The sequence below is a fragment of the Canis lupus genome, chromosome 1 (genome assembly GCF_011100685.1).
Source record: "Canis lupus familiaris isolate Mischka breed German Shepherd chromosome 1, alternate assembly UU_Cfam_GSD_1.0, whole genome shotgun sequence".
NCBI classification, from domain to species: domain Eukaryota; kingdom Metazoa; phylum Chordata; class Mammalia; order Carnivora; family Canidae; genus Canis; species Canis lupus.
In genome coordinates this window covers 44,160,277-44,304,455 of record NC_049222.1, presented here as the reverse complement: position 1 = coordinate 44,304,455, position 144,179 = coordinate 44,160,277, and positions in this window count along the sequence as shown.

Here is a 144,179-nt window from a genome sequence, read left to right as displayed (position 1 = left end):
ACCATATTATTGAGGGTAATCTCCTTTACTTGAATGTAGATGTTAACCACATTTACAAAATATCTTCAGGGAAGTAACTAGATTAGCATTGGATTAAATAAGTGGGTATGAGAGCCTGGGCAAGTTGATACATAAAACTAACCATCACTTAAAGATGACAATATATAAAGGAACATTCTCAATTTTGCATATTGATACATATTGATACATATGATATTTCTGACTCTGATTATTGATACATATGGTATTTCTGACTCAGGGTGAGGGACAGAGAGAGAGAGAGCGAGAGAGAGGCGCCCCGGTGAGCAGGGAGCCTAATGCAGGGCTTGATCCCAGGACCCTGAGATCATGAACTAAGTCTAAGGCAACTGCTTAACTAAGATGTACCTTTTTGATGTATTATTTTTGTTATATAGGCAGGATTTTTAAAAAAGATTTTATTAATTCATTCATGAGAGATACAGAGAGAAAGGAAGAGGGAGAAGCAGGCTCCATGCAGGGAGCCTGATGCGGGACTGGATCCCAGGACTTCGGGATCACGCGCTAAGCTGGAGGCAGACACTGAACCGCTGAGCCACCCAGGCATCCCAAACTCCAGCTTCTTATTACTGGAGTTGGTTTGCTTCTTGATATGGTCTTGTTGAAAAAGACTCAAGCCGTATTTTGCTTGTGACTCACATTTTATCTATAGAAAATATTTATGCATTATCTTAACAGGAACTAGGGGTACCAGATGCCCATTGTATTCTAACATTAAAATGGTTAACCACCCTTTTAGATTTTCCACACAAATTAGAATGAATACTTCCTCCACATTACCCTCAATTTGCGAAGGAGTGATAATAAGCTCTAAATGATCTTAGCGAAACCCTTTTATTAACTGAAGGAAGTATCCCACACATCAGCTCTCTAAAATGAAACACTCTTCAAAATCCTCCTCTGATCTGCAATCCCTGATTCTTTTATACCTTCAAAGAGATTTGTGTCTCAAAACTAGATGTCCAAACATTTACCATATATTCTGCATCTTGCTATGGAATATAATGGCTATTTTCTTAAATTGTCAGTTAAAAAATCTTCTTTGTAATATTTTGTTATATACAAATAATCCCTCTACCCTCATAAATGTTTTTAGATATTACCATACTATTACACAAAGTCATTTTTTAAAGATTTTTATTTACTTATTTTTGAGAGAGAGAGAGAGAGAGAGAGAGAGCAGGCATGAGTGGGGCGAGGGACAGAGGGAGAAGCACATAGGACATGAATCACCAAGGAAGAGAGAAGAGAATACTTTTGATTGGGAGAGTGGGCTTCTAGTAAGATCAATATGTGCTGTGGGTCTTTAGACAATCACATGAAAGGGTCTTCCAGATAGGTAAAATGAGATGTTAGAATATAAAGGACATACTCAGGGAAGGATAAGGAGACCAGGTATGATTACTCTGAATTACTCTGAAAGACCTGAGGGGCAGGTTTTTTTTTTTTTTTTTCTATAAGTAGCTCTAAGAAACTATTAGATGTTTGTCCAAATTTTCAAAAAATTTTGAGGCTACATATATTTATTTTGGTGGTTGGGTATGTAGCAATGGAGTTACAATTTGCTTATCTTTTCTCAAGTGTGTTTTTAGGTTCCTAAGCCATTCCTTGTATATCTTTCAATTCGACCTTCCATGCTATTTTTCAGAAATAACTGTGAAAAAAATAATAAGCAAAAAAATTAAGTAAAATACAAAGATTACTGATTATTCATGATAATGTGAATCATGACTCACAGTCACCATTTCTAATTAGTTACTTGTGTTTCTGATTTATTACCACCTCCCACAGAGCCAAATAGGTCTGGAGTATTCTGAGGGCGACCCCATTTCTCAACTCACCCACAGACTCTCTTCAGCTCCTAGTATTCAATACTTGTCTTTCAAAACTTGACTGCTTACTTTACCCAAAAGGAGAAAGCCTTTGTAAAACAGATGCTCCTAGAGAATCTGAACTATTGATTTCTACATACAAATATTTTCTGAGTATATAAAAGCAGGAGCTCAGTTTTAAACATGATAAATAGATCAAGACACAACCTGGAATGAGAATGATTTCAGGAAGTTCTGGTGATAGTTTTATAATTCTTGATAGGCAACTGTCATTGTTAATGAAAATGTTCTAGGATTTCCTTTGTACATAGATATGTTACCTGGTAGCACAAATATAAATGTCATACAAATGGGATTTAGAATATTATGTGTTAATTGATGTTGTTTACTTTTGGTTTTTGCTCGATAGATGAATTTGACATATATCAATTAAACATTTAAAGATAACCAAATATAACTATTAAATAATCATGTAATGTAATCACAACAAATACAATAATAAAAATAACAAAACACTTTCTTACCAATACAGCAATTGGGATATTTTAAAAAAATGGAAATTCTAAAACCGAAAAGAAATTTGCTGCTGGAAACAAGAGGGACTTAGAATTCTCATTATATATTTTGCACATAAAATTAACATATAATCATTTGAACAGCATTTATCCTCGTAGGTAAATTTGGATCTGCCATTGTATCTCTGCATAAGAAATGTGAAGGGGGATCCCTGGGTGGTGCAGCGGTTTGGCGCCTGCCTTTGGCCCAGGGCTCGATCCTGAAGACCCGGGATCGAATCCCACCTCGGGCTCCGGGTGCATGGAGCCTGCTTCTCCCTCTGCCTGTGTCTCTGCCTCTCTCTCTCTCTCTTTCTGTAACTATCATAAATAAATTTTAAAAAATTAAAAAAAAAAAGAAATGTGAAGGCATTTTGTTTGGGTTTCTAGAGAAACCTGTACTTTATTGATGGCTATAAAGTGTATCGTTTCTAGTCTCATGGGCATAGTGTTTGAAGAAAAAAAATAGAAGATAGAGAAAAACAAGAAGATGAGAAGTTATCAGGAATATTTCCTCAAATGCTAATATCTTCAGAGTCATAGCTATGAGAGGTTCTGGAAGAAACTCCAAATTCATTTTTAGCTTTAATCAATAAATAGTGAGTGCTTCCTAGGTTCCAAGCACTGTCTTTGTGGCTTACAGCAGTGAATAAAGAAGATAGAATTTAATAAAAATCTTAAATGTAACTTTACTAAAGCACTGCAGCAATCATTCGAATTTTAAGTTTTGAGTTATTTGGATTGGATTTTCTTACCTGTATTCATGGAATGTCATGATAAGTGGATTCTTGACATAATTTATTGAAATGTCTGTGTCCTTTTCTTGAAGAATAATTATTAAATTGTTCTTTTTCATTGGTTTCCAGACAAAGGTTTAGGAGTGCAGTCTGCAATGTTTTCAGCTGTGATGTTTACAGTATGACATGTCAACCCAGTGCTTCTAAGGATGACACTTTTTTCAAATGATATTCTTATGATTTTATTTTCCTAATTTCTAGATATTGTAAACTGTATTTTCCAAAAAAAATACAAGCAGGACTCAATTTAAGCACAGGAACTGTTATAAACAACATAAAATTGCTGGAAGTACTACTTACTGATCACATATAAAATATGTGTGTATCGTACATTTAAATCCAAATATTATTTTTAAGCTAGGTGATAAAATAAAATGTTCTATTTATCTAAAATACCCAAAGCAATAATGATATGGCTTCATAGTATACTTTTCAATAGTAGTTTTCAATTTGGGATCTATCTATATCTATAAATAAAGATATGTCTATATCTTTAATTCATAAGGACTTCTTTAATGTTGTGGAAGAATACTGAATTAAAAGGATAATGGGGAGAAGTAGTTTATAAAATGGTATCTACAACATGATCATAAGACAGATGGGTGCAGAAACTGGAAATTTGCCAATAAATATTAATAAATCAACCAAATATGAATGTTGAAATCTTTAGATGATAGAATTATGGATGGAGTGTATATTCTTGTGTGCTATATACATTTTTAAAATTCCTGCAATGTAAATGTACTACTTTTATAATGAGAAAAAGTTCTTTATTAAGAGATGGTAATTATTATGAATGCTTGAGTAATGAATGATTTATTTCCTTTTATATTATTTCTGCTTTGGGGACTCTCTATATGTGAAAAGTTATGATTTGGAAAGGAAAATTTTAAAGGTATAATTTAAACTCAGTCTCACTGGGACCTGAACAGGAATATCAACAATTATCTTAAAAGGTCATTAAACACAGACAAGTGTATAGGAGTATTGAGCCTGTCACATTCTAATATTAGCCAAATATGGTCAAATTATGGGTTAGGAATAATGGTTTGGGAACAACCACAAGTGACCCAGTTTCACCAAAGACTGAGACTTTGAAGACTGAAATTGAAGTCTTTTCTTAAATGCAAAACACATAAAATTGAATTTAATAAGCATGATTTTTGTAAAATCTTACATTTTTGTGCGTGTATATGCGTACACACATCCATGTGCAAGGCAAACCTCAAGATTCTGTCAAAATGATGGTACATCACTCAAACTTGCTATAAATCTTTGATCGATGAGTTCTGCTATATGATTTATTTATTTATTTATTTATTTATTTATTTATTTATTTATTTATTTTTATATGCATTCTTTAGATCTCAGCTCAACTGACACTTTCCTGGGAAGTATTCCATAACCTCAGTGAATGGGCTAAATGTCCTTTTATCTACCCAATAAAATGATCATTTGTAGCAATTATACATTTATTTGTAAGCTTTATGTGTCTGCTTTCAGCACTATATTGAATGAATGAATGATCAGCTACTTAATAGAAAGCATTAATGTCTTCCCTTCTTGTATTCCCTGCTTATTAAATAAAAGTCACGATGATACTATAACGTGTCTTCTACTTCATTCTATTCACTAATCCATTCTATGGCTGAACCACTTTATTTGTGAGCTTTCTGAGATCAAGGCAAACTCAGCAACAGACTTAGGTGCATTTCAGAAAGCATTCTTAGCTAAAAGACAGATCCATTGCAAGAATTGTTTTGATATATTACTTTCCCTAGTAATCTCTGGGCTTTAGAGCATCGGGGCTGAACCCCTTCCCACTCCTTCCCCCAACCTCCATATTCTTAGCACATTTCTTTGTGCCTAACTCTTATAGGTTGCATCAGTTAGAATGTTTTCATTTACAGTAATAAAAAATTAATAGTCCAAATGCTTGGAACAGAAGTAGGAATTTACTGGATAATGTAATTATAAATATCCAGGGAAAACTTGAGACTCAGTTTGATCAACCCTGTTGTTTCAGTTCTTTGCAATTTTCTGGGCCATGAGCTCATCTCTGTATTACCATCATCCTCATCTTTGCTTCCCTCATGTTAGTAAAATGTCTGCAGTGATTCCATGTTTTATATATGAACATGCTTTGATTCCAGAAGAATATAAACTTTTGAACAAAAGTCCTGAGCTTCACTCTAATTAGGGTGTGGAGATCGCATACTCCTCAATTGCGGTGGGCCAGAAGGATTGTCATTCACTGATTGCCTAAGGTCTCTGTTATGTGTCATATCCTTATCCAGTAACAGTGGGATGATTTCAGACTAATCAGAGCTTTGTCTCAAAGCTGAGGATGGGACCAATCATGCTTAACTCAGATGATCAATAGAAGAAATGTAACATGGCTCTGGAAGAGGCAACTAAAAATGCTCACATTGACTTGGAAGTAGGAGAGAGAAGACATTGCTAGACCGGAGACAAAGTTATCTTTTCTGATCTAGTACTCATAAGAAAACAGTTATTCTCAGGAAGGTGAAAGGCAGGTTGAAGGTTGAAACTTGCTTATGTACCTTTTGTATGATTCTAATGGATATTTGTGGATATTGGTGGGTTGAATATAGGTTTCTATTTTTTCCCATTTCTGGCATAGAGCCAAAATGGAAAATTATACAAAGGTATTTCAGAAATTCTAGCTCTGCTATTACTCTATAACTAAGTGGAAGTAAATACTACTTAAAAGATCATAAGTTGTACAGAGAACGGAGTTGAAGCTAAGTATTCCTGCACAAGTGTAGGCTGCAAATCAAAATACATGCTTAACTATGTACATTTCACTTGGTTGTAATGAACTGTTCTAAAATGGTGCTTTTAGACAATAGTAATACCTGGGCAGCCCAGGTGGCTCAGCAGTTTAGCGCTGCCTTCACCATAGGGCATGATCCTGGAGACCTGGGATCGAGTTCCGCATTGGGCTCCCTGCATGGAGCCTGCTTCTCCTTCTGCCTGTGTCTCTGCCTCTCTCTCTCTCTCTCTCTCATGAATAAATAAAATCTTTTAAAAAAGAAAATAGCAATACCTTTTACAAATATTTTAGCTGACAAGAGTGCCCAGAATGATATGATCACACACACACACACACACACACACACACACACACACACCTGTTGGGTAATTCAAGAAGAGATAAAGGGAAACAATATCCAGGAAGAGGTCAGCAGGAACTATTTCAGATTCTGGGGTTAGAGATATGAAGTATATGAGTTTCTGACAGTAAAAAACTAGGAAAGACCGAAAAAGATCAGAGAAATTGCAGCTCTTAGAACAAAAACCTAGTAGAAGATTGGAAACAAGAAAATAGTGCGGACTTCTGAGGGAGACCCTACTGTAATCGGAGATAAGAACACTTCCTCATTAGGATGGTCCTGAGGCTGAGTTAAGGCACACAGTACATCTAACACAGACTACAGGCTTAAAATTTGAAATGTCTGGAATAATATTCCAGTGAAACCATCTGGGCCTGGTGTTTTCTTTTGTTGAAATATTTAATTTTTGATCCAATTACAATAACAGATATTCACATTTCTGTTTATCCTTAGGTACTTAGCATCCTTGATGGGATTGGCCTATTTCATCTAAATTATCAAATTTGTGGGCAGAGAGCTGTTATCTTGTGCCTTTATTATCATTTTCATGCCCATATAATCAATAGCAATGTCCCCTTGAGACTTCCTTCCAATGTTTTGCAATTTTGTGTTTAGCACCAATTTGAAAGTTAGAGAAAAATCCAACATGCGACACTATACCAAAAAATGTGAATCAGGAAATAAATTGAAAATATAAAGTTTTATGATAGATGATGATGTTTTAAACCTTTTTTCAGGGTGATCTAAATTTTGCAAGGCTTTCTCTTTTAAAATTACAATGTTTTCTTCTACCCGTTAGCTTCTCCCTCCCATTGTTTTTCTGCATTGCATCATTTATATACTTCCTCCTGACATTCAGATCTAATTCTTGCAGCCAGTCCAGATATCCGTGTGTTGAGACCTGATAAATCCAGATGCTTGCATTTTATTACAGCAGCATCATTTATGTCAGTATATGTGAAGATGTACAAGCAAAGGTTTGTAGGTTTTGCCATTCTAAGCCACTGGGTCAGCATTGCTCTACTACTTCCTCAAAACAGAAGCTTAACAACTCAATTTTTCTTTTTGTAAATGAAAACAATTTCTTTCCAATGACTACACTTTGAGAAAGAAAAGCAAATTGGATGACAAAATCGAATTTAGCAATATATTTCTAAAGACTCCATTTCCTTCTCTATGACTAACTTTGACAAACTCCATCTATGCATCCCTGGTTTATTCTTATCTATTAAAGATAAAATGGAAACTGAATTCAGTTTATGGAAACTGAATCTGAATGTTTAACTTCATGACATATTTTGTGAAGAATCCATAAAATCTGTGGAGAAACCTCAGCTGACATCTATTTAGACATTTTGGTAGTCTCTGTTTATTATTTTAAAGCTTATCCTATAATGCCAATTACTCAAAAATAATAGAGGGGTGCCTGGGTGGCTCAGTTGGTTAAATGGCTGACTTCGGCTCAGGTCATGATCTGGGGATCTTGGGATCAAGTCCCTCCCTGTGCTTTGCACCCAGTGGGAGTCTGCTTGTCCCTCTTTCAATTCCTCTGCCTCTCCCTCTGCTCAGGCACTCTCTCTCTCACACAAATAAATAAGATCTTTAAAAAATATAATAGAAGTAGAGACATATGAACTGCTTAGCTAGGGAAGGACACTCCACACTGCACTAAATAGGTTCCAGAGGACAGGGGAGAGTCTTTATGGAAGACGTGAAAGCTATAATAATAGTGAAAACAACAGCAATGGATATTTTTCATTTCTGATCATCTCATATGTTCACTATCTCTAATCTTCATATGAGTGTCATGTGTATCTTATAATTTTCGTTTTAACAAATTAGAAATCTGAAGTTTAACAAGATTAGACAACTATGGCATGAAAGAGTCCAGATTAAAAGCAGTGTTGATCTGACTGCTAAATTACGAGGTAATACAGATTCAGGTAGAAAGGATATAGATAGTCCATGAGGAGGCAACAGAGATCGCTCTGTGGGGCATCTGAGAGATTCTCTGAAGCACCCTGAGGTACAATTCTTCTTAATCAACATGGGAATGAGAAGACTGAGGTAGTCCTGGAATTTTCACAGAATTTATGGCAGCATCATTGAGAAGAGTGTTTCCAAAATGAGGCATCCAAAGAAATTTCTCTAAAGTGATTTCAAGGCACTGCTGGTAAGATTCTTCAGGGTTGTGTGGGGTGTGAGAGGATAGGGACCAATCAAGTTATTTTAGGTGTATAGTCACTGATGTGAGCAAAAGTGATGTGAGATTTCTTTTCAAGTGAAATATTCTGTGTGTGTTTTGAGCCTTCCTTGTTAAAATGAAAGTTACTTCCAAATAAAATAAACATCTCCGTTTTCACTAGAGTAGAACTAGAACAGAGACAAAGAGCCATACAGATTTGAAAGGCAATGAGCCTGCCAGCTTCCAGAAGCTGACATAGATAGCTAGCATCCAATACCTTCAGAGCAGTGGAAAGAAAAAGGGGTTAAAAGCAACAGCAAATGTCCTTGGGACTAGGGTTTGTATCAAACTGGATGTTGGTGATGGCTAGAAGCTGAGAAAGTATTTCAGGCATGATGTGAGTTAATCTACTGTTGGCCCAGTGACTGAATCTCAATATTCCTCCAGCCAATAATTTAAGATGCATTTCCTGACCTGCTTCCTTAGCAATCAGAAGTCTGTAGCAAAACTTCCTCATTTAGAGGCATGCACACAGACATGAGAAAAATTACTCAATATGAGCCTACAATTTCAACAATCAGGAGTTTTTGAGAAAATAAAGGACCAAATAAAGTCTTTTGAAAAAAAAATCATAACTTAAAGAAAGAAAGATATGAATCAAAAATAAGGAAAGAAACCAACCGAATGACCTGAAAAAGTAGGATATGTCTGGAATAAACACAGTTAAAAAATACTGAGGAATTTACACAGAATGCAACACAGAAAATAAAATTAAAGTTATAGAGAAAAGAATAAATGAAACATGAAAGAAAACTACATATGTCTGGTGGAATTGGCAGAGGGAGAGTTTTGTGAAGAATGATATAGAAACAATATTAAAAGAAGTTTCTAAGGGACTCCTAGGTGGTTTAGTCAGTTAAACATCTGACTCTTGACTTTGGCCCAGGTTGTGACCTTGGGGTGCTGGGATTGAGTACTGTATCTGACTCTGTGCTTAGTGCAGAGTCTGCTTGTCTCTCTCTTTCTACTCCTCTCCGTACTCTCTCTCTCTCTAAAATAAATAAAATCTAAAAAAAATTTTGTCAACTTTGAAGAAAGATATACATTCCCAGATTCAAAATAACCAAAGTAGAAAAATACAAGTTCAAAGATTTCTAGTAAAGTCTGAGTTTGTTGATATCTCCAATATTCATTTTTCCCTTTTTTCTTTTGGTTATACGACACCTTGAGTTTTATCTGAGTTTATTTTCCCGAATTAATTAAACCGACTCACTTAACAAAATACAATTTCTATTCTCAGTGAGGTTTTTTCCTCTTTGCACCTGAGTTTTCTTCTCATTGGAGGCAATCTTTTTATTGTTCTTTTAGTAAGAATCTGTAGTTACTAAGCTCTTTTAGCATTTAAATATATTGAAATATATTTATTTTTCCCTACAATTAAGTAGGGAATTACAATAATCTTCCTTCAGCATTTTAAAGGTTTTGTTCCTTTGTACAAATAGGTGGCTAGGATTTAATGCCTTCAGTGTAATCCAAATCAACATCTCTTGCTCCTGTGGTCTGTTGCCAGTTTAACTCCTGTTCCTTTGAAAATTATCTCTGTTCTCTTTTCAAGTTCAAGTTGATCCTAAAGGGCACATAGAAGAGCAAAATATTAGCAAAACAGTTAATTCGTTTTTTTCAAGATTTTATTTATTTATTCATAAGAGACACACAGAGAGAGGCAGAGACAGGCAGAGGGAGAAGCAGGCTCCATGCAGGAAACCCGACATGGGACTCGATCCCAGGTATCCAGGATCACGCCCTGGGCTGAAGGCGGCACTAAACCGCTGAGCCACCCGGGCTGCCCAGTTAATATGGTTTTAATGAATAGGAACCAAGTGAGATTATTTGACTTTTGCGGTCTCAAAATTTATTATAATAATTATAACAATTTAGACTGCTGGACATTACTACAAAGATAAATAATTAGGTCATTAGGCAGAATAAAATATATAAAAGAGTACCTACATGACAATTTGAAATATGTTAGAGGGAACTTTACAGATGAGTGGGATAAAGCCGACTAGTTTTGATTCATCTATCCATTTTATCCATCTTGAAGGAAAAGCCTAGGTTACTGCCTCATATCATACACAAAAAAAGGGCATTGGAGACTAATGGTAAGGTATGTTATCTTGGTTGTGATGGTTTCACAGATATATACATATGTTAACATTAATCAGATTGTACAATTAAGATGTGAAACTTATTATATGTCCATTATTTCTCAAATAACATTTTAAAAATAAAAATAACGATTTTTTTAGATCCAGGAAAACTCCATATCAAAGATTTTTTCCTTTCATTGCTAGTAGCAATCTGTTGTGTGGATATACCACAGCTCATTTATCCATACATGAATTATTTTAATTAAGATAACATATTGCCTTAGGTAGTGGATTTTGTGTTATACAGAAAATGGAAAAGCTGATCACTTTGTCTTAGAAGTATGTGTCACTTTTGATAAAGAGCAAAGAGAAATAAAGAAAAATAAGAAGTTGATGATGAAAATAATTTGCGATGCTCTGAATCCTCTATCTGAGTCCCCATCCACAACCCAAGCTTGCTTTTTTTGACATTACCTGGCCACATCAAGATGTGATGAAGATATTTTTCTTGATTTTACAATGTACAGAATTGAGGTGGACCTGCTCAAAGAGAGTCATAATGTTTTATAATAAACCTGATTCTGGAGACCCCTAAATTAATTCTACTGCTTATGAGTATACAACATGGACAAACATTTCTTTTCCATTATTTTTCATTTAGTAATGGAGGATCAGCAAAATGATCAATTCAAAGACAGCAGGACACAAAATTATAGGACATAAAATTATAGTTATTTTACATAAATTTCATAATACTTAAAATTCACAACCATGGCATATTGACAAATATGCCAGGATACAACCATCAAAATCAAAACCTCTATAAAATATTAGCAGCATTTGGTTTATGGTTATTATCATTTCAGGTCAGTCATGGTATCTAATAATAAACCCTTCAGTAAATGCCATTTCATTTCTGGGAGGTCAAGAATCACTTTTCCAGTCAAAATCAGAGCAGCAACTTAACATGTATCCTCATGACTTTAAGACTTAAGAAAAAAAATATTTGAAGATGATCCCTTTCAAGCACAAGTCAACCTACTTGAGCATTCCAAGAGGGCTTATATTTAGAACATCAGTAAAAAAAAGTATTTCTTATCTTAGATTTTATTACCCAAAGGATTTCTTTTAGTCTAAGTACATGCTAGAATATATTAAAAACTATCACTTTTGCCAAAGTGGTCATGTGCCTAATGTGTGGAAGTGTTCTGGTAAGATACATAGTTTTATGAAAAGGTTTGATTTTGACATTGTTTCAAGTTTCTGGGAACTTGGTTTTAAAAATCCTTATTGGGAAAGTTTTCATAATTTTTGAAGACCAATTTGGTCCTGAGATCAACTTGGAAGAACCATGAAAAATACTTTTAGTGGTAAGAAATTGTGCTGTCAGAGTTATTATGAAAATATGGAAGTAAAATGATCGGTTCCTTAGCAACTGAGAGCAAACCTTTGGTATTGACAGTGATGCATGGAAACTGGAGCTCTAAACACTTTGAAAGACCAAGAGTATCTGTATACCTGTGGCAGATGTTGATTTGGTTTTCAGAGTGTGGGTGTCAACAGAACGACTCCACTTTTCTTTATTGTTTCTTTGTCCATTGACTTTCTTTAAAGGATGAAGTGGATACAGAGAATGCACTGTTTTTACTTGTTCTATGATGTTGTGTAACTAGTTTTTATAAACCTATTCCTTTATCTTATCCTAAACTATTGTCTGGATTGTATCATGTATCATGAGAACAGATCTCGAATTTGGGGAAAGATGAATAAAGAAAAATGAGAAATATTGGATGTAGATATTTAAACATCATTTTTCAACTATAATTTAGATCTTATATCCTCTGGTACCATTTTGTTGATAGGATTAACTTGTAGGTAAGCAAAAACCTTATAAAACAGAGATAACCTGAAACTAAGAATCCTTTCAGTCTAAGTCTGAATATAATCTGAAAAAATTGAAAAATCCAAATAGTCTTCTATATAGCTGGGGGATGACATTAGATTTGCTTGATTATTTCCAAAGCTATCAGAAAGAAATAAATGATGTGGGTTACAACCATTTCCTAGAAATTGAACAAAATTAGTAACATTTGAGCAAAGAAAATTGAAGGTAATGACTTGCATTGCAGTAAACTTTCTCTATTTCCCTAATTGTAAACTTTAACTAGATAGAGTAACTTTTTAAAACTATCTTCACCATAAACACTTCTGTGTGAGAAAAATGTAGTTACCTTGGCACTATCTGAGGGATCTCATGGTATGCCATCTGCCGCCAGATCCCCTGGGAAAGGTTTACATCACACGGGGTCCTGGCTTGAAATAATGGCACCCAAGGATGCAGAGTTTTATCTCCAGTGGGACCCTGAGAGTCTTTGGCAAGGGGCAAACGCTTAGCAGAACCAAATGATCTCTGTTCTCCATGTAAATTCTAGTTGACTCAAGACCTGAAATGGTGAAGAAGTGAGAGTTCCAAGCCCACCAGTGATATCCAGGCCCTTCATTGTTTGATAATTCCCATAAGCATCCAAGTAGTTTCTTTTGGAGGTTTTTTTTAGTTATATCATCTGTAATCTTGTGTCAGAGTCTTAGCATACATTTTTTTGTTCTATCTTTAGATAGATAGGTAGATGATAGATAGATAGATAGATAGATAGATAGATATTTCGTTGTACATTCTCAACGTCCATATGCTACTACAAAAAAATTCAATACTAACAAAATTTTAAAACCAGTATCCTTAACTTCTGTCTTTTCTGGAAGGTGCCAAAGAATTTCAATTCACATGTGTCTGGAGATCTCAAAATGGAAAGGAAAGTAATTGGGTTGGTCCTTCTACTTCTCCATCCGATGCCAACTCTGTGGTATCTTCCTAATTTCTGATGTTCTGGTTTGGGAGGGAGAAGAAAAACCGAGAAGGAGAACATGGAAGCATCTTTCCTTACCTGTCTTAGAGGTGGCATTTGTTAGGATATTTCTGTGAAAACAACTGTGTCTCTGAAAATGAGGTCAGTATTAAAAATCCAATTTGCAATCTAAAGATCCTTGGTTCTGTTCCCTGGAACCAGGTAGAATTTAGCAGAATCGATTCTAATAAAATAACCATATAAGAGTTCTCCAGTTATTGGTACTTTTTAAATTAAAATTGTAAGAACTTATATATTAAAAGCAGACTGGAAGGTAGCAGATTTTTTTTTCAAGTGAAACATTTTTTTGGTATTTGAGAGCATCATGTATTTAAGTGCAAGCAATTATTTTCATAGTTATTTAATTAAATACAGAAACACTTCAGTTGTACAGGCAATTCGAAAAGATTTTAAATTCTGAAAATTCCATTTTATACTAAACACCATAGAATGGCATTTACTTAAGGTGTAAGCCATGTAAGCCATTATTGGCAACATGAGTTCATGCTTTGACTAATAATTGTTGAGTTGTCTGCTTCCAGGATACAATTATTTTCCCAGCGGCTGAGAACAGGCAGGTCTGAAGAAAAGAGTTAGGCATGAACACCTGTTTATTCTGTTTCAGCACAGTGAGTACTTCCACCTAATCAGTCCTGCCCCTGGTTTCCTAGTCTAGAATCACCTTGGGCCTCTGTTTGTTACACATCTGTGGTCTATAAGCATAGAAAGCAAGAGTACCCTCAAGGTAGCCTCATGCTGCTAAAGTGCTTTTTTTGTCAATAACTTATTTACTTCTCCAAGTTGTTGGTTGTTGACATTTTAAAGTCAAGTGGACCCCACGATGTAGAGACAAGCTTTATGAGCTATGTGGTAAGAGCTAACATTTATTTAGCATTTCATGAGTTACAAAGATTTCTCATATACATGATCACATTTGACACTCACTAGAAATCCTCAGAATAGACATGATTATTCCTCATTTCACATTAGCTCTGTGCTTGAAGATTCACCTGTTTCAGTTTTCTATCACTGCTATAGGCAAATTACCACAAATTTAGTGTCTCAAAGCAGCACAGGTATGTTATCTGCCAGTTGTAGAGATCAGAAATCCTGAAATCAAGGTATTGGTAGGACTGAGTTCCTTCTGGGGGCTCTAATGGAGAGACAATTTCCTTGCCTAGTCCATCTTTCAGAGGCTGTGAATTCCTTGTATCCTGGCCCTTACTATATTAAAAGTCAGCACTTTTGTATCTTCCAATCTCTCTCTCTCTCTCTCTTTCCACTGTCATATTGATTTTCTCTCTCTGATTCTTCTGCTTTCCTCTTTACAATGACATTGGATCCATTAGCCAATATAATCTCCCCATCTCAAGATCCTTTACTTAATCATATCTGTAGAGTCCCTTTTTCTGTGCAAGGTACCATATTCACCAGTTCTGAGGATCAGGATTTGGACATCTCAAGGCAGGGAGGGGAGTTGGCATCATTCAGCCTGCCACACCAATATTATCTCATTTAATCTCACACCAACATTATGGAGTTGACATTATTTTGTCTGTTTTATAATTAAAAAAGCAGACTCAAAGTGATTGAATGAATTAGTGAAGCTGCTCACCACTGTTATTCAACACAGTACTAGAAGTCTTAGCCTCAGCAATCAGACAACAGAAAGAACTAAAAGGCATTCAAATTGACAAAGAAGAAGTCAAACTCTCCCTCTTCACAGATGACATAATACTGTACATAGAAAACCCTAAAGACTCCACCCCAAGATTGCTAGAACTCATACAGCAATTTGGCAATGTGGCAAGATACAAAATCAATGCCCAGAAATCAATGGCACTTCTATACACTAACAATGAGACTGAAGAAAGAGAAATTAAGGAATCAATCCCATTACAATTGCACCCAAAAGCATAAGATACCTAGGAATAAACCTAACTAAAGAGGTAAAAGATCTATACCCTAAAAACTGCAGAACACTTCTGAAAGCAATTGAGGAAGACACAAAGAGATCAAAAACATTTCATGTTCATGGATTGGAAGAATTAATAGTGTGAAAATGTCTATGCTACCCAAGGCAATTTACACATTCAAAGCAATTCCTATCAAAATACCGTGGACTTTCTTGAAAGAGTTGGAACAAATCATCTTAAGATTTGTGTGGAATCAGAAAATGCCCTGAATAGCCAGGGGACTATTGAAAAAGAAAATCAGATCTGGGGCATCACAATCCCAGATTTCAAGTTGTACTACAAAGCTGTGATCAAGATAGTGTGGTACTGGCACAAAAACAGACACATAGATCAATGGAGCAAAATAGAGAGCCCAGAAATGGGGCCTCAACTCTATGGTCAACTAATATTCAACAAAGCAGGAAAGACTATCCACTGGAAAAAGGACAGTGTCTTCAATAAATGCTGCTGGGAAAATTGGACATCCACATGCAGAAGAATGAAACTAGTCCATTCTCTTACACCAGACACAAAGATAAACTCAAATGGATGAAAGATCTAAATGTGAGACAAGAATCCATCAAAATTCTAGAGGAGAACACAGGCAACACCCTTTTGAACTTGGCCACAGCAACTTCTTGCAAGATACATCTATGAAGGCAAGGGAAACAAAAGCAAAAATGAACTATTGGGACTTCATCAAGATAAAAAGCTTCTGCACAGCAAAAGAAACAGTCAACAAAACTAAAAGGCAACCTACAGAATGGGAGAAGATATTTGCAAAAGACATATCAGATAAAGGGCTAGTATCCAAGATCTATAAAGAACTTATTAAACTCAAGAGCAAAGAAATAATCATGAAATGGACAAAAGACATGAACAGAAATCTCACATAGGAAGACATAGACATGGCCAAGAAGCACATGAGAAAATGCTCCACATCACTGGCCATCAGGGAAATACAAATCAAAACCACTGTCATATGGTATCAATGAGATACCACCTCACAGCAGTGAGAATGGGGAAAATTAACAAGACAGGAAACAACAGATTTTGGAGAGGATGTGGAGAAAGGGAAACCCTTTTGTACTGTTTGTGGGAATGTGAACTGGTACAGCCACTCTGGAAAACTGTGTGGAGGTTCCTTAAAGAGTTAAAAAAAGAACTACACTTCGACCCAGCAATTGCACTGGGGGGATTTACCCCAAAGATACAGATGCAGTGAAAAGCGGGGACAGTTGCACCCCATTGTTTATAGCATCAATGGCCACTATAGCCAAACTGTGGAAGGAGCCTCGGTGTCCATCGAAAGATGAATGGATAAAGAAGATGTGGTTTATGTATACAATGGAATATTCCTCAGCCATTAGAAAAGACGAATACCCACCATTTGCTTCAACGTGGATAGACCTGGAGGGTATTATATTGAGTGAAGTAAGTCAATTGGAGAAGGACAATCATTATATGGTTTCACTCATATGGGGTATATAAAAAATAGTGAAAGGGACCATAGGGGAAAGGAGAGAAAATGAGTGGAAAAAATCAGAGAGGGTGACAAAACATGAGACTCCTAACTCTGGGATATGAACAAGGGGCGGTGGAAGGGGAGGTGGGTGGGAGGATGGGGTGACTGGGTGACGGTCACTGAGGGGGCACTTGACAAGATGAGCACTAGGTGTTATACTATATGTTGGCAAATTGAACTCCAATAAAAAAAAATTATGATGCAAGAGTGAAGACATGTAAGTACTAGGAGGCTTAGAACACTACTGAAAAAGTTGTCAAGATATCTGTAGCTGTTATTGTCTCCTTCCTATTTGCCAATAATAATAGATTGATACTAATATACAGTAAATTATGTAATTAGATAGTAAATTATATGCTATAATTGGGATTGTAGGTATCATTACTTTGGCTAATTTGCAAATATGAATGAGATTGTTGCTTTGTTTGGGGAATATATTATTGATAGTAACCTGAAGACATCATAGATGATCCATCTATTATTTAAGGAAATATTTATTAAGCACCCATTATATATCCTGCACCTTATAAATTGTATTCAAAAATAAAGTATGAATTACTAAAAAAAAAAAAAAATAGTGAAGTTGTAGTAAGTGGTTGACCAACCAACACACTCTGTTCTGTCTACCAAACCTGTGCTTTTTCCTTACACAGTAATTTCTAAATCATATGTTCTCAGAGAGTCTCTTCCAGATGATGCTATCACATGCTTCTGAAAGAAAAGTTTCTCGGTGAAAGAAGTTGGAAAGAAAACTTCATGCTGTAGCCCTATCAGAAGTTCATGGTGTTCATGATGATTTTGTTAAGCCCCAGGATAGCCCCCTCCCCCATTAAACCATGCTTAACCCAGTATTTCCCAAATTATCTACGAAAGAACAATTGCTATATTATTGGGTTTTAACATTTTTTTTGAGAGGGGCGGGGAAACTCAAAGTCAGATTTTCTGAACCTAAATGAAATATTCTTTCCATGACATTACTGTTGTAAAGACCCATAAACATTAAAACACAAATCTTATAGATTTATTTTAATAAAATGCATATTGCAGGTATCTTTGAGTTGATAACAGACAATTGGTTAATGACAGCTAGGGAAGAAAAAATTAATATTGGGCTTAAATATATACTTATTATCTGAAAATAACTGTTATCTGTTCATACCTTAAGCAGATTATTTGAACTTTCTGAATCTGCTTTCATACTTGTAAAAATAGAAGTCTTATAAACCACATAGAATTTAGATGCTTATGTCCCCTGTTTGTGTCTTGGAGTTTAGAACTTGGAATTTTGAATTTGGGGTATAAAATACAATTTCTGTGGTTTCTTTCTCTGTTTGAAATAATTTGGGAATGACTAATTTTAAAATACTAAATTTCCTCCAATGTTTATCTAATGGAAAAACATTAATTTGAATTATTGGAAAAATACTTAGGTTGTCACTAGGACATGGTAGCTCTTTTTCTGGATCATCATAAAATAAACAAGTAAAACTCCAGAGGTTTCATGTATTCATGTAGCTTTTTCAACTTGTGAATTTCATGAATGCAATTTTCTTCCTTTTCTAAGGAGCAGGCTATAGTTGCAATGGTTGCTTCTGAGTTGTGAAATTGATATTAATAATTCCTTGTTTTATTTCATTATTTTGATCAGTAATTAAATGTTCTTTTAGCAAAGAATTTAGTATTGCAGAGATTTCATCTGAGCTGGTTGAGTTCTGAATTTGATAAGAATAATTTCTTGTTTTCATTGTATGATCAGTAATTCAATCTTCACTAAATAATTAGCAAAGCACTGTTCTCAAATTGTGTATTGACCATGTTTATCAGAAGTTTACTTTAATTGATGCCAGTTTTTAAAATTTAAGCAACTCATCTCTTTAAAGATTTTCTGTTTTTAATTCCAGCTCTTTCTGTTTTCTTAGCTTTACTCTTATATTTTTTATTTCTATAACTTTATCAAATTATTTCATTTCTTTTATATAGAGGGCTAGCATGAGCGGTGGGGAAGAGGCAAAGAGAGAGGGAGAGAGAGAATTTTAAGCAGGCTCCACACCCAACTCGGAGCACATCACCCTCTTGACCTCATGACTCTGAGATCTGATCTGAGCCAAAATCAGAAGTCAGACACTTACCTGACTAGCCACCCAGGTGCCCCAACTTTATCAAATTATAATCACTCTCAGTGATCTAAAGAACTGACAAAGAGTAGTCATGGGCTACAAAAATTTAAATATGTTTATAAAATATGTAAATAAAATGATTTTAATATTAAAATTGTCATGTTATTTTCTTCTCAAATATTAAAAATTATCATTAGAGTTTGCGCACCAAATATAGCTGAATTTTTCTATTTAATTTTCCAAAAATGTAAGTATTACGTGTTTCTACAAAGTAAAAACACTTGTGGGGTGGCTGGGTGGCTCAGTTGATTAATCGTATGCCTTCAGCTCAGGTCATGATCCCTGGTTCCTGGGATGAGCCCCACATTGGGCTCCTTGTTCAGCAGGAGACTATTTTTCCCACTACCCCTCTCCTTCACCATATGCATGCTCTTTTTCTCTCTCTCTTACTCTCCCTCTCAAATAAAAAATAAAATAAAAACACTTGCAATTCCAGTATTCACTATCTACTTAGTTGCTAATGTAAGAAAAAAAATCGTTATTTGTTTTATTACTGTTACATTGGGACACACAAATGCACAAACACACATCCCAAAATATAACAGCAATATGACTGCTTAATTTTGCCATATTCCTTTGCTGTCATGTTCAAATGTTTTAGTACTGTTCTGATTAGTTACTACCTCTGCACTTAGAAATTAGCATAGAAATAGACAAGAAAATAGATACTTTGCATTAATTAGAAATAATACATTTTTATGCAAGCATCTTTTGTAGTCATACTCCCTAAGAGGAATAATTTGATAAGAAGGGTAATTTGCCTTGCCTCTTTCCTAAGTGAACCCTCTGCTCCAATTCTCCTCAGACTACAAGGCAGTGTCTTTTGGCAAGGTTGGTATAATGAACCTAAAACTTTTGTGATATTTGAGCAGTTGTCTTTTGTTTTGAAGACATGTGAGGAACAGTAGAGAAGCCTGGCTGGGGGTAGCCCAACGGTATGTGCATTTTAATTATTTCTTTATTTCTCGCTGACAATCACACTGTTGGCTTTCTTTTTTTTTTTTTTTTTTTCAATTGAGCATTCAGCAAACATTTATTTTTCATTTCTTTAAATGTATATTTGATAAATATATAATAATTTTCCATTATATGCAAGACCTAGAGCTAGGTGTACAAAATTTGGAAGTTAGAAGAACAGAATTTTTGGAAAGTTTACATTCTAATGGAGGACAAAAGACAAATGTATAAAACAATGGATAGGAGGTGAGTAAAAAGTCCTGTGGCCATATTTAACCCCAATGATAAAGTATGGCAGGAAAAGGAAGGATTTGGGGTTTAATCACAAGGGTAATTTACCCTTAAAGATGAATTATTAAAGAGCATCTGGGTGACTCAGTTAAGCATATGACTCTTTTTTTTTTTTTTTTTTAAGATTGTATGTATTTATTTTAAAGAGAGAAAGCAAGCAATCAGGGGAAGCGGCAGAGAATCTCCAGCAGACTCCATGCTCAGCAAGGAGCCTGATGGGGGAGCCTGATTCTATGATCCTGAGATCAACACCTGAGCCAAAATCAAGAGTCAGTGCTTAACCAACTGAGCCATCTAGGCATACCTGAGGATCTAGCTCCTGATTTTGGCTCAGCTCATGATCTCGGGGTGGTGAGATTGAGGCCCAAGTTGGGAATCCACGCTCAGCAGGGAGTCTGCCTGAGGTTCTCTCTCTCTCTCTCCCTTGACCCCTCCCCACAAATCTCTCTCTTTGTCTTTCTCTCAAATAAATAAATAAATAAATAAATAAATAAATAAATAAACAAACATACAAACCTTTTTTAAAAAGATGAATTATTAAATTACAATCCTAGATCCACCTTTTAACGTGTGCTCCTTACCCTGTTTTCCTTTCAGTTTGCTTGTAGAAATTTTTATTTTCTTGAACAATGAAAAATTCTAGAAAATGTACCTAGTGCAAACTTCATGTTCTTAGTATAGAGATTCTAAATCAGAGAACTAAGTAAAACTCTAAGCCTCAAAAATATTCCTTTACCATCCTTCTTTTCATTTTGAAAGAAGTTTATTAAAACTAAAGAACTGACATATATAACCCTTAGCCAATTCAATCTAGGAAGCTCTTCCTTTATAAACAACAGCATATAGAGCAATGACCATAAATGTTAACATCTTAGACATCTTTTTATTCATAAAAAGGTTGCATCACTTAATATCTTACACCAATAATAACAGTTTATTTTTCGGTAGTTTTACTGTGTATTAGTGTCAAAGAAAATTTACACTGGACAAGTTAAATAGGCAAGAAATACTTTTCTCAAGACTATTGCAATTCAAGGGATTGAACCAACTCTACTGCATAAACTAGTGGGAAAGTACTGGATGATATCAGAGGGCAATTGGCCAATGGGTTAGGCCATCCATGTTAGCTAATTGTTGCCTTTGAAGTTAAGCTCTACCATCCCACAGGGACTGGGGGGTAAGAATGCTATCTCCTTCAATAATCACATTTCAAAAGAATGGGTCCCAGGCTCTTGAGAAGAATATTCCTGGGTTGTAAAACTGTCAAGAAGCCAGGAGAAGATTTGTCATGTCTCAAAGGGTCAGAGGAAGAATTTACAACAGGAAGTTGTTTAAATACTGTAAGAAGAGAGAAGTTGGAACCTAGAGTCAGGAAGAAGGCTAAGTTTAGTCAAGCTGAGGGGAATGCTAGGACTGTCTTGGTCACCGAGCATTGAGTTTGTATATAGTATCTTCTTCAATTTTCATAAAAATGTATGTCAAGCAGATTTTCTATTAAACTTTAAGATTAAGAAACTGAGTCACCATGAAATCAAACAAATTGCCTAAGTTCATAGAGCTTTAAGTGGCACAAATGACAGAAGAGCCTGGGTTGTCTGACAGGGTGTTTGATTGTAGGCTGTATAATGTGACTTCAGAACATTAGAGTTTACCATGTACGTTTTTCAAATTGAATCTCACAGTGACCATATGAGATTGTCACTTGTTCCCATAAAGTGAGCCTCAGACTCACAGAGGGTGATGATCAAAATGAAACACGATGGTGAGTGGATGTTTCATCTTACTGTACCAAAGCTGCTTTATTGAAGTGTTCATTGCAGTAAATATTTCTGACTTTTCAGAGAGTAACTGGGTTCTACCAATAACAGCTAGAGCCTATGTCTTGCAAAAAAGCATTGTGTATTTTTCCTTGGTGAGAAAAAGACTGGAGATAGTATTTTTCTTTTAAAGAACTATTGAAAATTTTCAAAAATTTACGGAAAATAATAAATCCGATCACCCATACACTCATCATCCAGGCTTATCAAATCTTGTGGGTTTTTTTTTTTGACATATTTACTTTAGCTTTTGTTTCTTTTCTTATTTTTTGAGAACTAAAATATGAACTTGGAACTCATTGTAATTCTGAACATGAGGTTTTTTTTTCGATCAACCCATGAGAAATTTCATAATTAATTTGTAATTTCCCATTAATTCAAGGAAAGTGGAAGTTTGTGCAGGTCTCAGTCCCTACTACCCACATTTCTGACTGAGGAAGCCTCATGTCTTTTTGTTGGACAGGCATAAAACCCCATGTCACTGCTTACTAATGAAGACCACCATCATGCTCCCTCTACTGGAATTGTGTTCTGTTCATTGGTTTGGCACAGAAACTTCAGTTCTATCTACATTTTTGTCCCTGGAACTATTCCTAATTTTCTTGCAACTCAGTTATGAAAGTAGAAGTTTATATGTATTTATATACATATTTATATAGGAAAATAAATAATATAAATATATAATTTAAGTGTATAGATCTAGAACTTTTAGCTAGAATGTGTATCTGTAAACAAACATCAAAGCACTCTGATTATATATTATATATTATCATATGTAAATATTTAGACCTAGTTAAAATCTTTAAATTAAAAAGTGTTTAATGTGGATTTTTATGTGCTTTTTTTTAAAAGATTTTATTCATTTATTCATGAGAGAGAAATAGAGAGAGAGAGAGAGGCAGAGGCACAGGCAGAGGGAGAAGCATGCTCCATGCAAGGAGCCTGATGCAGGACTCGATCCAGGGACTCCAGGATCACACCCGGGGCTGAAGAAAGGTGCCAAACTGCTGAGCTACCCAGGGATCCCCTTTATGTGCTTTTTATCTGCATTTTATCTATAGAATTTTTAATGCAGTTGAGTCGTGCCATCAAAAATAAATACATTCTTGGTTTCTCATCTGAAAGTTGTTACAGTATGTGTACTAGCCTAAATGCTTCCTTGTCTAGCATTTATGTAGTTGTATGGAAATGCAGAACCACTTGCAGAATGAAGAAAGACTGATTGACAGTAGAGATACTGTATACAAGTTACATATTATAGTTTATTCAATTTTCTTTGTTAGAGTCTAGTGTAGTTTGGAGGGAAGTGACAAGTTTCATTGACTTATGTGAACAAGGCTTAACAAAAAGGCCTCTCCTTTTCAAAAGCCATTTTCCAGAGACATTTCATAAAATTTACCTTCATCAAATACATATTTTTTAAAAAACCCTGAGTCAACTGATGTAATTGGATCAATAGCTAATGAATCAGAGTTTGGTTATGGAGCTATAAATATTTTACTAAAACTTTTCCTAATTCCTTTTTCTCTAATTTCATTATATTGGAAGTTTTGCATGTTACTAAGAAACACAGGATCCAGTATGATGGATTCTCCTATTATCATTTTACTTTAACCCATCAATAAATCTCACACACATTTGCATTTGGAAAGGTTTTTTAAGCAATTAAAATGTTTTAAGAACACAAAACTACCAAAATGTTAAGATTTGACAGTAAATGTTTTGCCAGACCTTAAAATTTTTTTCCCTTTTAAAATTATTTTAAAGTTTGCACATACTCACTATAAATAATACAACAGAGATAGACATAAAAAAGAAAAAAAATCCCAAATCACATTGTCTAGACGTAACATTTTAAAGGTTCTCTCCTATAAAATCTTTGTTTTCTCTGAAAGTACGTGTGTACACATACTGCTCTCTACCTCACATACCTTCACATACACAAACACACACGGAATTTTTATCATTTTTTTAAATAAAATACTTTATCAGAGAGATGGAGATGTAAGTAATGTATTCATATATAAGATATTTAAGGATATGGGAATAATAAAACTTATGGATTTACCTCACTGAAAAAAGTAAAACTTACTAATATTGTTGAAGTCCCCTATGTGGACCTTCCCAGTCTGTTTCCTGTCCCTTTCCCCACGGTTAAGAACTATTAAAAATTTGTGGTTATTAATCCCTTGGCCTATGTTTGTAAGCAGTATCCTGTCTAGTACATGTAGCTAAAGTTCACTCATTCTTCATGCCCTCACACACCCTTGTGTGACTATTCCACAACTTATTTATCCATTCACCTTGTTTCCTTATCAGCTCTCTGTGGGACAGTGAAGTTTTTTTTCTTAGAAAGCTTGCCCTTTCAGTGACTGTGTAGCTCTATCTGGAATCTGGTGTCATATAGGTTCTCTGGCTCAGCTGCTTACACTGAACAAGTGATTAAAGACCTGATGATCATTTCTGCACCTGATTATGAGTAGTCAGGGCTTCAGCTCTTTGGTTGAGATCTTATCCCAGATATTCCCTACTTTCCAATATGGCTATCACCCCATGAAGTGTCATGTAGATTTCGGATCAGCATATCTCCATGAGGCTCCATTCACAACCACCGCTCAGATTAAACTTTTTTTCTGTTTTGGTCTTTGCCATCCTTGTGACTTCAACAATGCATTTGAAATACCACTGTGTGTTTATCCAGTTAAAAACAGTTCATTACAAGAATTGTGGAAATGTCTAAGCTGCTTTATGTTCTGAAGAGATGCTATTCTGCTCCCTTGCCTTTTCAACTCACAAATTTTATGAACGTATTTCTGTGACATAAATCTGCCTCTACTATTTTATCCTCAGTTGTACAGAAGCACAGTGTACAGATATTTATTATTTAATTAATGTCACATGATCTAATTACCATAGAATTTCAAAATTTTGCTTATAGTCATAACTTCACACATATTCATAATTACTTAGGATCAATTGCTAGATTATCTTATGGAAACTTTTTATTTTTAGATTCCATATATAAGTGAGATCATATGGTATTTCTCTGACTTATTTCACTTCACATTAATGTCTTCGAGATCCATTCATGTTGGGCAACCCGGGTGGCTCAGTGGTTTAGCGCCTCCTTCAGCCCAGAGCGTGATCCTGGAGGCCAAGGATTGAGTCCCATGTCCGGCTCCCTGCATGGAGCCTGCTTTTCCCTCTCCCTCTGCCTGTGTCTGTGCCTCTCTCTCTCTCTCTGTGTCTCTCAGGAATAAATAAATAAAATTTAAAAAAAGAAAGAAAATTTAAAAAAAAGATCCATCCATGTTGTCACAAATGGCAAGATTTCATCCTTTTTTTAGAGTTAAATAATATTACAGTATATATATATGTATATTTATATATTTATTTATTTATTTTTTATTCTGTTGTCTGTGCTTTAGGTATCATATCCAAAAAGTCATTACCAAGATCCATGTCAAGGAATTTGTTCCTATTTTTTCTTCTAGGAGTTCCATGGTTTCAGGTTTTACATTTAAGTCTTTAATGTATTTCAAGTAAATTTTTGTGAGTGATATGATATGGGTCCAGTTTCATATGTGTATTATATATTATATTTTATATATATATATAAAATACTTCTTTATCCATTCATCAATCAATGGGCACGTAGATTGTTTCCATGTCTTAGCTATTGTAAATAACACTGTAGTGAATACAGGGGAGCAGATACCCTTTGAATTAATGTTTTAATTTCCTTTGGATGTATTCCAGAAGTAGACTTGCTGGATCATTTGTTAATTTTATTTTTAATTTTTTGAGGATCCTCCATACTGTTTTCCATAGTGGCTGCACCAATTTATAATCCCACTACAGTGCACAAGTGTTCCCTTTTCTTCACATCCTTGCCAGTATTTGTTATTGCCTTTTTTGATGATGGCCATCAGGCATGAGATGATATCTTATTGTGGTTTTAATTTGTGTTTCCCTGATGGTTAGTGATGCTGAGCACCTTTTCATGTACTCATTGGCCTTTCATATAACTTCTTTGAAGAAATTTCTGTCCAGGTCCTTTGCCCACTTTTTAATTGAGTTATTTGTTTTTGTTTGTTTACTATTAAGTAATGAGTTCTTATGTTTTGGAATTAATCTCTTACCAGGTATATGATTTGCAATTTTTTTCCATTTTGTAGTTTTTTTCACTTTATTGATGGTTTATTTTGTTGTGCAGAAGCTTTTTAATTTGATGTAGTCCCACTTGTTTATTTTTGATTCTGTTGTCTGTGCTTTAGGTATCATATCCAGAAAGTCATTACCAAGATCCATGTAAAGGAGTTTGTTCCTATTGTTTCTTCTAGGAGTACCATGGTCTCAGGTTTTACATTTAAGTCTTTAATGTATTTCAAGTAAATTTTTGTGAGTGATATGGATATGAGTCCAGTTTCATTTTTTACATGCCATTGGAATCTTGATAGGGATTGAATTGAATCTATAGATGGCTTTTGGTAGTATTAACATTTTAATATTAATTCTCTCAGTCTATGGAAACAGAATTTGCATCTTATTATTATTTGTATCTTCTTTGATTTCTTTCATCAATGCCTTGTAGTTTTTAGAGTAGAGATCTTTTACCTCCTTAGTTAAATTTACTCCTAAATATTTTATTGTTTTTGATGTTATTATAAATAAGATTGATGTCTTTATTTCTTTTTCAGAAAATTTTTGTTACTGTAGAGATGCTACTATGTTTGTGTGTTAATTTTATATCCTGCAACATTCATTCATTATATCTAACAGTTTTTTGATTCAGTCTTTAGAGTTTTCTTTATATAAAATCATATCATCTGCATACAGAGACAATTTTATTTCCTTTTCCTCCTTAATTCTTTTTTTTTTTTTTTGAAGATTTTATTTATTTTTTCATGAGAGACACACAGAGAGAGAGAGAGAGAAAGGCAGAGACACAGGCAGAGGGTGAAGCAGGCTCCACGCTGGGTGCCTGATGTGGCACTCCATCCCAGGTCTCCAGGATCACGCCCTGGGCTGAAGGTGGCGCTAAACCGCTGAGCCATCCGGGCTGCCCTTTCCCCCTAATTCTGATATCTTTTATTTCATTTCTTTTCTTTCCTGATAGCTCTGGTTAGGTCTTCCAGTACGATGTTGAATAGGAGTGGCCAGTGTGGGCACTCTTGTTGTGTTCCTGATCTTTGAGGTGAAGTTTTCAGTCATAACATTAAATTAATTAAACATTAAAATGAAACTTGAACACTTTTAAGTTTTATTTTTTTAAATAATAAATTTTTTATCGGTGTTCAATTTGCCAACATACAGAATAACACCCAGTGCTCATCTCGTCAAGTGCCCCCCTCACTGCCCGACACCCATTCACTCCCACCCCCCGCCCTCCTCCCCTTCCACCACCCCTAGTTCGTTTCCCAGAGTTAGGAGTCTTTATGTTCTGTCTCCCTTTCTGATATTTCCCACACATTTCTTCTCCCTTCCCTTCTAGTCCCTTTCACTATTATTTATATTCCCCAAATGAATGAGAACATACACTGTTTGTCCTTCTCCGACTGACTTACTTCACTCAGCATAATACCCTCCAGTTCCATCCACGTCGAAGCAAATGGTGGGTATTTGTCATTTCTAATGGTGAGGAATATTCCATTGTATACATAAACCACATCTTCTTTATCCATTCATCTTTCGATGGACACCGAGGCTCCTTCCACAGTTTGGCTATTGTGGACATTGCTGCTATAAACATTGTGGTGCAGGTGTCCCCACTTTTAAGTTTTAACCAAATTGTGTGTGATAGACTTTTTCTTCACCCACATTGATAAATATTAATATATATAATACTAATGTTCAAATAATATTTTGTTGTACATATAACTTGTATTTCTTTAGTTACTAATAGTACTCAGTTTTGTTTGTTTTGTTTTTTTTAAATATTTTATTTATTTATTCATGAGAGACACAGACAGAGGGAGACAGGCAGAGACACAGGCAGAGGGAGAAGGAGGCTTCCTGCAAGGAGCCCAATGTGGGACTTGATCCCCTATCCGGGGATCACACCTGAGCCAAAGGCAGATGCTCAACTGCTAAGCCACCCAGGCATCCCTAGTGCTCAGTTTTTTAATTTACTTTTTAATCCTTTCTATTTTTTTAATCATTGAATTCATTGCCAGTTTCTTATTGGGCTATTTATTTTTCCTTGAAAATAGTGTTTCTTTTACATAAAATATACTATAATTATAACTTCCTATCTCACTGATTTGCATCTTGTCACATTTATGTTGATTTTGACTCCACAGAAATGTAAATTTTTTGTCAGTTTTATTAAATTTTGCCATATGTGCTCTGACTTTGATTCTTCTATTAACTAGCTATTCACTGAAGAAATGTGATGTACCTAGAAAGTAAGTATAAGTTGCTGGGATAAGTTAAATGGAATACAAAGTAATCTTTTCCTTATGTCAAGATTTTCATACAATTAATTTCCTTTTTACCTATTATTTTATATATGATATTTTTATAAATTTATATTTTTCTAATATATTTCAATTTTTAATCCATCTCTAATCTATTTGGTATAAAGAATAAGATAAACACTAGAGCTGTTTTTCTCCATAATTGTATCTAGTTGTCTTAGTGATATTTATTTATTATTTTTCTACTCTGTTAAATGCCATTATTTTAATATTTTTGAATTTATCGTTGGACTGTCTATTTTATCAAATTAATTTATCAACCTATTCTTCCAACAACATCAATTAATTTCATTATGTAGCAACATAATACCTCTTAAATTCTGTGCAAGTAACCCCTGTGCTCCATTACTCATTTATTTTAGAATTAGCAAAGCTACTCAGATCATATGTTTATTATTCTAGATTAATTTTTAGAAAATTTTCAAGTTAAAAAATCCATGGGGGTTATTTGGTTTTATGTTACATTTAGAGAGAAACTTGTTAATGAATAAAATTTAGTCTGTGTGCATGATAGTCTCCATTTGCCTTCCACATTCAATCTCTCTCCTCTATTCCGTTATATGCCTTGGGAGGCTGACTTTGGTAGAACATTTTGATTTGGTTGAGTCCATTCCAAATATGTATAGGCAATGGAAGATTCTGGCAGAGTGTAGTTGAGGGGGTCAAGAAAAGAGTGAGGTCTGGTTTTCTGTCTCCTCCTTTCCTCTTACTCAAGCCAGCACCTGTCAGTGCCTATGCCCCTTAGCTCATTATTGAACAGTCGTCTCTTGCTACACAATTCACCTTCAGACAACAGTTTCCTCCTCTTAGTCTTCATGCCTATAGGAGAAGATGGCTTCCATCCTTGCTAAACCCAAGGTGTTTTATATCCCTATTTTTTTTTGTCTTAAAGCTATTTTTGTTTGTTTCAATTACCTCTGTAAATATGCCTTCTGATCCTTGTCAGAACCCTACTTGATACCTCATCCAAAATAAGATGCTTTTCTTTTCTTATTTCATGATTCTTAGTATTCCTCAGTGCTTTTATAATTTTCTTTATAAAGTTTTTGCACACTTTCATTCTTAGGTTGTGGTGGGGTTTTTTTGTTTGTTTGTTTGTTTTGTTTTGTCTTGATGGAAGACTCTATGAACCCTGCTGGACCTTAAATGTTCCCTTGAGCTTTTCAACTTTACTTCCTATTTTGAAATGTGTTCATCTACCTATTCAGGAATATTCACATGTGGTTTCCAAAACTATGATGCTCTGGAGCACACATGCATAGTAGGTAGTTAAATAAGGAGATAGGTATTCTAATAATAATGGAAAGAAGGAAAAATCTAACATTATTGGCTGTGTAATTTATATATTATGTTTTGCATTACTTCATCGAAGCAAATGACTAATTGAACACTCTTCTTTTTCTGAATATTAGGATGGTGATAATCAAATGCCAAAAATTTTGAGTTAAAAAATGAGCACATATCATGATGGTATTAGAACAAAACATAGAACATGTTCACCACTATAAACATCAATTCATATTTGACTTGGTAATAAGATATTTGTTAAAGCATTCCAAATTAGACCAGAAATGCTCTCAGGCACAACATTCATCACATCAACCCCTGATCAAGTAGACATAACATTTCCATTTAAAAAAAAGTTTCCATTTTTATGTATTTTTTTAAAGATTATTTTATTTTATTTATTTGAGAGAGAGAGAGAAAGAGAGAGAGAGAGAATGAATGGGGAAGAGGGGCAGAGGGAGAGGGAGAAGCAGGCTCCCTGCTGAACAGGGAGCCCAACATGAGGCTCAATCCAAGGGCCCTGAGATCATGACCTGAATCCAAGGCAGACGCTTAACTGACTGAGGCACCTAGGAACCCCCCAAAACAGTTTTATTTTTAAATATGAGTTCCTTTGACTATCTTCAAAGACTCTTATTACCCTGGCCTGACACTTATTAGGAAGGAAATAGTTTTCCTTCTCTAACTCTGGTTGCTCCTTGGTCTCCTATACTGTGTTATCTCCTCAATGATTAATCATTGGAGTGTTCCAGAGTTAGTTCTCATATCTCTTACCTCTTAGAGGTCTCTTATGGTCTGCCTCACTTCCTCTCCTCTTCACTTCTGATTCCAGTCACAACTGTGGCAAGGTTCCACGTGTGGGTGTCTATTTCATGGTGCAACAATTACCTCATCTTTACTTCCTGCCCTAGAGCTTCTAACCTCAGTGTGGGGACCTGTTGGGGACCTGACCTTCAGACTCAGCCTGGGAGTTTCTGGGAGTAAACCCCACCATGCTTTCCATAGCCCCTCAACCTTGGAGGGCAGGCGCTGATGAATAAATATCTCTCCCAGTCACTCCATGAGTGGGACAGTACCATGAAGTATTTTACATAATTTTCAGAATTCTCTACTGGAATGAAGCTCTGATTGCCTAAGGCAGTGACTGAATTGATAACATATGATTGTATTGGCTTTCTTTCCTCCCCTCTTTTCTTCTCCATGGTCTTTCATCCTGCTCCCTGGGATCACCTCTTAAATAAACTACTTTCCCAGAAGTCCTGATTTCATGCTCTTTTCAGGGGAGACTGAAATTTTCAGGGGAGACTCAAACTCTGCGATTTTATCCAAACAAATGAATTAAGTACCATTAAAGCAGTGATCAATTCTAAATATACATTCCTACTCAAAGCTTTGCCCCTAAATCTACATTTATGAACTAACATTTTACTGGACATTGCTACTTGCTACTGGATATCTAGTTGCTCTGCTCAGGCTATGACTATTAGAGAAAGAATACTTTTGTACACACTACACACTAGAGCAAGTAGTAAGAAAAGTTACTGACATCACTGAGATGGGAATATAGTATTATGCAAACCTTCGTAACATCATAAGGAATTTTTCATCCAGGACAGACTGGAGCAGAGCTGTATCTTTTATGAATTTGTCAAGATAAGGTTAAAGAATACAGATAACTCCTCCCCCCACCCCAAACAAATGGCCCTCTGTTTCCTGATAACTAGATTTGACAGGCGTCAAAAAGAACCATACAACACCACATTGCAATTCTGCTTCAAGTCAACTTCATGGTTATAGATATTTGTAATTGTTAAAAAAAATCAATTTATTTAAATCTTTATATAAGACACTCAAATAATGAAAAAGTGTAAAGTGAAAAGTCCCTCTCTCAACAGTTTAGTTTGCTTAGTGCTTGAAAAACAAAAACAAACAAAACAACTTCATTCTTTCTACCCCAGATATATTCTTTACTTAACCCATTTATTAATTTAATGTATATTCTTTAAGAATTTATTTATGCATGCACATACAAATACAAATATATACTTTTACTTTCTTCCTTTATGGGAAAAATAACATGCATAAAATGTATAATAATAGATTTTCCAAATCAGTACATAAACAGCCTTTTTTTTTTTTTTTTGAGCTGTATAGTTGCATTGTATGCATATGCCATAATTTGTTTCACCAGCATTGTGCTGGTGCTTGTCAGGGTGTTTATGCGGCTAATTACCTGCAGGTTCTTTGCTCACGTGCAAGCAGACCAGTTGGATAAAAATCCTAAAAGTGCGGGATCAAAGAGAAAGTCTTTTTATAATTTTGATATATATGGCCAAACTGTACTCCATAAAACTTATATCAGATTTAGTTTCCTATAGGCCATGCCTGAGGATGTCTGCTTCTTTGCACTTTACCATGATTTGTGAAACTATATTTTGTCAGGACAATAGGTGATAATTATATCTCAGTGCAGTTTTCTTTTTAAAAAGATTTTATTTATTTATTCATGAGAGACACAGAGAGAAAGGCAGAGACATGGATAGAGGGAGAAGCAGGATCCATGCAGGCTCGGATGTGGGACTGGATCCCAGGACCCCAGGATCACGCCCTGAGCCAAAGGCAGTCGCTTAACCACTGGGCCACCCAGGCGCCCCCTTATAGGTCATGTGTATATCTTTTAATGAACATCTGTTAACAGCGCTTATTTGAGATAAGTTAGTTCCTCAAGTATAAAACATGCGCTGCTTTTTTTTTTTTAAGATTTTATTTATTTATTCACGAAAGGGAGAGAGAGAGAGAGAGAGAGAGAGAGAGAAGCAGGCTCCATGCAGGGAGCCCCATGTGGGACTCGATCCTGCGTGTCCAGGATCAGGCCCTGGACAGAAAGCAGACGCTAAACCACTGACCCCCAAGGAGCTGATTTCTTAGTTCTGTGCTTTTGTGTGTATCTCAGGCAAGTGGATTTTAATAAAGCCTTTTTAAGGTGCCAGAACCCAGTTGACAAGAGACAGTGCGCATGCTCTGGAGTGCTTTCCCAATTTCACTGGCGTTGTCGCTGCCCTACATGCTACCTGTGATCTTAGCCGAAAAGCCCATTGCACTCACTTCGATTTTCTTCAGGCGGGGAAGTTGGCAAGCACAATTAATTTCATTTGCCTCACTTAATAATTTTCTATCGTCTCTGTGTATCAGTATTTTCCACTATTCATTTTTAGCTGGAGCCTAGAGCTCACAGTCCAGAAACTCTTTTCCATAGGACAGATGCAGCTGCACTTTGGGTTCTCCTGGAGTTATCCAGCGCTGCAGGAATGACCATATCCTGCCCTGCACGTGGAGGCCAGTCCTCAAGTCTACCAAACACACAGGGGAAGAAAGAGAGTCATGTGGGGGTGGATAAAAAAGCTGAGAAAAGTATGACTAGCCCCTGCCGAGGAGCCCCTCCCAAACAGCTTCTGGAGGTTTCCTCTTTGTGTATGTCTAACTTTAAAAAATAATTTCTTGGGGATCGCCTGCGTTTGGCCCAGGCTGTGATCCTGGAGACCCTGGATGGAGTCCCGTATTGGGTTCCCGGCATGGAGCCTGCTTCTCCCTCCTCCTGTGTCTCTGCCTCTCTCTCTTTCTCTCTCTCTATGTCTATCATAAATAAATAAATAAATCTTTTAAAAATAATAATAATTTCTTAAAAAAAAGAAGATACGATATAAATGCACAGCATTTCCTTTTGTGCACTGTCATGAGCCTTTACCTTCTTTATTTAACATTCTATAAATGCTTTATTATTGTTAGTTGCATTTATGGTGGTATATGTGATTCGTATGTCATCTCTCATTCCTGATTAAGAAGGATCTTCCTAAGTGACTTTTTAAGAAAGATTTTATTAATTTATTTGAGAGAGAGAGTGCACATGTGTGGAGAGAGGCAGAGGGAGAGGGAGAAACAGACTTTCTGTTGAGAGGGGGGCCCTACCCCGGGCTCAATCTCAGGATCCTGAGATGATGACCTGAGCAAAAGTCAGAAGCTTACCGACAGAGCCACTCAGGTGACCCAAGTGACTTTTTTTTATTTACCTCTAGCTATTGCCACTCTGACCTGCCTTGGTGGAAACTTGGTGCATATCAGATTTCCTAATACAATTTGCTCAAGTCAATAAAACTCTCAAGAGATGACCTTGATTTTACAGTTACCAGTTTATCAATATCAATAACAGTATAGTTAAAGTAAAATATCTTATATCTAGCTAATCAAAAATACAAGGTAAGTGTTGCCATTACTCAAAAATAAATGGGTCCTCATTAACAACACAAGTATCAGGACTTTGGGGGTGGTGTAGTGAAGGTCTAATGAAACATAGATCATAAAATAGCTATTGTGACTGTCTCCTACAAAAATACTGTTAATATATTTTCTGTTTTGGGGGATAATTTGTGCTGAATCTTTGTGCTCAATTTGTTATTTTGAATCTCAGTTTAATCATAAGCCACCCTACAAACTAGGTGTTATTGGCCCCATTCTACATAAAACTAATGGCAAAGTTCAGACTTAGAAGTTTCATACATTGCATTATAATTGTTTTTTAGTTAGGTAGTCATTTGGTAGATACTACACCATGAGAGTTCTTTGCTTCCCCACAACTAAGTAATCTAGCTAAAATTGCATGAAAGGGGGGATGGTGGAAGAATTTGATAGCTCAATCAGAGGAAAATGATGAAGACCCAATCTCAGAAAGGAAAGAAAGATAGGAAAAGTACAGGGATTAGTGTGTAGAAGCCAACTGGCAATCTTAGCTGGGCATTTTAACTGGAAAGAACAGACATCTGTTCTGCTCAGATTCTGCATTACTTTGCTGAAGATGCAAATTCCAGGGAGACAGCTTCTGATTGACTTAGCTTGGTTCAAGGGTACCATCTCCCCATTTGCAGAGAAAGGTTGGACATGTCTCTCAAGAACGATTCAAATTGGAAGCAAAGCAGAGCATCAAGGCAAAATCAGAATGTTTTTGCAGCAGGAGAGGGATGCCTGCTGAGCAGGTAAAAAACAAGATACCATGGGATGTCTGAGTGGCTCAGTGGTTGAGCATCTGCCTTCTGCTCAGGGCATGATCCTGAAGTTCCAGGATCGAGTCCCACAATGGGCTCCTTGCATGGAGCCTGCTTCTCCCTCTGCTTGTCTCTGTCTCCCTCTCTCATGAATAAATAAATAAAATCTTAAAAAAAAAAAAAAAAAAACAAGATACCATACATATAAACCCCTCAGGGTCCTGGGCTTACTTAATCTCTTCACATGCATTCTCAGAACTAGAAATGTGCATGACGTACCCCGTGCAAATCAACAGTCACTGAGTGAGCCGCCCTCATTTGTAAGGCCATGCACTGTCATTACTGCACTCAGTCTTATTCCTATTTCTTGCTACTATTATGCTCCTTTATGTAGCAGATCAAATTGCTTTCTTAGACTATTAAGCAACATATAACTAAGACTTTAACACGTTTTCCTATTTGTCTTTAAGATAGTGACAGAATAAAGGATATGGTAAAATATCTCATAAAGCATAATTTCAGTAATTAAGACTATTTGTGGAAAGGTCAATCTAAATTACAGATGTCTGTCTTATGGACTATTTTCATTCTAAATATCTATTGTAATTAGAAGGACTACTGGTAAGAAACTCTTGCCAAATAGAATCTCTAAAGGTCAGTTTTAATTGAACATGCTTTTGTAATTCGCACATTCTAAATAGAGATGTTAAAGTCCCTGGAGCCATTTAGCCAGTTTAATCTTTTGTACTTTATAATATTACGCTTAATTTACTTTAAAAATTCTTTTTTTTTCAGAGTTCATACATAAATTTTAGTCTTTATCAGTTGAATTATCATGAATTTTAGTTGGTATGTGCTGATGATATGAACTTTCACCACACTTGAACAGAAATTGCTCACAACATGATTATAATGTGACAAATAAATAATAAACACTTCCTGGGTGCTAGGCACTCTTCTAGGGGCTGGTAATGCAGTAGTTAATATATTGACTTTACCTTGACTTCATGAAGCTTAGACTCTTGGGGGAAACTCTCTACATAACCAATTTTCTACTTGCATTTAGGGTTTGATTATGTAACTAAACAAACTCTTTTTATATTTTTAGAAACTCACCTATTACACAAAAAGCAATCTATATATTAGTAACAAAACAAAACAGTAAGACATCTCTGTACCAACAAAACTTTTGGCATTGATGGAAATATTTTTTATATGTCCTGTCCAGTAATGTAGCCACTAGCCAAACGTGACATGAAATGTAGCTAGTTTTAACACCTGAATTTTAAATTTTATTTAATTTTAATTGGTTTAAATTTAAATTCAAATAGTCACATACGACTAGTGATTACCATATTGGACAAAATAGTTTCATGTATTTACTCTAAAGCTAGTCATGGGCAATGCATTCACAAAATCAGTAGAATTTATCTCAACTTTGTCACATATGCTTATAAAGCTAGGAATAATATATACATTTTTAATTTTCAGAAAGACCCATACCGTTAAAGTTAACTGGTATGTGCTTTCTCTTGAACTACTCTCTTCAACTCTCTTATTATTATACAGCAAGAGCTTTGATGGTGTGAGAATATGTTTTCATGAATTAATTTATGTCTCAGATCCTGGGAAGTTCACAGCGAATACAACGTTTCATGCTCTAGCTTTTCACTCTGAAGAATTGAACTTCCGAGAGGCCAACATTTACACATTATTCAGACTGAGATATATGTGATATTTTCTAACTTTAGATTTTCTTCTTTATATAAACAGTATGCTAAAGTGTGTCGCATGATTAGATTAGGGATGATATATCTAATATATTGTTTGTCTATAACAGTACAACTTATATATATACCTCTATGGTGTGTTCCTTGAGGACTATTTCTTTGAAAAATCTTGGATGGGTTTGAAAGAAAACCACCAACACGATCCAATTTAAATAGAGTATCTTAAAATGCACTTGAGCTCAATACTATATTTCCTGGAAGCTTTGGGTCATGCTTGACTGGATTTGGGAATATAATATTTTACTTTTGGAATTCCTCTCCCTCTCATACCTAAGAGCTGGGTCCGACAAAATGAATGTGGGAATTGTAAGAATTAATTTTTTAAATCAATAATTATGACCTTTTACTTTCTAATTATTTATCTGGATCCAAATATAATGTAAGGATTTTTGGTCAGTATCCAAATATACCCATTATTCTATTGCTCTGAATCCTTCTCTTGTGTTATGGATATCTATCTGTATTTCCTTTTCAAATATTTTAATTACTTTCTCAAATAACTGTCACTGGATTACTTATAACTTTTTACTGCTGAAGGTATTTGAGATTTTTAGATAATTAACACACTATTACACACTCTTGATAGCTTCTCTGTTTTTTTTAAAATCTACTTTAATTAATGTTTTTATTTGTACCTGGTACTTGAATTTTAGGATACGTCCATAAGAGAGAACACACACACACACACACACACACACACACACACACGTGTGATATTTCAATCTTGTAAAATAAGATCTCTTTGTCTAAAAATATAGGAATGTTGAGTGATTCTTTACCACTTCTTACCAAACAATCCCACTATTGGTAGTTAGAGTACTAAGTCTAGTGCTGGTACTTAAAATTTAGCAACATCACATCCCTTGGTTTCCACAAATGAAAAAGAAAATGAATCATAACATACAGATGTACCTGAACTCTAAATTGCTTTCCATTTACTATTTTTGTTTTCTTGCTTGTTCTTGTTTCTTTTGTTTTATCTATTTGCTCTTTCCTTCTCTTTGTCTCTCTCTCTGTCTCTTTTTCTCTCTCTTGCTCACCTATATATGCACACACATGCTTGGTATGTCTTTATAGCTCTTGATTCTAGTGAAACAAAATGAATTTACATACTCTATAACAAAAAGATTTAGCATCAAATATAATGAGTGTCATAAAACAAATCAAAACAATGAAACATAACTAGATATATCTAGAATTGTTATGATATTAAATCTAAGTAATGTCTCAGCAAAATAATTTTGGTTCTTTAATTTTCAATTCATTCCCCCTAAAAAACTATTCTAGAAAAAGTATAATTCATTTTTATAAGCTCCACTTCTTTTAAATATTTTCAATTTTATTATGCATTCCAGTAAGACATGGAAATGATAAAAATTTATTGGAATTATGAGCTACTGAGCTTACAAAAAGCTCTAAGCATCATCCCATAATAAATGAGAAAGCTGAGGGAGTAGGCCTATTAAGTAACTTGCTTGAAATGTTATATCTAGTACAAGACAGGCTCACAGGTGGCAAGATAATAGTCTTACTTTATATCTCTTTGTCAGAGGTACAAAGTGTAAAATTTGGTGCCCAGTTCATCATGCTATTTTGCCTCTAATTTATTGGTTATTTTATAATTTTCCTCAAGTTGGCAGGCTAAATATGTAGTTTTAAATACATTGGTTGAAGATATTCTTCTTTTTAAGATTTTATTTATTTACTCATGAGAGACACAGGGAAAGGGGCAGAGAGACCCAGGCAGAGGGAGAAGCAGACTTCCCACAATGAGCCCCGGATGAGGGACTCGATCCCAGACTCCAGGATCACGCCCTGAGCTTAAGGCAGGTGCTCAACCACTGAGCCACCCAGGTGTCCCAGTTGAAGAAATTCTAAAGTTCCTTTTTACACATGTTGGCACCAAAATATAAATTTTAGCTTGGTTATCCACTCCCCCGCCCCAATATTAATCAACACCTCACAAATAGATTAGCAAGCAATGATTATGCCTAGGTAAAGAAACAGCTTAATTTTGTAAACTCTGGATTTTTTTAAAATTTTTATTTATTTACGATAGTCACACAGAGAGAGAGAGAAGGCAGAGACACAGGCAGAGGGAGAAGCAGGCTCCATGCACCGGGAGCCCGACGTGGGATTCGATCCTGGATCTCCAGGATCGCGCCCTGGGCCAAAGGCAGGTGCCAAACTGCTGCGCCACCCAGAGATCCCTAAACTCTGGATTTTTGAGGATTAAGAGGTTTATCTGAGATATCTAGGGAGTAGAAAAAAAACTCAAGAGTCTGTCTATAATTTTAACATTCCTAGGAGTCACACATTTTCAGTTGTATTTAAACTACACAGTTGAAAATACAGGGAAACCAGTCAATTATCCAGTATGAGAAGACAGATTGAAGAGAGATGCAAAAATAATTTAACTTTGTAGTCAAGTAATAAGAGTGCTTAGGAAATGTAGATTGCTCACTTGTGAATAGATTAGAAAAAAATGAGATTTGAAACACTTATATAGTTTATCATTTTCTTTTTAAAAGATAATCATGTAGGTTTCTTACAGAACAATGCTTCTCACATTATGACCAGCTGGAAAACAGATGCCACTCAATGAACTGATTCCTGGTTAGTTTCAAAGTTAGTTTCAAAGTAGCTGCAGTTGGCGATTTTACCACAGTGATAATAGGATGTGATTAAAGATCAAAATATTTGGCATTGCCACCAACTAGAATCTTCTATCTTGTGTATGATCAAGTAGAACACAGTTTTAATATCTTAGAGGCCTGGTATTTAGGAAATTGATGACATATTCAGATGGGGGTTTGACATGCACTTGCCCCAGAGTGCTGCCTCAATGCCGAATAGACAAATATCCGGGGAAGGAAATAATGTGATTTGGGATGAGAGGATAAACTGTAAGATTTCTGAAATTCATAGAGAACCATGAATTTTCTTCTTTCCCATTTGGACTTAGTAGCAGGGGATTTGTGTTGTAAGTTCATGTTGTGACAATCATTTCTAGCAACTAATATGCTGCATATAATTATAGCTTTATAAATAAAGGAGGTCATGGCCCTCTCACCACACATGGTTTAGGTTAAATCTAGGTTCTTTCACTTTATAACTATGTAACATTGGTAATTTACCTTTCTAATGTTTAGTTTAATCTTCTATCAGTTGTAATAACAACACACTTTGGGATTATTGTGAAGAAAGCATACGCAAATATAAGTAAAGGATTTAGCACAGTGGTTGGCACTGCAGAATTGGGTAAATCCTTACCTGACTATGACCAGAGGGGCACTTTTTCAGATTATTTTCTTCCTTACTATTCTGTAAATTTCCCAATTCCCAAATGGAAGTTAATGCCAGATTTTCATGTGTATTGGTTGTAGTTTGTACTATATGATTATATTTTAATTAAATGTTAAGTGGATTGAAAAGTTTATGCCATGAGTCTTCTCAATTATCTTATTGTTCTCATAAAATTGAATGAAAATAATTCCTCTATTTGTAAAGACAAATATTTGAACTGATTTAAACCACGTTACCATTCAACAATAATAAAAAAATTATATCACCCAGACTATACAGGTCATGTAGGCAATATTTCCTTCAAGAGAGCACCAGAATGATGATTATGCTTTGAGGGGTTAATATGTGTTAGCAAAATGCTACATGTTCTTTGAAAACCATCTTAAACCTGCTCCCTTCTTAAAAGAAGCATATAGTGATGACCAAACTATATGGCTTAGTAATTATGGAATCATTGCCAAGGTTTGGTTTCCTCAGCTATAAAAGGATTGTTTGGAGAAGTAAAAAAGTTTATGTGTATAAACTTCCTAATGTAATGTGTGACACATAGTAAGTTATCTATAAATGGTATCCATTTAAATATCTTTATTGAGATTGAAGCAACATACTACAAAATCCACCCATCAAAAGCATACATTTCGGTCATTCTCAGTATCTCAATATCACCACAATTAATTTTAAATAATTTTTACCACCTCAAGAAGACACCTCTGTACCCATCAGCAGTCAATCCTGGCTTTCGCCAGTAGGGATCCACTTGCCAAGCTTGAAGCTATCACTAATCTATTTGCTGTCTCTATAGATCCACGTATTCTGAACATTTCATAGAAATGGAATCATACAGTATGTGTTCCTTTGTGGGTGTCTTTTTTCACTTCATAAAATGTTTTTGAGGTTCATCCATGTTGTACCATGTATTCATACTTCATTTCTTTTTATTCCCCCAAATATTCTATTGTATGGATATATCCTATTTTGTTTATTTATCGGTTTATGGATTTGGGGATATTTCCACTTTATGGCTGTTATGAATAATGCTACTATGAAAATTCCTGTATAACTTTTTGTGTGGACATGTGTTGGTATTTCTCTTGTGTACCTAGGAGTTAGGACTTCTAGGTTTTATAGTAACTCTAGGCTTAACATTTTAGAATTGCCGAACGTTGTCCAAAGTGGCTGGGCCATTGGCACCCTTTTTTGATATATTGATGATCATAATCAGTTCTCGGGTGAGAATAAAATTGGGATCATCTTGGATTTGGGGAGCTTTGAGAGCTGGAATAAGAGATGCTTCCTCAGACATCACCTACAAGATTCCAGACTTCCTAACACCTCTACCTCTACTGTGGGCTTGGTGGAATAATTGACTGCTACTAAGTTCCTCTGGTTTTTTATCTCTAACACCTAGAGAAATCAGAACATCCAGCCTTTAATGAGCCAGTTTTAGAGTCAGCAGAATGTTATTGGCTTTGAAGAAAATTAGGTTGTTTGGATTTTTTTTATTAACTTGTAACATCAGGGAGACATCAGAAAACTAAAAAATATAATTGCCTTTTATTACAATAAGTACCAATAAGGTGGCAAAATAATATTTTAGAAGTGGGTGTTTGGTTGCTATAGCACCAAATGAAAGAAAGATTCTAAAAGTTTTTAGCAAAACCAATACAATGATAGCAGTCCACAGGGGTTTGGGCACAGAATTATTCTGTTAATAAACAATGCAGTGGGGACATGGAGTAAGCTGCTTGTCCTTAAGTAATTTAAATAATAAGTTAATGACCAGAGCAGATCTACACGTGATGTAGTTGGTTTATTAAGTCAAATGCAATTCATGCAGTTCATGTCATTTTCATCCTTGATTCACTCAGAAAGCTTGCCCTCATATGGGATATTCCTTGTCAGACCAGTCATTTCTCTGCAGGAGATAAGATTTGTAGTAAGTGAAGGTTACTTAGATTTAAATATGTGTAGTTGGAATTGTTGCTACAATGTCTCATCCCTGCTTTCTAAAGTTCTTTCATTTAGTCTTAGAGAAATCAGTCCAACTTGGTTTTTCGGAGTGTTGTGTTATTTACTTTAAACTTGAAAAGGAGTGTTTTAATTTCATTCAATGCCTGGCATTAACTTTTATAAAACAACTCACAGGGTGGAATGGTGTGAAAATGGGATGAAGTTCCAGAAGCCAGAAATAGAATAATTGGCTGAAAATCTTCTGCTCCCTCCACACTCTATGATTCTTACACTGGGAGATAAGTTCTCACTGTAATTTAAGGGTCATTGGACACCTTCACTACATATTTTTTCTGTATAAAGAGAACTGGACTTGCAAACAACTTTCATGGCAACAATCTTTCTACGAAGAACTGCTGGTAGAACTTGAAGCAGAAGAAAGCAAACCATCTGTTTTTATTTTGGAATAGACAAGCAGAGTACCATACAGTGAAAATAACTGAAGATAAGTGAATGCATGCACTTATTTAAGCTGCAGTGGAGTCTATAAGTCCTCTATGTGTGTCATCTGTCAAAGTCGGGTAGGTTCGATTAAAATGAGTGTTTGTATTAAGTAAGGAACGAAGTTTATAGACCGAACAATCCATTAATATCATGGAACAAGAGAAAATTAAATGCTCTGCATTAAATATTTTTGAAAAGGCAATCCAAGCCACAAGCAGTTTTGAAAATGCATTGAACATTTCCGAGATTTTGCTGTCTCCCATGCTGTGGCCATGGCCACAGCTACACATCAACTGTTAGTATGAAGGCTTTAGTGATAGCAACGACAGTGTTGCACACTATTTAATATACTAGCTCATGGTTCAAGAAAGGTTGATAAGATAGGAATGTATGAATGTACCATCATTTACAAGATCAATGCTGTAAATAAAACCTGAGATACAATTATTGGTGTAGGAATAATAGTACAGTGTTCAGGACTTACACAACAACAACCTGAATTTAAAAGGAGAAAGTCGAAATCATCATACTCTTTTGGGTAGCAGGGAAATAAAAATAATAAAAACTTTAGGAAAGAGGGTTTTTTTGTTTTTGTTTTTGTTTTTTGTTTTTTTAGAAAGAGAGAGAGAAAAAGAGAGAGGGGGTGTGGGGGAGAGGCAGAGGGAGAGGGAGAGAGATAATCCTAAGCAGGGTCCATACCCAGCACGAAGCCCAACAGAGGGCTCCATCTTACAACCTTGAGATGATGACCAGAGCTGAAATCAAGTCAGATGCTTAACTGCCTGACCCACTCAGGCCTTCCTAGAAAAGAGGATTCTTATCTGGAGAGCTAGAAGTATGCAGAGGAACTGGTCTCAGTTCCCTCTAAATGATTGAAACATTGAACAATAACTCAAAATTATTTATTTATTTTTTTTAATTTTTATTTATTTATGATAGTCACACAGAGATAGAGAGAGAGGTAGAGACATAGGCAGAGGGAGAAGCAGGCTCCATGCACCGGGAGCCCGACGTGGGATTCGATCCCGGGTCTCCAGGATCGCGCCCTGGGCCAAAGGCAGGCGCTAAACCGCTGCGCCACCCAGGGATCCCCAACTCAAAATTATTTAAAAAAAAAAAAAACAATTACTGTCAGTAACCCCAGCACACATATCAGTTCTACATATTTGGGTACTATTATAATTTAGTGTCCAAGTGGGCATGGTTTTGTGCACATAAATCTTCATCATATTGAGAGTTATACAACGATAAGTTCTCATAATCTTGGTAGTAGAAACCAGAGAAAGCTTTTTGTGTCCAGCTTGTGGTAAATTTGTTGAGTGTCAAGTGATGTCAGTAAGAGACCACTTCATGGGGCTCTGTTGGAGATTTCAGTGGTCTTTCTGTGGAGTGTTTTTCTGGAGGAAAGACTTAGCCATTGATTAATAGGCAGATGGGCCATGACTCCACCTTTATGTTAGATGTTCAATGACAGAATCTGTGTTCTCAATGACAGTGTCCCAAACTCATCTATTAAATATGTTGAGCCTAAAATATTTAGAACAGTGATACAGCATTGTTATACATGTATTTGCTAAACAAAAATAATATGCTTTCCATTTCATAATTCCAAAAAAAATACCAATTCTTGTGTCTTAAGGTCATATAAGTGCCAGGACAGCATATGGAATATAGTCCATTGTTTATCAGACTCTCAAGTAAATACTGACACATGGTCACTTAATTCATCATGACTTACTGATATCTGGGACATGAGGTGACATATTACACAACAGAATACTTGGCAGGTCCACTGGCCAATTTTCCCTCAGCAATTTGCTTCAGGGCATCCTTAGTATTCTGTAGTAATCTTTAAATATAACCATTTAATTCAAGATGACAAAGCATGATATTGACTGCTTGGATCAATGTTCTGTTCACAAATCCCTTACCTTTATTTGAGATAAACACAGAGCCATTGCTAGAAGCAATAGTCTTTGGAAATAAGTGCCTCTTAAATAGCAGAAGCCAAGCTAAGACTCTGGTGACAGAGGTTTAAAATGGAAGCATGAGCCTTATGAGGCAGATAGAGATGAAATGCCTCTCAATTAGGAAGTTCCTCCTCTAAAGTGTTCTTACAGAATAAAGGAGAATGTATAACAAAGCTTCCTGGTTTGTATTTCATGGAATGCCATCTTAAATCACCTGAAGAGAATGGTCTAGAACTCATTGATCTAGAATTTGGGATCTGACAATAGTAGGAGTCCCGCTCACAGTGCAGTTTGATTTCAACAGGACTGTCGTGATAACTAAATCTTATGTATCTAGCCTAGCTTACTGAGTTTCAGTATAGATTTAAATGGTCTAAATATGAACTTAAAATTTTCAGTACATGAATCCTAGAATGTAGTCTAAAAAGCATTGGGTATATTTAAAAGTATTCAGTAAATACCAAATAGCCATTTTAAAATATATTTTAAAGATTTTATTTATTTATTTGAGAGAGAGAGAGAGAGGGAGAGAGAGCACAAGCAAGGGAGGGCAGAGAGAAGAGGAGAAGCAGACTCCTTGTTGAGCAAGAAGCCTGACGTGGGGCTGGATCCCAGGACTCTGAGATCATGACGTGACCTGAAGGCAGATACTTAATCAATTGAACCACCCAGGCGCCCTCAAATAGTCATCTTAGGCACAGGGTATGCTGAAGTGCTACTGTGGACATAACTTTTTTAATGTTTAACCAGCAGCTTTTTAAAGTGCATCAACGCTCCTCATGCGGTTTCAACACTTTTCCTGCAGGAGGAAAATATTTGTGTATCTCATGACAAAAAAAGATGATTACAGGAAAGTAATAAGTGGAATTTCTACATGATCTTTATTTGTAAAAAAAAGAAAAAAAGATTAAAAATCACTTCAGATAAAGCAAAGGAAAATTTTTCTGTGAGTCAGTATTAGAGACAATATATAAGAAGAAAACTGAGATTGAACAACACGTGTGCCCTTTAACATATAAACTAAATGCACCCCCAAAACTTTTGTTGCTCTACTATCTTAAGTTAGAATTTGTATATTATTTTAGCAATATCATGATCAATAAACATGTGAATTAAATATGAATTCAAATCAGGCATGCAAAATAGTTTTATAAGCACTTTTTTGTTTGCAGAACTTTCATGTATCCTTTATATATATTAAATAAGAGGGTGGGGGTGGTCATAGCTACCATGTCATTGATTTCAGAAGGTATCGAGACGATCTGACTCATGAGTGGTTGTTTCACTCTGACAGTTTCATGTACAGCTCTCCAGATGCTGTGAATCTTATCGAAGAACAGAACCCTCTCTGACAGAAGAATTGATAAGCTTTCTTGCAGAAATCTGTTCTTTGCAACAGCTTCCTGGGTGAGCTTACCATATAATAGTGTCATTGTTACAGTGAGCAACATCCATGACATTATTAATCAATGCAATATTCATGCAAATAAATATTAAATGAACATTAATATATAACAGGTCCTCTGCTAAGCACTAGAGAGTCAATAATGAACACAAATAGTCTCTAGGTCGGCTCTTTAGGAGCTTATAATTTATGGAGAAGATAGATTTTAATCAAATAATTACACCAGTAAGCATATAATTAAATGTATGATAAATTCTATAAAAGCAAAATGCAGGAAGTGGAGAATGTCTACAATAAGGGTATCTGCTTTAGTTGGGCAGAATGTGGCATATTGCAGGGAGAAGGGTTGGGTGAACAGGGAACCTTCACTTCCCAGAGGGAGTGATGATTGAGCTGAAATATGAAGGATGTGAAGTAGTTAGAGAGTAGATATTGTGATTCTGCCCAGATTCCGTCTTCAGAGTCTGTACATTCATTCCCTAGTTGCTGAAAATAGCGGCTGCTGTTTGTTCATGGCTGTGCCCTTTCCTGGAAATTGCCCTCATCCTCAGGGTACTATGTTGCTCCATATTATAGCTACCTTTTCTGCCATGAGTCAATGGCAGATGCAGAAATTCAGAGGCTCTGTTCCTTTACTTCTATTTGAGATGACTCCAGGGGATCTTCCCAGCCCCAAATCTTTCCTTAGGATTGTCTGAGTCTGAAGTTGATCGACTTTTCCCTCTGCCCAGTTTTTGTTTTTGTTTTTGTTTTTTCACTTCCTTGCAGTGGAACCTCCTAAGATCAGTTTCCACGCATTTCTGCAGACAGTTCTGTTTCTCAAAGTCCATGTCCAAGTCATCCAACTGAAGGCCCAACTTAATGGTGGTCCTGGGAAGCCAAATCTAAAATGGAATTTTGGAGATGGATCACTTGCCAGCCATCTGGCAATGAGGGGCCTATCACCAGTGGTAAGTGGTGTATGGTTGCCTCTGGCATCTCGTAATGTCACAACTGTTTAACATATACCGTGCATAACTAGAATGGGATACTGGTGGAAGGAGATACACTTACAGGTGCATGATTTTTGGCCCTTGAAAGGGAAAAGGGAAAACCATAAGGTCTATGGAATTGGATTAATGAGTGCCACTGATTCATTGAAAAGAAATTATTACAGGCTCAGGCTGATTAATCATCTATTTTAGGTAATGTTTAGAACTGGAACACCTAATCTACAATCAGAAGGCACAAGATTGAGGGCACTGCTCAGAATCTAATCATGAGTAGTGGGATTCCAAAAAGGTTGAATTCTTAGCCTTGCTAGTTCTCCTTATGAAGGTAAAAGCCTCATAAGGAAAGAGTGGGACTTTGAAAACTGGGGTGAACATATTTGGGAATTTCAAGGTTAAGGACCTTGAACTCACAGATTCCCCTTATCTGGCTGTCCTGCAGAACTGAACAACTCCCCCTTGTTAGGATATAGGTTCCTTTAATACATCTTATTTTGGCATTTTGTTGAAAATCATTTAGAGGATTCAAATACATGGCAATAGAACAAAACAGAGGTCATCAGCATAGCTTGATGAGATGTTTTAGATCTGCCAATAGAAGAGAGGGGCTATTCATCTGTGGAGCTGCAGGATCTGCTAATCTGTACCAGTAGAAGCTGGAAGGGTTTACATGGGAAAGGATGCCATTGACATTGGACCAAGGTGCAGCCTATCGACATGGGGCATTCTTCTCTGATAGAGGATTTCGCACCATGATAAGGACTCTGAGAGATGGCTCTTGTTAATTAAAAAGAATTATATCTCACATTAAATGGATGTGATAGTACTATCAGGACAAAGGAAAAATATCAGTAGGCTCAGAAAAATAGTATGCAGGGGTTGATATATCAGGTTGGGAAATTTCCTTGCCTACTAAATTCTACAGAAGGCATCCCATTTACCTAAGAGGCTATGCTGGTGAGAGGGGCAATACCATCATTGAGAAGGTCTGTGGTGCCTTTCCTTCATATGTCAGAGCTAGAGCAGATGTTATCACAGAACTGAACTCCCTGAAATAAGACAGATCAAGTGAAGTACTCAACTTCCAAAAGCAGGGAGAGGGGGTGGCACAGTTACTGCAATGAATAGAAAGACCAAAGTGGTATCCAGGGAGTCTCAATCCACAGAGAACTATGAAGTGGTCATAGAGACTGAATTTAGGGGCAAAGTAAATGCTAAACTAGCAAGAGTGTTACTTAATGATAGAACCAAAAGAAATCGGGGGTGGATGATTATAAGTCTGGATGCAATTGCCAAATTCTGGACCTAAGATTGTTCTAAGACCTTGAATCCCTCTACTGAAGGAAAGGCTAAGTCTCTAATAAGAGGCAGTCTGCAATACTGTGACAAGCATATTCAGCAGTAATTCCCTTATTCTTCTCCCAAGGGATCTATAGCATTTACGTAGATAATTAAGCATTGGCAAAAGGGAAATACTCTGACGTGTCCAGGATTGTAAGAATAGAGTCTAAGTTGACATTGATACCTAAATACACAAATACCACCTTTGCTCCCCTGTTTGAGGGAAAGCATATGGAAGCTAGGTAATAAATGGATTCCTGGCCCAGGTCCAAATCACAGTGCATCCACTGGGTTTACAGAGTGGCTTGGTTTTAATATACATGGTCCCTGAGTTTACAATTGGAATGGATGTAGTTGGTAGCTGGCCTCTATTAAGACTGGGATGGGTAACAGCAGTTTAAAATGGACATCCATATATTTCAACATATAGTGGCTCTAATTGTAGCTGCTGTGTGAGATGTGGTAATTTTACTAGAGCAGACAAGTAAGTATGTCCTCACCCCACCATGTGAGGACATAGAGAGAGAATGGGCATCTTAAACCAGTATCAAATCTGCTGGCACCTTGAGCTTGGACTTTCCAGCCTCTAGAACTGTGGAAAAAAATTGTTTATAAGCCACCCAGTCTCTTGTCTTCTATTATATCAGCATGAATGTACTAAAACTGAGTCCCACAAACCAGAAACTGTATCTGAATCAGCCTGTGGTGCATGGCACATGCCTTTCTTGGAGATGCATTCTTTTCCATTCTATCAGAAAGAGGACTTAAAATCTCTGCTAATGTCCTGGATAGTTTGTCTGGATCTTGGAAAGAGAAAGATTAGAAGCTCTGGGACAATATGGTCAGGGGAAGAGGTACAGGAAAAAAAAATCTATAGGAGTGAGAACAGAATGTGAAGGTCTCTGGATCACAGCTCAATGTCCATCAGAGGAATTAAGTAACTAAGACCTCCAAAGTAATAGTCACTCCTTGCTCATTTGGAGCATGACTATACATATCAATGACAAAATCAATGACATATTGGCCAGCATCTATCAACTGGCCAGGGAGCTGGCATAGAGGACACATAAATGGGGTTGCCACAGTGGCAGAAATGGTATCTAAAACCCAATAGTGTGGCTCTTCACTCAATGAGGATGATTTTGCTATGGTTGTTGCCAAAAGTCCAACTTGCAAGTATCATAGACCAATACTTAGCCCTCGATATGGCCCATTCCCCCAAGGTAAGGTAACTTACTAGAAAGTTGAGTGCATGGATCTCTTTCACTTTTGAAGAGGCAGTGATTCATCCTTAATGGGTATGACACATAGTTTGGAGATGGGATTTCTTTTCTTAGGGCAAGAGCTTGATAAGCATCTCTACTAAAAATTTCTAGAGATTGATCTGCTAACATGGGATACTGCACTACCTCTCTTTAGAGCAAGTAAATTAAATAATAACAAAGTTATATGTAGTCACTGTAGCGTACAAAGGACCAAGGGGTCTACTTATTTTACAGCACATGCTATAGACTGGATGGTTATGCTCCCTTCCCTGCCAAAATCCATATATTGAAACCTAATCCCCAGTGTGATGGTATTAGGAGATGAGACCATTGGGAGGTGATTAGGATATAAGGGCGGAGCTTCTATGAATGGCATTAATGCCTCTATTAAAGAGACCACAGAAACCTCCTCTGTTCTTTCCACCATGTGAGGACATAGGGGGAAAATGGGCATCTTGAACTAGTATCAAATCTGCTGGCACCTTGAGCTTGGACTTTCCAGGCTCCAGAACTGTGGGAAATACAGGGTTTAGGGAAATACAGGCTCCAGAACTGTGGGAAATGCAGATTGTTTATAAACCACCCAGTCCTTTGTATTCTATTATATCAGCCTGAATGGACTAAAACTGAATCCCACAAACCAGGAACTGTATCTGAATCAGTCTGATATAGCAGTGGAATGGTGTTTTAAACAGGCAACTGAGGAATTAGGTTGGAAATCATACCTTGTAGAGATGGAGTGCCACACCTCAGGATATGGTGTACACTGAAATGTAATGACTATTTTATTATCCTCAATCCTCTGTGTCTAGAATTCATAGGACTGGGAACCAAAGGATGGAATGTGAAATAGTGTCACTTACCACCACCCTCAGTTTCTCTCTAGGGCTTTTGTGATTTGTGTCACAAAAGTTTTAGACTTGATGGGTCTAAAGATCATGGTTTTCAAATATGTAATGATTTCACCAGGAGAGATAGAAAAGTCTCACTGGATTTTAAGTTATATCTTCCATCTGGATACTTTGGTCTTCTCATGACAAGGGACTGGCGTAGATAAAAGAAAGAAAGGATAGAAAGCAGTTGGCTCAGATCCACAGGAGCAGCAGATCCATAATGAGTGAGGAGGGTAGAATGTGCTTTGAGCTCAGGCGACCTACTAAGACATTTCTTTTGCTCATGCCATTTCCAGTGGGCAGCTTGTGACTAGTGACTGGCCATTGTGAGAATACAAACAATGGATCCTTTTCTACCACTTGAGACTAGTCTGAAGGACCATCCTAGCTCCAGAGCTCCCCTCAGGTTGGCAGATGCCTCAGTTGCAACCACACTGCAGGTCGGCTTCTCCTTTGCCCAACCCTGCCTTCTATACATTTTTATAGGTGTAACACCGAGAATGAGCCTCCTCAAGCCTCCTGGTGTGCAATTTTCCTTCTATGATGGATTGAAAGCTTATGTTCTCCTAAAATGTATATGTTAAAGCTGTAAGCCCTAGTGTGGCTCAGTTTGGGTATGGGGCCTCTAAGAAAGTAATTACAGTTAAATGAGTTCATAAGGATGGTGTTTCAATCATACGAAATTAGATGGAGAGACACCAGAGAGCTTGCTCTTTTTCTCTCTGCACACATGCACTGAGGAAAAGCCATGTGAGGACATGGATAAGAAGGTGGCTGTCTACAAACAGGAAGAGAGCCCTCTTGAGTAACGGAATTGGCAGGTACTTTGATCATGAACTTTTAGCCTCTAGAACTGTGAGAAAGTAAATTTCTGTTTTGTAAACACCCACAGACTGGATGGTATTTTGTTATGGCAGCCCCAGCAAATTAAGATACCATCTCAGTCCATTTGCAGAAAACTCCACCTAAATAGACACTAAAATGAACCCAGAGGTCATTGGCTGTCTGACTCCAGAGCTCACAAGAGGATTTTTGGCTGTAGAGTTTTGGATATTGTTCTGGACCAAATAATTCTGGTAATAATTCTGGTAATTTTTAAAGGAGCTGGCTTTTAAAGGTATATTTGATGGCTCTTTCTTTATTTGAAGAGGAAAGAAGACCCTATAATATATTTTAAAAATAAGCACTTTTCGCAGTAAAGTTTTTATTTTAGCAGCTTGAAAGCTATCATGGTAAGACTTCCAAGGAATGATTTTGGCCACACAAAACAGGTGGACCATTTATTACCCTTATAATGATATTAGAGACAGGCATATATAAATATGCCTATCATTGAGCTGTCTTCAGCAAATCACTTGACATAGTTTAGTCCAATATAATGTATAAAACAAATGTTGGGGTATGCAAAAGAATCATGTTCCGTGTAAACTGACTCCCTATAAATTCTCCCACCTTCAAAATGTAGGGTCTTAAATGTAGAGGAAGAGAGAGCTGGACTAAAGCAGATGGAAGAGTTGAAGGAAAATTAAATCTGCAAAATAAGATAAAGGGACATTGTGGATAAGATTTAAAAATAGTTTAAGATTAAGATGAAAGAAATCTTCTGTTATAGAGCATCTGTTCACATACCAGGGAGAAAGGCCACACATACATTGAAGACTTCCGGCAATAACCCCTCCACCCCCACATATGCACACTCACACCCACATAGACACATACAGGCACCAGTAAACTCAATCTATCCCTCCTTCTCTTTCTATGTCAACGATTGTGTCCCTTGAGATATTTTAACATCTCTAGTTTGAAGCAAAAACAAAGGAAACCACTCTACTTTTTTTTTCATTATTTCTAAACGTAGAATCAGATACAGCATGGGTCTCCAAAGGTGCATACAAACACAACAAGCCTCTAAGGAAACAGGTCCCTTAACCAAAGGGGTGGTTGGGGTCTCTTTTCACAACGAGAAAGGGCCTGAAATCCATGCCTCCTTATATTAGTTCATTCTATAATTCAATATTTACTTGAGGGGATTATCTCAATATTGATGAAAAAAATGAAATTTTCCATCAAGTGAAAAATGTTCCATTATCTTTTTTCCCATAATGAATTCAAATTACACTTGAGTGAGAAGAGCTGCAGGAAGTGAGACCAGTTTAAACAGTGTTCCATTGTGTGCAAAACCTTTCCTCTTCGTCCATAACATTCATTCTTCACAGGCAAAATAGCTTTCTTCTCCTTACAGCTACTGCCAAATAATGAATACCAGGTTTAATAGTTTTTCGCTTGCTTTGGGATTTAAGAGAATTATTTTATTTTCTTTTACTGGGAATCATGTTTTCCATTTTTGGGTACAGAATACGTTTCATTTAAATCCAGCTTTTGTTTGTTTGTTTGTTTCAAGTTTTTATTTAAATTCTAGTTAGTTAACATATAGGGTAATACTGGTTTCAGGTGTAGAATTTAGTGATTTTTTATCACTTAGATAGAACACCCAGTGCTCATCACAGTAAGTGCCCTCCTTAATACCAAATCTAGTTTTTAAGAGTCGTTATTTTAATGGAAACCTGTGTTTTCAGATTTACTTAGTATTTCAGAAGAGGTAACCACTTCTAGTACCTCAGTTTTTCTATTAGGACGTGCATTAAATCTGGAGCAATTATACTTCAGTTATAAGAAGTCTTTGTCTTGAGGACAAAGACTAGAATTTGTTTGTTCCTCCCTAGAACATAATAAACTGGTAGGCACATGGAAGCTACTTTTGGAATTGGAACTGATTGGTTCTTTTTATTTACAATCATTTATTTTCCAATGTCTGATATAACATGTGACTGGTTAATGTCCCACTCTTGCTCCATTTCTGTTTTTTATGTATGCTGTTGTGCCTTTCCCTCTGTGAGTTCCAAAATCAGTCCAGGGTTCAACTTGAAGTAGCCTTATGCTGTTCCCAGCTTTTAAAATATATTTCATAGTTATGTTTTCTTATTTTCCCAAAATTTGTTTGACCTCACTGTATTCCATGACAATGAGCCAACTATTAAATATTTATTGAGCAGTTTCTAAATAGATAGCAGCACACCAGATGACACATTTAAAGTGGAAATGTGCTGTGTCTTAAAATTATTGCATAGAGGGAGATGTTTCACTTTTTATATAAAATGTGTTTATTTTTCCTACAGCTGTTTTCTCATCCTGGGTATGGAGGTGCATTAGTTTCCCAGGTTGGCAGTGCTTCAAATCAATTTCTTTTCTACTAAATAGTCACTTTTTGAGGCATTTTTACAAAAAATATGTAAATGCATAGAGCCTCTCCTGAAAACCTCATCACCTTCCTGTGAAGGAAAAATGATATATCTTTAAAATTGCTTCTACATGATCACAGATAAAATCCCCCTGAAAACATTTTATAAATCAAAACTGAAAAGATTTTCTTCCTCTGAAGGATCTTCTGCTACTGTGAGGTCGAAGCTCATGGTAATTCCCTTCAACTGTACATCTGTCTCCAGGCCACCTTCTAATCCATGCACTGGAAACTTCTACTGAGGATTTAGGTCATCTTATTTATAGAGAGATGGGGTCTCATTCTGGAAAGTTTTATATATTCTTAACTTCCCCTGCAGGTAATATATTTTCTGGGAGAGGACAAAATGGGGAGTAAATGTAAACACATATAAGTATAAAGGGTTAGTCTGGTCCCCATGAGCCTGGCACTTAAGATGAGATATTAGCAGTACTGCATGACATGCCAATGCTGCCACTCTAAACGCCACCCATTTCACATTGGTCAAATTAAATCAAAGCACATTACATAACATTGTTGGGTAGAAAGGTTATTTTCACAGACATTTGATGTGAAATGATGATAAAATGAGCTATGTAACTGACACTTCACCAGCACGGAAAAACCTCACCAGTACTTCTTATAGGCAGAGCAATGAGAATGTCAAAAGACATGGAGTGCTGAAATTCAAAAACATCCCAGGATCTTGGCCCTGAGTCCTTGTGCTGTGTCATACTGCACGGATACTCCTGGGCAGCACCCAAAGTCAAAGTGTTATACTTCCCCTGAGACAGAAAACTAATGAGAAAGTAGTCCTGAAACATGGCAGCAATATCTCAGAAATGTAAGGTCACCCAACTAGTTTTCCTTAGTCTCTTGAAACAGTGTTTGCTTTACCCTTACTTTTTCCAAACACACTTACTCTGTAAAGAGCAAAAAAAAGTTTCAAAGTACCATCCACCTCTTACTTACCATCTTGCTTTAAAGCAAGTATCCAGTCCCTTAGGCTTGTATTTGAAGTGGATCAAAACAGGTCCTTTATGACTGATGACTTCATGCCGATGGACTTTCTGAATAGCCTATTTTATGCTAAAATGTATTCCTATAAAACTTAAAACTTTCTGTCTTGGTATTTGGAAATAAATCTTCGATACTGTCAGTGTGCAGTAAAATCTCCTAGCCTGGCATCTGGTTGAATAGAATAGGAAGAGGTCAGAGATACTTTGGGGACTGTAAGCCTCCATGCTGGATGGGAGGACACATTTAGAGGCCAATAATAAAGAAGAATTTATATTTTTAGGCAGCACACTTAAAAGAGAATGCTGGATGAGACAGTACAGTGAAAATTTGAAAAAAAAAATCATCTGGCTTCTTTTCCAGGCTGCTTTCTTCATCTTCCTGCTCTGTGTATCCCCAGGTTATAGAACACATGCATTTGGCAAGAGAAAAGCAAGAGCAACATCCTGCTCCTAAACAAATACCATTGCATTTCTTGTCATAGATTTATATGGAAACACTGCATAAATTTAACATATTTTGGACACTATTCATGTTCTAATTTCCTTTTTTTTTTTTTTTTTTTTTTTTTTTTTTTTTTTTTTTTTTTTTTTTTTTTTTTTTTTTTTTTTTTTTTTTTTTTTTTTTTTTTTTTTTTTATTGGTGTTCAATTTACTAACATACAGAATAACACCCAGTGCCCGTCACCCATTCACTCCCACCCCCCGCCCTCCTCCCCTTCTACCACCCCTAGTTCGTTTCCCAGAGTTAGCAGTCTTTATGTTCTGTCTCCCTTTCTGATATTTCCATAGCAGTCCATCATATTTATGTTATTTTGCTTAGTTTTTCAAAATAGTACTATGCAGGAGGCATCAAAACCCTATGAAGGAGGCAGTTGCAAAACCCAAGCCTGAGAAAGCTTAGAAAATTCATACAAAGTCATATAACCATTAGATGGCTGAACCAATATTTGAATCCAGGTATCTCCAGGAAATTCTGTGATGTCTCCATTATTATTTGCTGCTATTTTGCTCAACAAATTGGTATATCCATGGATCACTATTTTGCTATTCCTACCTTGGTTTCCAGGTCTCAGTGTGCATTACATGCTTACTGCCATAATCTCAAATGCCATTGCCCAGTGAGGGTATACTGGACAGATAGATGCTGGGTCTTAGCAGCAACACATTCCTTTCCAGTATTCCTTTCATGATCCTATCTCTGATGCTGCAGGTTCATATTTCCATGAAGTAGCAACCCTACTTCTGAAGAGCCATTGAAAAAAACATTCAGAATCCTCTGCCTCAGAGGCAATCAGTCGTAGAGTAGAGCTTTGCAAGTGATTGCTCTTGTGATAATATGATACCATAAGAGGGAAAGATGCTGAGTATTAGCCATTTCTCTGTTCCCTCTAGAGAGCAAGTAATATTTCAGAGTGGTGGAGGGTGACCTTGTGAAAGACTTATTAAAAATTCTGCACAGTTTGCCACCCCTTCTGATTTACATATTATTACTCTCTCTAAATCTGACTTTTCCTTTAAGCTGGGATGTGGGTGGACATGTCTGGTACTAGGCCAGATAGGGAGGAATGAGGTAGAATGGAGTCCCTAGGGGTCAAATGAAGGATCTAATTTACTGATGCTACACCAAAGAAGCAAGAAAGGAGTAGTCATTCTCAAGTTCATATCTCTTTCTCCCCTTCCTTCCATCACTTCCTAGTATGTGGCCTTCATCTTCTCTCTTCTGTACTATTGCAACTGCTTGAAAACTGTTCGCTCTGCCTTAAGTGTCATCCCATCTAATATATTGAAACATGCTATAATATTGCTCCTCTGTCTAAAATTATTTATTGGCTTCCCATTCTTGGATGATATAATCCACATGCTTCATGGCAGTAAACAAGGATTTCTATGATCTGGCTTCTGCTTATTATTAGTATTGTCTCCAGCCACACCTGAGCATGGTTCCTTTGTCCTACTGTAATTGTTTTTTTTTTTTTTTCCTTTATGCATGCTGCTGTTCCAAGTCAGAGGAGTTTCTCATGCTGGTTCTTTTTTGTGGACTGTCTTACATTTTTCTGAGCTAGTCCTCTTGATAACTTCCTGTTTATACTTCCACAATCAACCTTAGTGTCCTATCTTGTTTGAAGCATTCCTTCTTCACTTCAGTGGTAAGTACACATGAACTTCCCTCCCCTCCCCTCATACTTAGACATACTTTTTGCACTTTTTCATACCTTATTCACTTTATTTAAGATTTTTATTTACTTATGAGAGACACAAAGAGATAGAGAGGGAGAGAGAGAGACGGAGAAAGAGAGAGAGAGAGGCAAAGGGAGAGGGAGAAGCAGGCTCCATGCACAGAGCCCGACGTGGGACTCAATCCCAGGTCTCCAGGATCACGCCCTGGGCTGAAGGTGGCGCTAAACTGCTAAATCACTCGGGCTCCCCCTTTATTCACTTTTTATAGACTTGTTTATACTATTAGTCTTACAGTTTTTTCAAAAGTAAGAACTGTGTTTTATTCATCTAATGTGGATGATTTCATTTCCGAATAAAAAAAACACCAAGCAAAGCTAGGCTGGAGCCAGGAAATGTGTGTGGGCATGGGGGAAGGGTCTATTAGTGTTTATCTTTCAGAAATCTAAGGGGTGGGGAGATCCAGGTTCTTGCAAAGAGGAGCCACATTTCAGACAATTCTGTAAGTTCTCATTCTTTTCATCTCTTTCTCCATCTCCATCTTTATCTCTATCTCTTTGGTCTATTTGTCTTTGCCTGGATTTACCCAGAGTCACTCTCACTTTGAGTTCATGTTATCTTTATGACTTAAATAACAGAGGAAGAGAGATGCTTTCTCCTTCCAAATGTTTCCAAAGTAAAAGTAAATTGCATGAACAGATTCTGATTGGCCAGGGTCAGGTTTTTTTTTTTTTTTTTTTTTTTTTCAGGGTCAGGTTTTGTGTCTATTCCCACTGCTAGGGTTTGAGTATTGCATTATTTAATAGTTTACCTGAACTACATGGATTGGGAGAACGGCGGTTCTCTGAAGAAAGAGAAACTGCGCAAAAAAATAGAAGATATACTACAATTGATCCTTGATCCACATAAGTTTGGACTGTGAGGCCCACTTACATGCAAATTTTCACAGTACTGTACTATAAATCTATTTTCTCTTACAATTTTCTTAAAATTTTCTCTAGCTTACTGTATAGTAAGAATACAGCATATAATACATACACAAAATGTGTACTAATCTACTGTTTATATTATTGGTAAGGCTTTAACAGTATGTTCTTAATAGTTAAGTTTGCAGAGAGTCAAAAGTTATATGCAGATTTTCAACTGCCTGGTACCCCTAGCCCCTGCATTGTTGAAGGGTCAGCTGTTTACATAAGAAATGAAATGTGCAAGATAAAGGCTTTGCTAGATGCATACATTGTTGGATTTAAGTCATTTTTAGTCTGACACAGAGAAGCATACAGATTAATAAGTGGCTGTCAGAGAATGAAGAAGAGATGTTCCCTGAAGTGATCAGACACAGTCTGTAAGTTGTAGATCACCATTAATTCCAGTACAGTTTCAACATCCCAGGGAAACCCATAGCCATTCAAAGTGTATATGTTATACAATGAGATCTTAAAGTGCATGCAGAAGAATGGAATGGTTTGGTTGTTTATAACTTACTTCTCGTTTAAATGCAAGGAACTTGGTGACATGAATGACTAACTTTGGTAAAAATTAAGAAGTCTCCATTTTTATCTGAATGCTAATTCAACTTCTCCAGGACCCATCTTCTTATACTTTTTTGTTTTTAAAGCATATTTCTCTCTAGGGTTATTAGAGGGAAAAAAATTAAAACCTCAAAATACATCTTAATCATATAAAAATCCACATATATTTTATGCTAATCAGTAACATTAGCATATTGACATAATTTATTAATACCCTATAATGAATAGTTGTAGTCTTCAACAGTGGAAAAGTGTTAAAACAAATAGTGTATTCCCTTGCTGAGATGCAAAGAAACATCAATAGACTTTCATAAGACCCTCTGGTTGTTATTCCAGATTACTGCTCTCCTCATGATTCTTAGCTTCTTTTTAATGGGAACAGGATCCAACAATCTGATTTCTACTTGGTTATGGACAGTAAATCTAAGCTCAAGGACAAAGCATAAAGAGAAGGAAAGGGAAATGAGAATTGCATTTCAGCATCTCCAAAAGCAAATTCTGCTCAAACATACAGTATGGGTTCCAACAGGAGATAATTTAGCGAGAGTTTTTTATTTCATATCATCTACTCTCTTTTAAAAACTTGAAATATTAGAATAATTCAACAGGCACTAGTTCAAGGGTTGGAGGAAAATCAATACATCTATCAAGCACATGAAAAAGCAGAATATTATATCACATAAGACAGAGAAGTTGTTTTGGTGCTGTAGATTTGTGATCGTTAGCAAGCTACTTGATTTCTTTTGGCCTTACTTCGGAAGAGACTCAGTCATATGAAAGGAAAATTAGAATTTTCCTGTACTTCTCTAGAATGCAGTCCAAATATTACAGAGAAGTCACAGGGAGCACAGAGTAGTCACTTAATATATTGCTTTGAATTATGGGGAAATATAGAAAAGACCTACTTAATAATTAGAATTGTTTAGCAAGATAAAATCAGGACTTCTCAATCCTTAGAAACATCGAAGTAGGGTTTGTATGACTGTCAAGCCTATTTAGAATGAGAAATTATTGATGGGAAGTGCTACTAGAGATACCAGAGTTTGGGTAGTTTGAATAAGTAATCTTAAAAATCACTATTGAAAAACTATAACTTAAAAATTACCACATATAATAATTACATTAAGAGAATGCCCATAAATACATAAATATGCTTTTTAAAAGAAAGGGGTCTTATTTTCATCAATGAGTGGGATGTTCTCTAATGCCTATACAAATGTTTCTCTTCACAATTTCCTTGAGAACAGATCCTCAATACTATTTTGACCCTGAGCAACCCAGTATTTCAACTTGATTTCTCTAAGATAATTGTATGAGTTCCAGTCCCCTGGTGGTAATTGTCCTGGTAAAGGATATGGGATACCATTATGTCCAGTGAGATTTGAAGAAAACTTAACTAGGAAGATTCATTGCTATTAAGAATGGACAATGAAAAAAGGATATACACTCTTGCATTTAGGCCTTTGATTGAAATGAGCGAGACATTGGTGCCTGGAGCCTGTTTCAGCTTATCTCCTTACTTTCAAAGTATGGGTGTTGTGATGGTTAATTTTATGTGTTAACTTGACTGGGCTATGGGGTACCTAAATATTTGATCAAAAATTATTTGAGGTGTTACTCTGAGAGTGTTTTTGGATGCACTTAACATTTAAATCAGTAGCCTGAGTAACACATATAGCTCTTCATAATGTAGGTGGGCCTCTTCAATTGATTGAAGGCCTGCATAGGACAAAAGACTAACAGTGAGTAGGAGAGAATTATCTTGCCTGATGGTCTTTAATCTGGGACATTGGCTTTTCCTGGTTCAAGAGCAGCTTCCAGGCTTTGGACTTAAAACTGGGACATCAGCTCTGCAGGTATCAGACTTGCCAGCTTCCATAATCATATGAGCCAAATAAAACTCTTTCTCTGTATATACACATCCTATTTGTTCTTTTTATCTGTAAAATCCTGACTAATAATATAGGTGTATCATACAAAGATGATGAACAAAAGATAGAGCATGCCTCTTTATTTTTTTTTAAAGAATTTATTCATTTGAGAGAGAAAGCACAAGCAGGGAGAAGGGGATGAGGGGGAGGGAGAAGCAGACTCCCCACTGAGCAGGGACCCCACACACACACACGCACAATGATGTAGGGCTCCATGTGTGGCTGGATCCCAGGACCCATAGATCACAATTCTAGCTGAGAGCAGCTGTTTAACTGACTGAGCCACCTGGGCACTCTGAGAGTGCCTGTTTTTTTTTGATGACGTCATTGGCAAATTGATTAACCAGCCCTATACTAGATTACTTTCATATTTCTTATTATGTCATGGAGAGAGAAACAGAGAAGGAGAGGATAGGAGACATCCTTTGTGTTTGATTCATTTGAAATTGAATCTTCCTTCACTTGCTACTTTAGCCAAAAACATACTTTAATGATTATATAGTCATGGAAACTTTACACTGAGTGTTCTCTATGGTTCCTTATCACTCTAAAATCGTATGATTTATCTGGCTCGTCCACTTCACAGGACCATGAAAATAAAATGAAACATTTGTATGGGAAGATGTATAACGTATGATGCAATTGTCAGGAACTATTAGCATTTGTTTTCTGATGACTGAAATATATTTTGAGAAGTGTGACAATAAGGACACCAGAAATTCTGTCATTGATGAAAAAAACATCAAAAAACCCAAAACCAAACAAAAAAAAAAACTGAAGGCTGATTTTACAGCTGAGCCTTCCTTCTAAGATTGTTCTCTCTCCATGGCACTGATTTTTTTTCACAAGTTGAAGTGAACTCTAAAATTATTCTTAGCTAATGGTGCCCCATAAGATAAAACCACCCCTGGGGTTTTTAGATGCTAGGTTAGCCAATAGCTCTTAATTTCGCCATCTTCTTGTATCTTTATTACTGCTGCTTTAATCACATTTCCTGCCCCGCCCCGTCCTCTTTCTTCTCTGGAAGTTCCATTTAAGTATCTATATGCTTCTTTTGCTTGTTTCCAGTTGCTCTACACTTCCTCACAGCTGTTCCCCAACAGAAAGAGAAAGAGCACATGTAATTCGGTTTTTATCTTGCTCAGTTTTGAATATTGACAGAAGTGCCATCACACTTAGACAATCACATTGACAAGCTCTAAGGTCTAGAACAATGACACGGCAGGGGATTAATTCCTCAGAGTTGATTGGGCATGGGATTTCAACAACTCAGGCTTTAAAAAAATACGATGTCAGCATCAAATACTTTTCAAAGGTATTTTATGGAGCTTTACAGATTAAAAATGTGCTTCGGAGTTAAATGCTTTATGTGATAAAATGTGGTTAATTATGCAGAAAGGGCACCCCAGTCACAGCTGAATAAAGCCTATAATGTACTCTGTTGAAAGCACAGTAACCTAACATTGATAGGTGCCTCTTATTCCAGGTGTGGCCCTTAGTAGGTACTAACTTGTTAGCATGCAATCAATAGCTGGAAGTCACCCCAACTATTTTAGCACAGATAAATTTATATGAAGAACTGCAAAGTAGAAATTAAAAGATGAACAAGTAAAAATGGAAGACTTTGTATGAAGATAGGAACTGTAAGAAGCAGCTATTACTTCTCAGGCTGAGAGAACAGAGGGGTTGAAATGATGGAAAAAAAAATCCAAGTTTGAAAGTGGAAGGCTGGGGTTGCAATGAAACTTTGGCCTCTGAGGAGGGGCATCTTTCCTTGGGTAGCCTCTGTAAGGGGAACACTAAGAATTTGGTTCTGTAGGGATTAGAAAAATTCCAATCTGAAATCAGTTGTTGCTAGTGAAATAAATTGCCATTATTCGTTTGGAGACAATTTGCTAGGGTGATTCTAAGGGGTACAGCCAACAGAAAAAGAAGAGGAAAGAGCCAGGATGGAGTCTGTCCTTCTCCTGTCTGGTGCCCTCTCTCAGCTGAGAGTCTTAATAGAGACCCAAACAAATAAATGTGGTGTCCAGCAGCAACTCTTCACCACAACCAAAACATGTGGTGAAGAGTGGGTTTTTGAAGTTGAGAAACCATGTCTTAAAAAATGACACATGAGGAATTAAAGATTAACAAGACTTTTACCTGTCTTCAAAGAATTCTAATTTTAGTAGGAGAGAAAAATATGTAATCAAATACTTGTAATAAGAAGTTAATAAGAAGTATAAAAAATCAGGATCCCTGGGTGGTTCAGCAGTTTAATGCCTGCCTTCGGTCCAGGGCCTGATCCTGGAGTCCCAGGATGGATCCCACATCAGGCTCCCTGCATGGAGCCTGCTTGTCCTTCTGCCTGTGTCTTTGCCTCTCTCTCTCTCTCTCATGAATAAATAAATACAATCTTTTAAAAAAAAAAGAAGTATAAAAAATCTACAGAGGAGGCTGCCTGGGTGGCTCAGTGGTTAAGCCAACTCCTGGTTTTGGCTCAGTTTCCTGGGATCAAGCCCCCATGCAAGGCTCTGTGCTCAGCAAGCAGTGTGCTTCTCCCTCTCCCTTTGTCCCTCCCCCAGCTCACATGCACACTCTTTCTCTCTCTCTTGAAAATAAATAAATAAATAAATCTTACCAAAAAATTACAGAGGAGATATCCATAGGTATACATTTTGAATAATCTATCTTGGAAATATATGTAATTCTGTTAATACTGATATTGATACATTTCTTCTTAAAGGGAAAATATATAACTATATAACTATACATGCATATATATAACTTTATAATTTTATATAGTTGTGGGTTAAATCTGGGCTAGATCTTAAATAATTTGATCCTGTTCCAAATCTTCATACAGATAAGGTATTCCTGAAATAATTTACCTCAGATGCACTGGTGAGCTTACCTAGGGTCACTTAGATGGTATTAGACAGTATTAGAAGGAAAGGTGAGTTCCTTGAATAGTTATATCATTTTCATTTGAGAGGCAGTGTGGCCCTGTGCTTAAAAGCATGGATGAAATATATATATATATATATAATATATATATTATATATATATATATTAAAGCATGGATTGTGGCAGCACTAGACATCTAGTGTGATTATCAGAACTCTCTAGCTCCTATAAGGTATGTCAACTGCTTACAGCTTATAAATATCGTATAAAGATGTTGTTTCATTTATTCACATCTTTCTTCTAGCCAACTGTTTAGTTCACTTATATATGCATATTTACTTAATTTCAATGATAACATGCTTGACAAGCATATTGATAATGTGCTCGATAAGATGCTTGATATTCCTCAAAATTCAGGTGAATGAATCTATTTATTCACGGAATAAAGTTAGGATTCTTGCATTTCTATTACTTGATCTACTTCTTTTCTGGATTTTGAGCATGTACTGAGAATTAGAATTCAAAATTCCCATAAAAATAAGAAAATGATAACAGGCTACAATTTGAAGTTGACCATACACCCTTTTGTAAGGAGATGGATTGAGACTCTCAGTGACTTTATTCTAATGTCCTCACTGTCAGTTCTGTCTGTGGAAGCTAGGCAGTGGAGATATTTCAAGAGGCTGTCTAGCATCTCTGTTTTGTGGCTATGTGCTGGGGCTCAGGAAGAGATAGCATGCATCTGGTATGAGACATGGACATACTCTCAGAAGGGGCTGCCCATATTTCTTAGCTGAGAAAAGAGAAATAGTGAGAACCAAAACTAGGAACATATTCTGCAGGAAAGTTTTAATGACTTCAAAAGAATAGGAAAAGGAAAACTTTATAGTACGTACTGTAAGCCTGGAACTATCTTAAGAATTTTATGTTTATTAACTCACTTAATCTTCCTAACAATCCTGCGAGGTTGGTATTACTATTATTACCTTTATTGTACACATAAAGGAATGGAGACTCAGAGGTTAAAATAACAGCTGGCAAGAGCAGAGACAGGAATCAAACCTAAGAAGCTTGTCTCTAGCATTTGTTTACCCACCCACACATACTACTGTTTTTCATACACTAGAAAAACATATATAAGTATTATCTACTTTTCAGACCCTATGCCGATTTGTCTAATATGTTATTGGGTTCCTTTCCTGACATTTAAAGTAATATAATCAGATAATATAAGTAATATTATCATCTCCATTTTACGGATGGAGAAATGGAAGAACAGGGAGGCAAAGTGTGATTCCCAGGGTTATGGGCTAGGAAACGTGAAGCATCAGAACAGATCCTTATGTCCAGAAACACTGCATCAGAATTTCTGGTGGGAGAACTTAGGGTTGATATTCTATCAAGCATTCTGAGCAGTTTTTGTAGACGCTAAAGTTCGAAAAATCACTGCTCAGATGCTGATTCTTCTAATTTAGAATTGACACTAATCTTTTTATCTTACATTAGAATAGCACCATTTACATATGTAAATAACTTTTAATCAATAGTTAATTAGCCCAACATACTTGTAGTGAACACCTGCCATGTCTCAATTACTCAGCTAAACTCCTAAGCTAGGAAATTGAATAAGAAATTGTTTTTGCTCTCAAGACCATAAGAAAATAGTAGGAAAGATAGAAAAATATGTACTTATGGCATAATATGGAAAACTTTACAATAAAGATTTGATTAAAATGCCATGTGGCTAGAGAGAACAGAATACCCAATCTGGCCTCAGAGAGCCTAGGAAAATTCACAAAGAAAATCACATATCAACTGAATCTTTAAGAATTTGTAAGAGATTAAAGAGAGAGAGAGAAAAAAGGCTTTCCAGGGAGAGTGCAAATCATATGTCAAATTATGGAAATGTGAAAGAATGTAGTGTTTTTAAGTGGTTCTGGGATATTCAACAAGGATTGCTGCATAGCTGTGTGACCAAGAACAGAAGATGTAACTGAAGTACAGTTGGAGGAAGACATCTTTCATGGGACCATCCTTGTACTTAGTACCAGCAAACTTTTACTGTAAAAAATGAAAAACACAACTCAGGTTGGCTTAATGATGGTAAAAGTGCTTATTGTTTCACAAATCTGGAAATTCCATGTTGAGTGTTGACTGGTCCATGGCCCAACAGTGTCATCGAGGTCCCAGTTTCTGTCTCCTCACTGCCCTATCCAGTGTTTGCTTCATCCTAAGTCTGGATTTTGTTCTTAAGGTTATATCTAACTATGAGCAGTGGTGAGATCTCCTACACAGTGAAATGAGTATTTCTATCTTGGTGGGCCAGAAAACATCCTAAAATTCATACTTGTTCAGTTGGTTATTAGGTAGTGAATTAGCTATATTGCCATGTAACAAATAGCCTCAAAACAGCATCTTAAGACCATAGATATGAATCATTTTGCATAGGTTCTATGAGTCAGGAATACATAAGTGGCTTAGCTCAGAGGTTCTAGCTTGAGGTCTCTCATGAAGTTGCAGTCAAGATGTCAGTTGGACCTATGGACACCTGAAGACCTAATCTGATCCCAGAGGATCAGATTCCAAGATGGCTCATTTTCACAGAGGGCAAGTTGATGTGGGCTGTTAGCAGAAGGCTTCATCTTTCCATTGTACTGATTGAATGTCCCGAGTGAATGATGCAAAGAGAGCAATGATGAAACCACAATATCTTTTATTACCTAACCACTGAAGTCACACTCTGATTTCTGCACTTTCCTATCGGTTATACAGGTCATCCTTATTCATTGAGGAAAAGGGCTACACTTGACAGTTTATTGCAAATGCTTTCTATGCCTTGAAATTTATTTCATGAAAATTATTTTAATGACAACATTGTATTTATATCATATAGATATATCACCATTAATTTATAAATTTTCTATTATTAAGTATTACAGGTTATTATTATTGTTATATTATTATAAATCAAGGAATTATTGCAGATAAATATATGTACATAACCTTAATTTTTTTCCTTAGGTTATGTCTAAGTTTTTTTTATTTTTTGGAAAAAATTTTGATAAGTATGCTTAGCTGTCTTTTAAGATTATTATTTTTTATTTCTTAGCAATTTTATTTGTTTATTTGAGACAGAGGACAAGTGAGCACAAGTTGGGGGGAGCAGAGGAAGAGGGAGAAGCAGACACCCTACTGAGCAGGGAGCCCCACATGGGACTCACCCACAGGACCCCAAGATCATGACCTGAGCCAAATGCAGATACTTAACACACTAAGTCACCCAGGTGCCCCTCAAGATGATTTTTTAAAATCAATTTCAGATCTACACATAACCCTAGGTATTATCATTTATAAGTAACACCAATCTCATCTCATAAAATTTTGTTTTCATTTTAATTTATTTTTTATTAATGGTGAGGATAAATATTTTTCATATGGCTGGTGTATATTTGCCTTTCTTCTATTATTAGCTATTCGCGTTCACATCCTTGGCTCTTTTTCTATTGGGGTGTTAGTTATGTTCTTTGTTCATATTTATTTCGAGGAGTACTTTTTATTAAAAGACTAGATATTTTTGCCATTTATTCTGTAAACATCTTAAAATAGATTTTTCATTTGCCTTTTATTCGTATTTATGAATTTTTATTCATAAATATTCATATTTATGAAAATTCATATATTAATATAAATATTTAATTTTAATCATCATAACATATTTATATTTTCCATTACAATATTTTAGCCTATGGTTACATGCACATTTGACTAGATTTTCAATTAAATCAGTTAAATTTACCTGCCTTTTTACATTTGACTCAACAATCCAATTGGAATTTATTTTGGTATACAATGTGAATGAAGAATGTATGTTTTTCCAAAATAGATAAATTGACAATATGTAGATAAGTAAGTTTGTTTAGGCTTTTTTAAAGTAATAGAAGCATTAGAATCAGTAATCCTGCTTCTTTGTCTTCTTACTCTTGACCATTGTAATCCTATCTATAGAGCTTTATTTTAGGGAAGTAGCACATGTAACCAAGATAAACATACAAGGATAATGAGTAACATTATTTATTAATAGCAAAAATTAGAAGCAACGTAAATATACAATAACATTAAATAGTAAATTAAAAATTACAATTAGAAATATGTAACAACTGAAATCAGGTTTGAATAACATTTAATTATCTTGAAAAACTTCTCAAGATATAATCTTAAGTAGAAATAGACTACAGAGAGGTCTGTTCAGTATGATCTATCATCCATGGATTACATTCAAATTATATTTTACTTGAAATATGTTCTGTGATTTTTAATTTTCCAACACAACTATGTATTGCTACATTAAATTTAAAACACAATGATGATTTTTGAAAAATAAATATGTAATCATAAAATCAAAGGGAAATAACTTTCATTTTGGAGATAATTTTATAATGGTTAATTATGAACTTGTTTTTGATTTTGGATAGCCTTAAGTGTACATACCTAGCTTTAGTCACCATAATTAGCAAGCAAGCATGTCTTGTAATTGCAATAACAGAAGCACTTATTAACTTATTAATATTTATGATGAAACATAGTGGTAATTTAAGAAATGATTCCTGAATCTCTTTCAAGCAACAAATTAACAGAGGTTTTTACATTGGAAGCTTCACTTTAAAATGATAAAATCTGGTAATACTAGAAAGGAGGATTTTTCTTGAGTTCAAATATACTGTATAATTGAATTAAATTTGCTTTTAAACTAATTTACTTCGCTCTTCATGGAAAATTTTTTTCCTGAAGTTACTTCTAAATATTATTTTGTTTCTTTCCCGGTATATTCAACACCTTATATGTTACATAAAATCACATGTATACAATCAAAATACATTTTAATTCTTATATCTATTTGGTGCAATGACCTACACATAACACGTAGGAAGTAGATGTTACTGAGTTAGATTTTAAACATTTATGACCATATTCAGAGCCAACTTCAGAGTCAGCTGCACAGACCCCTGCCCTTGGAGAAATCCCATCCTTCATTTAAGGTCATGCTGTTGGGGTCTTAAAGTTTTAATAATTTTTGGAAAAGGATCCTACATTTTAATTGTGCACTCAATGCCACCAATTATGTATCTCATCATGGCAGTATTGGTTAGGAACGTTTTGGAGCAAGAAACAATAATATCAAAACTACAATTACAACTGGCCTAAGCTAAAAAAAGAAATTTTGGGAGAGGCACATATCAAATATTTTCAATAAATTGATAACTTCAGGTGCAATTTTATGCAGGGCTCACACTGTGGGATCAGGTTGTGCTGTCTCTGCTGGCTTTGTTCTCAGACTCCCCAGCCCTCAGGCTTTGGAAACTAGATGGCTACTAGCAGCTTCTGGGACCGCATGGTCTATTTTCTATGCCAGGAAGGAATATTATCTCTTCTGCAAACCTTTAACTCAAATTCTGGATTTCACTCTGGTTGCTTAAATGAATCTACCACTAAAATAAAATGAGAAATAACTAAGACAGGAAGGGGGAATGCGAATGTGATGCTGTTTAGCCCAGGTCTGTACCATAGGAATGTCTCTAAAGGTAATATTGGGTTGTCTGTTTCTGAAGCCATGGAGTTCAGGAATAAATGACAAGGAACTCCTACCAAGAAAAGAGGAAATGGGTGTTATGTGGGTAAAATTTGTTTCTATGACTTTACAGAGGAATTAAAAGTTCATTAAAAAAGGAAAAGGCAGTGCCACTAATTTAATTTTATTTGAGAGAACTGTTTGAGAAAGTAGAAAAAGGTATGTAAGTTATTTTAGCATACATTGCCTTATATTGTCTGCTATGTAGCTGAAATTCAAATATTTGATGATTGACTGACCAACGTGGATTTAATAAGCTGGAATGGGATAATTTCACATGTTAAAATATAGTAAGAATAGCATGCTTCCTTGCTATATTGAGATTAAAAAATGATCTTTTGAAGCAATAGAATATATATAAGGCATTTGCTAGCATTAGGGCAAAGTATTTGGGGATTTGAGGGGTAACTAACTTACCATAATTAAAGGCATATCAGACAGTCTATTATTTTGAACAAAACAATGAGGATCCACAATATTGAAGCATTCGTCTTTTTTGCAAACTAAATCAGAGGATTTTCTTCTTTCAAAGAAACTAGATGCTATATGATTTATAAGTCAGGTTTGCAGTATTACTCTTACTGTATCAAGGTGTAATAACTTTCCTTTCCAGTGACATTAATTTACTTAACTAACAAGTTAAATGCAGAATAATAGTTTCATGAAGTCAAGATCAACTCCAAACCAGAGCCTGACTGTTTGCTGTGTAAATTAACATTGCTGTTACCTGGTTGGTCAATCAAAAATGCATCTGTTATTGGACAGAAAAGGTACCAGTTAAAACTTACAAGATAACATCTTGAAGTAAAAAAGTGGTCATCTTTTTAAGAAAAATATGATTTGATTTGTTAGAGGAGGAAGCTCGTGCTTTATTTCAGTGTCAATATAGTAATATTATGTACTTAAGAATTCAACTGTATGTCTACTAATGAATGAGAGAAAAGTATTCTTTTTCTAGCTGAATGGTCAAAGTGAAGAAAAAGAAATCGACGAGAGGTGAAAGAGAGATGCCAATGATCTAGATAACCATGTTCGTGAGATATCAGGAGTTTTGGTAGCATGTTTTAAATGGGTGAACAGATTCTAGAAGGAAGAAAATTATCTCTTCTCATGTATACAATGGAAATGAGCCCCAAAGCCTAATCTTCTCCCTTCAATGCCATCATATGCACAGATATACCCTGATCTTTCTTATATTTTTTATTTTCTTTATTTGAACTATACTCAGTTCACATAAATACCTTCTGGAGATGATGGAAGTCCCAACATTTAGTTTTTATTATCATCTCAAAATTTAAGTTCTACTGTCACCACCAAGTGTTTTTGAGGTCCATAGTATAGGAACTGAAAGATATTTAGTTAAGGGACAAAATTGAGGTGAAATTGTACAGGGAAGGAAAACAGTTTACACATATCTTAACTATTTACTCAATAGACAATTACAGGATGCATGCTCTGTGTCAGGCATTGCACTAAGACAAGTAGAGTTTCCGTCCCTAAAGAGCCTTCAGTTTAGAAGAGGGAAACAGTCATGCAAACAAATGCAAAAGTAAATATAAATGGAATTAATATAGATTTTGGTAGAAAATAAAAGCAGATCTGTCATTTATATTTGGAGATGAAAAAATGGTTTCAAAGGAGGTTGCCATGGTTATATTTTTGGGGATTGTGAAGGAAAGGCCATTGTTCTCTGCCCCACTCATTACTATTGAGCAACTACTGTGTTAGTGTCAGCCACAAAAAGAAAAGGTCAGCCACAAAAAGCAAAGGTCTCAGTAAAGGGGATTCAGATAGCACCTCAAAATGTGTTTTTACCACCTACATATCAAATGGCTCATAGATGGCACCCATGAAATGTTGAACAGTGAAGGAAGGAATAAATAAATGGAATACTTTATTCCATAATACTTTATTCCATTTATACTCCTCCTTTGGAGGAGCTCAGAGTTTCTAAGAGAAGTATGAATCAGGTCTTGTAAGACTGTTGGAGAAGTGAAGCTAACCCAAACAGGTGAGGGAGAAATTTCACAGCGGAGTGTGAGTAGGAGGTTATTGGGTGGAGAGGGAAAGGGCTTTTCCAGGAAGAGGGAATCATCACAATCACAAGAGTCCTGGAGGAGGGGAAGGACTTGGTGTGTTGCGGGGATGGGATTGGGCGGTAAGGTATAATAGGGGAGAAGAGGTTGGTAATGTGGTTGACTAGGTGGAGATAGAGATGATTTGCATATATATGTAATCTCAAGAATGTAATGAAAGCCAAAGAAGAGTTTTTAATTGAAGTTTTTATGGCTCTCACTTTTCAGGCTCCAACTGTATGATCCCAAACCCTCTGCCTTTTGGTTTATTTGCATTATCTCATTCACCCTCCTACACTCCACCCGCACACAAAATAAACCAGTGCAATAATTCTCTTTATCTCCACTTTACTAATGGGTAATCTAAAGAAGAAAGAATATAATTTCCTGAAGACCACACAACTAGTAAAAGGCAGTGAACTGCAAACTAGCAAAAAGATGACATTCACTTACAGGAGCATGGGTACATGTCTGTGCAGCCCCAGAGCAGGCCAGTGGAGAAGCCCATATTATGGATGGAGCTTACATTTTCCTTCCCTGCACATTGCATCCACAGCTGTCACCCCTGATTCTGCACACACTTTCCTTTTTGACAGTTTATATTGTATATCTACTCTGAAACTCCTTGCTGTTTCAGGGCACAGCTAAAATTGCTTTACCAAGTTTTAAACAAGTAGGTTCAATGCTGTTCTGCCCAGAGAGGATACATTACATTTTTATTTCATTTTGTTACCCTACAGGGTCTTATCTGAATTCCATCTTTACTTGGCCAATTCATTGTTCATTCATCAGTGTGGTGGAGTATACCCAGTGCTCTCTATACAATCTCTTTTTTCTTCCTACTTAAAGACCCAGGACAGCTCGATATACATGAGGAAACAAGAGTGGTGATGGTTCATTAATTTTTAAATTAATGTGTCTTAATAATGGCAATCTGGTTGGAAGTATTAGAGGACAAAAAGATTGTCTTGAGAATTCATTCCATTGTTAGATGAGTGTGTGTGTGTGTGTGTAGATGGTTGTTTTGAAGGCTTTTATCATTATAAAACTATAATGAAGAAAATATTTGTCAATTCTCCACCTCTCATTTTGAGACAATAGTCTGCTTTCTTGAAATAAATCTTTTGCAACAAGTTTGCAATTTTTAGTAACAAAGATCTCTATAAAAGATATCGCCTGTTGAGAGAGTCAATAATTTTTCAGTCTTGAGTATCTGAGAAAACTCTGTTCCTCTTAGAATTGATCTATTAAACAGAGTTAGGCCCAATACAGGGATCCTGAGGACGAAGGACTCTCAGATCCTTACTAAAATGTTGTTTTCTTCTAAAGCTTTGTTTTCATCATTTTCAAGGACATGTCACTTACAATACTTGTACTTTATAGCAAAGGCAAAATGTCACTTATTCCAGCTCCATTAATCTGTCAAACTAGACAGTTTCTGGCTGTAGTTAGCCTTTGAAATGATGATGAGCAAGTGATAGGATAAGCATATTTCCAAAATTTATTCCATCTTCTTTAAAGATTATATTTTTAAGCACTTCAAAAATTTCTATTTACAGAAAGGTATGTTTTTGGAGATTATTCTGATTTCTTAATGTCTCATTTTCAAGATGATCTTTGATAACACCAGACAAAAGTTTGGAAATCTGAGTTATGCTGTTTACTGGTTGTGTAGCTTTACATAAAACAATAAATATTCCTTACCTTGCTCTTCTTCATTCTAAAAGGATATAGTGTTTACCTTCCAGGATTATAGTAAGAATTAAATAGTATCTATGAAAACCTCTGAGAACTTAATAATACTAATTAAAGCTAAGATACAAGCATCAGACTTCTCTGAGACTCTTCTCAATGCCAAGAATTAAGCATTTTAAGTATTTTAGTTTCAGAACTTTAACATCAATAAATATTGCTTATCGCCATATTACTGTGTCAGCTTTGTATTTTTCTGGTACCCCAGTTTCACCAAATTGCTTAAGGGCAGGGCTCACTGTCTTATTTATTTTCAGCCTCAAAAGCTAACTTACTTAGTAGGCATTGTTGTAACAGGAGATGATAAAAAAGTGGAATTAAGCAAATTCTAAAAATGGTCGACTTTGTGTTTGATATTTTTCAAACTGCTGTTAGATATTGTGTATGTCTGTGACCACTCTTGACATATCTCCCTTCATCTGTTTACTTTTGACTAGTCAGTCTCTCAGGTAGGTGTTTACTCATTTCTAATTAATTGGTATACAGTTTGGGGTGTATTTGCATAGCTGCAAACTTTCGAAAGAAGGAAACTCTGAATTCTCCAAAATGAGTATGCAAAAGTATAAGTTCTGGCAGCATTTTGAGTAGTGAGAGTCAGAATGCGCATTTTGGTGCAAAGAGGACTGAAAATTATACCTAAACATAGCTACCTTCTTCTAAAGTTCCTCCTGCCTTTTCAGGTATTCCAGCTGCATATCTATAGCAGCAGCTCTGTATTCAAATGGATTTTCCCAAAGTTGATTATGATAATGTAATTAAAATGACCTCAAAATAAAGAATTAAAAAAAGAAAGAAATTATAATGAAGCATGAAGTTCTAAGTTTAGGGCTACAGGAAGGAAAAAAATATTGAGAAATATGTGTGGATAAAAATACAGAAGCTGAATTTTCAAAGTATGAACTTTATAAGATATTTCCTAACCATTTTTCTATAGTTTGAACCTTAACATCAACTAAAATAGGTTTGTGAAACGCAGTATGTAAAAAAGTTCTGATATGCACACACACAATATTGTGATAAACACTTCATATTTTCATTCTCCTCAAAAGATACAATTATCATAGTGCAAAGGTATCAAACTTCTAAATCTTTAAATACTTTGTTGTTGAAAAAGCATACATTTCACTTATGTAGACACCTTTTGAGAGTATATTTTGCTTATAAACTGAAGGGTGTAAAATTTTAAAAAGCTAAGGAATACATTTTAGTTCATTTCAAATTTTAGAACATGTATATGAATGTTTTATAAAAGTGCTCTGTATTTTGACAGATAAGTTATACAGAGTATTGAAATTGAAAGCAAAAATCTTTTAAAGAAGTAAACTTAGTAAGTTATTTAAGAATACAGCCTCTAAAAAATTTTCATGGTGCTTTATTTTTAAAGCTCATCCACTTAATAATTTTAATTCACTTCTCATCATTGTGATCTCAGTAAAAATTAGTCCTGAAGAGACAGGTAGAATTTATTTGCGATTTGACACATCATCAGTGTATTCACATAGTGTCAATCTATGTGGTGTCAGCTGTTCCAACATGGCTATTGTTCTAGGTGTTTATTCTCAAAGCCAGAACAAAATTAATAGAGATGAAACCAACATGATTGGGACAGGGTTACATTTTTAAAAATTTGACATTAAATTGTTCTTAAAACACTTAATGTGTAAAAGCCTCTAGAAACTAGAGCAAACATAACATTAAGAATCATACACTAATACAATCTTTAAACTATTTATTTATTTATTTATTTATTTATTTATTTATTTATTTATTTATTATTTTACAGAAGTAACTAAGGTTTTGAGAAGTGAAAAAATTTATCCAAGGTCCCACAGTTTCTTTGTAGCAGAGATCAGGTAAGAACTCAGGTGATCTCTATACCAATCCAAAATCATTCATGTGATGGAACCTCTCAAAGAAACATAAAGTACATTTGGAAAATGTACATGGTAGCGTGCCGAAAGTGCTTGGAAATTAGAAAGAACAAAGTTAAAACACACTAGTGAAAGTCTCTGATTTGCTTTAAAACAGGATAGTATTAGCCAGAAGGAAAAAGAATGGACAAATTTGAGATAATTCCCTGGAAGAACAAACAGACTTGCCATTTTTGTCTCAAGGATAAAAACATAGTAGGAATAAAGCTGAAGTCTATTTTTTTAGCCTTGTTGTCAAAATAATTGTGGATTTACTTATAGAGACTGATTAATTTGAGTATTGGAAACCATCACTAGCCATGAAAAAAACTTGAGATTTCTACTTTAGAGGATGGACTAACATGAGACTAGATTTACCCTCCCACCAGAACAACTAAAATACTTGACAAAATATATTAAACAACCTCTTTGAAGTCATTGAACATTAGGCAATGAAGGATAATTATCTCTGAGAGTGGCAAACAAATGAGGTGAGTCCTCTTACTTCCCAGATTGCTGCCTAGAGAAAAATTACAGGTGATAGCTCTGGGATAGAAAACCTAGGTAGAGCGTGATAGTCTTTCTGAATTGAAAATATGGAGATCAAAGTCTGGGAAAGCCAGCATGCCTAGAATTCTCAGAGCAGAAAGAGCTATACAAGGAGAGAATATAAGATCTATAGAGCATGCCCTTGAGAGTTCAGCTGAGATCACTGCATGTATGCGGATGAGGAAACTGTATGAGGCTGGGAAAAACCCACCTGAAAGGATTAGAGAGAACAGTGATTTGATAGGTCTGGAAATACCACTCGTTCCCAATAGCCAAAGTAGAAAACATAGTTCTCAAAGCATTGGTTAAGGCACTCAGGAGGTTTTTTTTTTTTTTTTTTTTTTTTTTTTTCTTCTCTTCTGGGACAAAATTAGCCTGAGACCAATTGTTGTTCTGGTTCTGCCTAACAGTATAAAGGAATAGTGTAAAAATCTAGCTGTTTCCAAGTTATTTAGCTGAAGCTCAAAACAAAGCTCAGGATTTTTTTCTTTTTAATTCAAAATTATCTGACAAAGTAAAATTCAAGATGTTGGCCATCCAATTAAAAATTACCAGACATTGCATGCAAAGAAACATTAATATACAATTCATTGTGAGATGATAGATTATTTATTCAAAATCTACTCACAAATAATACAGATAATAGAAGTAGTAGAGGACACAAAGTATTATAATTGTCTTCCATTTATCAAAGAAGACAGAAGTAAAATGAACATGCTAAGATATAAAAAAGACCAAAATCAAAGTACAAGAGGTAAAAATTGCTATGCATGAAATTAAAAAAATACACTAGCATATTACATATTGCAGTCTATTTACCAGTGGCAACTGTACAAAATGAAACACACACAGAGAAAAACTGGAAAAAAAAATAAACAGCGTGATTGAACTGCAGGACAAAATAAAGGTGTAAGACATATATGTAAGTAGATCCTGCAAAGGATGGAGGTGATTTTTAAAGAAATAATGGTTAAAAATTGCTGAAGTTTGAAGAAAACTATAAATTCACTGATCCAATAAGTTCAATGAACCTCAAGCACAATAAACATGAAGAAAAGTATTCCATAACGCATCAAAATTAAACTGCCTAAAACTGCAGAGTAAGAGGAAATATACAAATCAGAGGTAAAAAAAAATTACAAAAAGGGAAAAAGATAAGGCTGATAAAGATAAGGCAGATTTTTCATCAAGAACAAAAGGTAGGAGACAGTGGAGCCTTCTTTAAAAGGCTTTAAAAATAGGCCTTCTTTAAAGGCCTAAAAGAAAAAAATAACTGGGATCCCTGGGTGGTGCAGCGGCTTGGTGCCTGCCTTTGGCCCAGGGCGCGATCCTGGAGACCTGGGATCGAGTCCCACGTCGGGCTCCCGGTGCATGGAGCCTGCTTCTCCCTCTGCCTGTGTCTCTGCCTCTCTCTCTCTCTCTCTCTCTCTCTCTCTCTGTGACTATCATAAATAAATAAAAATTTTAAAAAAAAGAAAAAATAACTGACAATCTAGGATTTTTTAAAAATTTTTATTTATTTATGATAGTCACAGAGAGAGAGAGGCAGAGACACAGGCAGAGGGAGAAGCAGGCTCCATGCACCGGGAGCCCGACGTGGGACTCGATCCCAGGTCTCCAGGATCGCGCCCTGGGCCAAAGGCAGGCACCAAGCCGCTGCACCACCCAGGGATCCCTAGGATTTTTTATTTATTTTTATTTTTTGTTTTTTTTTTAAAGATTTTATTTATTTATTCATGAGAGACACAAAAAGAGGCAGAGACATAGGCAGAGGAGAAGCAGGCTCCCGACATGGAGCCCGATATAGGATTCAATCCCAGAACTCCGAGATTAAGACCTGAGCCAAAGGCAGACACTCAACCACTAAGCCACCAGGTTCCCCACAATCTTTTAGAAACAAAAATGCATTTCCAAAACTAAAGTGGAACAACGATTTTTTGCACACTTAAAAGCTGAAAGGATTAATCAACACTATAAAAAATGTTAAAGTTAGTTCTCCAATAAGGAGGAAAATAATACTAGATGAAAACATGGATGTACAGAAAGTAAAAAGTTTACCTCTAGATGACTTTGAAAATGTTAGCTACATGGAAGATATATATAAAAATTCAAATCTCTTTAAAATATAATGAATAATTTAAAGCAAGAATAGTAACAATGTATGGTGAGGTTTATAAAATGTATAGAAGCAGAATGTCTGATATCACCTCAAAGTCCAGGAGGGAAGAAATGGCAGTACACAATTATAATGTTCTTATACTGCATGTGAAACAATAACAACCTTTGGAAGCCAATGAAAACAACATATCAGAATATGTGGGATGCCATTAAAGTACCATTTTGAGAGAAATTTATATTACAAAACACTTCACCACGAGGTTCAAGAAGAAAGTATTTCAAATTAATGACCTCAGTTCCTACTTTAAGAAAGTCAAAAAGTAGAGTAAATTAAACCCAAAACAATCAGAAGAAAGGCAATGATAAAGATAAGAGGCAGAATTAATGAAATAGAAAAGGGAATTCCAATAGAGAAAATGAATACAATTTTAATCTTTGAACAGGTAAATGAGAATAATAAACATCTCGTCAGATAGATCAGAACAGAAAAAGAGAGGATACAAATTACCAACAAGCAAATACAAGAAATGACATTATATGCTCTACAGATAGTAAAAGGATAAGGAGACTATGGGGCAGTAGTAAGAAAATATTATGTATGGTAAGGACAGTGAGAGATTACTATCACCAACTTTATGACAATAAATCGAACAATTTAGATTAAATGAAAAAATTCTTGTAAGACACAAACTAAAGAACTTCACTTAAGAAATAGATAACCCAAATAACTCTATATTTATCATAGACTTTTAATTTGTGGTTTTATAAAGTCTCACAAAGTAAACTACAAACCCAGATGATTTCACTGACAAATCCTGCTAAACAATTAAGGAAGTAATAATACAAATTCCACATAAAGTCCCTCAGAAAATTACATGACCAAAGACATTATAAGAAGAGACAATTACTAATATCTCTTAGGAATATAGATGCAAAAATACTTAATGAAATTTTAGTAAACATAATCAAATCATAGATAGAAACATAACACATTATACTAAGTGAGTTTTCTCTTTCCAGGACTGCAGGTTTGGTTTGCCATTAGAAATCAAATCCATGTAACTCAGTATACTAAGAGATTTCAAGACCATAAAACATATGTTCATCTCAACAGTTTGCGAGAAAGCATTTGAAAAGAAAATCATCATTTATTCTTGATAAAAACTTTCAACAAACTAGGAAGAGTAGAAGACTTCTTAAATTCAATAAAGAGCATTTATTACAAACCTACAGCTAACATCATTCTTAACAGTAGAAAACTGAAGATTTCCCACCAAGATCAGAAACAAGGCAAAGATATATGCTCTAGTCACTTCTGGTAAACATTTTCCTAGAGGTTATAGTATGTGCAATGGGCAGTAAAAATAAATAAGAGACATGAAAATCAGAAAATTAGAAGCAAAGCTTTTATTTGTAAATTATATGATTCTATAGGAAAAGTTCTGGGATCTAAAAAAAGGTAGTAGAAATATTAAGGAAGTTTAGTATGGTTAGTTTGGTAAAGTTAGTATCATATAAGTTCAATTATACAAAATCAAATTACATTTACATACGTTCACAAAAAACATTCAGGAATTAAAATTTTAAAAATACCATTTACAATAACATCAATAAATGTGAAATACTTAGGACTAACTATGAAAGAAGATGTGTAGGATATGTGCATGAAAATACAGAGCATTGTTGAGAGAAATTAAGAGCCAAATAAATAGATAAACCATGTTTATGAGTTATGGATGAGAAGATTTAATTTTTCTCCTATTTTATATACATTCAACACAATTTCAAATGAAAACAGTAGGGTTTTTTTTTTTTGGTAGAAATCAATAAGCTGCTTCTAAAACTCATTTGGAAATGAAAAGGACTTTAGCTAAAATATTTCTGAAAAAGAACATTAATTAGAGGGCTAATAACACTATCTGACTTCAAGGCTTATTATAAAGCTGCAGTCACCAAAACAATGTGAGAATGTCATCAAAATAGACAAATAGATTAATGGAACAGAATAGACAGCCCAGAAATAGACCTATACATATATGATCAATTTGACTTTTTGACAAAGTTTCAAAGACAGCTTTGCCTTTCCACAATTCAGTGGAATGAGGACAGTGTTTTCAACTACTGGCTTTTTTTTTTTTTTATTCACAAGAGACACAGAGAGAGAGGCAGAGACACAGGCAGAGGGAGCAGCAGGCTCCATGCAGGGAGCCCGATGTTGGACTCGATCCCGGGCCTCCAGGATCACGTCCTGAGTTGAAGGCGGCGCTAAACCGCTGAGCCACGGGGGCTGCACAACTACTGGCCTTTGAATAATTGAAGATCCATATATTAAAAATGTCTCCCAAAGCAAAAACAAATAAAAAAACTGCAGGATTTTAAGGCAGGGATAAAAACACGTTGTAGAATATTATCCCTAGAGGTGTGGGAAGCTGTCATTATTGCATATCATTTATTCTCAGCCACACTTTTTTTTTTCATTTTTAAAAACATCTATGAAATCTATTTGTGATGCAAATTAGTGGCATCTGTAGCTCCTATCAGGTGGCAGTCCTAGCAGTCGTCATTTCCTGCATGTGTGTGAATTTGATCATAGTTGTAATGGTTTATTTCAGTTCAGGTGATAGATGTTTCTTAATATAAGAAACGTAACTTCCTTTTGGCCATATTTAGTATAGGCAGCCTACATTTAATTTTGAATTTTATGTTTTTGCCAACAGTTGCAAATTATTCTGAGCTAACTTTGGTGAATAAGATTGAGCATCCTTTTGGGGATTATTTTAGGTCAAAAGCAATATAACTATAAAGAGAGAGTATGCCTTGTGTGGTTTATAAACTGTCCTGGCAGTAGGTCCACAAGAATGTTCCTGGCATATTTTGTGCAGTATCAGACTTATTTCAGTCTGCATTCAGAACTTCATGAAGAAAAAGGCAATGTCTCTTTACATGTAAATTTAAGGATATGTATACCAAAAAAAAAAAAAGCCTTATTACTTCGTAATCTTACTTCAAAAATAATTATGCAATTACTAATTTCATTCAACAAATGTATAATGAGTGATTATTCTATAGGATCATGCGAGGAGCCATAAGGAAGAAAATACTGATTGATAATAATATTAGTCATGGATGAAGTGATACTTTGAAGAAAATTGTATTTGAAGAAAATTGTTTTCAAGTATTTAGAGACATTTGTTATCTCATTTAATCACTACAACAATCGTGTGAAAAATGAGTTAATGCAGAAGTCAGTTAAATCACTTTCCCAGCATCAATCAATACTCAGGATGAGGCGGAGCTAAGCTAAGCCTTGCTAAGCTAAGTACCTCAGTGTGACTTGTGAAACTGAGTGTAAGCAACCTTCAGCTGACAAGGGAACAAGTGATAAATGTCATAGAACAGGCCATTGTTTCACAAGGAGATCACATCTGGAGGGAATTTCATGAAGTTAAATTTTTAATTTAATCTTGAATTATTTCAATAGGTATATCTAGAAATTTGAGTAAAAGAAAGCTGTGGAACTTGGAGTTTTGTAAAATTCCAACAGCTGAGTTTTGTTTTAAGAAGCTTAACATGGCAGTTAAATATAGTCTGGATTAAAGCAACAATTCAAGAAGAAATGCTGAGTCTGAGCTATGAAAATGGTTTTGAAAATGGAGCTACAGGGATAATATAGGCAGAGTAGTGTATGGGCATGGGTAGTCAGTGCACTATATATATAAATATTTTAGGGAGAAATAGGAAGGGGGGGTGAGGTGAGAGACACTTACCTGGTGACTACAGTTCCTTAGGAATTCCTGAAGTTAAATTCTGATAAGAAACAATTGATTTCCCTCCTGTACCCAGGTAAAGGCACCCTGTTGAAACAGTAATCTAGTGTTTGAAAGAGTATGCAGCTATAGGGAGATAATATATTATTCCTTGATCCATCTGGCTATCTATCATCTATTTATTTATCATCTATCTGTCTACCTGTCATCATCTATCATCTGCCGTTAGCTTATTGGTTAAGCAGAACTTGGTGCTAGACAGATCTTTTTATCTGTAAAATATCTAACATATGCCCTTGAGCAAAATTTCTTTACTATACTTAAATTCTCTCATATGTTAAATGGGGATATAATGGCACTTCCCAAATAAGGTTATTATGATTAAATGAAATAATATATGTAGAGCATTTATCATAGTCTTTTGTCATAGCACTAAAAATATATGAGCATGCACAATGTGCATATTTTAAAACATACAAATATATTTGCAGATATATATTGGGCTATTGATTCTGCTGTGTGTTTATTTCTTTTGAGGACTAATTACAGTATGGACAAAGACAGACTATTTAAAATACTATCCTGTGGGAAGAGTTAATGTTTCATGCCTTGTCAATTATTTTCCCTTTCCTCTGGTGGTTACTTATAGCTAAAGTAACCCCAATTTCCTTGGTCCTCTCTAGGATCTCCCTCTGGCACTATCTTTCAATTGCTCTTGGGACCAAGAGACCTTCCTAATTTGTCCATTTCATCACTAAAATGAAGTTTTATTCTTGGACTTCATTCTCCAAGTACTTAATATGATAACTTTATGTACGTATACATGGATTGTGACTGCTTAATGAATTACTCATTCCAGATAACAGATGTACATTTAACTGAACTCAAGAGTTTAAGATAATGGTTCTTAAGTTTGAATATATATCAGATCATGTGAAAGCAATATATTGCAGCTTGTTGCCCCCTCCTCCCCTCACCCCCCGGGGTCCTGTCAACTCTGAGTAGGGCTGGATTGAGACCTAAGGACTTTTGTTTCTAATAAGTTTCTAAGGAGTGGTGATGCGGTTGTGTGGAGACCACACATTGAGAATCTGTGCTTTAAGCTAAGTGACACTATCAGGAGTTTCCAGAATCCCAACCAAGTTACTAAGAGAGGCATTGGTGGTAAGAGAGACTTTCAGTAGTACTTCTAGGGAATAGGTGGAGACACCTTGGCAGTCAGGTGACCTTTGTTAATAGCAACATTTTTTGTGCGTTTATTTACTATTAATTAATTAATTGATTAATTAATTTTACCTCCCAGGTGGCTGATAAAGATTCAACTGTCCAAAAATATTTTTTATATTGGAAAACTCTTTTATTTTTTTTTACCATATGTAGTCCCTAATTTATTTATTCCACAGAAATTCTGTGTGTATACCACATTGACTTCTCAAATCTGCCTGCATTAGCAATCTAGTGACTCTTTCCAAGCACATTTTATTTAGATTTAGATCTGCTTTCTAAAAGTGCAAAAAAATCTGAAGATAATTCCTGCCTTCTTGGGTCTCCTCAGTGATCCGTGTGTCGCCATTAGGATGGAAAGGATGGAAACTGCCACCTAACTTTGGAATTTGTATCACTTCATAAGAGAGCTATTGACCTGAATCTGGAAACTTGAGGGCTCAGTGTTTTTAGAGTTCATGGTGAATACAGATGAAATTAAAGACAAATACATGCTCAGTATTACAGGGTTGCCTTAGTACTCTGAATTGTTAAGGTAATTGTTTCTTTGTAATTGTCCACATAATAACTTTAATTTTCTACTTTGCATACATAAGCCTGGCTGAAATCCAACAACTGAATTCTTTAGGATAATTATGAGTGTCTTCTAACAGTTGGCAATTGCATGGAAATTCATGTTTCCTAAGTGAATAATTATATGTACAGGTATCAAACAATATGCATTTTATTTATTTAATTTTTATTTATTTATGATAGTCACACAGAGAGAGAGAGAGACAGAGAGACAGAGAGACAGAGACAGAGACATAGGCAGAGGGAGAAGCAGGCTCCATGCACCGGGAGCCCGACGTGGGATTCGATCCCGGGTCTCCAGGATCGCGCCCTGGGTCAAAGGCAGGCGCTAAACCGCTGCGCCACCCAGAGATCCCACAATATGCATTTTAAAGTCCCAGTTGGCCAAATTGTACTGAACTTTTCTATTCTGAATGGTCTGCATGTTGAGATCCAATCCAACTCAAGCTTAGCTTCAAAGCCTCCTTTTGATCTCTGAATGCCTGCTGAAAACAGTTCATCTGCAGATATCTATCACACTGCACACACTTTCATGTCCTCTTCTTGCATGCCCAATCTCCTCTACTCCCCACAACAAACTCATATGTTTCATTAGTCAATTCTCCTTCTGAAACATTTCTTTGTGTGAAGTGAAATTTCATTTGTGTATTTGATACTCTGAAATGCTCTCTTGGTGCACATCTGTATTTTGACACACTTAAAATGAGCTTTTTGATGACTCTTGATTTAGTTTTAGATTTTTTCAATGTCTGAATTTAATTTCCTGTCCGTTGTCTCATCTGTCTGAAACTTGGTATGTTAAAAATAAATAATTAAAAAGAGATGGTTATTAGATTTAGGTGTATATAGTCACCTCTTTCATCCTTTCCTACTTTTTCCCCCCTCTAAATCCAATCTGCTTACATTGGGAGTATTTTATTACACTTAAGTCTGACCTGTGCTTTTCTTTTGTACACCTCTTCCTAGATGTAAGAAATTGATTGTGGATATTAACAATAGAGATGAAAACACCACTTTGCTCCTTTTTATTTCACTCTGTAGTTTCTTTAAGCATTAGATCCGCTTGCAAAGGAAATGATTGGCCCATTAGCTCCTTGTGGAAATGGCCTAAAATCCTCTAAGGAAGACAAAGTTGGCAGATGTGCTATTCTTCTGGAAACGTCACCACCATTAGTGATCTACAGTCAATAATGTCAAAAATGCAGGTGGTTTTGAACTATCTTGAATCTTATGAACTTGTTCCTCTTTTTTTCCATACTTTTCATATCCTGTGGATTTACATGAGCAAATGCTGAAAATTCATAGTGAATTATAAAAATAAATAATTTCAAGGTAAAAGAATAAACCTTGTGTTGAATTGATTGATTAGGGTCTAGGATATTTGATGACCATAAGGAGAAAAAAAAGGATTTTGCTGAAAAGATTTGAGTGGAAGCATTCTATGTTGAAGCAGGGAGGGGAATTAGGGAGAATGCATATCTATCATGGGATTTTAGTTCTCTGACCAGTTCTCACATTTTTTATGTTTTCTGAAGACAATTTGTAGAAGAATCTGAAAAATGAGTTTGCATGTAGAAATCTCTATGTGAGACTTTGATGGTGAAAGAAAATGCTCTTTGGTACTGAAGGTATGGTAAATGAGGTATTCAGGCACCAATGTAAGGGGGAGACAAAATAATCAGTAATCAAGATACAGAAATTTTAAATCAGATATATTAAAAATTAATACAAAAATTGATGAGGGATGAATACAACCTTTTAAATAAAAACTAGATCAATATTACTGATTTTTCCTTGCCTTAATCTCCAATATGGCTCCACATGGCACTGCTCTTAGGGATTATTGTGCCAAAATGCAGTATAAATTAATTTGCATATATATCTGTAGGTGTGGGTGGGGTGAACTGTTCTACTTTAAGCTTCACTCCAGTGGAAAATTGACCCACTATGACTATGGAATCCATCAACTGGAAACAACTCTTTTGGAGGAGGCAAAACCATTAGTTTGGGCAGAATATTTTCATCTTTTGGAGGGCAGCATCATCGAAGAGACTAAAGATGAAGATAAAAAAGTTATCAGCCTGACAGCAATTGCTAGGGACAACTGGCTGGGAACATTTTGAAACTTATAGAAACACATGGAAAAAGCTAGGTCACCCTGTGTATTCTCAAGTAGAAAAAGGATAAGTAAGAGATACACTTACTAATTTTACTTACTTTGGGTAAATTCTTAACACTAAATGATCTTAGAAGCAAAGAAGAGTTTAAAGAACATAGAATAGGAAAGTCAAATAAGCCATCATCACCAGCCTTTCCTGGGAAACAAGAATGGAAGCATCACTGTATATTTTAAGCGATGAGTTCCCCAGTCAAATGCATGTCATGACAACATTCCATTTTAATTATGTATTCTTTTGGGCACTTTTTCTGATATAATTTAGAAAGCCAAAAACCCTTTGGAACTGAAAAAAAGGCTAGGGCTCTTATTTAGAAACTAAAATGTTTAATAAATAACATGACATATAATATTCTTCAAATTTAGTGTGAATAGGATATGTTTGTTTAGCAACATTGTCAGAATGACCCCACAGGGTATCACACAGAAAGTTATAGAAAGAAGTTGGAAGGTAATATATTTTACCTATTGGGAGGTAAAGTAATGTAGAATATCTACTAGTCTCTGCTTCCTAATTATGCAGACATTATTGTGTTTGCTGATTCCATTTGCATGTTGTCTAGTATGGAAGGATTTATAATTCACTCCATTTGCCCCTTTGATGTCTTTGGGTTTTGACTTCACAAAGTTTTGGGGGGCTTCCTCATTCCTTATATTATAACAAAATATTGTTGGGTGCCTTAAACATTTTAGATACATCTTTGGACTGTGGATATGCAGATATTAATAAGACATGTTCTTTGCACTTAAAGGGCTCATATTTTCTTGAGGACAGACAGCATGGTAAAGGGTTATAACAATAAAAAACATAATGACACTGAAGTATAATGAACATTTAATCTGCCTTATCCCCATTCTGAATTATTCCATACTATTACCACTGTCTTGACAATTTTGGCGCTCTTATTGGACTTTCTGGTTTAAATCTCTTCTAATTCTTACTTACTCTCTCATTCAAATGAACAGCACTTCCTGACATATTTTATCACACTTATCAGCATTTCCTCAACTTTCAAGGCTCCCCAGTACTTCAAGAAAAATAAATCCAATCTCCTTGGCAAAGTCCTCCTCACCTTTCAAATTTTAGCTTGAGTCATTTCCAACTATATGAGTCACTGTTTTGTTCATCTCCCCAAAAACTCTTTTTTTTTTTTTTGAAGATTTTACTTATTCATTCATGAGAGACACACACACACACAGAGGGAGAGAGGCAGAGACACAGGCAGGGCAGAGGGAGAAGCAGGCTCCATGCAGGAAGCCTGAGGTGGGACTCGATCCTGGGACTCCAGGATCACACACCCTGGGCCAAAGGCAGGGGCTAAATTGCTGAGCCACCCAGGGATCCCCCCCAAAACTCTTATAGTCAAGTAGATTTCTATTATTTCCTATACATCATTATCTCATTAGCTTATCCCATTTGAAAGAGTACCTCATATATTTTCTCTTTTCTAAATACTTCAAGGCACAGCTTAACTGCAGGGTGTAGTCAAAGTCAACAACTTCTTAGTAAGTTGTTCCAAGTCACCTTGACAACAGGTCTTTGAAGGTCTGAAATCCTTTTTTTTTTTTTTTTTGTATCTTTTGTATCTTGTAACTTTTTAGAAGTTGTTTTATGCCATGAGTGGTCACTTTTGAATATGCATATTCTATCTCCAAAACAATTAAATATTTATGGAACAGAATTCTCAAAAAAAATTGTTTTAGGAACTTCTGGAGTGTTTCCCATAGTATATAGATCCAGTAAATGTTTACGATTATGATGGTAGGTAGTAGAATAGTGATGCCTATTGAAGGAACAAGTTAAAACTGGTTTGCTGTCTTAGTGAATATTGTCAGCCAGTATTAGGGGAAACATTCCTTGAATTATACTCTGTTGACAACCAGCGAAAGTTTATCTACTTAGTGGACTTTGGAACTTATGATCTTCTAAAGGGTCATTAAATCCGTTTATTCAACTAATAAAAATTAACTTCAAGTTAAAATATTTATATTTTTAAATCTATGGAATTTTAGAGTAAGCTTCATGTTTATTTAAATAAAATGAAAAATGCACTTTTACTATAAATGGATATTGTTTCCTAATATGCACTTATATGCACAGATAGTGATCTGACAGCTTTAACTGAGTAGACAAAAGGGCACTATTTTTCATTATTGGAGACAAGAAATTGATTATAATATGAGTAAAAACTAGATTGGCATATCAAAAAGCAAACTTCATGAAAGCGTAATAAGATTTTACTGAACACCACACACTGTTTCATTTCCTGCTAGAAGACAATTATATTAGGACATATTAATGTGTATGCTACTTCATTCTTGTGCATAAAAAATGTTTGAGATAGTTTTTTATTAAAATATATGCATATGAGTGGGAAATAAATATTACTTGCATGAACGTTGAAGCCAGACTACCTGTACTCAAGTCCTAGTCCACTAATGGTTTAGTGGGTAATTCCTTAACATCTCTTTAGCTTAGTTCAGTCATTTGAATTTTGGGATACTAAGAGTATCTGCTCATAGACTTCTTAGGAGGATTAAATAATGAATTAACATTTGCAAAGCGCTTAGAACAATGGCTAGTACAAAACATAAAAATATTGTTAAAAATATCACTAAAATCTCCAGGATGAAGACTTATTTTCAAAGGGACAATAATTGGGACGCCTGGGTAGCTCAGTGGTTTAGCTCCTGCCTTCAGCCCAATGAAGGGACAATAATTGTATTAAAATTGGTGAATGACTCAAATACAGCAAAACTTGATAGGAGTTAATTATGCTATAACTCCAATAATCTGATGGAAAGTGTAGGTCAGACTAGATTCCTATGTATAGCTAAAGTATTATTTTTTAAAGATTTTATTTATTTACGCATGAGAGACAGAGAGAGAGAGAGAGAGAGAGAGAAGCAGAGACACAGGCAGAGGGAGAAGCAGGCTCCATGCAGGAAGCCTGAGGTGGGACTCGATCCTGGGTCTCCAGGATCACACCCTGGGCCAAAGGCAGCGCCAAATCACTGAGCAACCCGGACTGCCCTAAATTATTTTTTTTTAATGAGGTCTGTGGTATAATATAGAATATATCTGGTCTTTGTCTTCAGTTTTTGTTCCAGAGGTTCAATAATCCTTGAAATTTTCTAAGGGATAGAAATGTCTTGTTATTTCAAGAGCCCCTTTCCAGAATACCTGGATTTATGCCAATCAGATAGATGACTCATGTTTAGACAGCTTCACGGGAGAAGCTAACCACTCCAGGAAGGTTACACATGTGATTGGAAGATTGGAGTTTTCAGTGCCAACCCCTGACTTCAGAGGATAGAAGAGGGCCTAGAGACTGAACTCAATCATTTGGTCAACGATATAATAAGACCCCAAATTCTGGACACTCATAGTTTGAAGAGTAACCTCGTTAATGAGTACACTGATGTTCCGGAGGGTGACTCAGTCTGACTCCACGGGGAGAAGGCATAGAATCTCCAAGTTTGGGATCTCCCAGACCATCACTATATGTCTCTCTCATTTGGCTATTCCTGAGTTGTATCTTTTATCTTAAAATGATACCCATCAACACAGAAATTTCAGTGAGTTCTATGAATCATTCTAAAGAACTATGAATCCTGAGCAGATCATGGGAAGCCCTTAATGCATAAGTAGTTGTCCAGAAGTGTGGGTAGGTCCCCAAATTTGCAGCAGGATCTGAAGTGGGATTAATATTGTGGGGGACTTTGCCCCTAGCCTAGGAGGTTCTCACTAACTCTGGGTAGTCATTGTCAGAATTGAATTGGAGTGTAGGACCTTCAGTTGGTGTCAGAGAAGTGGTGTCAGAATAAGGACTAATAAACAAAACATCTAGATATAAAGAGAGTTTTAAAAAAAAGTTTACCTTCTGTGTAACTGTACTAAAAATTTCCAATATGAGAAATTTTAGTAAGAAATAAACCCAGAAAGTAAAAGAGTTGGATGTGGAAGATAATACAGATTAATGATAAGGTATAAAATCTATCAGTAATTCTAATGAACTCTTGATGGATAAGAGCGAAAAATTTTGTGCTAATAATAATGGTAGCTAAAATTTTAGATAATACTAGAATTGTAGGAATACAGTTTTAAGGATCGGTAAGCCAGATAATGTTTTTACTTTGGTAGCAGGATAGAGATTTCAATTATTTTTTTTAAGAAAAATATAGAAATAAGTATCTAAATCTCCATAATCAATTTATCTATATTAGAGCTATGAGGACAATCATTAAAATTGTAGAAGCTAATTATAGTACTTCTTAAATCAAGGAGAAAAAAAGAACACTTTGAATTTTCAACTTAAGATGAGCAGGAAAAATAAAATAACATAAAAAGTTTGCTAAATAAGTAACACAAAATAAGGATAGATAAATACATTCATATATGTCATTTGTATCAGTTAATATAAACTGATCAAGCCCAGTGATTCAAGGACAGAGATCATTACACCATTTTTTTTTAAGAAGTTGCCCATTTTGTGCTATCAGGAATGACTGACATAATATCAGAAAGATTGTATATGAAATGTGAGGAGGGGGGGAGGAGCAAGATGGCGGAAGAGCAGGGTCTCCAAATCACCTGTCTCCACCAAACTACCTAGAAAACCTTCAAATTATCCTGAAAATCTATGAATTCGGCCTGAGATTTAAAGAGAGACCAGCTGGAATGCGACAGTGAGAAGAGTTCGCGCTTCTATCAAGGTAGGAAGACGGGGAAAAAGAAGTAAAGAAACAAAGGCCTCCAAGGGGGAGGGGCCCCGCGAGGAGCCGGGCTGAGGCCGGGGCGAGTGTCCCCAGGACAGGAGAGCCCCGTCCCGGAGGAGCAGGAGCTGCACCGACCTTCCCGGGCGGAAAGGGGCTCGCGGGGGGTTGGAGCAGGAACCAGGAGGGCGAGGATGCCCTCGGGCTCCCGGGGACAGTAACAGAGCAACTGCGCCCCAGGAGAGTGCGCCGAGCTCCCTAAGGGCTGCAGCGCGCACGGCGGGACCCGGCGGGACCCGGAGCAGCTGGAGGGGCTCGGGGGCGGCTCCGCGGAGGGGGCTGCGCGGCCCCGGGAGCAGCTCGGAGGGGCTCGGGCAGAAGAAGAGGCTCCGTGCGGAGGGGGCTGCGCGGTTCCAGGAGCAGCTCGGAGGGGCTCGGGCGGCGGCTCCGCGGAGGGGGCTGCGCGGCCCCGGGAGCAGCTCGAAGGGGCTCGGGCAGAGGAAGAGGCTCCGTGCGGCGGGGGCTGCGCGGTTCCAGGAGCAGCTCGGAGGGACTTGGGCGGCGGCTCCGCGGAGGGGGCTGCGCGGCCCGGGAGCGCGAATCCAACAGCGCAGGCTCCGGAGCACAGGGCGCCGGGACACAGCCCAGGATCCCGCCTCCCCCGGGACAGGCAGAGGCCGGGAGGGCCCAGGACAGCGAGGACGCTCCTGCCCCAGCTGAGCACATCAGCGGCCCCGCCCGGAGCCTCCAGGCCCTGCAGACGGAGTTCCTGCCGGAGCTGAATCCAGGTTTCCAGAGCTGCCCCGCCACTGGGGCTGTTCCTCCTGCGGCCTCACGGGGTAAACAACCCCCACTGAGCCCTGCACCAGGCAGGGGCACAGCAGCTCCCCCAACTGCTAACACCTGAAAATCAGCACAACAGGCCCCTCCCACAGAACACCAGCTAGACGGACAACTTCCAGGAGAAGCCAAGGGACTTAAAGTACACAGAATCAGAAGATACTCCCCGGTGGTTCTTTTTTTTGTTTGTTTGTTTTTGTTTTTGTTTCGTTTTGCTTTTTGATTTGTTTCCTTCCCCCACCCCCTTTTTTTCTCCTTTCTTTTTCTTTCTCTTTTTCTTTTTTTTTTTTTTTTCGTTTTTTTTTTCTTTTTCTTCCCTTTTTTTTCTCTTTCTCTTTTCTTTCCTTCTTTCTCTCCTCTCTTTTTCTCTTTTTCCCAATACAACTTGCTTTTGGCCACTCTGCACTGAGCAAAATGACTAGAAGGAAAACCTCACCTCAAAAGAAAGAATCAGAAACAGTCCTCTCTCCCACAGAGTTACAAAATCTGGATTACAATTCAATGTCAGAAAGCCAATTCAGAAGCACTATTATACAGCTACTGGTGGCTCTAGAAAAAAGTATAAAGGACTCAAGAGACTTCATGACTGCAGAATTTAGAGCTAATCAGGCAGAAATTAAAAATCAATTGAATGAGATGCAATCCAAACTAGAAGTCCTAACGACGAGGGTTAACGAGGTGGAAGAACGAGTGAGTGACCTAGAAGACAAGTTGATAGCAAAGAGGGAAACTGAGGAAAAAAGAGACAAACAATTAAAAGACCATGAAGATAGATTAAGGGAAATAAACGACAGCCTGAGGAAGAAAAACCTACGTTTAATTGGGGTTCCCGAGGGCGCCGAAGGGACAGAGGGCCAGAATATGTATTTGAACAAATTCTAGCTGAAAACTTTCCTAATCTGGGAAGGGAAACAGGCATTCAGATCCAGGAAATAGAGAGATCCCCCCCTAAAATCAATAAAAACCGTTCAACACCTCGACATTTAATTGTGAAGCTTGCAAATTCCAAAGATAAAGAGAAGATCCTTAAAGCAGCAAGAGACAAGAAATCCCTGACTTTTATGGGGAGGAGTATTAGGGTAACAGCAGACCTCTCCACAGAGACCTGGCAGGCCAGAAAGGGCTTGCAGGATATATTCAGGGTCCTAAATGAGAAGAACATGCAACCAAGAATACTTTATCCAGCAAGGCTCTCATTCAAAATGGAAGGAGAGATAAAGAGCTTCCAAGACAGGCAGCAACTGAAAGAATATGTGACCTCCAAACCAGCTCTGCAAGAAATTTTAAGGGGGCCTCTTAAAATTCCCCTTTAAGAAGAAGTTCAGTGGAACAGTCCACAAAAACAAAGACTGAATAGATATCATGATGACACTAAACTCATATCTCTCAATAGTAACTCTGAATGTGAACGGGCTTAATGACCCCATCAAAAGGCGCAGGGTTTCAGACTGGATAAAAAAGCAGGACCCATCTATTTGCTGTCTACAAGAGACTCATTTTAGACAGAAGGACACCTACAGCCTGAAAATAAAAGGTTGGAGAACCATTTACCATTCGAATGGTCCTCAAAAGAAAGCAGGGGTAGCCATCCTTATATCAGATAAACTAAAATTTACCCCAAAGACTGTAGTGAGAGATGAAGAGGGACACTATATCATACTTAAAGGATCTATTCAACAAGAGGACTTAACAATCCTCAATATATATGCTCCGAATGTGGGAGCTGCCAAATATATAAATCAATTATTAACCAAAGTGAAGAAATACTTAGATAATAATACACTTATACTTGGTGACTTCAATCTAGCTCTTTCTATACTCGATAGGTCTTCTAAGCAAAACATCTCCAAAGAAACGAGAGCTTTAAATGATACACTGGACCAGATGGATTTCACAGATATCTACAGAACTTTACATCCAAACTCAACTGAATACACATTCTTCTCAAGCGCACATGGAACTTTCTCCAGAATAGACCACATATTGGGTCACAAATCGGGTCTGAACCGATACCAAAAGATTGGGATTGTCCCCTGCATATTCTCACACCATAATGCCTTGAAATTAGAACTAAATCACAACAAGAAGTTTGGAAGGACTTCAAACACATGGAGGTTAAGGACCATCCTGCTAAAAGATAAAAGGGTCAACCAGGAAATTAAGGAAGAATTAAAAAGATTCATGGAAACTAATGAGAATGAAGATACAACCGTTCAAAATCTTTGGGATGCAGCAAAAGCAGTCCTAAGGGGGAAATACATCGCAATACAAGCATCCATTCAAAAACTGGAAAGAACTCAAATACAAAAGCTAACCTTACACATAAAGGAGCTAGAGAAAAAACAGCAAATAGATCCTACACCCAAGAGAAGAAGGGAGTTAATAAAGATTCGAGCAGAACTCAACGAAATCGAGACCAGAAGAACTGTGGAACAGATCAACAGAACCAGGAGTTGGTTCTTTGAAAGAATTAATAAGATAGATAAACCATTAGCCAGCCTTATTAAAAAGAAGAGAGAGAAGACTCAAATTAATAAAATCATGAATGAGAAAGGAGAGATCACTACCAACACCAAGGAAATACAAACGATTTTAAAAACATATTATGAACAGCTATACGCCAATAAATTAGGCAATCTAGAAGAAATGGACGCATTCCTGGAAAGCCACAAACTACCAAAACTGGAACAGGAAGAAATAGAAAACCTGAACAGGCCAATAACCAGGGAGGAAATTGAAGCAGTCATCAAAAACCTCCCAAGACACAAGAGTCCAGGGCCAGATGGCTTCCCAGGAGAATTTTATCAAACGTTTAAAGAAGAAATCATACCTATTCTCCTAAAGCTGTTTGGAAAGATAGAAAGAGATGGAGTACTTCCAAATTCGTTCTATGAAGCCAGCATCACCTTAATTCCAAAGCCAGACAAAGACCCCGCCAAAAAGGAGAATTACAGACCAATATCCCTGATGAACATGGATGCAAAAATTCTCAACAAGATACTGGCCAATAGGATCCAACAGTACATTAAGAAAATTATTCACCATGACCAAGTAGGATTTATCCCTGGGACACAAGGCTGGTTCAACACCCGTAAAACAATCAATGTGATTCATCATATCAGCAAGAGAAAAACCAAGAACCATATGATCCTCTCATTGGATGCAGAGAAAGCATTTGACAAAATACAGCATCCATTCCTGATCAAAACTCTTCAGAGTGTAGGGATAGAGGGAACACTCCTCGACATCTTAAAAGCCATCTATGAAAAGCCCACAGCAAATATCATTCTCAATGGGGAAGCACTGGGAGCCTTTCCCCTAAGATCAGGAACAAGACAGGGATGTCCACTCTCACCACTGCTATTCAACATAGTACTGGAAGTCCTAGCCTCAGCAATCAGACAACAAAAAGACATTAAAGGCATTCAAATTGGCAAAGAAGAAGTCAAACTCTCCCTCTTCGCAGATGACATGATACTCTACATAGAAAACCCAAAAGTCTCCACCCCAAGATTGCTAGAACTCATACAGCAATTCGGTAGCGTGGCAGGATACAAAATCAATGCCCAGAAGTCAGTGGCATTTCTATACACAAACAATGAGACTGAAGAAAGAGAAATTAAGGAGTCAATCCCATTTACAATTGCACCCAAAAGCATAAGATACCTAGGAATAAACCTCACCAAAGATGTAAAGGATCTATACCCTCAAAACTATAGAACACTTCTGAAAGAAATTGAGGAAGACACAAAGAGATGGAAAAATATTCCATGCTCATGGATTGGCAGAATTAATATTGTGAAAATGTCAATGTTACCCAGGGCAATATACACGTTTAATGCAATCCCTATCAAAATACCATGGACTTTCTTCAGAGAGTTAGAACAAATTATTTTAAGATTTGTGTGGAATCAGAAAAGACCCCGAATAGCCAGGGGAATTTTAAAAAAGAAAACCATATCTGGGGGCATCACAATGCCAGATTTCAGGTTGTACTACAAAGCTGTGGTCATCAAGACAGTGTGGTACTGGCACAAAAACAGACACATAGATCAGTGGAACAGAATAGAGAATCCAGAAGTGGACCCTGAACTTTATGGGCAACTAATATTCGATAAAGGAGGAAAGACTATCCATTGGAAGAAAGACAGTCTCTTCAATAAATGGTGCTGGGAAAATTGGACATCCACATGCAGAAGAATGAAACTAGACCACTCTCTTTCACCATACACAAAGATAAACTCAAAATGGATGAAAGATCTAAATGTGAGACAAGATTCCATCAAAATCCTAGAGAAGAACACAGGCAACACCCTTTTTGAACTCGGCCATAGTAACTTCTTGCAAGATACATCCACGAAGGCAAAAGAAACAAAAGCAAAAATGAACTATTGGGACTTCATCAAGATAAGAAGCTTTTGCACAGCAAAGGATACAGTCAACAAAACTCAAAGACAACCTACAGAATGGGAGAAGATATTTGCAAATGACATATCAGATAAAGGGCTAGTTTCCAAGATCTATAAAGAACTTATTAAACTCAACACCAAAGAAACAAACAATCCAATCATGAAATGGGCAAAAGACATGAACAGAAATCTCACAGAGGAAGACATAGACATGGCCAACATGCATATGAGAAAATGCTCTGCATCACTTGCCATCAGGGAAATACAAATCAAAACTACAATGAGATACTACCTCACACCAGTGAGAATGGGGAAAATTAACAAGACAGGAAACAACAAATGTTGGAGAGGATGCGGAGAAAAGGGAACCCTCTTACACTGTTGGTGGGAATGTGAACTGGTGCAGCCACTCTGGAAAACTGTGTGGAGGTTCCTCAAACAGTTAAAAATATACCTGCCCTACGACCCAGCAATTGCACTGTTGGGGATTTACCCCAAAGATACAAATGCAATGAAACGCCGGGACACCTGCACCCCGATGTTTCTAGCAGCAATGGCCACTATAGCCAAACTGTGGAAGGAGCCTCGGTGTCCAACGAAAGATGAATGGATAAAGAAGATGTGGTTTATGTATACAATGGAATATTACTCAGCTATTAGAAATGACAAATACCCACCATTTGCTTCAACGTGGATGGAACTGGAGGGTATTATGCTGAGTGAAGTAAGTCAGTCGGAGAAGGACAAACATTATATGTTCTCATTCATTTGGGGAATATAAATAATAGTGAAAGGGAAAATAAGGGAAGGGAGAAGAAATGGGTGGGAAATATCAGAAAGGGAGACAGAACGTAAAGACTGCTAACTCTGGGAAACGAACTAGGGGTGGTAGAAGGGGAGGAGGGCGGGGGGTGGGAGTGAATGGGTGACGGGCACTGGGGGTTATTCTGTATGTTAGTAAATTGAACACCAATAAAAAAATAAAAATAAAAAAAAAAACAAAAAAAAAAAAACAAAAAAAAAACAAAAAAAAAAACAAAAAAAAAAAAAAAAAAAAAAAGAAATGTGAGGAAAATATACCTAAGGAAAATACTGATCAAAATTGAACTTATAAAGCAATGTTAATTTTAGGTAAAATGGCACTGAATGAATTAATGAACAAAAGTATTAATAAACAATATAGCAGCTTAAGTTTGAGAGAAACAATCCAATAAAAACTCTATCACAAACTTTTCACCAAGACACATAAAAATATACAAGCATGTAAGTTGCAAACATGTAAAGCAATAAGTGACAGATTTAAAAGATAAGTGGTCGAATCTAAAGTCATAGAACAGAATGCACACTTTTCTCAGTGACTTATAGATAATGACAGAAAGAAAAAATGTTAGGAGAGCTATAAAGTATATAAAGAAAATTTATAAGTTTCATCTACTAGGGAAGTAGAAAGTGAGAGAGATCTAATAATAATGCCAATATATAAATATAAGAATATATAATTAGTAGAATTGCACACACACACACAAGAATACATGAGCATTTACACAAAAATGACTATGGGCAGGATTACAGAGGAAATCCCAACAAATTAAAGAGAATCAAATGAGGGGATCCTTGGGTGGATCAGCGGTTTAGCGCCTGCCTTGGGCCCAGGTCATGATCCTGGAATTCCGGGATCAAGTCCCACATCAGGCTCCCTGCATGGAGCCTGCTTCTCCCTCTGCCTGTGTCTCTGCCTCTCTCTCTCTCTCTCTAGTCTATCATAAATGAATAAATAAAATCTTTTAAAAAATCTTTAAAAAATAAATAAAAAGAATCAAATGATACAGGCTACAGTTGCTGATTACAATGCCATTAAAATTGTAGAAGAATATGTAAGATAAGAAAACAAAAGCATCCACATGCATTCATTCAGGTGATAATTTAGAACAAACAAGCCAACAGTCCAAATTATGGCTTAGAGTTTAAGGCTTTCTTCACTCTTTATCCATTTCCTCTATGTGATCATATGCACTAATAATGGACAAATATTGAGTTCTAGGGAAAAAACTTATCCCACAGATATCTTGGACTATTTTTAAACTGACGCCATGAAGTAATTTTTGAAAGACCACCAATTAATTTTTTCGAATGTTTTATAATATTAAAGACATTCTTACAGAAAAAATACGAAATGATTTCAAAGGAATAATTGTATTGAAAGAATTAAAGAAGAAAAGACACACTAACTTCATTGGTATGGATCAGGAATTGTCATGATGAAGTCTAATGTACTTTACTAGTTAGCCAATAATGTCCATAATTATAACACTTACAATAACTCCCATGTCTCAACTAGTTAATGTTTAGTAGTGTTTTCAAGTAAGAGAGTGGCCTTGAAGTATATGTCTGTGTTGTAAAAGTATCTTCTGTCATAATAATAACCATTTCAGACTGAAGGAGAGATTCTAAGCCATAAGAAGAAAAGGAAATTACTTCTGTTTTGCTGCTGAAGATACTTTGCTTATGCTTACACAAGTAGAACTGAGAACATTTTAACTCTTACAGTAAGAAATTTCTTTTCTAAAGATATTTTTAACAAGCTCCTTTTCTATATTCCCTCTATGAGTGAAACCATATAATGATTGTCCTCCGATTGACTTACTTAACTCAGCATAATACCCTCCAGCTCCATTCACGTGGAAGCAAAAGGTCATTCTAATGGTTGAGTGATATTCCATTGTATACATAGACCACATCTTCTTTATCCATTCATCTTTTGATGGACACCGAGGTTCCTTCCACAGTTTGGCTATCGTGGATATTGCTGCTATAAACACTGGGGTGCATCTGTATCTTTAGGGTAAATCCCCAGTAATGCAATTGCTGGGTCGTAGAGTAGCTCTATTTTTAACTCTTTGAGGAACTTCCCAGTTTTCCAGAGTGGCTGAACAAGGGGTAGTGGAAGGGGAGGTGGGCAGGGGGAATGGGGTGAAGGTGATGGGCACTGAGGGGGGCACTTGACGGGATGAGCACTGGATGTTATACTATATGTTGGCAAATTGAACTCCAATAAAAAAAAAATACATATAAAAAAACCAAGTTCCTATTCAACTCTATTGTAGAGTATATCTTGCCAGTATGTTCAGAGACTAATGAATATTAGTCTGTGATCAACTCAGAATATTGCTAATACTAGAACTGTAGTTGTTCCTGCAACTACACTAGGGTATCAAAACACATTTTTTTTTCTCCTAACAATTTCTTTAAGAAAAAGATCTCCTCACTGTTTAGAGGCAACAATGATGAAGCTGTTCTGCCAACAGCAGGGATTGAATTGAGGGGTGAAAATCTTTGCAGAGCAATGTTCTCTGGGATTTCAAGTTGGGTAAATGTGGCACCAGCAGGAGCTTTTAATAACATGTGCTGGCTTTATAGATCCTTTTAATGATATGCTTGTATGATAAAATATTTAGGAGAGGAAATTGAGTTCAGTCTTTCTATTCCTGTGAGAGATAGTCATCGTTTCTTATGTATCTTATGTATCTCTGTATAACTGGTATGTACAGAAATTGAATGACCTATGAATACACTTTAAACTTAATTCTGTGCTTAAGGGCCCATGATTATGAAACAGTGTCTTTCCAGGCTGGTAAAGTCTAAAGCGGTTTCTTCCAATACCTCATTAGGTCTTCTGCTGCAGCTGGGTATTTGTTGGAAATTAAAGGATCAAAGTTGGCAGTTTTGTGTCAACTCCCAGTTCCATAATAACTTAGGTTTTGTCTTTTCTAGGCTTAAACTCTTTATTAATTTTTGTTTAGCAAAGCATTATATGAAAATAATTTTAAGTATTACTATATTTTAGGTATCTTAAGTATTATATATATTTAAGTATATATACACATATATATATGTGTATATATACTTATGTGTGTGTGTGTGTGTGTGTGTGTGTGATACCTTCCATGCCACTGCTTAAGCACTCACAGTGACTCAACACCAACTATTTCACATGAGGGTTCATTTCTTTGTTGGATTCCTCTAATAATTAAGAAATTCCACCTTGTGTTACACTTGAATCTGCCTCTTTGCAACCTTTAACCATTAGTCATTGCTTTTCCCCAAGGGAAAAAAAAAAATCTTTCTTTCTCTGAACACTGTAACTCACTTGTTGAACCTATATTTAACCCTCTGAAGTAATAGGAAAAGCACTTTAAGATGATATTTTTGATGTTGAGAAATGAGTTTGGTGTTGAAGTCTATATGTATTTCATTGAAAAATTAAATAGCAATCTTATATGAGTTATCTTCTAAAATAAAAATTGAAATATAGCTTACAATAAAATTAGGCTTTCTCTTTACAGACTGAAAATCTTTCAATAACATTTCTTATTTCATTAAAGTACTAGAAAAATGACTTTTTAATGTAAGAGATTAAGTACCATTAAAATGTAAAATTTTATATTATATCTAAAAATATTACATGATTTTATTTTTCCTTTATGCAATAAAATTTAAACCTCTAGGTAAAAATTTGCTTTTGATTTCTAGAAACTCGTTGAACAGTATTATGATAGACTACAATAGTGATTCAGATGTTTTGGCTGCACATAATTTGTTCCATTAGATATTATTTAAATAAAGTAAGTCTACTGCTGAGGCTTGTCAGTTATAGTGTCACATGGAGTGTATTCCTTCCTTCCCTCTTTCCTTCCCTTCATTCCTCTTTCCTTCCTTTCTTCTACTTCCTTCTTCTTCCCATCTCCTCTTCTTCCTCCCCTTCTTCTCTTCCTCTCCTTGTCCTCCCCTTCTCCTCTCTCCTCCTCCCTTCTGATGCTGCTGCTGCTTCTTTCCTCCTCCTCTTCCTTCCTCTTCTTCATAGCTTACTTTGAGAGCAAGACTTCTCTCTTCCTCCATGTGTTTTTCAGTGTGTGTGAATTAAGGAGAATGGAAACATTACCTTAAATTAAACAAGTACTTACCTGGGGATCATTGAGCAAGCCTAAACTAAATGATGTGGTCAGTTTTTCTGATCACCCTCCATTATCATCTATCTGTATAGTAGGAACTAGCTGTGTCATTGCATTCAGAGTCAGCAGTTTCCAGACCTCTGCTTCTCCTCAAACTGACCTCTTAAGGATAAGTCAAGCTAAGTGTACTGGCTGTATAATCTGAAGACTCCTTGATATTTAAAAAAATTGTTTCTCTCCTCTGCATATTTGCATTAGACACCATGTCCACTTACACAAGAGGATAAACCATGTTACAAATGTTTCACCATTTTTGTGCATTCATTTTTGAAGACTTGTCATTTTTACTTTCTAATATGGGCAAACTTTAGTTATCAACCATAGAAGTATAGAATGTGAAATAAATCTTTTTCCTAAGGTTAAGTTAGCTTCATATATATCACATACATACACACACACACTCATGTGCACACACACATACATATATGTTATAGACACCAAATAATTATGTGGGCAAACGCATTTTTACATTTTCTACTAGATAATATACTTTTCAAGTACTTATCAAGCACTGATTTCTTCAAATGGTCCATTGACCAATCTTTGCAGGTGGCCCTTTTAAATAAACAGAAAATCTGAGGCCGAAGGGTAAGTCCCAGTTTTGCAATTACCTGACAGTAGGCCAAGATTTTTAAGCTTTTTCGAGATTCTGTGAGATCATCTGTAAAACTAGACTGATAATACTTAAATATACCTAAATCATGAAAGCACTAAGTGGATAAGGGAAGACGATAAAGTATAATGGAAATAACTAGGAAAATTTAAACTATTATTATATATCATACTGACTTCAGTTGAGAATGTTGTTAGGCTACCCCCAGGTGACCAGTGGACATGTGGTCTATGCCATATGTGTGCTAAGACCAGACTGACTTAATAAATGCCTGCCAGGACCAGGCATAGTACTTGTAGTTATGGGGCACAGCTTAATCACACAGACCCCATGGGCACATTATAATCTAGTGAAGGAAACAGACGTAAACTTAAAAGTGTTATGATAGAGCTTTTGAAAAATGAAACAGAAAACAAGGGAGGAAAATTAATTCCAGTGGGACTATGAGAGACTCTTACAGAAAAAAACAGAGTTTGAACTTGAAAAATGGTTATAGCTGATAACCATCAAGTGTAAATTGAGAAGAGAGTAGATTTAGGTCATTACTCTGTCCATATTACAAAGAATATCTACATTGTAACTAGTGAAATTAACTGAATACTAAGGATGATATTTAAGAGCAAAGTGAAAATTGCCAAAGGCATAATTATGTACCTTCTCCAATATTCACAAATATTATCAACTCATTTAGAATGTCAGACTATAGTCAACAGGTCTTTCTGGAGATGTTACTCTGTGCTTGGTTTTGGTAATTGTCAAAATGTTCTAGAAGGGGTCATTCTTTCTGTCTTTGCTAGTAATTTTAAAGGCAACCATGTTAGTTTTTAAGCTTTGCAACCTTCCTCAATTAGAACTTCTGCTTCTTCTAGACTTTACATAGAGGCAGATAAGTACAAGAACAGCAGAAATGCAATGAAATTATGTGACAAGTAGTTGCAAATTTTTAATCCATGGCTCTTTTCTTTTTTTTCCCCAAAGGATAGAGGGATTCTCCTAGAACTAATTGTGGTGGAAAGGGTGTTGGCATAGCTTAGCCAAGGGAAACACTCTGAATAGCTGACTAGTAACTTTTTAAGCAGTGCTTACAGTAGCGTTTTTAATTATAAATGGAATTATTTAATAAAAATTACTTTTTCTAATACCAAATGATGTTGACTCAAATTCGATCATTTAGGTATGTATATATTTTAAAATGTTAAATTTAGTATGGATCCATTTCAGCAAATCTGGGAAATGGGAAATATAATGTAAATCACCCTGATCCCATCCTGATGCTGCTGGCATTTCATCTTTCTATAATTTGTTCAATGTCTGATTATCTATTGGTCTATCACTCTGCCATTCTCTTCAGTCTATCTATAGAATTGCAATTACCCCTCTTGTTTTGCTTATGTAAAATATCCAAATACTGGTCTTGGATTTTACAAAATCTTAAAAATTATGGATTTTTATAGCCTTATATTTTCACAGAGTGAATAGATTATGATTTTTATTTTATTTTTAAAGATTTTATTTATTTGAGAGAGAGTGCAGGAGTTGGGGAGAGGGGACGAGGGAGAGGGAGAAGCAGACTCCTTCTGAGCAGGGAGCCCGACATGGTGCTTAATCCCAGGACCCTGATATCATGACTTGAGCTGAAGGCAGACACTTAACCAACTGAGCCTCCCAGGTGCCCCAGATTATGATTTTTTAAAGTAATGACTTACTTTTCGGTTTTTAGGATTTCCCAAGATCTTTTGCTATTGTTGAATCATAAATATGCTTAATAAAAATCATGATACATATAACTTTGGTGAGATATCTGGGTAAACAAACATGAACTATTTTATACCTCTTGACTACATGGATAGAACATCAGAAAAATTTTAATAAGTTCTCTTAGTCCTGGTTTTCTTGCAAATTGGTTAAAAGATATGTTGCTTACTGTAATGAAATGATCTTGCTTACTAGCTCTAGAATTTGGGAGGTTATAGAACCTCCAGGAAATCCTCTGTCTTGTCACTTAGAAAGTTGGAATAATAATACTTTCTTCTAAAGGTGATCTGATGTTTAAATAAAATAACAGTATAGTAAGTCTGCTAGCAATTGCTTATTTAGTGAGCATTGACTGATAGCTATTAGTATTAATTTGTTCCATTTTGCATTTTTTTAAAAAGATTATAGTGATGCTGAAAGTCACCTGAAATACTTGGAGATGATTTGGATTTCTTACTGCTGTTTACACATTCATGCCTATTGTCTCATGGCCATGTGTCAAAGCTAGCTTAGGCATTACTGAAAAGAAAGAGATGCCAGATCTAGGCTCTCTAGACTCTTGGCCAGAATTTTCCCTGTCTAGGCCACTTTAGATCAGTCTCTTTATTTTTTGTTTTTTCCAGAGATTTATTTATTTATTTGAGAGACAGAGAGAGATAGAGAGCAAAAGGAAGGGCAGAGGAAGAGAAGCTCAAGCAGACTCCTTGCTAAATGCCAAGCCTGACACAGGGCTCAATCTAATGACCCTGAGTTCATGACCTGAGCCAAAATCAAGAGTCGGTCACTTAACCGACTGAGACACCAAGGCACCCCCAGTTTCTGCTTTTAAATACTCTATTGATGGACCATGGCTCCTTCGGTATTTTGTTTTCACATCTAAAACTGATGGTTACATTATTATTATTTTATTATTATTATTTTAATAAGGGAGACATTTCACATCTTCACTCAATTGCTTCACCTGAAATTGTATACTTAACCTTTTAAAGCTAAAGTCTGCCTACTATTAAAAAAAAAAAAAAAAGCGTGACCTTTATATGGTCCAGACTGCTGGGCAGAAATTTGATCCTAAGGCTCATGGCCAAAGCTCTTGTTTGTTTGTAAATAACTGCTTTGCCTGTTTCATCTTCTTCGTGTATAAGTACCTGAGGTATCTTTGAAGGGTAAGAGAATCCTGGCCACAAGGCATCTTTCAAATACCATTTGAAAATTATTTAATATTACTCCCAAAGCTTTCTTAGCTTTGGGAGACCCTGCCAATATGTAAATGGGGCAGCAGTTTAGAGGCAAATCCTGGGCTAGAGTAGGTCTATCATGAAATAGATAGTATTATGGCATGTGGCATTTTTAATCTCTGAAATATTAATATAAGACACTGACGTCTGGTGCAATATTAATTATCTCAGACTGTTCACTCTTTATCTTGTTTTGAACACCACTAAAGGAACTATCACCTCCTTTAAGCGGGCTGGAAGTAACCTACCAGGTGATCTCAATTGGACTGCCTGTATCATTTATTTGATATCCCAGACACAGAATCTTGAGGAGCAGGACAGCAGAGAGACAAGTGGAAAGACAAACATTTGATGATTTAGTGACCTATATATGAAGCGTCAGGTTATCCAGATACCCCTTTGTCTCTTTCTAAATGAAGAAATTTTAAGGGTGGTTAAATAAAGCAGACTTCCAAAGGAGAAAATTTTTCCATTGTGTTTCTGCCTCCTAAACTTTTGCCCAACCCCCAATTAATTTGAGAAAAATTGCCAATCTGATTCATCCAGTTCTAGGATATTGAGTAGATTATATTTTCTAGAAGACTAATGTTTTGCATTAAACAGTCAGAAATATGTGAATCATCCTCTCTGTGTTTTCTCTTTTGCCCAAGAAGCAGCAGAGATAAGTGACTCATGACTGGTTCTCCTCCAAATTGGAGTTCCAGATTTCAGACCCATGAATTCCAGAACAGGAAACTCATCAGTAAACACTGTGGTAGAAATACCAAGGGCTCCTATGGCTCCTCTGATCTTCAAGGGCTTCTAAAGGTACAGAACTCTAAGAGTACCATCTTCAGTAAAGCGCTGTGCTGGAGTCTGGCTGTATATAGTAAAGAAATGAGGTGATTCAGATTTTGGGGGAAAAAAAACCTTGTTTCTTGTTATGCTTAAGTTCTAGCACTAGTTTGAAGGTTTGTTTCTCTGTGAACCTTCATGAGAGGAATACAAGACAGAGCCCATTAGAAATAGCTAGCTACTTTCACCTGGCATCTTTTTGTGATTGACAAACATAGAAGGAATTTCTCTTTCTAAAATTGATTGTGAGTTATTTTTCTATGACAAGTAAAAATATAGTTTACTATTTAAATCCAATACTCACTTAAATATTGATATAATTTTTAAATTATTTACCTGTATGTCAATCAGCCTTAGCTTCAGCTGAACAAAACAGTTTCACATAAACCAGCTCTAATAAATTGTTTATAAAGCGAAGCATATGGTAGTAAAACTTGATATTCCTAAAAATTATCCTTCTCCTATATCTTCTCTTTATCAGGGAACATGGAAAGACATGGTCAATACTTTTGCCTTTCTAGGGAAAAACAACAAAGAACTAATCACATGAGCTAGTTTTGCAAAGGCTTGATTGCCCATACCTCATACAGATGACCAGTGTTATAAAATAGACCATTGTGAGTTCTAAGTAAAAATTGCGAAATGAACCCAGAATCTAAAGCAGGTGTCTGCAAACTACAGGCATAGGACAAACCTGTCCTCCTGTGCCACTTGTTCTTACAGATAAAGATTCACTGGACTACCTTTCCTCCCATTATTTATTTTACTGCCTATATTCCATGACTGCTTTCACTACCAAGGCAGAATTAAGAAATTGCACAGAGATGGAATGGCCAGTAAAGCTGACAATATTTATAATCTAAACATTTAAGTAAAAAATTTCAGCCCCTGATCTAGGTCAACAACTTGATGATACAAAAAACAAGAGGTCCTATTGGATGATACTGGTAAAATCAAAAAATAGAAGAAAAAAATTTTTTAAAAGACAGAAAAAGAAACATTGGAAAAGAAAAAAGGATGGATTGAAAGATGTTAAAAGAAAGAAAATAAAAAAGAAAGAAAAGGAAAAGAATCACATTTTAGTTGTAGGTCATAGAGTATCACTACCTGATATAGTCCATAGAAACTCAGGTATCTGTGCTAGCTCTTTGTTTTTAGTTCAACCAATGAAGGTATTACACACCAATAAATTTTTCAGAGGTTTTGAGAGGAAAGAGGTATTACTGACCAATGAATAGTGTTCAATTGCGTATTCTCCAATACTATATCAATTTGCTGTTTGATTAATTATTTGATGAATCTGAAAAAAAAGTATTTTAACAAATGTTGCTACTGGTAGTTTCTAGTTGTAGTTTATCTCTTTGTGAATATCAGATTTCTTACAAAATTAAAAAAAAAACTGAACAGTAATTATTCCCAGAATGCAAGACTCATCAGTTCTTAGAAACAATTTTAAAATTGGGCTTTGAATCTGACAAAATCTTAATAGCAACTCCAATGGCACAGGCTTAATCTAAACTGACAATATAAGTGTTTTTTGTTAAGTTGAACATTGATTCTCAGTTCAGCTTTGTTCTTATGCAAAGAGTAAACATAGGATATTAGAAGAAAAATATGTAAGTATGAGCAAAAAAAGGCTTTGATTAAAAAGTGAAGAGAGATACTCTCATCAAGAAAAATGTTTGTCGAAGTAAATATTTTTGAAAGGTAATTTTGTTAGGGCTAACACTATTATTTTAACTGCTTTTAATGAACATGCCTATAATAAATTAGGGAGGATAATGGAAAGAGGTAGACAAGCTCAAGGATTGTGCCTTCCACTAACTAAACATTTGGCTTTTGGTGAGCCATGGTATATTTCCTCATGAGTAAAACCAAGTATGTTATGCCTTATTTTACAAGGACTTTGTAAGAAATTAAGTAAAACAATTCATAAGAAGCATGTATCATAGGACTTGGTAAGTGGCAAATAATAATAGATGAGGCATAGTTGCTTTTATTATTTTTTAGATAACATGTACTTCTCTGCAACAGTAAACTTAATAAATTTAAATTTGCTTTTTTGGTGAATTTCAGAGATGATTAGACAGTTTTGAGCTTTTTTTCTTTATGGTAGGACAAAGGAATGATTAGTTTTTATGTATTTGACTTTTTAAAATTCCACATAGAAGTGAGATCATGTGGTGTTTTCTTTCTGTGTCTGGCTTATCTTGCTTAGCATAGTGTTTGCTCCCAGGTTCATCCATGGGGTAGGAAATGGGAGAATCTCCTTTCATTAAGGCCAAATGACAGATCATTATATTTATATTTATATTTATATTTATATTTATATTTATATACATACACAATCTCATAATTTCTTTTTCCATTCATCAATTGGTGGATACATAGTTTTTTTTTTTTTTTTACCATATCTTGACTACTATGAATAATAATAATAATGTGGGAGTGCAGATTCTTTATTATGAGATAATGATTGTATCTACTTCGGAGTTATACCCAGAGGATTGTTGGATCCTATGGCAGTTCTAATTTTAATTTTTTTGAGGAATCTCCTACTGTTTTCCATAATCGCTGTGCCCATTTACATTCTCACCAACAGTGTGCAAGGGTTCCAATTTTTACATATACTTGCCTACAATTGTTATTTTTTTATTTTGTTGATAAAGGTCATTTTATTGGAGACAATATTTCATGGTTTTGATCTGCATTTCCCTGGTGATTAGTGGTATTGAATACCTTTTTAAGAGACAATATTTCATGGTTTTGATCTGCATTTCCCTGATGATTAGTGGTATTGAATACCTTTTTTCATACCTATTGCCCATTTGTATGTCTTTGGAAAAATGACTATTCAAGTCCTTCGACTATTCATCGATAAACACATTTCTTTGGAGGGTAATTGCTTCTAATCCTATCTTGGTGATATCTGAGTACTTTTGATAACTTCTACACTAGTGGATTCTCTGGATGAAATCAGTTAATATTTCTTCCTCTTGTTAAGAAACTAACAAAGCTCAAAAAATTTCCACTATTTTACCTTTAGTACTACCTGTTCAGAACATTTTACCTAGAAATTACCTCAATGATTACACAATTTAAATGATACTAAAAATGTATGTATAAAGGTTTTAGAAAAAGACTAGAACTAATATCTCAGAAATATCATATAGCAGGATCCTTCTAGAAGTTCTCCCTAGGAATAATATTTTTGACTGAATGGGGCAAAATGTTAGAAAGAAAAATACAGTCTATGTAATGTGCTATGTTAAAGTAAACCTATTGTATGAACCTAGAGTATTATAAAAATTGGTGTGAATTCACAAAATACGTTTAGTAAAACAAAGGCAGATTCTTTTTTCATTGTGAAATTATTACAACATTAACCAAAATGTAATTGACACAGTTAGTAGGAGTTCTGGTGAGTTTGTAGGATCAAACAGAAAACAAAAGCTGAAATAGCAATATGAATTAATTCTAATATTTAGTGCAAACATGTGACTAGGAAAATTATACTCTTGGCAGTCTTTATTATCAATTCTTTCCACAAAAATTGAAAGACATAGAGATTTCAAATATAAATAACTGCTAAGTCATATGAATACCAAAAACAAAAAAAAATCATGGAGAAAATAAAAATCTGATTTTCTTCTCAGTTTTAATTCTACTGTTGAACATTTTTATGTTTTTATTCTATTGTAGAATGTTTTAACATATTTTTAAGGGATCCTACTAATCATTAATTGGCAATGCCCTTAGATAATTAATCTTCTGAAAATATTTTAAAAAATACACACGTTATGTGACATTTCTGCTGTTTACTTATAGTACTCAGAGATGAGAGGATTGAAACTTGAGAGCTAGACAGGGAAGATAGCATCTCTTAATAATAACAATATAGTTATCAGTTGTTACCTTTCATTATTACCACTTTGTTTTACAACTTTAATTCTATAAATGATATTTTACCAACTATATAATAACATAAAACACATAGATTGGCTTTATAAAAAATAGCACTTTAATGAAGCCCACTGATCTTCTGTTTCTCTCTTTCGAACAAGGGCCTGGAAAGCCAAATTTGAAATTTTGAAGAATCGAGGGAGGGGCAGGATGGCGGAAGAGTAGGGTCCCCAAGTCACCTGTCTCCACCAAATTACCTAGAAAACCTACAAATTATCCTGAAAATCTACGAATTCGGCCTGAGAATTAAAGAGAGAACACCTGGAATGCAACAGTGAGAAGAGTTCGCGCTTCTATCAAGGTAGGAAGACGGGGAAAAAGAAGTAAAGGAACAAAGGCCTCCAAGGGGGAGGGGCCCCGCGAGGAGCCGGGCTGAGGCCGGGGCGAGAGTCCCCAGGACAGGAGAGCCCCGTCCCGGAGACGCAGGAGCTGCACCGACCTTCCCGGGCGGAAAGGGGCTCGCAGGGAGTTGGAGCAGGACCCGGGAGGGCGGGGATGCCCTCGGGGTCCCGGGGACACTAACAGACACCTGCGCCCCGGGAGAGTGCGCCGAGCTCCCTAAGGGCTGCAGCTCGCACGGCGGGACCCGGCGGGACCGGAGCAGCTCGGGGGGCTCGGGGGCGGCTCCGCGGAGGGGGCTGCGGGGCGGGAGCAGCTCGGAGGGGCTCGGGCAGAGGAAGAGGCTCCGTGCGGAGGGGGCTGCGCGGTTCCAGGAGCAGCTCGGAGGGGCTCGGGCGGCGGCTCCGCTGAGGGGGCTGCGGGGGGGGGAGCGCGAATCCACCAGCGCAGGCTCCGGAGCACAGGGCGCCGGGACACAGCCCAGGATCCTGCCTCCCCCGGGACAGGCAGAGGCCGGGAGGGCCCAGGACAGCGAGGACGCTCCTGCCGCGAGCTGAGACCAGCGGCCCCGCCCGGAGCCTCCACCTGCAGACGGAGAGCTCCGGAGTTCCTGCGGGGGCTGAAGCCAGGGCTGCAGAGCTGGCACCGCCACTGGGGCTGTTCCTCCTGCGGCCTCACGGGGTAAACAACCCCCCTGAGCCCTGCACCAGGCAGGGGCAGAGCAGCTCCCCCAAGTGCTAACACCTGAAAATCAGCACAACAGGCCCCTCCCCCAGAAGACCAGCTAGACGGACAAGTTCCAGGGGAAGTCAAGGGACTTAAAGTACACAGAATCAGAAGATACTCCCCCGTGTTGTTTTGTTGTTGTTGTTGTTGTTGTTGTTGTTGTTGTTTGTGTTTGTTTTCTTTTGTTTGTTTTTTTGTTTGTTAGGGTTTTTTTTGTTTTTGTTTTTGCTTTTTGATTTGTTTCCTTCCCCCACCCTTTTTTCTTTCTTTTTCTTTCTTTTTCTTCTTTTTTTTCTTCCTTTTATCTTTTTTCTTTTTCTCTTTTCTTTCCTTCTTTCTCTCCTCTCTTTTTCTCCTTTTCCCAATACAACTTGCTTTTGGCCACTCTGCACTGAGCAAAATGACTAGAAGGAAAACCTCACCTCAAAAGAAAGAATCAGAAACAGTCCTCTCTCCCACAGAGTTACAAAATCTGGATTACAATTCAATGTCAGAAAGCCAATTCAGAAGCACTATTATACAGCTACTGGTGGCTCTAGAAAAAAGTATAAAGGACTCAAGAGACTTCATGACTGCAGAATTTAGAGCTAATCAGGCAGAAATTAAAAATCAATTGAATGAGATGCAATCCAAACTAGAAGTCCTAACGACGAGGGTTAACGAGGTGGAAGAACGAGTGAGTGACATAGAAGACAAGTTGATGGCAAAGAGGGAAACTGAGGAAAAAAGAGACAAACAATTAAAAGACCATGAAGATAGAATAAGGGAAATAAATGACAGCCTGAGGAAGAAAAACCTACGTTTAATTGGTGTTCCCGAGGGCGCCGAAAGGGACAGAGGGCCAGAATATGTATTTGAACAAATTCTAGCTGAAAACTTTCCTAATCTGGGAAGGAAAACAGGCATTCAGATCCAGGAAATAGAGAGATCCCCCCCTAAAATCTATGAAAACCGTTCAACACCTCGACATTTAATAGTGAAGCTTGCAAATTCCAAAGATAAAGAGAAGATCCTTAAAGCAGCAAGAGACAAGAAATCCCTGACTTTTATGGGGAGGAGTATTAGGGTAACAGCAGACCTCTCCACAGAGACCTGGCAGGCCAGAAAGGGCTGGCAGGATATATTCAGGGTCCTAAATGAGAAGAACATGCAACCAAGAATACTTTATCCAGCAAGACTCTCATTCAAAATGGAAGGAGAGATAAAGAGCTTCCAAGACAGGCAGCAACTAAAAGAATATGTGACCTCCAAACCAGCTCTGCAAGAAATTTTAAGGGGGACTCTTAAAATTCCCCTTTAAGAAGAAGTTCAGTGGAACATTCCACAAAAACAAGGACTGAATAGTTATCATGATGACACTAAATTCATATCTCTCAATAGTAACTCTGAATGTGAACGGGCTTAATGATCCCATCAAAAGGCGCAGGGTGTCAGAATGGATAAAAAAGCAGGACCCATCTATTTGCTGTCTACAAGAGACTCATTTTAGACAGAAGGACACCTACAGCCTGAAAATAAAAGGTTGGAGAACCATTTACCATTCGAATGGTCCTCAAAAGAAAGCAGGAGTAGCCATCCTTATATCAGATAAACTAAAATTTACCCCAAAGACTGTAGTGAGAGATGAAGAGGGACACTATATCATACTTAAAGGATCTATTCAACAAGAGGACTTAACAATCCTTAATATATATGCCCCGAATGTGGGAGCTGCCAAATATATAAATCAATTATTAACCAAAGTGAAGAAATACTTAGATAATAATACACTTATACTTGGTGACTTCAATCTAGCTCTTTCTATACTCGATAGGTCTTCTAAGCACAACATCTCCAAAGAAATGAGAGCTTTAAATGATACACTGGACCAGATGGATTTCACAGATATGTACAGAACTTTACATCCAAACTCAGCTGAATACACATTCTTCTCAAGTGCACATGGAACTTTCTCCAGAATAGACCACATATTGGGTCACAAATCGGGTCTGAACCGATACCAAAAGATTGGGATCGTCCCCTGCATATTCTCAGACCATAATGCCTTGATATTAGAACTAAATCACAACAAGAAGTTTGGAAGGACTTCAAACACGTGGAGGTTAAGGACCATCCTGCTAAAAGATGAAAGGGTCAACCAGGAAATTAAGGAAGAATTAAAAACATTCATGGAAACTAATGAGAATGAAGATACAACCATCCAAAATCTTTGGGATGCAGCAAAAGCAGTCCTAAGGGGGAAATACATCGCAATACAAGCATCCATTCAAAAACTGGAAAGAACTCAAATACAAAAGCTAACCTTACACATAAAGGAGCTAGAGAAAAAACAGCAAATAGATCCTACACCCAAGAGAAGAGGGGAGTTAATAAAGATTCGAGCAGAACTCAACGAAATCGAGACCAGAAGAACTGTGGAACAGATCAACAGAACCAGGAGTTGGTTCTTTGAAAGAATTAATAAGATAGATAAACCATTAGCCAGCCTTATTAAAAAGAAGAGAGAGAAGACTCAAATTAATAAAATCATGAATGAGAAAGGAGAGATCACTACCAACACCAAGGAAATACAAACGATTTTAAAAACATATTATGAACAGCTATACGCCAATAAATTAGTCAATCTAGGAGAAATGGACGCATTCCTGGAAAGCCACAAACTACCAAAACAGGAACAGGAAGAAATAGAAAACCTTAACAGGCCAATAACCAGGGAGAAAATTGAAGCAGTCATCAAAAACCTCCCAAGACACAAGAGTCCAGGGCCAGATGGCTTCCCAGGGGAATTTTATCGAACGTTTAAAGAAGAAACCATACCTATTCTCCTAAAGCTGTTTGGAAAGATAGAAAGAGAAGGAGTACTTCCAAATTCGTTCTATGAGGCCAGCATCACCTTAATTCCAAAACCAGACAAAGACCCCGCCAAAAAGGAGAATTACAGACCAATATCCCTGATGAACATGGATGCAAAAATTCTCAACAAGATACTGGCCAATAGGATCCAACAGTACATTAAGAAAATTATTCACCATGACCAAGTAGGATTTATCCCTGGGACACAAGGCTGGTTCAACACCTGTAAAACAATCAATGTGATTCATCATATCAGCAAGAGAAAAACCAAGAACCATATGATCCTCTCATTAGATGCAGAGAAAGCATTTGACAAAATACAGCATCCATTCCTGATCAAAACTCTTCAGAGTGTAGGGATAGAGGGAACATTCCTCGACATCTTAAAAGCCATCTATGAAAAGCCCACAGCAAATATCATTCTCAATGGGGAAGCACTGGGAGTCTTTCCCCTAAGATCAGGAACAAGACAGGGATGTCCACTCCCACCACTGCTGTTCAACACAGTACTGGAAGTCCTAGCCTCAGCAATCACACAACAAAAAGACATTAAAGGCATTCAAATTGGCAAAGAAGAAGTCAAACTCTCCCTCTTCGCCGATGACATGATACTCTACATAGAAAACCCAAAAGTCTCCATCCCAGGATTGCTAGAACTCATACAGCAATTCGGTAGCGTGGCAGGATACAAAATCAATGCCCAGAAGTCAGTGGCATTTCTATACACTAACAATGAGACTGAAGAAAGAGAAATTAAGGAGTCAATCCCATTTACAATTGCACCCAAAAGCATAAGATACCTAGGAATAAACCTAACCAGAGATGTGAAGGATCTATACCCTAAAAAATGCAGAACACTTCTGAAAGGAATTGAGGAAGACACAAAGAGATGGAAAAATATTCCATGCTCATGGATTGGCAGAATTAATATTGTGAAAATGTCAATGTTACCCAGGGCAATATACACGTTTAATGCAATCCCTATCAAAATACCATGGACTTTCTTCAGAGAGTTAGAACAAATTATTTTAAGATTTGTGTGGAATCAGAAAAGACCCCGAATAGCCCGGGGAATTTTAAAAAAGAAAACCATATCTGGGGGCATCACAATGCCAGATTTCAGGTTGTACTACAAAGCTGTGGTCATCAAGACAGTGTGGTACTGGCACAAAAACAGACACATAGATCAGTGGAACAGAATAGAGAATCCAGAAGTGGACCCTGAACTTTATGGTCAACTAATATTCGATAAAGGAGGAAAGACTATCCATTGGAAGAAAGACAGTCTCTTCAATAAATGGTGCTGGGATAATTGGACATCCACATGCAGAAGAATGAAACTAGACCACTCCCTTTCACCATACACAAAGATAAACTCAAAATGGATGAAAGATCTAAATGTGAGACAAGATTCCATCAAAATCCTAGAGAAGAACACAGGCAACACCCTTTTTGAACTCGGCCATAGTAACTTCTTGCAAGATACATCCACGAAGGCAAAAGAAACAAAAGCAAAAATGAACTATTGGGACTTCATCAAGATAAGAAGCTTTTGCACAGCAAAGGATACAGTCAACAAAACTCAAAGACAACCTACAGAATGGGAGAAGATATTTGCAAATGACCTATCAGATAAAGGGCTAGTTTCCAAGATCTATAAAGAACTTATTAAACTCAACAGCAAAGAAACAAACAATCCAATCATGAAATGGGCAAAAGACATGAAGAGAAATCTCACAGAGGAAGACATAGACATGGCCAACATGCATATGAGAAAATGCTCTGCATCACTTGCCATCAGGGAAATACAAATCAAAACCACAATGAGATACCACCTCACACTGGTGAGAAGGGGGAAAATTAACAAGGCAGGAAACCACAAATGTTGGAGAGGATGCGGAGAAAAGGGAACCCTCTTACACTGTTGGTGGGAATGTGAACTGGTGCAGCCACTCTGGAAAACTGTGTGGAGGTTCCTCAAACAGTTAAAAATATACCTGCCCTACGACCCAGCAATTGCACTGTTGGGAATTTACCCCAAAGATACAAATGCAATGAAACGCCGGGACACCTGCACCCCGATGTTTCTAGCAGCAATGGCCATGATAGCCAAACTGTGGAAGGAGCCTCGGTGTCCAACGAAAGATGAATGGATAAAGAAGATGTGGTTTATGTATACAATGGAATATTACTCAGCTATTAGAAATGACAAATACCCACCATTTGCTTCAACGTGGATGGAACTGGAGGGTATTACGCTGAGTGAAGTAAGTCAGTCGGAGAAGGACAAACATTATATGTTCTCATTCATTTGGGGAATATAAATAATAGTGAAAGGGAATATAAGGGAAGGGAGAAGAAATGTGTGGGAAATATCAGAAAGGGAGACAGAACGTAAAGACTGCTAACTCTGGGAAACGAACTAGGGGTGGTGGAAGGGGAGAAGGGCGGGGGGTGGGAGTGAATGGGTGACGGGCACTGGGGGTTATTCTGTATGTTAGTAAATTGAACACCAATAAAAAATAAATTAAAAAAAATAAAATAAAAATTAGTGAAGTTACAGTAAAAAAAAAAAGAAATTTTGAAGAATCACATTCTTTCATCCCTTTAATGATAACAATTATGTTATCCTTACTAGGGCTTCAAAAACTGAAATTCAGCAGTCTGTACTTAGATCTCAGATCATTACCTCATAGGTCCAAGGGACCTTTGATGATGCACTGCTTTGTTTATGAATGTCTTGAGGCACTTTTGAGCTAAAGCAAAACAACTAACTCACATGATAGCCTTTCAACAAAATAAGAGCAATACTATCTCCAGGGGAAGCAAGTTTTTTAGTAGTGGTATTAATTTGTGCTTATACACACACAGATCAATAAAATATTTTTGGTGGATTTAGGCATTCAACCAAATAATACACAAATATTAGACATTTGGCTTTGTCTATTGATGATTGCTTTTTAATTTTAGAAATCTTTTGGAAAAAAAGAGTCTCCTTAATGTCCATTCTCCTACTTATACTAAAAGCAAAGGTTAGCATGACTTTCATCGGATTTATACAAGTCAAGATTAAATTGAAGGAAGATGGCTATAATTATGCTTATACAGTAAAGATAACCTATCTTGATATTCTTGGAAAACCCTTACATCATACCATAACCTAGGAAAAAGGCATAGAATGGATTTCTCCCTCACAGCTCTAGAAAGGAACTAATGCAACTTATGTCTTGATCTTCAATTTCCAGTTTCCTGACTTTAAGACAGTAAATTCCTATTGGTCTAAGCGACTCAGTTTGTGGTACTTTATCTTCACTTATCCCAGTTAAACCATCATTGTCAGAAGTAGGAGTCCTGCTTTGTTATGCATTCTAAGAGATCTTATAATTTGATTTATTAATTAGTCTCTTGTTAATATTGGTAAAGTTTTATCAATTTTTATCCAAGGTAAGGAAGCCAATTTTAATAAAGAAGTAGAAATGGAAGTGTCAGTATCTATTAAGAATTGTCACTCATTCAAAAATACACACAAAATTAGTTATTCCCATTAAATTTTTAGGCAAGCCTAGTTGAATGTCTAAGTAATTTTGTGATTTTTAAAAAAGTTTAGTGGAACAGGTTTCTTAACGCTTTTCTTTTCTTTTTTAATTGACTATAAAGATCATTTAAAATAAACTTTTTTTTTATTGGAGTTCAATTTGCCAACATATAGCATATCACCCAGTGCTCATCCTGATGTTTTCTTTTCTTTTAATTTGTAACAATCTCCTATCTTTAGATTTATTTAAAAGGTTTTGAAGATACACTAATTTGGAATCATTCTATCATTGAAGGTGCTTCAATACACAAGAATTGACTATTGCATACTAGAAATTTGGTTTCTTTTTTTTCAAAGGTCTTCCTTAAAAGAGGAATTTATATAGGTAAAAACATAAGTCATATAACCAGAGAAGATCCTATCAATGGTTAAAAAGACAATAAAAACATGTTACTTCTTGGCTCTCATGTGTCAGGAAATATCAGAAACTTAAGACAAGCACAGATACACAAATTAATAAAGACTGATAGGAAAATAGGTCCAGATTTCTTGTCCAGCGGACAGAAACTCAATTTCTGACATCTACCATATGTCAACTACATAATTCAAAATCAGATTTCACCACGGTTGTCACCAGAAACAGACTTGATTATAAATACAGTTACTGAGTAGGGCTAAAAAGCCAGTCCTCATTCGTAATATTTGCCAAAGGAGCCAAGCAAAATTGAGCCAAGGGATTAGCTGGTCCAGGTTCAGACAAGGCATGCCACCAAACTTCATGTTTCTATTGGCTTTCATGTCAGAAGAGAGATGTACTATAATCTAATGGAACGCATAAGAATGACTGTCAAAGAAGATTCAGAGACAAGTGCACTTAGAAAAAAACATCTTGTAAAGAATAAAAGAGAATCATATTTCAGAAGAAAAATTTGTCAAATATAAAATACAAGAAAAAGTATAAATTAATAAGGTTATTTAGTATACATTCATCAGCTCATATTGACAAGTAGTTTTTTAAAATTATTGTTATTATATATAAATATATCGTTACTATATTTATAAATAATGTGGTATGTCTTCAAATATCAGGACATTCAAGAATTAACAATAAAATTGTCTGGGTTAGGAAGTCTAGTTTAAGGAAAATTCAAAATTTTGTTATTGTAGAGACAAGAACCAATCAAATGACTCCTTTATTTTTAGCTTATCATAGATTTTTTTCCCCCAACTGTGGCTTGTAAAGTATGTGGTAGTTGTTTAAATGCAGGACAAGGTATTGGATTTGATTTCTTCACAACCTATATTACCTCTGCTCCTTAGGGAAGTTTCTAACCTTATTTGTGCTCCAGGTTTTTCAACTATAAAAATTGGATTGCAATAAGGTTGTCTTTCTCAGCAAATTGTTGTAAGGATTAAATTAGTGTATAGCAGGGCCTGCAATATAGTAAGCACTATAAGAATGTTTGTCATTTAAAAAAAAAAGAGAACGTTTGTCATTACTGTTATTTTATTTATGGAACTGATTCAATGCAGAAGAAAAATTGATGATAAAGGAGAGGACAATTTCTGCAGTGATGTCCTCAAGTAGATGAAGATAAGTAGATGGGATCTGGTGCCCAAGTAGAAACAGGATTTGGACAGAGACATAGATGGTATGTCCCCATAAGTATGAAGCAAAGCAAGGTACATGGGTGCAACTAGGTAGCAAAGTATATAGGAGATGTGGTAATGGGGCACTTTTCTCCAGACTGCTTATGTTTTCTTCATGAACTAAGAAATAATGTGCTCATGAAAATAAGTGAAATAAGTGAAAATAAGGAAGGAATTATTGGAAGAAGAGAGAGAAGGTGAGATATTGTCATCTCAGAGAGCAGTAAATTGACAAAAACAATTTTGGATTGTTTTTGGATTCTGAAGGCAGCATCTGAAATCCCAACAATTGTAGCAGAGAAAACATTATTGATGTAGTCTGACTATGTTATGTTTATGTTTTCGTTAAGTTTTTAGATTCAAGACCAAATTCCACTTTATGTTGGACTTAAGTCCTCTAAACTACTTTATAGAAGTGGCTATTACAATTATTATTCATTTTTGTATAGTATTAATTAAAAGTATTATTTATGCATTGGGATATTTTGAATACATTTCTAAAACTTCAAAAAAGTTTTTGTGGATAAAAGAACATTATTTTGTATGTTATATCTGCTTTATATGATATCCAAGAATTTGATTTGAATGGTAAAATGCAACAATGAAGAAATTTAGCAACAGTAAGGACTGTTAGTTATTAAAAAATGGACTTACTGGTTATTAATAAAAAATGAAGCCAATCTATAGATTGTGTAATAAGGAGAAGAGATGAGAATGAAGGTTAAATGTACATAGAAAAAATAAATGTACATATAAGAAGTTCACATAGAGATGAACTATGCAATCTCAGCTGGGTAAGAGAGGAAACAAGAACCAAAGTGGATGAGGTTCAGGGAAAATACGTTAGAATCAATAGATTATAGAAAGGGCTTAGTTATTGGGAATGGCATGTTCTAGAAGTAAGAGGTTGAGCTAAGTTAGGGGATAATATTATGGAGTAAAGAAGGCAGGATCTGAGAGAGCTCTATATTGGATGCGTTACCATATACACATGGAAAAATCACCATTTTATTTCAAGGTAATAATATTCAGGTGTTGGTGTAATCATATCTGTATGCATCCCTAATTTTAGAAAACGTGGTTCAACTATTTATTTATTTTACCATCAACCTGAGCCATGCCAATCTTTTGAAAAGGAAAGTTTATAGCGAGTTAGTCTTTTCACTCTTAAGGTGTTTGTACACTGTAGAGATTCAGGTTTTGATGTATTGAAGATTATATGATGGAAAAAAGTCCTGGATATTTCCCTCTTCACACTCAAGTGGTTCATTCTCAGTGTACTCTGTACCTGGAAGAGAAAATCAAGTGTCATGTTGCCTCAGAGAATAGTAATTCTTTAATTCATCCTTTCTAAAGAATACATTTTGAAGAGTTTGATTTTTTATAGATAGTAATTTGAAATTGCCATTCACAGTAAGGAGGTACTGAAAATCACATGAGTGTATTAGAAAAATTAGTAATATATTTCATTTGGATTTAATTTAAAATATTAAAAATAGATTTCTTTCATCTATGAATGATTCATAAAATTTTCTTTTCTTATATTAAATAGTATTTAGTAGATCACTGAGTTTTTTAGGTAAACCTCTTCCAAACTTGACTAATGAAAAGAAATATTACAGACTCTTATGAGAAACATATTGTTTGAACAAGATCATTTTACCTATCTGTAGTGGTATTCCTAGCTCTGCTTTGTTAAAGAATGACAGAAGAGAAGCCTGCACTCTTATTAGATTCTGTACTTTCATGTTAAAGAGCCTATTCTTTGAAGCAGAATATGAAATATAAAGCATTACTGCCAAGAGCATCATTGGCATAGCCTGGACACTTTGTTTATATTTTCACAGTGGATTAGATTTGTGCCCAGTTTCCATTTAGTATTGAAAATAAATCCTGCCAAAAGCTTTAAAGAAGTGACTGTGGTGAACTTTTATTCTTTTTCATGTCTATATTTAATTAAAAACAAAATAGTTATTTATCTACTGGAGAATGTTTATCCAGTGATATTCTTTATAAAAAGCTATTATTTATTTGTTTGAATGCTGAAGTTATAAGGAATTATTTTATTCTTCTTTCTTTTAAGTTTTTGTTTAAATTCCAGTTAATTAACATTCAGTGTAACATTAGTTTCATGTGTTCAACATAGTGATTCAACACTTCCATACAACAACAGGTGCTCATTACAAGTGCACTCCTTAATCCCCAACATGTGTTTAATTCACCTCCTCCCCTCCTCCCCTCTGGTAACCATCAGTTTGTTTGCTATGTTTAAGAATCTATATTGTTTTGCCTCCCTCTCTTTTTTTTATCCTTTGCTTATTCATTTGTTTCACATATGAGTGAAATCGTATAGTATTTGTCTTTCTCTGACTTATTTCACTTAGCATAATACTCTCTAGTTCCATCCATGACACTGCAAATGGAAATATTTCATTCTTTTTATGGCTGAGTAATACACACACATACACATGTACCATATATATATATATATATATATATATATATATATATATATATATATGCCACATCTTCCTTATCTGTTCATCACCCAATATGCACTTGGACTATTTCCACAATTTTGCTATTGTAGATAATGCTGCCGTAAACATCAGAATGCATGTAATCCTTTGAATTAGTATTTTTGTGTTTGAGTAAATACCTAATAATGCAATTTCTGGATCATAGGGTAGTTCTATTGAGTTATATTCTAACTGGAGATGTAAACTCTCTAAAAGTAATCCTATTTGGCAATAAACATAGTACTTCCCATATGTACCTAATTGATCTGGAATTTTGTGTCAGTGCTAAAATAAAGGTGGAGGAAGTGTTAGTTGACATAACTATGAGAGTTTCTATAAACAGTGACAGTTTAAAGAATATTATAAATTCTTATGAATAAACCTGTAATATAACCACATTTAAAACAACCTGAGCTATTTGTAAGCCATCAAACTCCTCCAAGAACATATGATCTTCCTTCTACATGTTATTTTATTTTAATAATGGTGAGTAAAGTGAATTATGGTTTCAGAATTAGCTAATCAACTTTATTAAGAGAGCATTTTCTGCATCTTCATGTGAGTTTAAAATGAAGTCCATTATCTTAACAAAAGGGGAAATTAATCCTTGTCTACATCCTGATGTCATGATGGGCTTGACTTTTTGGGTAAGAATTGTTCTTGTTTGATAAAAAGAACTAGCAAACATATGTTAAGTGTTAAATGGCATTATTAATTCTTTTAAATAAGTGAAGTAGTTAATAAAGTTTTCAACAAGGCCATTGAACAATAACTGACTTTAATATTGTTTACTCTTTCTCCTATCTATAAATAAGTCTGGATATACAGTGAAAGAAGATGCTACTACCTACCCTTACAATGAGTTGTTTATAAAAATGTATGATTTGGACATTTTGATTCTTGAGATCTCTATGAAATATCATGGATTAAATTTGCCTACAAGGACAAAAACCTAAAAACAAGAACAGTTTTATTTCACTAAATAGCCCTATCTAGGCAATAATTTCCCCTCCTGCAACCACTGTAAATAAGGAGTCTCTTTTTTTTTTGCATTTTATTTCTTCTTTTGGCCTTTGGATTTCTTCTGTATGAAGCCAGGATTGGCTACCATATGTTCACTTTTTTTTTTTTTTTTTTTTTTTAGGTAACAGGCCTTCCCTCTCAGCAGGTCCTTGACTAATATTTGAGACCCTTTCTTGGCTTCTTATAGCCACTCTGGATTGTGGATAGAAAACCACATGTTCATAAGGTCTTCAGGAGGTTTTGACATAATTTCAAAGGGTAGCTTTCTCTTTTCTGGTGATAGCTTAGAAAAAATGTCCTCTTCTGTCTCAAAAACGGACATCCATTCTCTTGCTCAAGACAGAAAAACATTCATATATCGCTAAACACAATAAAATTTGTGAACTCAAATATGCTTAGTAATCTTCTCAAGGAAGTTGATGAAATAATTTAATTATTCTGTTGATAATCACTGTTTGCAACAGGTTGATAGTGATAAGGACTGGGAAGAAAGTATGACTTGTTTCTTAATTTCTATTTCTGATCACCATTAAGGAAGACATTTTAATCCACATTACACTTTGAAGTCATGGCAGATACAGAAATTCAGCATATAATATATAACAGGCCTCAAAAAAGTGCTTGCAGATTAATATTGAGTGTTTATATAGGAGGAAAAAATTACCAAATAAAATAAAATCTTAAGTTCCATTTTTCACACACCAGTTTTTTTCCTACGTAGTGCACTACTGTTTTAATGGCTCAGCTTGACTTTTAACAGCTCTTCCTATCATGAGCTTCTACAAATAGAAGAATAGAGGCAAGAAACAGACAATACATCTGTAGTGCTTTCATTTTTACTCTCTTAGCTCTACTGGTGCTCTTTATTTCTACACATGAATTTGAGTTACTGTGTAGTGTCATTTTATTTCAGTCTGAATGTGAATAAAACCGGTGTTATGGGTTGAATCATATTTCTCCAAAATTCATATGTTGGAATCCTAACCCCCCGAATGTACCTCAGAATGTAAACATATTTGGAGATGAGTTATTTAAGGAAGTCATACATTTAAAATGAGATCATTAGGAAGGGCCTTCATCCCATGTAACTGTTCTTATAAGAAGAGGACACTGGACATTTACCTCAGTGTTCCTATTGCTTCTATGGAGGGGCAGATTTTCATGTGAATGCCAGCTAGTAATTTAAAGTGTCTCTTCAAAGATTTTAATTTTACTTTCAACTTATCACCAAAGCCAACACAGGTTGTGTGTGTGTGTGTGTGTGTGTCTGTCTGTCTGTCTGTCTCTCTGTGTGCGTGCCTATAGCTTTTACTTACTGTTTATATTTGTCTTTATTTTTTTAATTTTTAATTAAAAAATTAAGATATTACTTTTATTTCAGTTATCATACAGTGTAATATTTGTTTCATTTGTACAATATAATGATTCAATACACTTCCATACAATACCCAGTGTTCAACACCTAACTATACTCCTTAATCCCCATCACCTATCTCACCCATCTCCCCCTATTCTTCTCCCTTCTGGTAACCATCCATTTGTTCTCTATAGTTAAGAGTCTGTTTTATGGTTTGCCTCTCTCTCTTTTTTAATCCCATTGCTCATTAGTATAGCTTCCTAAATTCCATGTATGAGTGAAATCATATGGTATTTGTGTCCTTTAAAATAAGGCTGTAATCTTATGAGATCCACGTGTAGCAGGTGTATTCTTTTATCTACATTTCCATGAGGGAGTGCCTGGCTTTATCCATACCTTTTGTTCTTCAAAGCCCGAAAAATGGAAGCTCAATGTCACAATGATTTGGCCCCTCAACACTTGCTTTTCTCTCTAGGTTTTCCACTTATTTTGCTTTTGTCCTTTATTCATCCCTCAGATTCTTGCCATTTATGTAATAATCTACTTACTTAAAGTGCACTTTTTCCAGTTTCAAAGTTGATTCATTCAGAGTTGTTCAGACTTCTCATGCAGCAAACTATAGAAGTCAGATGTTTTTAATGAATATTCCCTAAAACTTCTCCTCTCTTGTTTAACCTCCCAGTAATAATAAAATTTAAAATCAAAGTTTCTTAATTAATTTTGCATTGATATTTCTTTTTTCACTCCATGTAGTATTCATGCTTATGCTACCATTTCAGAAATATCAAGAGTTTTCCATTACTTTTAGTTATTTCCTTTAATCCTAATAACAAAATCATTAAATAAGAAAGAAAGACGTCCTTGACTTGGTCAGTTTGACAGTGATGACTAGCAATGATTAGTACAAACCAATCTTTTTTGAAAAAGATTTTATTTATTTTAGAGAGAGTTGTGGGGGTGGGGGGACAAAGGAAAAGGGCTAGAAAAATCTCAAGATGACTCTGTGCTGAGTGTTGAGCCTAACACAGGGCTTGATCTCATGACCTGAGCTAGATCATGACCTGAGCTAAAATCAAAAGTCTGATGCTTACCTAACTGAGTCACCCAGGCACCCCTAGTACAAAGCAATAGTGCTAAGAGATTAAATGTTGCCATTATTACTTACATATATATTACTATTACTAGATTAATATATAAATGTATACTATGCTTTCTCCTCACAAGACAAAGATAAGCCAATAATACATTTAGATATTAGTCTAGTCTAGACGTATAAAATATTTTTATGACACATACCTTACCACTTTTGCTTCTTACCTACACTGCAATTATGATAGATCAATCTTGACAATTTACCCTCTGTATTTAGGCATTGGCTTCTAAGCCTTCTTAACACTGTATACCAGGCAGTCCCTGCTAATTGGTCATATAGTTGGCACAGCATATGAAACTGCTGTTCATAACTAATGACTTTCATGTTGGTTTTTAGATTTTAAAATTCTACAGAGAAATAACCAACCCTGTAAATGTGTCTAATAACAAAGTCATCTCAAATTGCTAAAAATAGAACTATTTTATAAATGTCTTTTTACCTCTATTGATTTATCTTAAGTATTTAAACAATTATATGGTATAATCTAGCTCTTTCACTTTTAATCAAATACAATTAAAACTTCTTGATTCAACTTCCTAAAGAATGCACTCTTGGTGACAGGTATTGGAATATGGTGGCAGTTAAGGTCGAATGTTCAAATGCACAATTTTGCTGTGTCTGAGAAAACCACAAATTGGCACAGAGCTCAGTCTGAGATGAAAGAGTCAGTTATTATAGGAAACATCCAAGATAAATTACCAAGATTTCATTTGAAGATGCTGTAAACTTTGCAAAAAAAAAAAAAAAAAAAGAAAAGAAAAGAAAGAAAAAAGCACTAAATATAGACTTGTAAAGGTAAGTGTGGGTCAGGTTTTAGGAAAATAGCCAAGGTAAGAGGAAATGAGATTTTCTGAGCTCTCTAGGATAACTGGACTTACCAAAAATGATATCTCTAGGGTTACCTCTCTAGGCTAGCTGGACTTATCTAAGTGATATCTCTCTTAATTAGGATGTGCTTTTAAAAAAAATCATGAAACACTTTATAGCTATTGTACTATAGAATCTTATCTTAGATGACATTTGGAATATCCTTCATGATACACCTCATAAATACTTTGTGCAGATTCTTCAACCTTACAAAAATAGCATCATTTTCAACTTCCAATTTTATCTGAGTAGTTCTGCTACATGAGAAACAAACATCTCATCGATGAATATGCTTAATAGAAACATTTTTGAGAGCTTAATTACTACTCCTCTCATGTGTAATTAACTAAAAATTACTTTAAATTTTTAGAAGAATATTTAATATGCAGCTTTGGTTTGTCAAGATTCTATGTGGTGTTAGTATATAATGCTTTATCTCTTTCTTTTAACATTTTAAAATTAATTATTCTTTCTCTACTTGGTTGTGTTCCAAGTTGTAGTCCCATATTTTGGAATAAAAAAGATATTACTGAATTAAAGTATTAGATATTTGAGGTCAAGTCCAGATAATATTCAATCATAGATAAATCAGTCAGATAGAAAAAGACAAATACCATATGATGTTATTCATATGGAATCTAAAAAACCAAACAAAAGAATAAAGAAACAAACCAAAAACAGACTCTTAAATACAGAGAACAAACTAGTGGCAGAGGGGAGGTAGAAGGGATAGATACCAGTGGAAAAAAAGTAGATAAATCATTGAGTATTTCCTATATCAGAGCATTGTGATGGACTCTTATGAAGTAATTGTGAATAAAACAGACATTTTCCCTGTTCTCACAGAGTTTATAATCTAGTAAAGAATACAGAAAATAAAACAGATAATTACAATAAAGGTTGATGTCAAAGAAAAACAAATCTGGACTCAAGTAAGTAGAGCCTTTATTCAAAAGGATAATTGCAATAATGGGAGGGAAATACTGTAATAGAGGTAGGGAGACTCTGGCAATTGGGAAGAGGCTTCTGACCGTAAGAGCTGAAATTATCTTTCAAAAGGCAGACAGAAAATGGCTTTTCTTTTACTGAAAATAGGAGTAAATAAGTCAAGAAAGAACCAGGTGGGGGAATGGTAATGAGGTGGCATGATTTCAAAGTAGATGTTTTTCCCTCAGGATCAGTGATTCTATCAGGAATTCTTTAGTAAGGACTGTTCTGAGTCCCAATGATCTAGGGTGGATAAACGCTCAGAGGTCTAGGAGAAGGAGAGAAGCTTGATTAAAACTTGGTCAAGTAAAGTCAGTGAGTGGACATCTTGTTCTGACTGATCAGAGCAGCCAAAGAGTTGAGTTCATTGTTTATGAGATAAGGAATATGCATCTGGAGGGACTGGGTCTGGTCTTGTCCTGGGTAAACAAGAGGGACTACCCATGAGTTTTAACTAAATCACATGGGTACGGGCAGTTCTTTGCACTAAATCATTTTCCAGAACACAGAGGGTGGGAGGATTTCTTTAACTATCCCTGTTTTCTAGGAACATAGGGCTTAGGTAAATTTGTATCATTCTATATTGTCCATAATGAAAACTATGATGGCAAAATTGCAGAGTTCTATGGGAGCACAAAGATGGAGTCTGGGAGAAAGTGAGCCCAAGCTCTGATACTAAGAATTAGTAGGACTTAAAAAGGATCAGTGAATTAAAGGCAAAGAACATCATATCATTTATAGTCAGAGTAAATGACTTGGTAGAATTAAAAATACATTCTCCATGGATTCATGAACTTTCATAACTAGGTTTTAAGTTTGTGTGTGTGTCCTTGAAAATGTGGCTTCACTTAACTAGAGGCAGTTGGGAACCAGGAATGTTTGATGCTCATTCAGAAGATCTAGCCAATGGCAGAACTCCGGCCCCTGATGCGGAGGGCTGACAGGACTTACACGAACACCAAGGCTAGAGATAAAAGCACAGCTGAGTATTAGGTGAAAGAAACATAAGCATGGCTGAGACACAAGCAGTAGAGGGAGAAAGTAATGGAATTTGGCTTCTCTAGCATATTAGCTCCTGGATCTGGGTGGTGGTGGGGAGAACCTGGAAAGAAAATGTTTATTCCAATATCCTTGTTCTATTGTTATGACTCCATCTCCTAAATGATTTCCTGAATCATTCAGATTTAACTGAGGATTCCAGCCATTTTGCCATCAATGATGATGGTTAAGCATGGTGGTGGATGGTTTGTATGTACTATACTCATTCAATCTTACCAACAACTTTTTGAATTAAGTACTGTCAGTATCTTCATGTATTATCTTCCCTGTTCCGTGGGAACAGAGAAATTTAATGACTTGTCCAGTGTCAGGAAAACTCACAAACTCAGGCAAATCTTGCTACTGAGTCTGAGCTCTTAAGCACCAGAACCACGTTGCCAGCTGGCATCCGCACACCATGCTACCCAAAGTCAGAGAGGCAAAGGAATTTATATTGGGCTTGTAGGGATAGATGTGCTCAATCCCTTCCAAATGCAAATGGTTCTTGATTGATTCCTATATCATCAAGGCTTCAGTGCTCATTTTTCAACTCTTTTCTGGCCCTTAGAGGAAGATAGGAAACCTTGAAGACCCCTAAATAGAAGACAGAAAGCACTGGCAAGAGAAGAATGCAGCAAGGCAGGACAGTTTCCCCCTACTCCCCGGCCCCTGCAGAGTACAGTTTCTGTTGGGCTCAGTCTGAGGTGTGAATCTAAAATCAGTTTACTGCATGTTGCAGCTGCTGCTGCTAACAGCAACAAGATGGATGGCCCTATCTCTGATTCTCACAGTGTCTCCTGAGTAGTAAATCTGCACTGATACATGTTATCTGCATCCAGTTTCGGCAAATCATCAGCCTTTTAAAACTCCGAAGTAGTACTTTGTGTCTGAAGATAAAATGTCTTAGAATACTTTTTCCCCTTGGATTTTTATGGAAGTCAAGTTTTTAAACAGCTGATCCCTCAGGAGTTACAATGAAATGCATCATTGTCAATCGACTGACTGAGCTACTGACTCATCGGTTTGTTTTTCTCTTTCTATGAGACTATTTGAGAACACTTGAACATAATCCACAGAGTTCTAGTGCCTTTACTTTTATTTCATAGCAACTTTGATCTGGGGACATAACAAGAGGGATTCTGTTCCAAACTTTAAGACCTCCTCCATCTAGAAACCATTGGAGCTTCTTTCCCATCAAGATTATTTTAATATTTTTCTACTGAAACTACTTTTTTACTTATGCTTTAGAAAAATCTGATGTTTGATGGTAGAAACCAGTATAAAAATGTGAGTTTGTCCATAAAGGAAGTATGATCACAGGGAGGCTATGTTTGTGATAAATAACTCTTATAATTTGAGCTTATTCCTGGCCCTCATAGGCATATCAACAATGCCTTACTATATCTTGTCTGAGACTTTACCACTCTCATAGAGCTTGGGAAACATCCCTGCCTTTAGTAGCAAGCTGCCGCAGGAAGTTAAAAAAAGTACAACCAAGTCTAGCAAAATGACACTGTTGCTGCAGGAGGAATACTCCTCAGCTCACCAGCTCAACTGTTTTTTAAGATTCATATTTATTTGACATAGCAGAGTTACAGAAAAATATAAGAAAGAACATAACATACATTTAGCTACTCTCTACCACAATTAACACCCATTAGTATTATTTTTGCTTCAGATCTTTAAATAAAAACTTCTATTTACATGCACCTATACATTTATATAAAGTTGAAATTTCATTTAACCTCTGTCTCTAAAATTTCCCTTCATCTCCATGTCCCCAATGTCCTGGCAACCACTGTCAAAAACATAGTATATTTCTTTTTAAGTCAGTTTTTCTTTTTAAGTCAGTTTTTATACTCTTTTATGTACCTACAGGTGACCATGAATAAGGTATATTTTTGCATGTTTTGAAAAAAACCTGGTACATAAATTGTATATATCATCCTATTGTATTTTTTTCATTTAACATTTTATTTTTGAGATCTTACTAACACCCTGACCTTTTTACAAGTATTAATGTCTCTTTAAACAAGCATCAATCATGTTCAATGGGAGCTGCAATATTATTATTATTATAAATCACATTAAGCAGGTAGATTTGCTGCAGTAAGAATTATAAAAAGAACATAACAAGAAGTGTGACTGAACCACAAAGCCAAGATGGAGGGGGCACAGATGCAGTGGTCCATGATAATGCTAATCCTTACAAAATGCTGACTGGAGGTATATTTTAGAGGCCAGCTGCTGAAGAAAATATTTCTCTTACCATGCTCTAATGGAGGGAATCTCCTGGGGTGGTGATCTACATTTGCCATATCCTCAGGCTGGCTTTGCCCAGGTTTTGAAATGAGAAGGACAAAGTCTCACTGTGAATGGTGGCTCATCATTGAGAGTGGAGCCTAGTGATCTCAAGACAACCAGGGCACAGAGATGGTAAAGCACTTATTGTATGTGCCTCCATCTGGCCAGCCTGGCTCAGATGCTGTCCTTTGGAAAGCATGATGTAAAATGGATAGTCTTAATGTGAATGCTGTAAGAGCAGACGAGGGGCTCAGTCTCCCCATGTGAAAAAGGGATCAGGATGCCTGGATGGCTTAGTTAAGCGTCGGATTTTTTTTAAAGATTCTACTTATGTATTTATTCATGAGAAACACAGAGAAAGAGACAGAGAGACAGACAGAGGGAGAAGCAGGCCCCTTGCAGGGAGCCCGATGAAGGACCTGATCCCGAACTGGGATCACACCCTGAGCAGAAGGGAAACACGCAACCGCTGAGCAACCCAGGTGTCCCTAAGCGTCTGATTCTTGATTTCTGGATCAGGTCATGATCTCAAGGTAATGAGATAGAGCCCTCTGTTGGGCTCCATGCTGGTGTGAGCTGGCTTAAGATTCTCCCTCTGCCTCTCCCCACTCTCATGCCCATGCTCTCTCAAATAAATAAATAAAATCTAAAAAAAAAAAAAAAAAAAAAAAAGTCAGGCCCACCTCAAAATAGTCGCAAAATATTTGTAAAAGCTTACACGTGCATACTTTTTTGCCAGCTGCAAATCTATTTCTACAGACTTAACAAGGTATCTCCATTTGCCTGAAGTTATATTTTCTGCTGAAACTTGGAGAGATGTGCTACTTCAAGTAATGATAGCTGGATGACCCTTGTCTCATATCCCAGATGATCTTATGAACCTTAAATTGAATTTCAACCTTTTTTTGGCATTTTATAAGAATTACTTAACTCAGAATTTTATTCTCCTTGAATTTGAGTTGCTGAAATGCCGGAGAAAAAAATCTAATTCATCTAATACAGTTAAATTTTCAGGAACTAGAATTTTTCATTTGATTATGAATGAACAGGATAGTACCCCATACTTTTTCATAAGCCTACAAATTTCTATCCACCTTAAACTCTTTCATAATAGCTGCTAAGGTCTCTCTTGCCCATATGAGATGTGTGCTTCCTCTGAGCCCCTCTAGCATTTTGTTATCCTGCGATATTTTTATCTCCTAAACAGTTTTGTTTTCTATCTCAGAGTTATTTCCATGTTCTGTATAAAATATACATCTTAATTATATATTAAATTACTTGTGGGGAAGAACTCTGTCCATTAATCTTTGAATCCTTCACAGCATTTATCACAATACTGGACAGATAGTAACTTCCTGGTAAATATGAATCAAATGTATGAATGAGCAAATGAAGGACTGGGGACAGGCTCTTTAAACAACAGCAATCTTTAAATACATGCAAGATATTTATTCTTAAATAAATAATTTTATTCAAATTGACTACCAGCTTAAATATTCTATTAATCATAAAAATTTTTAGATATACATAACATACTTTTTCAAATACCACTTGTAAATATATAATAGTCAATATTAGGAATATATATATGTATATATAGGTAGAGAGACAGAAGAAATAGCAATGAAAATGTAGAGTTAATTAATAATGCATGCTGTGCCTATTGCATGCCATTTGCTTAATCAAACACTTTTGCTACATTATTCTATACCTAAAATATCTTATATTAAAACTTCATTGTTCTCATGTTTGCTTTGTAGAAACAATTGCATCAGTATCATGTTTTCACATTCTGAAATAGCAGAAGATGTGTACAAAATAAGCATCAACAAATAAGATCAGTTATTTCTGTTAGAATTCCATTAATCAGAATGCCATTTATTTTATAATTAGAAAAATGCTAGCAAAAAGCAACTTGTCAGCACTCCCAGAGGGTGAAATTTTCAACAAAATAGTTTGGAAAGTCTGGAGACAAACTGAATTTCTATTCATTGAAGAGACATACTTTATTCTCTTTGTTAAAGTGTTAAAAAAAAAAAAGACCTATTCCTTTATAAGTGACACTTATTCCATTACACACCAGGTTTTTTGTTATTATTATTGAGAAATGATTGTGAGTGCTAGATCATTCTAAGTCCAAATGCATCTGAGAGCAAGCTCAGAGCATTTAGTTGTAGGTCATGGTATCCTTAGCAGAAATGACAGTTTTGTGACATGTTTATGGCATGGGGTATCTGGATTGACGATGGATCTAGTCTCCATTAACCATATAATTACATACTCATCCAGATTTTTCTGAATTACAAGACCAGTCTTGCTTATTTGTTAAAATAAATATTGAATTTGCATATTTGCACCTGAAAAGTTTACATACTTTCCAGGGTCCATATGAATGGGTGAAATAATTGGCTAAGGAGAAACCCAGAACAATGAATAAATCACTATTTCATACAATGACTGTTTCTGCCTTTGATTATTAGTCATTGTTTTATTCAAGTGTACAGGTAAAAATAGTCTTTCAACGATTAATGGCTAATGATGCAATGTGCTAATGATACTAATGATATATCACTGGGGATAGAAGGCTTTTTTTTTAAGCTACCATAAAAGGGCAATAGAGAGTATTTTGTGGAATTTGCAGCCATTCCCAGCCCATGAGCCACCTAAGATCAGTAAGAGCTTCTACCTCATTAGACTATTGGAGACTACAGAGGATGATACACGTAAAATGCACAACAGAGTTAGTACTCAGAAAACACTAGTTATTGTAAAGGATACTAATTTAGTATTCTATGTTTAAAGTATTTCAAACAATTTATTATTATAAAAGTATCATGACTTCATTTAAAAATTGTTAATAAATTATAAACTATATCAATAAAGGAATGAACTATAAAGTGAATTATATCAATTCAGAATATGTGAGCATGGAATGTTTTTTCTGCTTCTTTGTGTCTTCTTCGATTTCTTTCACATATGTTCTATAATTTTCAGCATACAGATATTTTACCTCTTTGGTTAGGTTTATTCCTAGGTATCTTATGGTTTTTGGTGCAATTGTAAATGGGATTGATTCCTTGATTTCTCTTTCTACTGCTTCATTATTGTTACGGAGAAATGCAACAGATTTCTGTATGTTGATTTCATAACCTGTGATTTTGCTGAATTCATGTGTCAGTTCTAGCAATTTTTGGTGAAATCTTTCAGGTTTGCTAAGAAGATAGTAATAATTTATTGTTATTTTTAACTGTTTATCCATACCCATACTTCACACTTTATACCAAAGACATTGAAGACTAGGATTTCTCACCTGAAAATATGTCTCTTTGGCGTAAGGATTATTTGGGGTTGATTATTTTTAAGAGGTAGTAGACATGGAAAAGTTATGAAAACTGAGTAAAATTACCCTTTGGCAGAGACGTTTACACTCATAAGGAAAATCTCTATTTGTAAGGACATCTCCCTCTCTGTACCAGGAAGAGAAAGATGACTAAATTTCTAGAAACTCTTACCAATGAAGGAGGCAATCACTTGAATCTGCATACCAAACTTGCCCTCATTACTGTACTTTTCCTGACAGCATCTCATAATTGACTCCCCAACCTCTCAACATTTTCTTTGTCGTTAACTGGAGATGTAAAATGTAAGGTAATGGCTTAGACCATTTCTGAGAGTTACTTGGTTTTCCAGATCTCTTCCATGTATACAGGGGGTATACATCTTATTAAACTTCTTTTATTATTTGGGTCAGAGGTCTAAATCAAAGATTTAGAATAGTGAAGGGAAAATTATTTTTCTTCTCCTACAATATCCAGATGACTTGCTGTTTGAATTTTCACAGGTTGTTTTCTTTAGTTTTCTAGAAAAATCTCCATACTTACCTGATACCAACTCACTCCTATTGTCCCCTCCTATTTTCCATTTTTTTCTTCCCCCAGAGACTACATTATGTTCTAATTTATTTTTATTCTCATATATTCCCGTTCACTTTGACTTTATATCTCCCTCAATATATTATCACATCTCCTCCCCCCAATATAAGTCAATCAACTTTACCCATATAAGCATTTAAAAATTAGTTGTAGCCCAAGTAGGGAAAAATGGTATAATTCTCTTTTGTTAGTCTCTCTTTTTTTAACCCCTTAAATGAGATAAGTAAGGGGTACCTGGGTGGTTCAGTTGGTTAAGTGTATACCTTTGGTTCAGGTCATGATCTCAGAATCTTTGTACCACTTTGGGTTCCCTGCTCAGTGAGGAGTCTGCTTTTCCCTCTCCCTCTGTGCATGCTTACTATCACTCTCTCTCAAATAAATAAATAAAATCTTTAAAAAAGTCATTGTAGGTGAATCCAGACACCTATTTTTGTCCCTTGTTCTTATAATTCTGAGTTGTCCCTGGGAAATCTTACACACTGGTTTAACACCTGCTTTCCTGACTCTGGGATCTTTAGCTTAGTTTTCTCTGTGGGGACAACAGTTTCTTCTTTCCATTGCCATTTCCATTTGACATCTCAAACATATTTTAAACTGAATATCTTGAAAACCTCCTAAGCTTACTAAGTTAGTAACATGCAGTTACCCAAGCTGCCATGCAAATATGGCAGTTACTCTTGACTCTTCTCTTAAATCACACATCTAATTGGGTTCAGCTAAAGAGTTCTTGGAATCTTCCCCATCTCTCTATGCTGTCAGATTCAATTTCTCTCAAAGACAAATAACATATGATTTCACTCATATATGGAATTCAAGAAACAAAGCAAATGAACAAACAGGGGTAAAAAACCAACAGAGGCAGACCAAGAAGCAGACTCTTAACTACAGAGAACAAACTGAAGGATACGGGGGGTGGAGGGGATGGTGAAATAGGTGATGGGGATTAAGGGAGGGCACTTATGGTGATGATGACCACCCAGTGTTGTATGTAAGTTATGCATCCCTAAATTCTACACTATATATTAATAATATAAAAATATATTAGTAATATTATATGTTAACTATCTGGAATTTAAATAAAACCTTGAAAAAGAAAAGATTCAATTTATCTCTTATCTACACCATATCAGTTAAGGTTCTTAGGATTGCAAGAAACAGAGAATCTTTGCATCAACTTATGCAGCTCATGAAAAATATAGATTGCTTAATAGCACAGCCTCTGAAAAAGTAAGGACAGGAACAGCTCCAGAAGCCCTAAAGATTCATGGTTTTTCTCTTCAGTTACATTATTTGGAAAAGCATAACTTCTGTAGCAAACAATGACATTCTAATGACTCAAGCATGACAGAAATTTATTTCTCACTCACAGAAAGTCCAAAATGAATACTGCTCATTAACAGGAGGCTCTGTTCCAAGTCAAGATTCAGAGATCCAAGACTTTTTTACTTCATGTGGCATCCAGTATTGCTGGGCTCATTTGCATCAGTTGGTAAGATAAGAAAGACCATGGAGGGTTGTAACTGGGAGGTTTTTGTGGTAAGCCTGTAAGTAGCACATATGTCCATTCACACTTCACTGGTTCAGAAGCAGTCACATGGCCATATACATCAGCAAGAGAAGCTGGGAAATATCTTGTAGCTATGTGCAGAGAAGAAAGAATAGGTTTTGTGATCAGCTAGTATTCTCTTTAGAGCCTTTCAGTCACTAAATATATAATTCATCCTTCTTCCCACAACTAGAACATATGCATTCCTTCTCTAGGACAGACAATTCCAAGCCCATCCAGCAAATTCCTCCCGCTCAGTGTCTCAGCTGCCTGGTTGATGTGCAAGTCTTAGCATCAGAACCTAAAATGACAATTTATTTAACCCTGCCACACACACTCAATGTACAATGATGGCACAGGGAGAGGAAAAATGCAGTAAGAACTCCCATGAGAAAAGAAAAGAATAAAATGTCCCAGCACCCATGTTCCATTACAGTTCTAAATTCCTCTGAGCAGAATTTCTGAAGGCCTCTACCACAGTTGGAAGGCTCCTTGATTAGGTCTCAATTCTGCTTCCTTGGATGAGCACCCTTCTCTATTATCCGGGCCACTTGACTCCATTCCTTTGGGGTTTCTGTTTTGGCCTACTTTGAGTGGGCTTATGTTCTCCAGGGAAGTTTGCTCTTTCTGCAGTCAATTTCCTGGTTATATAGTTTAGGAAGGATTGTTTTAAAGTTAAACATTCAAAAACATTTTTGGTCCAGGGGCACAGGTTATTTTCAATGTAATATGATACCCTCGATAAACTGTATTGTTCCCCATCTGCTGTTTCTTGAAGTCCTATATGCTAGTAAACAAATCCAAAGTTCTTTTTCCTAGGTACAACCTTCAAGCCTGATATTTCTTGGTTTCCCAGGAACTGTTTTTTGTTGTTGTTTTGTTTTGTTTTGTTTCTCTCTCTCTCTCTCTCTAAATATAATGGTTGTCACATCAAGGCCATCTGAGATAATGTGTGGGACAGCCCTTAAAGCTGATTTTTTTGCTTCAGAGTTGTCACTTGTTTGATTGAGAAGTTCCTAGCTAACTGCTTTTCTGAATCTTATCTTTTACAGTTTGAAGTAAAAATGCAGTTGGAAATTATAATCCTGTAGAGTTCATGATCTCTGGACAGTCTCCATTATATTTAATCTTTGCTTTAAAAAACCCTAACTTCTTGCCTAAGCTTGTAAATTTTTTTTCTTGTAAGGCCTTACTGAAGGCAGCCAAGAACAGACAAGATATGCTTACCTTCTACTCCCAGTGCTCAGGCTTAATGGTTTTCGAGGTAACCTTGGGCATCTGACCAATTGCAGTACCTCTGCATGCTATGATATTTCAGTGCTCTAGTCTGTCCTGTGCTAACTTCTGGAGACTGTGAGCCTTTCATCAAACCTCAGGGCCTCAGACTGACTTTCCTAATTAGAGGGGCTATATTTTATTCATCTTCATATTTCTAGTGCCTAGCCCATAAGTTCATAGCGTAAGTATCTAATAAATATTTTTGTGAGTAAATAAATCATCTTGGGTTAAAAACATAGACATTAGGTAGCTGGGTAGATCATTAGGAGGATTATTATTTACACTTATCCATTCTGTGCTTTTTTTTCTCTCTTTCTCTCAATTGTGCCATGAAGAAATTGGATCAGTAGCCTTCCAGCTCCAGTGTTCTACATTTCTAATGATCTATGCTTGTTCTCTTTTTCTTTTCACATTCAATTTCTTCACAGTATAGGGAACAAAAGGTAAAAGAAGTGAAAAGTAATGAAGAAAACAATGCACAGTTTCTCTCCTTTTCTTTCTTTCCTTGCTCATTCACTTATAATATATTGTTTTCTTTGGCTAAATTCTACAAAGAACCTTCATAACATCATTCATGTCTTCAGTGCACTCTCTTGAAAGTTGGGAATATAGTCTTACTACCAAATTAGTATATTCTAATATTTTATGTGCCATTATAGTGATTAGTGCAGAGTGCCAAGGAAAGAAAGATTTTACCTTCTTAATGGAGATTAGCTAAAGAATCAAGCAAGAAGAGAAACTCTGAGCTGAGCATTGGAAAATAAATAAGAATTTAACAGGAATAAAAGTACAGAGGGGCATTCCAGACAAAGGAACAGCTTGCACAAACACATGAAGTCATACAAATGAAAGGCTTTGTTTCAGGATTGAAAATCCATGTGGAAAGACTCATTTTATGTCAAGTGGTAGCAGAGAAGATGCAAAAGACAATATAAAATTCATTTTAGTAATGGCTGGTTGAGAAAAATTATTTGTGACTTGAAAATTTATTTTTCTTCTAAATAGTCCTGTTGATCTGTTTTTATCCACTCCTTTATCTCACATTATTTGTCCTTAGTAAAATAAACATTTGTGGGTTATGAAATTCCTGCAGGCAGGTGCTTGTTTTTGCAAAATACTCCCATGATCTTTGATTTGCTCTTTGCATATAGGGAGTATAAAAAAAATTCTTACAGGCTGATTCCAAGATTCACATCTAAGGTACTAATGCATGGTATTGCATATTTAAGACAAAATTCTTAAATCCAGCTTTCTTACTGTTTTTCCCCTTAAGTGAATTTACTGTCCCTCAGCCAGTACTTCTGTGAGAAGGGAAGGAGGGGCTAGTAGACCAGCATTTCCAAAGGAAAACTAAAGCATATCCTCCCAGAAAGCCCATGGTAAATGGCGTGAACATCAGAGAAATGATTCTTGAATAGAGGCACAATTTGAAAATTGGGAATAAGTGTTCAGAATTACTGCTTACAAAGAGCATTTGTTAAAGGTGGAATCAAAGTTGTCAGTTCGGATGTAAAACAGGGGTTAAGACCAGTATAATAAGCGCTAATTATCCTTTTTTCTCCTCTTTGGCCTATTCTATTTTTGGTGTGTTGTAATCATCTATCTTGCAACCTGCCTTCTACTTCTAATTAATTCCAGACTCCAATCTCAAGAGCCCATTTCCTTTCCACCTTCAAGGAGACTGATAAATATCAGATGTTTAGCCACTTCAGCTTGTGACCATTGAAGGAAAACCTTCAGGGATGCACTGATGCTGCTGGCTGATAAGAGCCAGATGGGAAATAAACTGGTTCAGAAACTCAGAAGCAAGCAGTGAAACTACATTCTCCGAGAGGAGAGCAAAGAAACAGCCAAGTATCAGGCTTTGGTATTTGCTTTGCACTTTTAAGTCATGATGGTAGGAAATGCTGTGGGGTAGGACAGTAAGTGTGTTGAAAGATAAAATAGAAAAACCATCCTCAATTTGCCCTGCATTGGCAGTCTCCATTAGATGTCAGCAATTTCTCAAACTATCTGCATTTTCTCTAACAAGACATTCTTACTGGCTTGATATTTAAAGATTTTGAGATTTTTCAGTATGAATCTGCCTTGCATTTCTTATTTGCAAAATGAAGGCCCTGGGATATCCGTTTCTAAGATCCTTTCTACAAATGTGACTAAGCACTCCTCCAGCATACACGTGTTTCTAGTAATCCAATGGGAGAGAGTAAATTCTTATCTCTCTCACAAGTTTCTGGAAAGATTTATGTCTAGTTTCTTGTGCTTAAAAATACCAATGATCCACCAAAACCAATTTCCTTAATCAAAAACACCTACAAATATAATATTGAGCAAACAAACAAACAAAATAACTTCTGTGTATATTCATTCTCAGTTTTGTGGAAAAAGGAGCTCAAACTGAACAGATTGTCAGCTGACTCACAGCATACTTCGTACTTTTCATGACTTCACTTATGGTCTTCCTTGTTGTCATGCACAGTCACACACATTCATGTATCCTCTACACACACACACACACACACACACACACACACGGCTATTCTAGGGAGGAGGAAAATAGCAATGACTAGTTCAAATATCAAGGTTGAATATATATATATAACCAAATAGAGAAATAAGTATCTGTTAATGATTGAATTTCATCTCCAATTTGCTAACCTTTTGGAACAGTTAATTTCATTAGAAATAACATTTTAATTGTAGCTCATCATTTACAACCAAGTACTTAATGACAAAAAGAAAAATAATTTAGTTGTATAATATGAAGAAAGTAAGGAAAACAGAAATGAAAGAAAGATTAAACTTGACATTAGTTTGAAGAAGACAAAAAGAAAATACCCACAATTGAGAAAAAAGGGAGAAAACTTTTTTAGGAAAAGTAGCATTTTATTTATTTATTTATTTATTTATTTATTTATTTATTTATTTATTTAAAAGATTTTATTTATTTATTCATGAGAGACAGAGAGGCAGTGACTGAGGCAGAGGGAGAAGCAGGCTCCACGCAGGGAGCCCGATGTGGGACTCGATCCGGGGTCTCCAGGGTCACACCCTGGGCTGAAGGCAGCGCTAAACCGCTGAGCCACCGGGGCTGCCCAAAAAGTAGCATTTTAATAGGAAAAAACTTAAGTGGATTTCAGGGACAATCAGAAAGAACAGTATTCAAAATGGCTGTTTGTCTGAACATCAGACAAAATTGTCTTTTCTGTTTGGTGATTTTTTTAAGATTTTATTTATTTATTTAAAAGAGAGAGAGAGAGCATGAGGCAGAGAGAGAGAGTGCACAGAGGCAGAGGAAGAAGCAGGCTCCCCACTAAGTAGGGAGCCCAACATGGGGTCGATCCCAGGATTCCAGGATCACGACCCCAACCAAAGGCAGACACTTAACTGAGTCATGAGGATGCCCCTGTTTGGTGAATTTTTTTTTTTTCTTATTTTTTTTTTTTTATTGGTGTTCAATTTACTAACATACAGAATAACACCCAGTGCCCGTCACCCATTCACTCCCACCCCCCGCCCTCCTCCCCTTCTACCACCCCTAGTTCGTTTCCCAGAGTTAGCAGTCTTTACGTTCTGTCTCCCTTTCTGATATTTCCCACCCATTTCTTCTCCCTTCCCTTATTTTCCCTTTCACTATTATTTATATTCCCCAAATGAATGAGAACATATAATGTTTGTCCTTCTCCGACTGACTTACTTCACTCAGCATAATACCCTCCAGTTCCATCCACGTCGAAGCGAATGGTGGGTATTTGTCATTTCTAATAGCTGAGTAATATTCCATTGTATACATAAACCACATCTTCTTTATCCATTCATCTTTCGTTGGACACCGAGGCTCCTTCCACAGTTTGGCTATAGTGGCCATTGCTGCTAGAAACATCGGGGTGCAGGTGTCCCGGCGTTTCATTGCATTTGTATCTTTGGGGTAAATCCCCAACAGTGCAATTGCTGGGTCGTAGGGCAGGTATATTTTTAACTGTTTGAGGAACCTCCACACAGTTTTCCAGAGTGGCTGCACCAGTTCACATTCCCACCAACAGTGTAAGAGGGTTCCCTTTTCTCCGCATCCTCTCCAACATTTGTTGTTTCCTGTCTTGTTAATTTTCCCCATTCTCACTGGTGTGAGGTAGTATCTCATTGTAGTTTTGATTTGTATTTCCCTGATGGCAAGTGATGCAGAGCATTTTCTCATATGTTTGGTGAATTTTTGATGCACCTTGTGGAACATCAAACCCTTTACTGCCACGGTTAGAATTTTCCTGTGTACATATCAGTAGAGGAGTTAAAAGGTTGCCCTAAATATAATGCAAAATCCAAGTTAGCATTTCCAAAACATTTAGATTTAAGGAGGTAGGAAAAAAGATCAACAATAAAAATATTAGAGGGTAATGACATAGATGGTCATATTTTATTATGTGAAATGAGTACATTAAAACAAATGTATATATAATAATAATATCATTATGATGTAATGAGCACTGAGTATTATATAAGACTGAGTCACTGAACTCCCTACCTCTGAAACGAATAATGTATTATATGTTAATTAATTCAATTTTAACAAAAATGAAAGAATTGAAAATGGAGGAAAAATAATAAGATCATTACAGAATGGATATTTTATTGTGGATAGAATTAGACCATGAATTTATATGTGGATGAGTGAAAGTTTCCCCTAGATAGTTGGACTTTGCTTTTTGCTCTGCGTATATAGCATAAATAGTATACGTCTTCTTTTTTAAACTGAGAAGCAAAATATGACCAACAGGAAATAATGAATAAAATAAATATCAACTAGAATAAAAATCTTTTAGTCAATGAAGGAGTTTTTTCTTTTAATATTTTAGCAAAATACCTCCCAGATTCTTTAAGAAATAAAATGAAATCTCAAAGATACTCATCTTTTTTTATAAATTTATTTTTTAATGGTGTTCAGTTTGCCAACATATAGAATAAAACCCAGTGCTCATCCCGTCAAGTGCCCACCTCAGTCCCCGTCATCCAGTTGCCTCCACCCCCCCGCCCACCTCCCCAAAGATACTCATCTTAAACATTAATGACAGTTCAATGAATGAATGGTATCTTCATATTAAAGAAGGAAAATCTGGCAGAGTGTTTTTTTACAAATCAGGGCAGCCCTGGTGGTGCAGTGGTTTAGCGCCGCCTGCAGCCCGGGGTGTGATCCTGGAGACCACGTCGGGTTCCCTGCATGGGGCCTGCTTCTCCCTCTGCCTGTGTCTCTGCCTCTCTCTCTCTCTCTCTCTCTATGCCTCTATGAATAAATAAATAAAATCTTTAAAAAAATTATAAATCATAAATTAAACAGTGCTTGAGAATTAAAAAACAGTTTCCATGCTCCTGGAAAAATTTATTTTCACAAAAAATCAATCTGAGGCACCTGGAGCACCAAATGTTAAATAGCAGTGAATGCATATTTGTCAGAAACAATTCCTCTCAAGCAGCTCTAAATGTTCTCTATCTAAATAATTTACTTTGTAATGGGGAAGATGTGGCACAAGTAAATAGCACCTACTTCTATTTTAATAAGATGTAATTAAAAATATATCAAAATAATTAGAGAAAAGATATGGTCAAATTGAATGGAATTACACTTTCATTGTGAGTTTCCAATTGCATTTTACACATGTAGAATACATTGAAATTTGTCCAAAATGCATACAAAACTCATGTCAGTATCTTTAACAATGTACAATATTGAACAAAGATTACAGATTTCTTTAAAACTTCACTGCTCTAGATTGGTAGAAACATTGAATTTTTAGACAATATTTTGTACATTTATAATTCTTTTCTTTCCATGAAAAAATTTGAAATCAAAGCATCATTACAAAATGCTTTTTAACAATCAGACAACAAAAAGAAATAAAGAGCATTCAAATTGGCAAAGAAGAAGTCAAACTCTCCCTCTTTTCAGATAACATGATACACTACATAAAAAACCCAAAAGCCTCCACCCCAAGATTGCTAGAACTCATACAGCAATTCGGCAGTGTGGCAGAATACAAAATCAATGCCCAGAAATCAATGGCATTTCTATACACTAACAATGAGACTGAAGAAAGAGAAATTAAGGAGTCAATCCCATTTACAATTGCACCCAAAAGCATAAGTTACCTAGGAATAAACCTAATCAAAGAGGTAAAGGATCTATACTTAAGAACTACAGAACACTTCTGAAAGCAATTGAGGAAGACAAAAAGAGATGGAAAAATATTCCATGCTCATGGATTGGAAGAATTAATAGTGTGAAAATGTCAATGCTACCCAGGGCAATTTACACGTTCAATGCAATCCCTATCAAAATACCATGGACTTTCAACAAATAAGATTTGTGTGGAATCAGAAAAGACCCCGAATAAAGCCAGGGGAATATTGGAAAAGAAAACCAGAGCTGGGGGCATCACAATCCCAGATTTCAAGTTATACTACAAAGCTGTGATCATCAAGACAGTGTGGTACTGGCACAAAAACGGACACATAGATCAATGGAACAGTATAGAGAACCCAGAAATGGGCCCTCGACTCTATGGTCAACTAATATTTGACAAAGCAGGAAAGACTATCCACTGGAAAAAGTCCAGTCTCTTCAATAAATGGTGCTGGGAAAATTGGACAGCCACGTGCAGAATGAAACTAGACCATTCTCTTACACCATACACAAAGATAAATTCAAAGTGGACGAAAGATCTAAATGTGAGACAAGAATCCATCAAAATGCTAGAGGAGAACACAGGCAACACCTTTTTTGAACTTGGCCACAGCAACTTCCTGCAAGATACATCTATGAAGGCAAGGGAAACAAAAGCAAAAATGAACTATTGGGACTTCATCAAGATAAGAAGCTTCTGCACAGCAAAAGAAACAGTCAACAAAACTAAAAGACAACCTACAGAATGAGAGAACATATTTGCAAATGACCTATCAGATAAAGGGCTAGTATCCAAGATCTGTAAAGAACTTATTAAACTCAACACCAAAGAAACAAACAATCCAATCATGAAATGGGTAAAAAACATGAGCAGAAATTTCGCCAAAGAAGACATACACACGGCCAACAAGCACATGAGAAAATGCTCCGCGTCACTTGCCATCAGGGAAATACAAATAAAACCACAATGAGATACCACCTCACACCAGTGAGAATGGTGAGAATTAACAAGACCAGAAACAACAAATGTTGGAGAGGATGTGGAGAAAGGGGAACCCTCCTGCACTGTTTGTGGGAATGTGAACTGGTGCAGCCACTCTGGAAAACTGTGTGGAGGCTCCTCAAAGAGTTAAAAATAGGGCTACCCCAAGACCCAGCAATTGCACTGCTGGGGATTTGCCCCAAAGATACAGATGCAGTTAAACGCCGGGACACCTGCACCCCAATGTTTATAGCAGCAATGTCCACAATAGCCAAACTGTGGAAGGAGCCTCGGCGTCCATCAAAAGACGAATGGATAAAGAAGATGTGGCCTATATATACAATGGAATATTAGCCATTAGAAATGATGAATACCCACTATTTGCTTCAATGTGGATGGAACTGTGGAGGGTATTATACTGAGTGAAGTAAGTCAATCGGAGAACAATCATTATACGTTTCACTCATACAGGGAGTATAAAAAATAGTGAAAAGGATCATAGGGGAAAGGAGGGAAAATCAGTGGGAAAAATCAGAGAGGGTGAGAAAACATGAAAGACTCCTAACTCTGGGAAACGAACAAGGGGTAGTGGAAGGGGAGGTAGGCGGGGGGATGGGGTGACTGGGTGATGGGCACTGAGGGGGGCACTGGATGGGATTAGCACTGGGTGATATACTACATGTTGGCAAATCGAACTCCAATAAAAAATATACATATATAAAAATGCTTTTTAACTTCACAAATCTATTATTCTAGTATCAATTGTTGAACAATAGTGATGAGTTGAGTTTCATAGTTCTTTATTTGAATGTATCAGTCCTCAAAATTCTCATATATATTTTATTTACTCCCATATCCACTGGTTTTAAAACCAATCCATATTTCACCTCCTGTAATCCTGTCTCCCATCAGTAATATTTTACATTTGGAGAGAAATCCAAGTGTATTAAAATCAGATAGAAATATGCTAAAACCATTACATATAGTCTACACTACCTCTCTGCTGTTCTCTCCATTTTACATATTTTAAATAAATGGGACTCAGAAACATTGAATTGGCTGGGCCAAATCCACATTGTAGTAATGAGATATGGACTTTTATTTTGGGTCCTCTTGTTAGAACCCTGTTGCCTTTCCACTTCATCCCCTTGAGCTCACTGAAGCCCTGGTCTTGAAGATGGAGGAGGTAAAGGTAGGAAGGCAGCTTCCAAATGAACCTTGGGGGTGTGACAGAACTTGCTCAGTCTATATTTCATCAGTTCACAGGTGCCACCTAGAGGTAAAGGGAATGGAAAAAAAAAAAAAAAAAAAAAACCTTGATTCCCAATTTTGTCTTAATATTTATTTGTTTTAGAGAGAAAAGAAACAGCTATTGTACAAATTCTTACATTCGAGGTATAAAATATCACAACTAAAA